Here is a 113736-nt window from a genome sequence, read left to right as displayed (position 1 = left end):
AAATTAATGATTGAACCTAATTTCTTGAAGAGCTACTGAGCAGATTATGAGGGGAGGCACATCACATGGCATTGCTAGGACTACATTTTGTTTTAAACGTGATGCGTTATGAACATTTTCAATGTAATAATTCAGTTCTCAAGATTTATTCACAATATGCCATTCATGGTTGTGTGCCCTAAACTTACCTTGATTATTTGAAAATAAATACCCTAAAATTATCGTGTGATGGATTCATTTGTATTTTTAACCTGTCTGCTGGTGTCTAGGTGGCATGGGCTGCTGAAGCGATGTGTTCTTCCTAGTTTTCAACAAAGGGAAATTGTAATCTAAAAATAGATAATTTTCCCCTAAAATTTCCTTCAGAAATATCTGCATTCCTTTCCCTATTTCTCACTGAATTATGTGTAATTATTATGGTTTCTTATCCAATCTTATTGTGTTATTACATGGGAAAATATGTTGGCAAATAGGTTAACATACAACATGGTTTTTACTATCTGACAAGACATAAAAATATGTTGTCACTCACAATTTACAGCATGAAGTGTCATGAAGAGATTGCAGGCAACGTTCATTTTTAAATTTCTAACTATGAATGGGCTCCCCCATCAGAACCTGCAACCCCTGGCTGGCAGAGCTCTGTGTGAATGAAGCAGCAGGCAGTCTGCCAGGGAACCTCCACCAAGTGTCTTTATGACTTTTTATGATGCATCACAACATAGCAGCAATTATGAGGAGCCCCCTTCCTACTCCCTCATTCAGACTTTTATGCTGCTGCTTTCTTCTCAGCGCTGAGCTAGTGACCTCATCAGGCTCCCTACAGGTGCCAGTGATCCCCTCTGCCCTTCCAAACCCAAACTACTCAGTCCCTCCTCCTCTAACTGCATCCCGTGCCCTGGGTGTTCTCAGTGACCAGGGTGCTGGCTTCCAAAGGGCTCCGTTTGTAGCTGCTAACAGCCCCCGTCACACAGCCATGATTGTGTAATTGACCATATAGTGAAAATAACACCAAATATAAACTGTTACCTCATTATTCAATTCAGAACCTAGATCTGCCAGTGTCTGCTCTGGACAGCCATGTTGATATATAATTTTACATGTCGTCTTCTCCACCTCATGTGCTGTCATAGTTCTAAGTGGAAATTCTTCTACCTCTTTTGAAAAATCATCTGTAGCTGTCAGTGCAAACTGGTATCGCTGCTGTGGGACTGGATAGAGCCTGATTCAATCTGCTTCCAGCAATTCCCAGGGTTTAACAACCTATGTGCAAGAACACCGGCTAGAGTTATCATTTGGATCACATCGACATGCAAGTCTGGGATGACGAGCAGTGGCTGCAGAACTTTCGGATGAGAAAAGACACTTTCATGGGACTGTGTGAGGAGCTCGCCCCCACCCTGCGGCGCAAGGACAAGAGATTGAGAGCTGCCCTGACGGTGGAGAAGCGGGTGGCTATTGCAATCTGGAAGAATGCATGACGATGTGATCCCACCACTCAGTGCTTGTTTCCTGAGCCCAAAAGCGGCATTCCACAGTGCTGAGCATGTCCGTGAATGCCACAAGCAATCTCGTGGAGTATGCGTTACTCGAATCGATATTGTCAGAGTCCTCACTGTCAGTATGGATCTTAAGGAGTAACTCGACTGCCAAACGTGATGTGCTGGCGAGACTCATCAGCATATTCCTCAGCAGTTCGGGCTCCATTCCCGCAGACCGAAAGGGAAAACAGAGCATGCACTACAAAAACCATTTAAAGATGGCACCAAATATAGATGGAAGCACAGGGATTGCTGGGATGCGAACCAATGGATCACAGAGCATTGGGACAGGACCCAAAATGCCCTGCACTGCCCGCCCACTTCCCACAAGCCACAGCACCAGAATGGGAAGAGGTGCTCTGGGGGATAGCTGCCCATAATGCACTGCTCCCAATGCTGCTGCAAGTGCTGCAAATGTGGCCACGCCAGTGCGCTTGCAGCTGTCAGTGTGGACAGACTGCAGCACTTTCCCTACTGTGGTCTCTGAAGGCTGGTTTAACTCAAAGCACTCTACATTTGCAAGTGTATCCATACCCTTAGGAACACCTATACATACCCCGTCTCCTTTTCACGGGGATTTGGCATCTCTACTTAGCAAGTGAGGTTTAGTTAAGGGTGACTCACCTCAGTGAGGGCAAGCTAAGCACAGTTCTGCTGCCCTTTGCTAATGAAATAAGGCTAATGACATTCCATTACCTGGCATTCAATACTGGAGTGTTGTGTAACCCCGCACCAGCCAAAAGTGATCATTTTGGCAGAGCAGTTCCCTCTGCTGTGCACCTAGGCATAGTGGGCATATATAAAACACGGTCTGTCCCTTAAGTCTTTCCCCAGCTCAAAACAAGATGTCAGGGAGAGCTCATCCCGACCCTGCATATGAATTTTCTAATGTAGATAAGACTTCAGCAGTGTGATCTTGGTGCATGCTCCCAGCATGTCTGTTCTTAGCTCCCAGGGATTCTCCAGATGCTGGCTCACCTGGGGGCAGAGAGAGGGGCTCTGATCTCTGTAGAGGGACAAGACTCCTCACATCTCAGCTCACATGAGGGGACTGGAGAGAGGCTCAAACACCCCAGGAAGGGTTGGCCCCACCAACCCTTGACTTGAGGTGTAGCAGGGAGAGGGGATTGGATTGATAACACCTAGAAGGACAGGGCCCCCCACACCTCGGTAAATATATGGGAGGCAGAGAGAAGGCCTCCTGGACAACAGAGAGTTTGGGCCCCCCAGATGCTAACACATGCATAAGAAGCACTGAGAGGGACTCAGACAACCCCAGAGGGACAGGGCCCCGTGTATCCTGGCATAAGTACAGGGGGCAGGGAAAGGGGGTTCAGATTCCTCCAGAAGTGCAACCCCTGCCCCCCACCTCCAACAAAATATTTATTAATAGAGAAGTAGAAAGTTCCACATTTAGGAACAAGCAACGTGGACCATACCAACAGAAAGGGGCAGGGGGGCGGAGGCTGTATCCTGGAAAGGATTTAGGGGTCACCGTGACTCTAATGGGTTATTCCTGATTTACACCAGGGTCCTGTGTGTTTTCCTGTCCCTGCCCCATGGTGTGTGACTCTAGCTCTCCATTAGCTGTGTGTGGTTTGGGGTTTGCTGTTCCTGCACTGGTCTCCCAGGCTCAGGGCAGGTCCCTGGCTCCTGCCTGACCTCCCTGAGCTACAGCCCCCCTGGTGGCCCTTGGGGCTGCCCCAGGCCTGAGACCTTTACTTACTTTCATTTGTGTCCAACTTTAAAATAGACATTTCACAGGTGTAGCAAATTGTGACAGGAGGGGCTGCCATCCATCCATTTCAGATTGCTACCCCTGGAACAGGTGCAGGTAGCAAGCTGTGACGGGGACCCCCTTCTGTCACAAATTACTTCCCTTGGACCAAAGATGGGCAACCCAGGAAATCAGTCAGCAGTGAAATCACAGGATCACAAGGAATAAACTTGTACTATTACAAAAAAGCAAAACTTCAATATTAAAGATATTAAATGACAGAGTCACAATAAAAACATAGGAAATGTTATAAGAGCAACAAAAAAAGTAAATGATTAATTTGAATGAAATTACGCTCACTGTGGATGACATGAACCAGATTTAGGCAACCAGAACAGCAGATAAGACAAACATGTGAACAGCTGTGAGACCATATGCAGACATGTCCTCTGTATGGAAACTGACAAGGAATTCTTGCAAATACCAAAAACAAACGTTTGATTTTTTTATGGTGGAGAGAGAGAGAGAGAGAGTGCGTGTGTGTGTGTGTGCGCGCGTGGAAGGGTGAGGGGAGGCTCCCATGGGAATCATCTCATTGGTCTGTGGTGGTGGGGTCTTGCTATGACGAATGGCTGCTGGGCAGAGGGGGCAGTAGCAGGGGGTGCTGGGGGAATAGGCAGGGGATGCAGTGCAGAGGGAGCAGGAGGCACTGTGCAGAGGGGTGAGGGGCAGGAGGCACTGGGCAGAGGGGCCAGGGGCACAGGGTGCTGGATGGCAGGGGCAGGATGCTGGGCAGAGGGGGATGTTGCGGGGGGGGGTCTCTGGTTGGGAGTGTCTGTGTCTGCACTGAGTATCAGGGACATGGCCCCATCTGGGCTATTTGCTCCCCTTCCTGCTCCTGTTCCCTGTTCTGGAGGCCACTGGGATTGGGGGAGGGGATCATGGGATAGATCAGAACCCGACCCATTGGCTCAGCCCCAGGGATTCCATGGACATGGCCCAGCCCTCCCCTCAATCCCTGCTCTGTGGGGCAGGGTCCCCCTCTCAAGGTTGCTGCTGCCCTGACCAGCACAGCAGTGATCGGACCCTGCCCCCTCCCCCCAGCAGTTGCCTTCAGCACCAGCCCTGAGCCACCCAGAGCTTTCACGAAAACTCAAGAGTTGGTCATTAAAACTCCCTCAGGGGGTGGGGGACTTTCTGCGGTGGCTGGAACCAGCTCCTGGGGCAGCCCTGGGTTCTGCCCATGCCAGCTCCTGCACAAACAGGTGGGGCTCTGTGCAGGCTCAGGGCCTGAATGAAAAGGGAGAGGAGAGGGATAGCTCAGTGGTTTGAGCATTGGCTTGTTAAACCCAGGGTGGTGAATTCAATCCTTGAGAGGGCCACTTAGGAATCTGCTAGTGAAGGCAGGCGGCTGGACTCAATGACCTTTCAAGGTCCATTCCAGCTCTATGAACTAGGTATATCTCCATATATTTTATTATTTAAGAGATGGTGGGGGTGGGGCTGATCAGTCCTCACTGTCCATCTCTGGGCTCTGTCTGTCCCTGGGAGCTGCCAGGCCTCCTGGGCTTCCTGAGCAGCTCTGTGTTATCTCTGCCCAAAGGCACCACCCATCTCTGGGCCTGTGAAGAACCGCCCCCAGCCACGGCAGCCCAGCCCTGTCAGGATGTACCCTCCCTCCCCACCATCCCACTGCTGCAGACTTATCAGATGACATAGGTTACTTGGCAGCTTCATCAAGTTCACTCGGCCCTATTCTCCTGCGCACCCCCGTGTGATCCAGGAATAACAGGTTTAATTTCACGTCCCTGTTTCCATAAAAGTGCTGCCCTAACAGCAACCGGCCATTTCCCTCCTGCCAGCTGCCTCCTGCTGTGGGCTGAGTGGGGAATAGCCCTTCGGGACGTCCCATGCTCATGTCAGCCAGTTCCTGCAGCTAGGACTCTCCTTGGCTCCAGCCAGTCGCTCCATCTGCTCTCGGCGAGGAGGCTGTACAGGGAACTATGGTGCATGTGAGCACTGTACATTGCTCTCCCTCAGTCAAACTGTGTCTACATTACAGTCTATGCCGGCACAACCCCTTTAAGTAGATGCAGCCTGCAGCAACAGGAATTTTTCCATTGGTGTAGAAACAGCACCTCTCTGAATGACATTAGCCTGCAGAAGCCCTCCTCCAGCCTTTACTCTCTAGTATTCAACATGGCCAGTTCTCCACAGAACTGGGGGCTGTGGCCCAGAGCCACAGAGGGACTTAGACGTTGCAATGCCTAATTTTTAGGCACTTGGAAAATCACTGGAACAGCACTGTGATCCACAAAGCCTGTGTTAGGTGCTGGGCTCCTTATACAGTTCATGGGGAGAGAGACAGACAGACACCTAAGAATGGGATCCACAAAAGCCAGCGCACTAGGCCAGGAGCCTCCTGTAACAAAGTGGGAATTTTCTGTAATATTTTTATGAATCCTATGTGTGCCTCAGTTTCCCCTATATGCTGTACTGTTACCCAGTGGGTGAAAAAGGACTGTTTGCTCTCAGGGCAGACTAAGAGACATAGGTGTGTTTGTCATCTAGCTGTCTTGAGACTGAGTGGGTCATTGGAAAAGGACTGACTGAGGCCAACCTCATATTAATTAATAGAATCCTAGAAGACAATGGCAAACCATTATCTGGTGTGACAGGGTCCCTGGGGTGCAACCTGGACTGAGGGACCCCTGAGCCCTCCGAACCCACCAACCTGGGTTGCCTCTCACACTGTGATGCTGATGTGACCCTCCAACTGCCTTCACATTCAAGCTGATGTGAACCTTTGACAGGCACTGCACATACACAGCCATCCACAGGCAGGGACACACCCAGCTGTGTTACATAAATGATCTCCCAGCCACTCATGAACCATCAATGGGGAGGCTCCAGCCAATTCCCCCCAGCTCCGCAGTCTTGTACACCAGAACTGTACCCTCTTGCACTGGTCAAAAGCCTGGTCAGTGTAAGGTCATTACTTAGTTCGCCACTTCGTCAAAGGAAAGTGGACATGCACCAGCCTTTGCAACCTGAGCAGTTTCCCAAGGACTTGAGACAAACTCACCAGTCAGGATAAAACATTAAAATAAGTTTGTTAACTAGAGAAAGAGAGAGTGTAAGTGATTGTAAGTGGTGGGCATAAAGGTCAGAGATAGTTACCTTAAGGGAAAAAAAAGTAAACACACATTCAAAATCCTAAACTTTTAGTCTAAGCAAGAGTTGAATCAAACAGCTTTTCTCACCCTGACAGATGGGAAAAGCAGGTTACAGGTCCTCAATACACAGGCTGGGACTGCTTTCCCATCTGGGACCATCACCACCCTTCCCCAGTTCAAAGCCTTTGTCTTTCAGCTGTGCTGCCAGGTGTTGAGATCAAAGGGGAGAGAGGCCAAGGGAGGATGTCACTGTCTCTCTTTTATGCTTTCTTCCAGCTTGCTAGAAATAGGGTTACCATACGTCCGGATTTTCCCGGACATGTCCGGCTTTTTGGCCGGGGGTTCGGGGGCTCGGCCGGGGGCTCGGCCGGGGGCTCCGGCGGGGCCGGGCCGGGGGCTCGGGGGCTCCGGGGCTCCGGCGGTGCCAGGCCGGGCCGGGGGCTCGGGGGACGGGCCGGCGGTGCCGGGGGCTGGGCTGGGGACCGGCGGTGCGGTGCCGGGAGCCTGGGGGCCGGGCCGGGGACCGCAGTGCTGGGCGGGCCGGGGGTGGTCGGCCGGGGACCGGGCCCGGGGCCGGCACCCCAGGGCCGGGGCCAGCCTGGGCCGCGCCTCCTCCCCCCACACTCCCCCTTACCTGTTCAGGCTTCCCGCGACTCAAATGTTCGCAGGAAGCAGGGGAGGGGGCGGAGACTTTGGGGAGGGGCGGAGTTGGGGCGGGGCTGGGGGCGGGGCCGGGGCCGGGGGCCCATGGAGTGGTGGCACAAAATATGGTAACCCTAGCTAGAAAGATCTTTGCTGTCCATGGGTTAGTCCTCCCCTATGGCGTAGGTGCCTTCTCTGAGAAGCCTCTGGGATAGTGGATTGTGTGTTGATGGGCCATAAAAGCTGTTTGGCTATCGATGGCTCCTCCTTTGTTGTACCTGAAAGGCTGGTTGTGGCTTTTCCCAACCTCACAACATATTTCAGAGACACATACAGCAACACTTCAGAACTTTCCATGCAATGATAGCACAGACAATCCAACAGGATATTATTTTTCAACAGATGAAGACTTTTAGAATGGTGCCTCGCAAGGCATACTTAATACAAAACCTATCATAGTCGTATCACAGTGGTGAATATGGTGGTTCCAGGGCACTGCTTTGAGGAACAGAGTGTCACACCTGGACACTGACACCTAGCAACCAACCACCCAGAGGCAGATGGAGTCCCCCACAGGTCAGCAGGGAAGCTGAGCAAATTTCCCCCATCTCGAGAACAAAGGACTGGAGTAGTATGAGGTGGGGAATAAGTGTTGTCTGTGGAAGGAGTTGGGGCTCTCCCCTGGGATCTGATCAAGGAAGTCAGAGGGAGAGACAGACAGAGCTTGAACAATGGGGTTCCCTAAGCTTGGCTAGGCTCTGGGCTGACCAGAAAGGTCTATGCTTTAACCTTCAGTTCTCTGTGCTAACCTAAGGACTTCCTATGCTGTTTCCAGATGTTTCAAGTTTCCTACTCTTTGGACAGTGTTGTTTAAGTGTCACTGCAAATGACCGATGAGGCGCATTAGTCCTTGAAGAGTGGACAAGTCTCCCCCAGGAGTCTATCTCAGCTGGACTCGCTGACCAGAGCTCCTGGTGTGAAGCTGGAGTGCTGGAGCTCAGAGGCTCAGTGTAAGGAGGTGGTGAGGCCGTGTGGCTTACCCTGGAGGAGGAGTGAGACCCCAAGGGGGTCTGGCACACTGAACTGATTCCTCTTAGAGACTGTTTCAAAGCTGGGGGCATAGCACTGATCCTGTGGATCTGTGACACCTCCTAAGGTAGCCAATGGGAGATGCTGATGAGAAGGGAGTGTCCTAAGCCCTGCCCCCTCACAGAAATAGGTGTCACAGTTCAGGGCAACTGCACCTGTATCTCCCCTCAGTGCTTCAGCACGGGCACCACTCTCAGGTTCTCAGCTCCCAGCCATTGCTTCTGTTGGGTGGAGACCCACGTCATTCTCCCGTCTGACCAGGGTACGTCCAGGCCGCACAGTGCCCTGCCTTCACTGTGTAATTCCCAGCACAGACAGGTTGCCCTGGACACCTGCTTCCTTTTCCTTCAGAGATGGATACAGTGTAATTGCTACAGGAATAAATTACCCCCCAGCTCTTTCTAAGCAAGTTTAGCTTTATTCTTAAGGTAAAAAGATGACATTAAAAACAATAGAAGGACCCACACACATGCTAATAAGCTCACAAGACATCCCCCCATCCTAGGGGTTTCCTTGTGGTTCAAGCTCATCAGAGCTTCAGCTCAGGACAAGCACCCAACCTTATGAGGCCTCAGCAGGCCAAGTCCTTCCAATCCTGCCCTAAGGATTAGGGCCCTTGGGGGACCAGGATTCTGTCCATTTGCTGGACCAGGAAGAAGGCCCTGAGTCATTTTAAACTCAGGCTTTTATCCAAAAAGCTTTTCTTTTTCTCTGGGTCTCTAGAGAATCCAGTTCCAACTAGCATACGCATATTTCAGGGTCTGGGGGGGGGGGGGGGGGGGGGCGGGAAGGGCGACTTCAAAGGCTGATAATGGGGGAAGTTCATTAGCATTCCCCCTCCCTACATACAATGCAACAACAACACTCACACAATTGCATTTTTAAGACAATGGACCCCAAAAGAATTAATCCTAATTCTATAAGGTCTAACTTAATTCAAGAAAGTTTATCTTAATTCCATAAGGTGTGTTCAGGATATTACAGGATATTGTCAGTTTGTCACATCTCCCCCCTACCGACGTGGAGGTAACGAGGGTGATGACCGGCACCCTAGAGAACCCATTGGCTTATTGCCTTGATGGGTGTATTCCCTGGATGGCAGTTCTGCTATTGCTTTGCACAGTTTCATATTTCACCTCTTCAGATAACAAACATTCGGCTAGTAAGCCAGCAGCATCCTTCCAAAATCCATAGAGTCGCTTGTCAACCATCCTGAATCAGTTCTCAGTTCAGATCTCATGGGGCTGAGCTTTCACATGCCAATTCTTACCCTTGCCAGAGCCCAAAACCTTTGCATGTAAACTTGAGAGCTGGTTCTCCCCCTCCCTCCTCCCATGCAGTGTCTAGGGAGTTTGTGGTGGTCCCTTTGTCCCCCACGGGGTTGGTTGCCCCAGTGCTGGATGAAGGTCCTCCCCCCCCCCTGAGTCAAGGTGAGCTGAATTCCCTCTCCCCTCTGGCTCAGGATCCTTCACCATCTCCCAAGCAGCTTCTGATCCACCGCTTGGGCATTTCCCCCCTGGCTGGGTGCCATAGATTGGCAGTGCACTGCAGCTGCCTCCGTGTCCCTACTAGCGGCCGGAGACACTGCCAACCTCATGGTCTGTACAGCTCCTGAGTCCCTCCGATGGGTTAGCAGAGAGCTTAATTCCCTGAGCTGAGCTTAGGGCCCAGTGGATTTCCCTTTCAGTCAGTAGGTCCTGTCCTTTCTCTGGAGCAGCAAGGATCTCACCCCCTTCCTCCTCAGGCCTTTGTCTGCAAACCTGGGGGTGTCACCTAACTCCTCTGGGACATGGGAGGTGGGTGAGCCCACCCCTTCCGCCTGAGGCTCCGGACCTCCCTCCCTCTTCCCCCCAAGCCCAGATCCCCCTGCAGCCGCAAGCCCCCCGCAGAGTGCCGGGAAGCTCCCCCAACCCCGGAGCACCAGGCCAGCGGGCAGTACATGGCCCCCAAGAGCACTGGGTGGGCAGCCCCCCAGAGCACCGCGTGGGCACGAGGCCCCCAGCCCTGGAGCACCAGGTGGGCACGTGCCCCCACCCCCCCAGCCTCAGAGCACCAGCCCACCAGAGCACCAGTCGGGCTCAGACCCAGGGCCGGCTCCAGCTTTTTTGCCACCCGAAGCGGCGAAGCGAAAAAAAAAAGAAAAAGATAAAGCCGATTGGCGGCAGTTCGGCAGCAGCTCAATCGCGCCGCTTCATTCTTCTGCGGCAATTCCGTGGTGGGTCCTTCGCTCCCTCTCTTCCTCTTCGGCGGCAATTCGGCGGCAGCTCGAAGAGGAAGAGAGGGACTGAGGGACCGCCGCCAAATTGCCGCCGAAGACCCAGATGTGCAGCCCCTTTCCATTGGCCGACCCAAGCACCTCCTTCCTTCGCTGGTGCCTGGAGCCGGCCCTGCCCAGACCCCTCCAGCCCTGGAGTGACAAGTGGCTCACAGTCCCCTTTTCCCCCCCAGCTCTGGAGTGCTGGGCGGCATGGCCCCAGTGCTAGGCCCCCCAGCACTGGGTAGCCCCAGCTACGCCAAGTCCCAGCCATCCTAGCCACAGCCCCAGCAGGCTTCCCTTCCTGGGAGGGGAGCAGCCTGCCTGGGCTGGGGCCAAGTAGCCGCAGAGGGAGGGGGCCTCTGGAGGGAGCATGGGCGGGGCCACGCGGGGCTGTTTGGACAGGCTCAGCCTTCCCCTGCCTATTAAACATGCTGCCCATGCTCTGGGAGTCTAACCAGGGTGATGTGACCCCCTTTCCCCGTCAGCTCTTCTATCTGCGGTTTGCTCACACATCCTTATGCCTGTCTGAAGCTACCTGAGGGGGCTGATTCAGCCCTTCTGTGTTCACAGCCAGAACATCATTCCCCACAAGCAAAGAATGTGGAATACCGGACACCATAGCTACAGCCCAAACCCCGACCCTGCCTGGGGCTGTGTAGAAACCTGTGACACAGGCAGCGTGAAGGCTTCTACACCCAGCACCTCAATCCATATTTCACACTCTGGGAGCATCTGACAGGTTGGGGTTTCACTAAATGGGGCTTATCTATGGTCTTAGAAATCCCCGTCTCTCTCCTTCCAGTGAATGTGTGTCTCCCCATTAACCTTCAGCCACTCTGGTCTCCAGAGGCTGTACTCCGTCTCTGAGGGCCAGGAGTTGCTTGCACCTGATGCCCACATATGCCACCTGCCCACAAGGCAGGTAATAATACCTGCTGCATTCAGTGCATTAAACTGGAGAGCTCCCATCCTGCTGCTGGACTTCTGCCTGCATTACTTTGAGTCTTGTAGGGGGGGTTGTATGTTTGCTCTGTGTATGTAATCAAAAATGATTAGAGGGCTGGAGCACATGACTTATGAGGAGAGGCTGAGAGGACTGGGATTATTTAGTCTGCAGAAGAGAAGAATGAGGGGGGATTTGATAGCTGCTTTCAACTACCTGAAAGGGGGTTCCAACGAGGATGGATCTAGATTGTTCTCAGTGGTACCTGATGACAGAACAAGGAGTAATGGTCTCAAGTTGCAGTGGGGGAGGTTTAGGTTGGATATTAGGAAAATCTTTTTCACTAGGAGGGTGGTGAAGCACTGGAATGGGTTACCTAGGGAGGTGGTGGAATCTCCTTGCTTAGAGGTTTTTAAGGTCAGGCTTGACAAAGCCCTGGCTGGGATGATTTAGTTGGGAATTGGTCCTGCTTTGAGCAGGGGGTTGGACTAGATGACCTCCTGAGGTCCCTTCCAACCCTGATATTCTATGATTCTATGTCAGCGGTTCTCAAACTTTTGTACTGGTGACCCCATTCACCTAGCACGCCTCTGAGTGTGACCCCCCTTATAAATTAAAAACACTTTTAATATATTTAACACCATTAGAAATGCTGGAGGCAAAGCGGGGTTTGGGGTAGAGGCTGACAGCTTGTGACCCCCCATGTAATAACCTTGTTTATTAGGTTTCTAAATTCCTTTACAGAACTCCCTTGTTTGCTGCTTCTCTTCACTAGCGCCTCTGGTTGTTTATGAGCTGGCTTTTTAACCCCCTGATCTCCCTGAATTAGCCCTGCCCCCTCATCAAGGGATCCTAAAGGGATCAGTGTAGATGTACACATGCTAGCTTTAGTCAAGGTAGAGCACCTAAAAGAGCAGTGTAGCCGTGGTGGTGCGGGTGGTGGGATAGGCCAGACACCCAAGTATGATCCCTTCCAAGACTCTAGGTAGATACTTGAGCATCCAGCCTTTTCAGCTGCCCCCACAGCAACACTGGTATCTTTAGCTCACAAACTCAGTCAAAGCTTACGGGGTACGTCTACCCCAGCTGGAAATTCCACCTTCAGTGTAGATGTATCCAGAGAGAGAGCTGGGGCTGTGTGTGGGATTCAGTGTGAGGGCAGAGGCAGAGCAGTTGAGCAAGGCAGCTGGTGGGGCAGTAGCAGGAGAGAGACAGTTTGTAGTGAAGGAAACTCACATGGTCACAGGGCTCCCTCCGGAAAGCTCCACTGCATGCGAGCTGGCAGGAGGAAGCAGATACTGACTGTCAGCCGGGGCCTTAAGCAACAGTGACATGATTCTCCCCTGCCCTGCACCTCCTGCTGTCATTTACGCCTGGGCAGAGTGGGGGAGTGAACCTGCCCGCCAGAGTTCTCCTCTCACTCACACCAACAGTGGCATTGAAACTAAGTCAGCCCTCACTGTGCACAGGTGTGAACGCCGACGCCAGGGGACAGGCAGGGGAGAATCAGGCCTGATGAGCACTAGAGGGAACACGGTAAAAGGGCTGCCACCGCTTCCTGCCCCAGCTTTCAACCACTGCCAGGGGCTGCTGCCCTTACGTCCACTTTGTTCTAGTCACTAATGTTTTGGCCACTTACTCGCTTAATTTCTGTCTTTCCTACTGGTTTCTGCTCTCAGCAGGACACCTTGTGGGCTGTTGTCATCAGTCTGGGATCACAGAATCATAGAAATACAGCGTTGGAAGGGACCACAAGACATTGTCAATCCAGGCTGTGGGCTGTGGCAGGACCAAATAAACCCTAGACCATCCCTGCCAGGAGTTTGTCCAACCTGTTCTTTAAAACCTCCGGTGATGGGGATTCCACAACCTCCCTTGGAAGCCTATTTACAGTCCTCTTTGGAGCAGCTTTTAACAGAGTGGAAGACTGTTCTCAGATCCCCTCTCAGCCTCCTTTTCTCAAGACTAAACATGCCTAGGTTTTTTTACCCTTTCCTCATAGGCCAGGTTTTCTAAACCTTTGATCATTTTTTGTTGCTCACCTCTGGACTCATCTTTCCTAAAGAGGGGCACCCAGAATTGCACACAGTACTCTAGCTGAGGCCTCAGTGCAGGACAATACATCCCATGTCTTACACAGAACACTCCTGTTAATACTTCCCAGACTGATATTAGCCTTTTTCCCAGTTGCATTACATTGTTGATGCATATTATATTTGTGATCTATTATGACCCCCAGATCCTTTTCAGCCGTACTACCTCCTAGCCAGTTATTCTCCATTTTGTAGTAATGCATTTGATTTGTCCTTCCTAAAGGAAAGACTCTGTACTTGTCTTAACTGAATTTATTTTAGTTGAATTCAGACCAATCCTCAGGTGTCTTACAAATGGAACCTGCAGAGGAAGCAAAGGCCGGCTGTAGTCAGAGCGTGAGCCGCAGAGCTATAAATTCTCTTTCAGCTGTGTCATATCCTGTGCAAGGGCTTTGGAAACAAACTAAACAATTCTACAGTTGAAAATAACCATCCACCCAAACTCCCCCTGGAACTGTGCACTTATGGTGCAGTCACTGTAACTGGCTGAGAGGGATCTGGAAGAGCTGGAGATCAGTGACACAGACAGTCCCTGCAGCCGAGTGCAATGAGACCTTCAGCCTTGATGCTTTCAGGGAGAACCCGGGCCCCACTTCAGCCAGCGGCAGAATTCCCATTTGCCCTCAGTACTGTGCTGCGATAGGCGGCTGGAGGAGAGGCGTTGGCTCATCCTAGTGGTGTCCCCAGTGCATCTCTGCAAGGACCTAGCCACAAGCATCCCACTCTCTGTTTGTTCTGGTTTTGTACAGCACCTAGCGCAATGAGGCCCTGGTCTATGAGTGGGGTCCCTAGGCATTACTGTAAAACTGTTACTCCTCCGCTTCCCCTCCTCACAGTCTGTGCACCTTAGCTTCACTCCACACCTCCCCTCCTCCCTTTTGCCTCTGCACCTTATCTCTGGGCAATCTCATTAAAAAACATGGCTTTAATTATCATCTTTATGCTGACAACTCCTAGATCAGCCTATCCACTCTGGGCCTGTTTCTGTCAGTCCAAACTAAAACCTCCAGTCTGTCTCGCTGTCTCTGTCCTCACTTGTATCCCACCATCACATTAAACACAACATGGTTGAAACAAGTCCTAATATCCCCACATCCACCCTCCCACTCACCCTCCTTTCTCAGTCACTGTGGACAGCGCCATGGGGGTGATCACTCAGGCCATGAACTGGGCTTTGTCTTCGATTCAGCCCTCTCTGTAGCCCCACACTTCTGAGTCATGTCTGAATCTTACCACTTCGTCCTTTACAAAATATCTTCAAGATCTGCCCTTTCCAATCTGGTAATCAAATTGACAGAGTTCAGCAGAAAAATAGAAATCTGAACTCGCCCCTTGCCAAACCATTGCCAGATGGTAATGGCCAGATGGCACCGTGGCACAGGTAGATTAACTATGCAAATACAGAGGAGTGTCAGACTTTAGGGTTTCTGCAGCCAGAGACCACGTCTACACTAGAAACACTACGGTAGCACAATAGAAAATCCACCTCCGGGGGTCAACAGAAAAAATCTACCATGGACCTAGCACTGTCTTTGCTGGGGGTTAGGTTGGCTTAGCTGCATCTCTCAAGGGTATGGATTTTTCACACCCCTGAGCAACGTAGCTGGGTCGACCTAAGTTTCAAGTGCAGACCTGGCCTGTGGCTGTGGGTCTGTTAGAGTTCCCGCCAACCTGGAAACTCCATGAACAAACACTCATTTAGAAAGGGTCCTCCCCCATAAAAGACCACTCCTTGCACAGGACATACAAATGGTACACTGGGGCGAGGGGTGGGGGTGAGAGGCTGGTCCTGGCACAGGACAGAACCTGAGTTGTTTGGTGATCTAACTGTGCATTTGCAGACTGTCCAATGTTGGGGTTTGTTTTGAAAGTGTCGCCTTAACTTAGAATCTCCAGGCTTTTGAACCTTGGTGGGGTTTGAGAAAACTACAGCATTCCCTTAGTACTGGGAGTTTTCCCCGGCAGTGACACTTCTCTCCCCTGCAACCTTTAGCTCCAGTTTAACAAAAGTGCTCCCCTCCCCCGAATCTAGAAATTTCCTCAGGTCTTTGAGAATGGTGCGGTGAGGCGGGGGGAGGGACTTTTCAAGTTTTGTTCTGTAGCAGGAATTTTTGCAGGGGTTTAATCTCCAGATCAGGCCCAGATGGGGCTTAAAATGTCTCCACTGGACTCTGCCCTGGTCCCTTCAGGCCCTGCTGAAATAACAGCTCAGCCTGGCCCAAGACTCTGGCCCTTTGTGCTCCATAGTGGGAGGTGGGTGAGTTAGTATCTGCAGCAGCTGAAGGGTTAAAGGAAACCATCTCTAGTGTGTGGGGAGCTGCAGCCCGGACACTTCCGCAGGGAGGGGGTTTGTGAGAAGAGGGGAAGTGCCCCAGCAGCAGAGAACAGCACAGCAAGAGCTAGGACTGGCAGAGTCTCTGTCAACCGCGCCGTCCCCGGCACCGACAGCCTGCTGCGCCCAGACATCGTCGTCACGGACGAGGTGGGGAAAAAGATCATCCTGGTCGACGTTACGATTCCGTTCGAGAACAGGACCCCGGCCTTCCGCAAAGCCCGAGCCCGCAAGCTCGAAAAATACGCCCCCCTGGCTGACACCCTGCGGACTCAGGGCTACGAGGTGCACGTCGACGCTCTGCTCGTTGGGGCCCTGGGTGCCTGGGACCCGTGTAACGAACGCGTGCTGAGGACCTGTGGGGTGGGCCGTCATTACGCGCGGCTCATTAGATGCCTAATGGTCTCGGACACTATCCGTTGGTCCCGGGACATCTACATCGAGCACATCACCGGCCACCGCCAATACCGAGAGTGAGCCGGGGAGACCTCGTGCACCCACACACCCCCCCTGCTGGACCCTATCCCCTGAGCCCTAAACCCACCAAACCTAGCTGAATCCCGCCACGTGAGGGTCACCCCATCCCCATTACCCAGCCCGCTTACTTATACTCATGACTGTCTCTACCTCCCGTATGGGTGTTAGACCCTCACCGCTTGTCGACTGTTTCCTGATCCCGCCCACCGGTTACCCACCCCTCATTGGGGACATTGCAGTGTGTATATACTGTGTGTGCTGCCTAGCCCCAAAACACCAACATACCCCAATACTCTGTATGTTACCCCCAATGACCAATAACTAACGCTTCAAATTTTCTGTATTGTTTATTTTTTCTAAATATTCTCTAATAAAATTTAACTTATGGGCTCAAAGTTTCAGAACTGGAGGCTGGAGCTTCGTGCCCTGAAAATGGAAGCTCAGTTCTGTACCTGCTTCTACCCTGGAGACTGCAGAATGTGCCTGTGAAGGACCTCTCGGCACTGGCTGGTTGAGCACATAGACCCCCCATGGGCTGCATTCTGCAGCCCTGGGTCATGTGAGAATGAGAGCTGCCCTGCCGTTGGAGAAGCATGTGGCAATTGCACTGTGGAAGCTGGCTATTCCAGACTGCTACTGATTGGTCACTAACCAGTATGGAGTGGGAAAGTCGACCGTTGGACTCTGGGCAACATGTGGGACATGGTGGATGACTTTGCACAAATGGGCTTCCCTAACTGCCACTTCACTCTGTCACTGCCTCTTCCTCCTCCTCCTCAGACCACTGAGGGGGCACAGACCAACCACAGACCAACCACAACAGCACCTTCTGCCTCAGCACCGCAGCCTTAATCCCAGCCAAGTGCCGAGGGGAGGCCAGAGGGCAGGGGGCTGGAGAATGAGCCCAGCCCACACTCACCCTGTAGTGGTGTGTCCTGTCCCATGGGGCTGTGCCTGGCTCCCCATTGCAGGCTGAGTGAGGGGCAGGCTCACTCTACAGCCCCTCCCTCCTTTACCCCAGGCTGGGTTTAGGGTCACAGTGCAGAGGTGGAAGGTGCTGCTGCAAGTGGTCAGAGCCCCCAGGTCACAACACCCCCAGCAGGGAGCCAGACCCTGCCCTGTGGGACAGAAGACACCACTGCAGGGTTTTGGGGGTGTCAGTGTGCCCATGAACCCCTGATAAAACCACCCTGCTATGAACTTCTCCTCATTTCTGTGCTCCTCCCATGTCTCATTCTTTATAACCCATTAGATGGGCTCTCTGGCCTGTGAGCCAGACATCAGCAACAACTTGCTTTTAACAGTCAGGATGCTCTTAGCAGGTATCTGAAAAGATGTGCAGCTTTCCAAGTCAGGGCAGACACCGTAAATTCCTCCAACCTAGCCGGAGAGCTCTGGGATCTGCGTGCCCCAGGAGCGGGTCATGGGGCTCCCAGAGGGGAACGTGCCCTAGACGTTGCCCCCCTGAGGTGTGCAGCTCTGAGCATGGCTACAGCTGCACAAACCAGAAAGGGTAGGGGTCAGAGATAAAACCTGACTCTACCTACAGCCTGACAACGTGTGTCCTCAGACTGTGCCATCAAAACAGAAACACTCAGGCTGTACCTTCAAAATGAGATGGACTGTAGCTTGTCAGAGTAAGCCAAAAGTCTGGACACCGATGGCTTCTGGGAAAACAATGTAGCAAAAACCAAGGTGCAGCACCTGGACCTTTGTAGCAATTTGCCCCAAGCCCTTAAATTTTATTGCCTATATAGGGCTTGATCCTGCTTCTACTGAAGTCAATGTCAACACTCCTACAGAGCCCACAGAGAAATAAAGCCACCGTTACTGCACTAAAAATCCTGAGTGTGTTGCTCTAACCTGAGCTGTCGACTCTTGATGCTGGTGATCTGGCTGTTCAGGCACCTGAATTCTGGCACTTCACAATGTTTACATGCTTGAGTTCACCACCTGAACTTTTTTTTTTAATGTCGTTCTCTGTATGGAATTGAATATCAGCTGTGCCATCATGCAATGCCAGTCGTAACTGTACTGCCTGCCTGCAGTGTGCCTTCACTGCATGCAAGGCAGAGTTCTGGGACTATGTCTTAGTCTACACTTGCAATTGAACAACAAAACTACAATACCCACCTGGGGAAGTGAGGAAACAGATTGACAGAGCAAGACGGGTACCCAGAAATCACCTACTACAGGACAGGCCCAACAAGGACAATAACAGAACACCACTGGCCATCACATACAGCCCCCAGCTAAAACCTCTCCAGCACATTATCCACGATCTACAACCTATCCTGGAAAATGATCTCTCACTCTCATAGACATTGGGAGACAGGCCAGTCCTCACTTACAGACAACCCCCCAACCTGAAGCAAATACTCACCAGCAACTACACACCACATCACAGAAACACTAACCCAGGAACCAATCCCTGTAGCAAACCTCGTTGCCTACTCTGTTCCCATATCTACTCTGGTGACACAATCAGAGGACCCAACCACATCAGCCACACCATCAAGAGCTCATTCAACTGCACATCTACTAATGTTATATATGCCATCATGTGCCAGCAATGCCCCTCTGCCATGTACATTGGCCAAACCAGACAGTCCCTCCTCAAAAGAATAAATGGACACAAATGGGACATCAGGAATGGTAACATACAAAAGTCAGTAAGTGAACACTTCAATCTCCCTGGTCATTCTATTACAGATTTAAAAGTCATTATCATTGAACAAAAAAACTTCAGAAACAGACTTCAAAGAGAAACAGCAGAACTAAAATTTATTTGCACATTTAACACCATTAATCTGGGCTTGAATAGGGACTGGGAGTGACTGGCTCATTACAGAAGCAGCTTTTCCTCTCCTGGAATTGACACCGCCTCATCTATTATTGGGAGTGGACTACATCCACCCTGATTGAATTGGCCCTGTCAACACTGGTTCTCCACTTGTGAAGTAACTCCCTGCTCTCCATGTGTCAGTATATAATGCCTGCATCTGTAACTTTCACTCTATGCATCTGAAGAAGTGAGGTTTTTACACACGAAAGCTTAGGCCCAAATAAATCGGTTAGTCTTTAAGGTGCCACCAGACTCCTTGTTGTTTTATTAACAAAACTTTTGTCGTTCACAGGTACTTAACCCTCCCCCCCAACAACAAAAGTTTTGCTGTGGCAAGTGCAAGTGGAAACAGTGCTTTATCTAAACAGCCTTGTTGCTAAAAGCTGCATAGTGTAGACACAGCCTAAATGTTCTCCGGTTTACACTGTCTAAGGGACAGGAGAATTTGGACAAAGCTTGACACACAAAGCAAAGTGAGGTTCAAAATGGGAGGGGCTTTGAATCCTTAGTGTTCTGTAGCATTTATATTTACAGAAATTTCCAAAGCATCAGTAACCCTGACTATGTGAGCTTTAAAAAGCAACAGAGGGTCCTGTGGCACCTTTAAGACTAACAGAAGTATTGGGAGCATAAGCTTTCGTGGGTAAGAACCTCACTTCTTCAGATTTATCCACGAAAGCTTATGCTCCCAATACTTCTGTTAGTCTTAAAGGTGCCACAGGACCCTCTGTTGCTTTTTACAGATTCAGACTAACACGGCTACCCCTCTGATATGTGAGCTTTGTGACACCCCCTCCTCTCCTGAGGGAGCCAAAAGATCCCCTCAGTGCACTTGTAACCCTCTGGTGAGTGTGTGTTACACACACACCCCTTGATAGCTGAGCCACAGGGTTTGTGGGTTTTTACAGCTCTGAACTTCACAGACTGACTCTTTAGCTCCAGCTGTAGAGACTTGTGCTAAGCGCTCTAGGTCCCCACGTCAATCCCCAGTGGGTGTTGGGGTGGGTTAGACAGTTACTGCCTGTGGAGCAGGGGATATTCTCTCCCTTCCAGCCTTACAGCAATACACATCAGATTGGTTCATATTCTTCCCCCTCTCTCCATTGCCCCCTGCTCCCCACCTCCAGCCATTCCTTCTCTCTTTCCCTTCTCCCTGTCCTTCCCCCTCTTTTACTCTCATTCAGTTTCAGGGATTTCCCCACATCTCCCCTGAATTTTCCCACACCCCCCTCAGTTTTGTGAACTAGTTACATGCAGTGTTGCCAATTTAGTGATTGTTCGGAAACTTGAATTGAAATTGAAACTTTAATACACACTTTAAAAGCATATAAAGTATATGATAAAATACATGTATCTGAAAAAATATAATAGATTTGAAAAGTATGAACACAGGCTAGCTTCCTTATACAGCTTTTGTTTTTTGTGTGACAATGTCAGTGCATTCATTTTGGTGATGTTGGCCAACCTAATCCTTTCAAATGATGATTTGTAAGCAAAGTCTCAATGAGCTCTCCCTGACAGCTAGTGATGGGCTGGGAGTTGGGGGGAAAAGGCTTCAGGACTAGATTGTATTTACATTCACAGCTAATCTACCTAGGAACCCAGCAAACAGAGCTGTGTTGCTCAAGTGATAGATTTTGGCTGGGGGTGGGTTACAAATCACTTGAATGCTGGGGGGGGGGGGGGAGGGGGATGAAATGTTGTTATGAGTAAAGGGCAGTAGAAGTGTCCACCGCCTGTGCTGATTGAGGGCATGGAGAGAGGGTGGGGACAGGTGTTTTGCTTGATGGCCTGCCTGAGTCACAAGTACTATTTGACTTGCCCCTCTCCACTGTTTAAAGACAGAGCTGATTAGGCTTCATAGAGAGTCTTTTCATTTGTTAAGTGACCACTAGAGCTGAAATCACTGATAACCAGGTCTAAGAGTTTAGACCTGCTGTGGGACAGTGTTTCTGTAGAAGAGAAGGCCCAGCCTGCACTAGCACCGAGGTCTCCCCCCCCCCGCCCCGCCCTGAGTCAGGTGGAACTGTGAGAGACCTCACAGAGGTGACAGTGGCAGGTGGCAGCAGAAGATGACAGTGCAGGGCCATTGGGGCAGAGCAATACAGTGAACAGTGGCATGACAAACAGCGGCCAGATCATTGGACTATGTTTTCATAGAATCATAGAATCATAAAATATCAGGGTTGGAAGGGACCTCAGGAGGTCATCTAATCCAACCCCCTGCTCAAAGCAGGACCAATTCCCAACTAAATCATCCCAGACAGGGCTTTGTCAAGCCTGACCTTAAAAACCTCTAAGGAAGGAGATTCCATCACCTCCCTAGGTAACCCATTCCAGTGCTTCACCACCCTCCTAGTGAAAAAGTTTTTCCTAATATTCAACCTAAACCTCCCCCGCTGCAACTTGAGAGCATTACTCCTTGTTCTGTCCTCTGGTACCGCTGAGAACAGTCTAGATCCATCCTCGTTGGAACCCCCTTTCAGGTAGTTGAAAGCAGCTATCAAATCCCCCCTCATTCTTCTCTTCTGCAGACTAAACAATCCCAGTTCCCTCAGCCTCTCCTCATAACTCATGTGCTCCAGCCCCCTAATCATTTTTGTTGCCCTCCGCTGGACTCTTTCCAATTTTTCCACATCCTTCTTGTAGTGTGGGGCCCAAAACTGGACACAGTACTCCAGATGAGGCCTCACCAATGTTGAATAGAGGGGAATGATCACGTCTCTCGATCTGCTGGCAATGCCCCTAATTATACTGTCCAGAATGCCATTAGCCCTCTTGGCAACAAGGGCACGCTGTTGACTCATATCCAGCTTCTCGTCCATTGTAACCCCTAGATCCTTTTCTGCAGAACTGCTTCTTAGCCATTCGGTCCCTAGTCTGTAACAGTGCATGGGATTCTTCCATCCTAAGTGCAGGACTCTGCACTTGTCCTTGTTGAACCTCATCAGGTTTCTTTTGGCCCAATCCTCTAATTTGTCTAGGTCCTTCTGTATCCTGTCCCTACCCTCCAGCGTATCTACCACTCCTCCCAGTTTAGTGTCATCTGCAAACTTGCTGAGAGTGCAGTCCACGCCATCCTCCAGATCATTAATGAAGATATTGAACAAAACCGGCCCCAGGACCGACCCCTGGGGCACACCACTTGAAACCGGCTGCCAACTAGACATGGAGCCGTTGATCACTGCCCGTTGAGCCCGACGATCTAGCCAGCTTTCTATCCACCTTATAGTCCATTCATCCAGCTCATACTTCTTTAACTTGCTGGCAAGAATACTGTGGGAGACCATATCAAAAGCTTTGCTAAAATCAAGGAATAACACATCCACTGCTTCCTCCTCATCCACAGACCCAGTTATCTCCTCATAGAAGGCAATTAGGTTAGTCAGGCATGACTTGCCCTTGGTGAATCCATGCTGACTGTTCCTGATCACTTTCCTCTCCTCTAAGTGCTTCAGAATTGATTCCTTGAGGACCTGCTACATGATTTTTCCAGGGACTGAGGTGAGACTGACTGGCCTGTAGTTCCCCGGATCCTCCTTCTTCCCTTTTAAAAAGATGGGCACTACATTAGCCTTTTTCCAGTCATCCGGGACCTCCCCCAATCGCCATGAGTTTTCAAAGATAACGGCCAATGGCTCTGCAATCTCATCCGCCAACTCCTTTAGTACCATCGGATGCAGCGCATCCGGCCCCATGGACTTGTGCTCGTTCCGTTTTTCTAAATAGTCCCGAAACACTTCTTTCTCCACAGAGGGCTGGTCACCTCCTCCCCATGCTGTGCTGCCCAGTGCAGCAGTCTGGGAGCTGACCTTGTTCATGAAGACAGAGGCAAAAAAATCATTGAGTACATTAGCTTTTTCCACATCCTCTGTTACTAGGTTGCCTCCCTCATTCAGTAAGAGGCCCACACTTTCCTTGACTTTCTTCTTGTTGCTAACATCCCTGAAGAAACCCTTCTTGTTACTCTTAACATCTCTTGCTAGCTGCAACTCCAAGTGTGATTTGGCCTTCCTGATTTCACTCCTGCATGCCTGAGCAATATTTTTATACTCCTCCCTGGTCATTTGTCCAATCTTCCACTTCTTGTAAGCTTCTTTTTTGCGTTTAAGGTCAGAAAGGATTTTACTGTTAAGCCAAGCTGGTCGCCTGCCATATTTACTGTTCTTTCTACACATTGGGATGTTTTTTTCCTGCAACCTCAATAAGGATTCTTTAAAACACAGCCAGCTCTCCTGGACTCCTTTCCCCCCTCATGTTATTCTCCCAGGGGATCCTGCCCATTAGTTCCCTGAGGGAGTCAAAGTCTGCTTTCTGAAGTCCAGGGTCCATATTCTGCTGCTCTCCTTTCTTCCTTGTGTCAGGATCCTGAACTCGACCAACTCATGGTCACTGCCTCCCAGGTTCCCATCCACTTTTGCTTCCCCTACTAATTCTTCCTGGTTTGTGAGCAGCAGGTCTAGAAGAGCTCTGCCCCTAGTTGTTTCCTCCAGCACTTACACCAGGAAATTGTCCCCTACACTTTCCAAAAACTTCCTGGATTGTCTGTGCACCGCTGTATTGCTCTCCCAGCACATATCAGGGTGATTAAAGTCTCCCATGAGAACCAGGGCCTGTGATCTAGTAACTTCTGCTAGTTGCCGGAAGAAAGCCTCGTCCACCTCATCCCCCTGGTCTGGTGGTCTATAGCAGACTTCGACCACGACATCACCCTTGTTGCTGTCACTTCTGAGGAGTTTTACAATTTTCTGGCCAGGTTGTGATCAGACCTCATTCCTTTTGGTGAGATGGTCACTTAAAATGTCAATTATTTCAGATTATCAAGTTGCACAGCTAATTCTGTCCAGGGCCGGCTCCAAGCACCAGCGCAGCAAGCAGGTGCTTGGGGTGGCCAATGGGAAGGGGCGGCATGTCCGGCTCTTCGGCAGCAATTCAGCGGCGGGTCCCTTAGTCCCTCTCGGAGGGAAGGACCTGCCGCCGAATTGTCGCCGAAGGTTGAAGCGGCGGCATTAGAGTTGCCGCCAAAGTGCCGCTGATCGTGACTGCGGCTTTTGTTGTTGTTGTTGTTGTTGCTTGGGGCGGCAAAAACTATGGAGCCAGCCCTGATTCTGTCTATGAATAGCCGCAGAGTTTTCTCACTGCTGTTCCTTGCACTTAAAAAAAAAATCATCTTTTTGTTTTCCCAACATATAAATGTGCTTCCTTCTTGCAACCTTTGCCAACATGGAAAGCAAAGTAACGCTGTAACTGGAAAAGCTGGAGTCGTTTTACCTGCTTAGAGTCTTCTCTTAAAGAAACAGCTCCAGTCCTGGTGAGCTGGAAGCAGTAGCATAGCATAGCTCGGGGGGAACAGACCCTTGCACAAATTAAGTGTGTGTGTGTGTGTGTGTGTGTGTGTGTGTGTGTGTGTGTGTAGCTTAAATTGGTTAAAAATCCTAACTTTCGGTACTCAGTTTTTCAAAAATGTTAGATTGCCAACCTGTGTCACAGAGATGTCTTTTGTTTTTTTTTTTAAAAAAAAACACCCAATGAATAAAGCTACTTTAAGGGAAATTACTGCTTTGTCCAACCCCGAAGAGCTATGAGATCTTTGCTCACCAATTATCATAAAACTTGTATTTGTCATGCCTTTTTGGTGACTTTAGTATTACGGTCTATTATAAATAAAGTGCATTTCATTGATTGATTTTTAAAATGAAATTAGTAACTGGAAAAAATGGCCAGTATTTTTTTTTTAAACCTGTGACAATTATAAACTACTGTAATCTGTCATTTACTTTCTAGAATCTAAAGTATATCTAACATAGGCATGCGCAGCGCATTTCATTAGGGTGTGCACCTAGGGAGCCCCGCCCTAGCTCTGCCCCTGCCCTGCCCCCATTCACTCCTTCCTACTTCCCACCCCCTGACTGCCTCTCTCAGAACCTCCAACCCCCCCTGCTCCTTGTCTCCTGACTACCCCCTCCTGGGTCCCCTGCACCTAACTGCCCCCCAGGACCCCACCCCCAATCTAAGCCTCCCTGCTTCTTGTCCCCTGACTGCCCCCCTAGGACCCTACCCCTACCTGTCCCCTGACTGTCCTGACCCTTATCCACACCCCCACCCCCTGACAGGACCCCCAGAACTCCTGACCCATACAACCCCCCCTGCTCCCTGCCTGCCCCAACCCCTCTCCACACCCCTGCCTCCTGACAGCCCCGCCCCCAGAACGCCCGACTCATCCAACCCTCCCAGCTCCTTGTCCCCTGACCTCCCCCTCCAAAGACCAACCCCCACCCTAACTGCCCCCTCAGGATCCTCCTTGCTCCCTGTCCCCTGACTGCCCTGACCCCTATCCACCCCCCGCCCCCTGACAGACCCCAGGACTCCCATGCCCCATCCAACCCCCCCTGCTCCCTGACTGCCCCCTCCAGAGACCCCCCCGCCCCTGACCACCCCCCCGGGATCCCACCCCCTATCCAACCCACCCTGCTTCCTGTCCCCTGACTGCCCCCACCCCTTATCCAACCCCACAGGACTCGGACCCCTTACCATGAGGCTCCTAGCAGCATGTTTAGCTCTGCACAGAGCCAGACATGCTGCCTCGCAGGAGCAGGCAGCCCTGCCCCTCCGAATGCTGCGCGCACAGCAGCATGGCTCCGGATGAGCATGGAGCATGTCTGCCTCCCCACGGAGTCAAACACTGCCCCACGGGAGCTCGCAGCCCCGGCCCCCAGAGCGCTGCATGCGCGACGGCATGACTCCAGGGAAGGCAGGGGAGGGGCCGGCGACTTGCTGCGCTCGGCCGGGCGTTCCGGCCCAGGAGTGCGGACCTTGTGGCTTGCTGCACTGGGAGAGTGGGGCCATTTTCCCACCCCTGCATTAGGGTGTGCCTGGGCACACCCCGTGCACACGCCTATGATATCTAAGTATAATCTAAAGTTCTCCTGCAAAATGCTGGCTGTGCAAACCCTTCCGTGGCTGGATCGTTCTTGTGTTTTTATTTTAAGTAAAAAATAAATATGTATAATGAATTTAAAAGTATGTAATTAGTAAATTGATATGTCGGGTGGCACTTTTTTTTTATGTGTTCGCTCCCCTTGATGTTAGAACCTGGCTACACCACTGGTTGGAAGTGTCTGTCCCAGCAGACTCAAGCAACCAGGTGTCCCAAGCAGGGCCAGCTCCAGGCACTGGCCGACCAAGTACGTGCTTGGGGCGGCACCTTGGGCCGGGGCGGCGCTCAGGTTTTTATTTATTTATTTATTGGGCGGGGGCTGGCGCGGCGCGGCGCTGGGGGGGGCGGGGGCTGGTGCTCGGAGGAGGGGTGGGGGTTGGCGCGGCGCTGAGGGGGCGGGGGCTGGCGCTCGGAGGAGGGGCGGGGGTTGGTGCGGTGCGGCGCTGGGGGGGCAGGGTTGGCGCTCGGAGGAGGGGCGAGGGTTGGCACGATGCGGCGCTGGGGGGGTGGGGGTTGGCGCGGTGCTCGGAGGGGGTGTGGCTTCAGGCGGCGTGGCGTTCTGGGGGGTGGGGATTCAGGCGGCACTGGGGGGGGGTACGGCGGTGCGGCATGGCGCTCGCCGGGGCCGGGGGGGGGGGGGGCGGCAAAAAAGTTAGAGCCGGCCCTGTTCCCAAGGGATCTGAATCCGGGAAGGATATTGAAGAGAGATATTGTTCTTCCTGCTTTTCTGGGGACTACAGTAAAGTGAATGGCCAAACAAACTAAGGAACAAAGGCAGAGACAGCACAGCTGCTTCTGGCACCGGGAACCCACCGGGCTCTGTCTGCTGCTGGCTTGTGCGCTGCAAGGGGGCTGCTGAGCTTAGCTCTCCTGAGGGGTGTGGGGAAGGGTCCTGCCTCGGTGGAGGAATAACGCAGCCCTCCCTAGACAGCTTCGGCAGAGCATTGCAGAGAACGGCCATGGCTCTGGGTGTCTTGGGCCGCCTGAATGCAGGAGTCTGCTGGCCTGGCCTGGACCCCTCCCGCGCCGCAGGGCTGCGGCTGTTTCTTTAAGAGAAAACGCTAATCTGGTCACGTGACCGCCTGTGTGACTTTACTTTCGCTTTCCATCTCGGGCAGTGCTGGGAGAGGAGAGCCCGGTTCTCTGTCTGGATACAAAGTTTCCTTTTCCAAAGGGCGAGGAAAAGCTGAGAAAACTGCAGCGATTTGATAGCCAGGGAATTAACCCTAGAATGTGATCAACTGAAATAGTCACAATGTAAATCATCGCAACAAAACGTCTGGGGTTTGATCACCCCCTAGAGATTGTAAAACTTCACAGAAGGACCAATCAGGTAGGTTAATTTTTGCTTCAGAATGATTCCTTATCCCCTTATGTATACTGCTTATTGCTTGGCCAGATTGTAAATAACACAAAGATTAAATAACCCTGTGAGATTTGTTTTACTCGTTATGGAAACACTACATTACAAGGACATTCACAATGATTTACATTCCAGCGCTTTTCAGATTATTGTCCTAGCCGTGTCACTCGATTTTGTGCGGCATGTTGAATTAATCATTTGTTTCTTTTGTTTTATTCAAGAACAGTAGGTCCGATCTTGTTCTCAGTGACGTCCCAGGGAGAGGTGTAACAAATGACTTCCTGTATTGAGAATACTATAAGAGATCTACTGTGCCACTCCCAGCGGTTCTGTCTTTCTGCCTGTTAACGTTACAGTTTTCTACCTCTGACTGTGGGGCAGAATCCTTTTGTTTCTGATACTTTCAAGGGGAAAAAAGGAAAATTATTTCCACAATCAATCAACACAGAAAATTGCATCCTGTTCTCCCTCTGAAATGAGGGAGAATTAAGCATGTGCCTAAAGCAGATCATGAGCTCAAGTGTATTGCTGAATAGGGATTTCATGACCTAATTTAAAAAGAGGCATATTTATACATTCATTGACAGGTCATCTCCTACCGTGTGAACAGTTTTTGGAGGAGAGATGTCCTGAGGAAAGTTATAGGACTGAAGGTAGTAATTTTTATTATTATTATTAAAATACTATTTTATAACAATAATTCACTTTTGTTGTGTTTGAAATATTTTATAGACTTTCATTTTAAATCAAATGTTATTGAAACAAAATTATTTTCTGTTTTCAATCGTTCTTTTAGCAAGACTAGGGGAGGGGTCAATGAAATGTGTTGATTCAATTTGATTAGAATTCCTATTTTGAATCAATTTGAACTATATGTTGCCAGTTAGCATCATTTCACTGAAAAATTAGAAACATTCCAATAATAGGAAAATTAATTTGTAATTTTTTTTCTAAGTCATTTTCTAATAAACAAAAATGTTCAAACAAAAAATTATTTTAACTGCAGCCACTAGGAGCTGCAGATGGCTATGCAAATGTGAACAAACTGTCTGGCCACTTGTCAGCGGATTCCCTGACTGGCTGAAGGTTGCCCCCCACTGGTCTAACCTGCTCTTAAAAATCTCCAATGATGGAGATTCCACAACCTCCCTAGGCAATTTATTCCAGTGCTTCACTACCTTGGCAGTCAGGAATTTTTTCCTAACATCCAACCTAAACAGCCCTTGCTGCAATTTAAGCCCATTGCTTCTTGTCCTATCCTCAGAGGTTAAGAAGAACAATTCTTCTTGCTCCTCCTTGTAACAACCTTTTATGTACTTGAAAACTGTTATCATATCCCCTCTCAGTCTTTTTTCCCTCCAGACCAAACAAACCCAATTTTTAGAATCTTCCCTCATAGGTCATGTTTTCTAGACCTTTAATCATTTTTGTTGCTCTTCTCTGGACTTTCTCCAATTTCTCCTCACCCTTCCTGAAATGTGGCACCCTGGGCACAATACTCCAGTTGAGGCCTAATCAGCACCAAGTAGAGCTGAAGAATTACTTCTCATGTCTTCTTACAACACTCCTGCTAATACATCCCAGAATGACTCCCCCCCCCCCCCCCAGCAATGTTACACAGTTGACTCCTATTTAGCTTGCGATCCACTATGACCCCTAGATCCCTTTCTGCTGTACTTCTTCCTAGGCAGTCACATTTCCCATTTTGTATGTGTGCAACTGATTGTTCCTTCCTAAGTGGAGTACTTTGCATTTGTCCTTATTTAATTGCATCCTATTTTCTTCAGACCATTTCTCCAGATCATTTTGAATTTTAATCTTATCCTCCAAAATACTTGCAACCCCTCCCAGCTTGGTATCATCCGCAAGCTTTATAAGTGTCCTCTCTCTGCCATTATCTAAATCATTGATGAAGATATTGAACAGAACAGGACCGAGAACTGATTCCTGCGGGACCCCATTCATTATGCCTTTTCAGCATGACTGTGAATCACTGATAACTACTCTCTGGGGATGGTTTTCTAATCAGTTTGCACCCACCTTATAGTAGCTCCATCTAGGTTGCATTTCCCTAGTTTGTTTAGGAGAAGGTCATGCGAGACGGTATCAGTAACTTTACTAAAGTCAAGAGATACCATGTCGACCACTTCCCCCCTCCCCCCATCCACAAGGCTTGTTAGCTTTCTTTGACAGGATATCAGGTTGGTATGACAATTTGTTTTTGACAAATCCATGCTGACTGTCCCTGATCACCTTGTTATCTTCTAGATGTTTGCAAAATGATTGCTTAATTATTTGCTCCATTTTCTTTCCTGGTTCAGAAGTTAGCTGACTGGTCTGTAATCCCCTGGGTTGTCCTTATTTCCCTTTTTAGAGATGGGCACTATATTTCCCCTTCTCCAGTCTTCTGGAATCTCTCCTGTCTTCCATGACTTTTCAAAGATAATCGCTAATGGCTCAGATATCTCCTCAAGTATCAGGGGGTAGCCGTGTTAGTCTGTATCTACAAAAACAACAAGGAGTCTGGTGGCACCTTAAAGACTAACAGATTTATTTGGGCATAAGCTTTCGTGAGTAAAAACCTCACTTCTTCGGATGCATAGAGTGAAAGTTACAGATGCAGGCATTATATACTGACACATGGAGAGCAGGGAGTTACTTCACAAGTGGAGAACCAGTGTTGACAGGGCCAATTCAATCAGGGTGGATGTAGTCCACTCCCAATAATAGATGAGGAGGTGTCAATTCCAGCAGAGGAAAAGCTGCTTCTGTAGTGAGCCAGCCACTCCCAGTCCCTATTCAAGCCCAGATTAATGGTGTTGAATTTGCAAATGAATTTTAGTTCTGCTGTTTCTCTTTGAAGTCTGTTTCTGAAGTTTTTTTGTTCAATGATAGTGACTTTTAAATCTGTAATAGAATGACCAGGGAGATTGAAGTGTTCACTTACTGGCTTATGTATGTTACCATTCCTGATGTCCCATTTGTGTCCATTTATTCTTTTGCGGAGGGACTGTCCGGTTTGGCCAATGTACATGGGAGAGGGGCATTGCTGGCACATGATGGCATATATGACATTAGTGGATGTGCAGGTGAATGAGCCCCTGATGGTGTGGCTGATGTGGTTGGGTCCTCTGATGCTGTTGCCAGAGTAGATATGGGGACAGCAGCAGCAGTGTCACCAGCAACTACACACCACACCACAGAAACACCAACCCAGGAACCTATCCCTGTAGCAAACCTCGTTGCCTACTCTGACCCACCTCATGGCAGCAGAGAGTCACAGTTCCCCGCAGAGACCCCCGTACCCTCTCCCTCACACAGAATGCACCTTGCTGACACATTCCGCTTTCTGAATACAGCCCCTGCCTAAGGAGACTGCAGTGCGCGCTGGGTGTGCGGGAGCCAATCCACTCTTACCTGCTGTCATGGGCCATGGGTGAAGCTGCCGCTTGGGGAGGTTAGCTCCCCAGCCCACCTGTGGCCCTGCCCATACTCCACCCCTGCTTTGCCCCAGGCTCCGCCCTCTCCCCCCTGTCTCCCTCTTCTCTTCCCTCCCCATCCCTGATCACCCCCTTCCAGCCAAATCCCTGAACCCAAATGACATTTAAAAAAACAAAAACAAAAACAAAACTCTTCTGGAGTTTCTTTCTAAAGAAAATGGAACATGTTTTCCACTGCATGCCTGAAGGTGGAGACTGGACATGCAGAAGGTACCTAATTAAAAGCACTAAACTTGGGAATAAAAAATGTCAGTCATAGGTTTTTTGATATACTGAATACAGCATGAAATATTATGGAATACATGATGCAGCTCTTCTCTGTTTAAGCTGATTTTATATTTTAAATGTATTCTTATTACTTCATAAAGTAATCATTCCAGATTACTACATATTTAACTCACTGAAACAAAGACATTATTTTAAATTAATCAGTCAGAGGTTTAGTATGTTCATAACAATGTTCATTGCTTTTCAAAAAGGGGAATACTAATTTACTTTGTGTGTTCTCCACAACAATAGACATGTTTATGAAATTTCACCAACTTTAAAAAAATGTTTCCAAATATTTTATGCATAAAACAAAGGATTTTATATCTGACTAAGGTACTGATTTTGCTAGAGGGATTTCTTAAAACTAATTCATCAAATAGTCAGAAGTAAAGAAACTCGTTTGTCCAGCTATCTGTCAGGAAAGGGGTATTGTCCCTTTAGGGGCGCTCTTCAACAGAGGGGTGAAGGGAGAAAGGGATGGACAGAAAGGACAGGAAGACTTTGGAAGCAAGTTTTTTGTACTATAATAATTAAAATGTGTATTTTAGATAAGGGTGGTCTTTTGAAGGATTTATTTAAAAAACTATGTTTGAAGATCCAAGCATTTAAGGCTAAAGATGAATACTCAGATTATTCATCTAAAAATCTATGCAAGGATTTTTTAGAGATGTGATATTATCATCTTCAGCAACACACTAATGAAATATTTTAAAGCAAATTTTAAATGAAGGTCCTGTAGACTGACATGTTCTCAGTAAATATTAGTTATGCACAACTGGTTTTTGTCAGTAAATTCAGAAACTGACAGTATATACCTGGGGTTTGGCAAATGCTTGGTAAATGATGTCATTACCACTTGAATGGCTCTTTAACAGTTTCAGTGTTGTGCTAATAGGTCTGGCAGGCTGGAGGCTTTCAGGAAGTCTCACCAGGCTGCAGCAGCCAGCTGTGGGAGCCTGCAGGAAACAGGGATAAGAAGAGGAGGGAGGGTGGACACTAAGACCCAGGGGTGCCCCAAATTTTCAGGTACCCTACACAGCTGCACATGCCTAAGGACGGCCCTGTTAGTTTGATCTGGTTTTGTGCCTTGGCCTTACTAATTTTGTTCCTACATTCTTGTGTTATTTGTTTATATTCATCCTTTGTAATTTGACCTAGTTTCCACTTTTTGTAGGACTTCTTCAATGATCTAAAAATCAAAAAGATCTTCTGCTTAAGCCAGGGTGGTCTCTTGCCATACTTCCAATCTTTCCTACTCAGTGGTATAGTTTGCTCTTGTGCCCTTAATAATGTCTCTTTGAAAAACTGCCAGCTGTCTTCAATTGTTTTTCCCCTTAGACTGGCTTCCCATGGCATTTTACCTACCAACTCCCTGAGTTTGCTAAAGTCTGCCATCTTGAAATCCTTTGTCTTTATTTTGCTGTTCTCCCTCCTACCATTCTTTGGAATCATGAACTCTCCTTTCATGATCACTTTCACCCAAGCTGCCTTCCACTTTTAAATTCTCAACCAGTTCCTCCCTAATTGTCACAATCAAATCTACAACAGCCTCTTTCCTAGTAGCGTTCTCCACCTTCTGAAATAAAAAAATGGTCTCCAATACATTCCAAGAACTTGTTGGATAATCTGTGCCCTGCTGTGTTATTGAAATCCCTCATCACCACCAAGTCCTGTGCTTTGGATGATTTTGTTAGTAGTTTAAAAAAAGCCTCATTCACTTCTTCTTCTTGGTTAGGTGGTCTGTAGTAGACCCCTACCATGTCATCACCCTTGTTTTTTACCCCTTTTATCCTTACCCAGATACTTTCAACAGGTCTGTCTCCTATTTCCATCTCAACCTCAGTTTAAGTATGTACATTTTTAATATATAAGACCACACCTCCTCCCTTTTTTCCCTGCCAGTCCTTCCTGAGCAACCTGTACCCTTCTATACCAATATTCCAGTCATGTATTATCCCACCAAGTCTCTGTGATGCCAACTGTGTCATAGTTGTGTTTATTTACTAGCACTTCAAGTTCTTCCTGCTTATTCCCCATACTTCTTGTATTAGTATACAGACATGTAAGATACTGATTTGATTCCCCTGCCCCTCCCCCCCAGTTCTGTCTTCTCTTCATTATCCCTCCTATCACAGCCCATGCTCTCCCCAGATTCCAACACTCCTCCCAGTTCTCCAAGTTTTTGACATACCTGTGGGCTTTGGTCACCTGCCCCCTTCGAACCTAGTTTAAAGCCCTTCTCACTAGGTTAGACATTCTGTATCCAAATATGCTTTTCCCCCTTCCTTGATAGGTGGACCCCATCTCTGCTTCTTCCAGGAACAGCATCCCGTGCTCAAGGAAACTGATGCCCTCCTGGTGACACCATCTTCTCAGCCAGGCATTCACCTCCAGGATGCCTCTGTCTCTGCCTGGGCCCTACCCTTGACTGGAAGGACTGAAGAGAACACCACCTGCGCTCCCAACTCCCTCACCCTTACTCCCAGAGCCCTGTAGTCCCTGCAAGGTATGGCCCTCAGCAGATCAGAAGTATCATTAGTGCCCACATGGACAACTAGCATGGGGTAGTAGTCAGAGGGCCGGATGATCCTCGACAATCCCTCTGTAACATCTTGGGTCCCTGGCAGGCAGCATACTTCCTGGGATGCCATGTCAAGGTGACAGATGGGTGCCTCCATCCCCCTCAGAAGAGGGTCACCAACCACCACTACCCTACGTTTCCTCCTAGTGGCTATGATCCTCCCAACCTTGGGGGTACATGGCTTCTCCTCTTCAGCCTTTGGGGGTGATTCCTCATATTTCCAGGGCAGTATAATGGTTCTCTATCACCATGGTGGGTGGGTTGGGAGTAGGGGTGGAGCACTGCCTGCTGCCAGAAGTAACCAGCCACCAGTGTCCTCCCTGTGACAGAGCCATATCCTCCTACCCTGGTGGTGTGACAGCAGTCGTCTGTAGCTGGATAGCTTCCTCAGCCCTGGAAGTCTCCATATGCATACTGTCAATGAATTCCTCGTGTTCATGGATACTCCTCAGCCTGGCCACCTCTAGCTCTCCCACCTGCTTCCTGAGAGATTCAACAAGCAGGCACCTATCACAGTGGATGGTCCCCCCCCCGCCTGGCTTTCTGTGAATGGGAAATGCAGGCCACAGTCTCTGCAAATCCACACCAGGATCTGGTTAGGTTTTCTGTCTGGATACAGGAGCAGTGTTGGCACCGGCAATGCAGCCCTTCCTAACCATAATGATTATATTATGACTCCCTCCTACAAACTCCCCTGTTTGCGGTCACTTAGCCTCTAGCTTTTGAGGCCTTCCCTCCTAGGTCAGCCCTATCCCCTCATTAATCACACAGCGGGAGGGTGATCACTAAACTGATCAAGGGAACAAAGGCTCAAACTGTCCCCCAACACACAATCCCAATTGACCCTATAACTGAAATAACTTAAAAGAAAATGAAAAACACAAACAGCCAAATAAACTCACTCAAACTCTCATGTCTACATAGACTCCCTACTGCATTGTACACCTTGATAAGTTGCAAAGGGCCTTGGCCTAGATCTACAAAGGGGCTTAGGTGTTGCAATGCCCAACTTTTAGACACCCTGAAAATCACTAGAGTCCACAAAGCTTGGGTTGGGTGCCTAGGGTCCCTCTACAATGAATGGGGGGAGAGATGCACCTAAATATGGGATCCACACAAACCAAACTAGGTAGCCAGTGGGAGATGCCAAGGAGAGGGTGTGTCCTAGGCACCTCCCTGCAGCACCAGGGAGGGGCTTATCTCTGCTAATGACCCACAGCTGGGAACCCCTATCCTGGAGTCTGGGGCCTAAGGCTTCTCTTGATACAAGCACTGGGGGGAGGAGGAGCTGCTGCCTCCCTTACAGTGCTTAGCCCATCGGTTAGAGCATTCCTCTGGGATGTAGGAGACTCAGGTTCAATTCCCCCTTCTGCTGGGGGGCGCAAAGGATTTGAAGGTCTCCCACCTCTCACAAGATTGCTGTAATCACAGGGCCATGGGACATTCCAGTGTGGGGATCCCTCAATCTCTCCTGCCGAGATTCAAAACTTAAACAGTCACTGGGCAGAGAGACCAAGTATGTGAGAATGACGCTGTAGTTTGGCAGTCAGGGCATCCTCGTAAGGGATGTGGGGTCCTGTCCACCTGCCCCAGTGATGTAGTTTCAGGCATGGGTGAGGGATTCAGTGACAGTCTGAGAGCTGCAATGTCCTCTCAGTGCTGGATTTACGGGGGGGGGGGGGGGGGGAAAGAAAGGACAAAAGTAGCTTTTTGCCAACTTTCCACTTGCCCCAATTCCTGGGGCTGCCAGGATCTGAATTGGCTCCTGACATTATGTAAAGCAGCCTCAGGACTTCTCAATCTTGTCCCAGCAGGCAGCAGCCCCCAAGGGCCATCACAAGTGCTGGGGATCAGTGGAGTTCAGCAGCACTCCAGCCACACCCTTTCCATCCCACCACACCCCAACAACCCTTCAACCCTGGGGAGACGGGGCTGCAAGGGGGTGACTAGAGCTGGTGGCTTTACACCACCTGAGGATTCCCCTACGCTGACAGAATTCCCAGCTGGATGCCTGCACTGGCTTTCCTGGCCCCTCTGCACTGCTGGAGAGGCAGGAAGGGACCAGGGTAACATCAAAGATCTGGCCAGCTTCATGCAACAATGTAAGAGGTTTAATGATACATTTAGTCTTGTTTTCATAGGGCATGGCATGTTTGTAAGCTTCTGCCCTGTGTACTGCAACACCCTCTGTGTCCTGTAGCTTATTCGCTGCACTTGTAGAGAAATCCCAGCAGTTTGCTAACCCAGGTTTGGTTTCGTTTGTTTCTCCCCTTGTTCAGAACAAGTTATAATGAAGAGGACGATTTTCTCATTCTTTCATGGCTTCCCTGTGAGCTCCTCTCTGCCTGGCTACATCATTTTCTTCATTGTTCTGCACATTCACAATTTGGCATCAGGTGGGAATTCCTACTTATCCATGAGATTTCTGCCTGCGCGTATACCTCCTCCTTCTAAACGTACCAGTTCTCTCACATTACAGCCTCATGTCATTCACCATGTATGATCACCCTGGAAGATCAGGCAAGTCAACAACTGGTCCCTTCCTTCCAGATTTTTGGCTGCATTCTGGTACCATCACTCCAGAAAGCTGCCTGGTCCTCCCAGCCAAGAATTTTCCCCTCTTGAGGTTGGCATTTCCCTGAGGGACATGTGGCTTGTTTAACAGCCCAGCACTGCTCCCTGCAGCCCCTGGCACAGGAGTCTCCTGGGAGTGCTTGGGGCCTAATTTGCAAAAGCACTCACCACTGCCAGCAAATTCCATGGGAGTGTGGTGGGGACGTGTAACATGCCATAAGAATGCAAATCAGGCCCTAGGTGTCTCAGTTTGGGCACCCAAAGTTAGTGGCTTTAATAGCTCTGTACCTCAGTTTCCTATCTGGAAAATGGAAATAACAAAACCTCCCTAACTCAAAAGAATGTTGTGAAGTTAAAAATCATTAGTATTCGTACACTCAGATAGGGATGAGCACCATAGAAAAGCCCCTGAGTAGACAATATAATTCTATATCTAGTGCAGGATTTGGAGGGTGGCAGTAATGGATCCCCTGGCCTGGAGCCCTCACTGACTGATTAGGATAAAAAGAAGCATTGAATAGCTGCTCATTCAGTGAGCACGATCCATCCTGTGCACTGAATGAGTCAGGGCTCCCAGGGAAAAAAGCCACATGTTCAAGTAATTAAAGACTGTAGCATAATGAACACACACAAGGGGGCACAATTAAGGTTTCATGGAAAACCTTAATTCTGGCATTTCCTAGTCTTGGAGTGCTTGGCTTGGCCACTGTAGCGGGATGGACACCTGCTCCTGCCTGGGAGGGCTGCAGCTCTAAAAGCTGGGCTGATTGGGGAAGTGGCCGCAGCTGGCCCCTATAAAAGGCAGCAGCCTAGGCAGTCTCCCCCTGTCTGCTGCAGGCTCAGCAGGAACCTAGATTTGGAGCAGGGCTGGGGAAGGACCAGAAGAGCTGGGAGCTCTGGTCTGGAAAAGGCCCCAGAAAGGCCTGCTGACAGGTCTATTAGGTTCTAGGTTGCAGGGGACAGCCCATGGGCAGGTAGAGGCAGCAGGTCCAGACCTAACCTTGCTAGTGATGAGTGGCTGATACTGCAATCTGCCCCAGGGAGTAGGGCTAGTGGTGACTGGTAGTAGCCTTACACTGAGGTGAGGTGAGGTGGGGTTAGTGGGTGGGGGTTCCCTGGGGAGGGGAGACCCAAAGAGAAAGGGGTTCTGCCAGGGGGCAGCCCCCAGATAAAGGGGCACTGGGTCCTGGGAGGGACACAGGGGCCAAGGGGCAGGCAGATCACTGGCCTGCAGAGGGCACTCTGGAGCTGGGACAAACTAATTCCCATGGATGACCAGCAGGAGGCGCTGCAGGGGTGAGTCCGCACCTCTACAGCCACCTTAACATAGTCTCTCTCTGGCATTCTATGGTGCAATCACATTGGTAACTGACTCAAAGGTTGCACTTATTACAGTGAAACAGTTTACAATACAATAACATACAAATTGTGAATAAATTGCTTTATTGATGATGATGATAAACTGGCATTTCCTCAGTGCATTTTGCCTCAGGTGCTGTCTCTTCGCCTTTGTGGGTACTAGTCTCATACCCTCTGTCTGTGTTGGAGAATTGAACCATTGGTCATTGAACAGCAGGGCTGCTCTAGTGTAAGCACCAGTGCTACATTGTAGCCACACACTTTCTGTTTGCACCCTGCCCACTTTGGTGCGCTGCCCCACTGTTGTAGCTAAATTAACATCCATTCAGTTTCTTTCTGACTTTATCACCTTTTTCTACTGGTACATTTCACAGCACAGTTCACAGTGACTGGACCTGATCATCCAATCATCGCCTCCCTAGGTGGGGAGGCCGTCCTGCCCTGCCACCTTTCCCCCAGGATGAGCGCTGAGAACATGGAGGTGCGATGGTTCCGATTTCAGTATCGTTCAGTTGTCCACCTGTATCAGGAGGGACACGACAAGTATGAAGAGCAGATGCTGGAATATCATGGGAGGACAGAGCTGCTGAAAGATGGCATCACTAATGGGCGTGTTTCCCTGAGAATATACCATGTCCAGCCCTCTGATCATGGGCAGTATACATGCTTTTTTCAATCTGGTATCTTTTATAAAGAAGCCATATTGGAACTGATGGTATCAGGTCAGTTATTGTGTTTTACTGTTTTGATTTGCCAGCAGTGTAATAAATGGAGTAATCGCTCATTGTGATATACCCCTCGATGGCTCTCATTCACATATGAATATCCAGAATTCTCTTTTAGCTTCCAATTATTGCATTGCAGGGTCAATCCTTGAGGAAAAATGGAATAATTTTGCTTGTGTGCTCTGTACTCAGGGGCAGTTTCTAAATTTGATTTTAAACAGAGTAGTATAGAGTTCAAATATCTCTCTGACAATAAACAAACCCACTGTGATGATTTGGGGACTCTGTATAGCTTATGAATTCTGTTTGATATTATGAAGTTGTTTTTATGAAAATTGCTGTATCATAGAACGTCTCTGTCTACGTGTATCCACCATTACTGACCAAGCTGTAGCAAGTACACACCAGACTTATTACAATGGGGAGTAGTTAGCTTTAATGACTCTTTAAGTCTGAGCTGTCAATAAGTATGCTAAGGATGTTAGCTGGAACTGGGAAGAAGCCACTTCCTCCTGCTGGTCTGTAGGAGGACTGGAGTTTGGTGAGTTGAAAATGACCAGAAGCAGAACAAAGAAACCAGGTGTTAGTGATGTGACATAGAAACTAGAGACCCTCAGTGGGACAGGAACAAGAAACTTTGAGAAAGAGAGGAAGGACGCAGACCAGTCAAGGCCAGAGAAGACTATCTGGGAGAGGGAGGCCCCCTGGTTGAGAAGACAAGCCATGTGCTGCAGCCAAAAGGGCTTTAGCGTCTTAGGCTACGTTTTCACTACCCGCCTGAATCGGCGGGTAGAAATAGATCTCTTGGGGATTGAATTATCGCGTCTTGTCGGGACGTGACAGTCGATCCCCAAATTGACGCTTGTACTCCACCAGCGCAGGTAGGAGTAAGCGCCGTCGACGGGGGAGCCGCGGAGATCGATTTGCTGCTGTCCTCACAGCGGGGTAAGTCGGCTCGGATACGTCTAATTCAGCTATGCTATTCGCGTAGCTGAATTTGCGTATCTTAAATTGACCCCCCCCCCCCCCCCCACACTCCCGTAGTGAGGACGTAGCCTCTGATACCTCCAGAGGACTCTGACCCAGCCCAGAGAATACTCTGGAGTGGTAAGGAAATTGTGAGAGGGAAATGAATGTAGGTCTATTATTTTTCTGTAGATCTGTGTTTGCAAGAAAAGAGCAATGGTGTTAGAATTCTGTGCAAAGTCCCTCTGTGTGTTACTCTACCACGTAACCTGTGGACCCAGAATGCCCACATAGCTGGAGTTCTGGGACAATAAGGGTGTGTTTAAACTGTGGGGGCTGCCTATGGGAACAGCACTCATCACAGCAGGGGCTGGGCAGTTGGACCATGAGGTCTCACTGCTTGAGGGGTGTAAGATGGAGGATCTGCACCTCAACAGTGGGCTGAGAGACATCGGGCCTTGTCTGTGCCTGGACTCTGCTCAGCTTCTAGAGGTTTAAAACACATGGCATTCAATGGTTGGATCCCCTCACAGCAGTCTGGTGAGTGGCCAAGAGGGGGTGCTTGATAAAGCTGTGACACCCCCTCACTCTCTTTCCTTGGGTTCTGCTTATATCAGGTGTCTGTCATTTGCCTATTTAAACATAGAACACTTCATATGAAACCTTTCCAGCAGGTTTTTTTTTCTTTCCCTTCCATATTATGGGCCAAACCTTGAGAAGAACTGATGACTCCCACTGAAACTGCAGTTACTCAGCGCCTCTCTGCATCTGGATCTATGTCTATTAACTGATTGTTTTTGGTTTGGTCATACAATAGGATCGACTTCTTTTGGAATTGCCTTGTTGTTTTCCTAGTCCCATACCCCTCTGGAATAGAGCTGGTCAGGAATTTTTTGACCAAGCTTTTTTTCATCAGAAATTGCTGATTTGTTGAAACTGAAACTTTCCACAGGAAAGGGTGGTTTCAACTGATTTTTTGACTCAAAAAAAATTGGAAAAAAAAGTTTCAAAATTGTCCATGTTTTTATTTTGATATTTATAACATGAGAAAATCCATTTTCCAGTTAAAACTGTTTGTTTTAAAATGTAAGTTAATTATAGTAAATAAGTAAAAATAGTCAAAAATGGAATGAAATGTTTCAACTAACTTGACTCAAAATTTGGGGGGAGATTTTTGGTTCATGAAAATTTTTGGAGATTTTGATTTTTGTCTCAATTTGCTAATGGAAACTTTTTATATATATCTTGACAATTATTACAGGGCAGGAAAACTGCTTCCTGCCCAGCTCTGCTCAGGAACTAAGATCAGGAAGAACATTGTCAGAGTATCTCAGGATGCTGTCGGAATATTTCAGTATCTTTCTCTACAGATCGCTCAAAACTCAATATAAATGACGCATTGAATTGTGAAATAATCATTTTTAGATAAAGCAATAAAGTGACATGGGGATCGATATGAAAATCCAGAGGTGGATAAGGAACTAGTTAAAGGGGAGACTGCAGCGGGTCGTACTAAAAGGTGAACTGTCAGGCTGGAGGGAGGTTACCAGTGGAGTTCCTCAGGGTTCGGTTTTGGGTCCGATTTTATTTAATCTATTCATTACTGACCTCGGAACCAAATGTAGGAGTGGGCTGATAAAGTTTGCGGATGACACAAAGTTGGGAGGTATTGCTAATTCGGAGAAGGATCGGGATATCCTGCAGGGAGACTTGGATGACCTTGTAAACTGGAGTAATAGTAATAAGATGAAATTTAATAGTGAGAAGTGTAAGGTTATGCATTTAGGGATAACTAACAAGAATTTTAGTTATAAGCTGGGGACGCATCGGTTGGAAGTAACGGAAGAGGAGAAGGACCTCGGAGTCCTGGTTGATCGCAGGATGACTATGAGTCGGCAATGTGACATGGCCGTGAAAAAAGCTAATGCGGTCTTGGGATGCATTAGGCGAGGTATTTCTAGTAGGGATAGGGAGGTGATGGTTCCGTTATACAAGGCACTGGTGAGACCTCATTTGGAGCACTGTGTGCAGTTCTGGTCTCCCATGTTTAAAAAGGATGAAATCAAACTGGAAAGGGTACAGAGAAGGGCCACTAGGATGATCCGAGGAATGGAAAATCTGTCGTATGAAAGGAGACTCGAGGAGCTCGGTTTGTTTACCTTAACCAAAAGAAGGCTGAGGGGGGATATGACTGTTCTCTTTAAATATATCAGAGGGATAAATATCAGGGAAGGAGAGGAATTATTTCAGCTCAGTATTAATGTGGATACTAGAACGAATGGATATAAACTGGCCATCGGGAAGTTTAGGCTTGAAATTAGTCGAAGGTTTCTAACCATCAGAGGGGTGACGTTTTGGAACAGCCTTCCGAGGGAAACAGTGGGGGCGAAAGACCTCTCTGGCTTTAAGATCAAGCTTGATAAGTTTATGGAGGGGATGGTTTGATGGGATACAGTGATTTTAGTCAATAGGTCGATAACAATGGTCAATGATGGGATATTAAAAGTTACTACAGAGAACTTCGCCAGAAGGTCTGGCTAGAGAATCTTGCCGCATGCTCGGGGTTCAGCTGATCGCCATATTTGGGGTTGGGAAAGAATTTTCCTCCAGGGTAAATTGGCAGAGGCCCTGGAGGTTTTTCGCCTTCCTCCGCAGCATGGGGCAGGGGTCGCTTGCTGGAGGATTCTGAGCGACTAGAAGTCTTTAAATAATGATTTGGGGATTTCAACAGCTAAGTCAAGGGAGAGAATTCTTCCAGGAGTGGGTGGGTCAGGTTTGGTGGCCCGCATCATGCGGGAGGTCAGACTAGATGATCGTAATGGTCCCTTCTGACCTTAGAGTCTATGAGTCTATGTCACCTAAAGAAATCTATGAAAATAGAATCTATTTACTCTCAGTTTTAGTCTTTATAATATTAATTCCCCCATGAAAGTGGAAACCCAGCCCAGATGAAACCAATAGAAGGAAACTGCAATGTAAGGCATAAGATATAAATTAGGAGGAGAAGAATAAAAAGCCAAAGCCAAAAACAAATATCAAGAAATTGTTTCAGTGTTTATCAGGGGTTGGTCATTTGTCAGAGAGTTGGTGGGTAAGGTGTACCAATACAGAGGAAAGGGAGCAATCAAAGAGGATAAGGACATTACAGAGAAGCTAAATGTTTTCTTTGCACCAGTAGTCAGCACAGAGGAGATATCTGCTCTTCTCAGCTAATAAAGATGAGGCATTGTCAGAGAGTGATCTATTAAAAGAGGAAAAACTGGAATAAACTGATGAATTAAATAGCAAGGCGTCACCAAGAGTTCCTTCAGAACAGTTATATGAATTTAAGAGTGCAGTGGCTGAGCTGCAAACAAAACCATGCAAACGTTAAAATCGCAGCTCTACTGGAGGAGTGGAAGGCAGTCGGTGTTTTAACTATCAGTAAATATGGTGCTAGAGGTGACCCTTGGATTTACTTCAGAAATGAGTAAATTGGTTGAAACAATAATGAAAGACAGTTAGAATAGTTTCAACTCCATGGAATTTCCACATAATTATATGGCAAACTTTTGTGGTTTTGAAACTTTTTGAACATGAAACAAGTGTAGTTGAAGCACTTTTGTCTTCCTGAATCCAGCAACATGCTGAAATAATTGTTGAAGAGATGTGAATGTCCCATTCATCTCATTGGGATATTGACTCTGAAATATAATGACATTCAAAATGTCATCGTTGTTGACTATTTCATTGCTGAGATATCAACAAAGTAAACTGGCCGGGACTTAATCTGTCTTGTAGTGAAGGGCTGAGTCCACTGTGATGGGATTGAACAGGCAATTTTAGGAGTCCAGGTAGCAGGGCCATAAGCAGGGCAGAGCAAGTGGGGCAGTCGCCCAGGGCGCAGAGCTGCGGGGGTGGAAACAGAGGTGACTAGTAAAGCCTAGTTACTGCTCTGCTAGGTGCTTCAGACCATAGATCACCCGAGGCCTTTTCCAGTGACTTCAGTGGGCTTTGGGCCAGGCCCTGTCCTCTAACATGCACTGTCCACACTAAGGTAAAGCTTTCAAGGGTGTGTGCACTAGTGAGATTCTGGTATCTAGCTGAGCAAAGTATCGCAGGCCACAGTGAAGGGAACAGGCCACCCAGCACTCAGTGACACACACCTGCAGTGTGTTTTCCACATAGCTTGCTCTGACGGTAGGTACTGGGGACACAGAAAGAGAGTTAATTTGCTACTTCTGAAGGTTTAGGCTCCTGTCTGCTTTGCTGAAAGTGTAGAATTAACACAGGTTCATTCCATTCTCCTCTAGCTATGGGCTCGGACCCCCACATCTCTGTTGATGGTCACCAGGATGGAGGGATCCGAGTTGTGTGTCGATCGGTCGGGTGGCACCCAGAACCTGAGGCTCAATGGAGAGATCACCATGGGCAGTTGCTACCATCTGCCTCTGAAAAAATATCCAAGGACACCAATGGCCTATTTCGAACCCAGATTTCTATTGTTATAACAGAAGATTCCAACCAGAATTTGTCCTGTTCTGTCAGGAACCCACTCGTCAACCAAGAGAAAATATCAACAGTTTTCATAGCAGGTCAGTGCCCACCCACACTGCACTGGGGTCTGATGAGATATTACAGATGTTAGTGGGGAGTGTATAGTATTGTGCACTTATTACTGACCCCCCGTTTATAGCTTTTCTCTGGGTAACACAAGACACCCTCTGTTACTCTTACCTGGGTTTCTTTCTTGCATTATATCCAGAAGACTACACTAATCTAACAGCAGCATCAAGAAGGCAGAATTCAGGACAGAGTCCCACTGGCTTAAATTAAATCTTTACCTGAGTATGGAGTGAAGGATCAGGCCTTAGTGCCATATTTTGGTGGAGTGGCAGCATTTTTAAAGTTGTGGCAGAGTTTTATTGTGACAGGACTGTTAAACCTTTATTTTTAAGAAATGTAGTAAAAGTGGTGTTAATAATAAAATAAAATAAAAAAAAAACCCACCAAACCCAGCCATATTGTTGTAGGTTGGACATACGATGGGCATTCACTTGATCCCAGAATACTGGACATTCCTGTACTTCTGAGAATGGTGTGACCTCGCTCCCATTGGTGTGACCCTGAGCCCACTGGTGAGATGGTGCATATGAGGTCATGCTGAATGGGGCGCTGCTATCTTTAAGCGTGCACCACCCTGCTTCCACCAGTGTGACTGTGTACACACCATGTGTGTGACGTCATGCTGCACCAGTGTGGGAGGTGCCATTTTTGAAAGCCAGAAGAGGCAGAGCAGCATGCCCCTTGCAGCCTTCACATCCTTGACATGGCTGTCAATAACACACTCTGACTCCAGCTCTCCATAAGGCTGTCACTTCCACCTCCCACTGAGACCAAACAGCTTTTGTAAAGGATTTTTTTTTTCATTGTGTGAATTAAATCAACTAGGTTTTTTGTTTGTTTGGTTTTTTAGAAGAAATTCTGTTATATGCAACTGTAAACTTCTTGCGGCCGGGGCAGAAAGGTTTGAACCCAGACTCTGTAGAGCATCAGCACCAACTACTACTGGGGCTACGGCTAGCTTCCCACTAAGCTAGTTACTAGAGACAGGCCTGACGCACACTTTCCGCTGAGTTACACAACTATTCACTAAACTGGCGTTAGGAATGCTGGAGTCTGTTTCTGGATCTGGGAGGACACTGTAGTGAACTGGTCATCAATAGAATAACCAAACCACACACATAGGGACAGATCTTCTGCCAAGCAGGAGGAATCAAATCATTGTTTTGCTCACAGCTCCAAGCCCCTTTCAGCCAGCACTCTGTCCAAAACTCTCTCACTAGGCTTTTCTCAGCCCCACGTTCCAAGTGCTTGTTTTGCTCCTTTCCTGTATCCGCCTCTAAGCTGTTTTCTCACTGCTTCTCTCACACACACCCCTGTACCAAAATGATACCCAGCAAAACCCCTCCACCCACGTGTCTGAGACATGCCTTTGTTTTGGGCAGTGGCATCTGTGACAAAGTGGGGTTTTATTCATCTTATGTTGCATGTGAGTCTTACTGTCCTATTCTAATACTGTGTGTACCTCAGTTTTGCAGTGTACTGCACCAATACTTCAGTGGTGGGAATTGGGTGTGTAATTTTTGCTGAGGTCCTTGGGGCAGGTGTCGAGGATGTGAAGGCCACAAGGAATGAAGGAATGTGGTGTTGTGTTTTTTTTTTTTTTTTCCCCTTCACTTCTTATTTCTAGGCTTTTAGGGTTGTGGTGGATGGGTTGTGCCTTGGCCCCACCTTAGCGGTCACAAAACAAAGTTTTTGTTAATGAAATTAATACTTAATCATTATTGTGATATAATAACACTTTGCATATGGCAGTGTTCATCTGAGAATCTGATTGCTGCATTCTGGTGTTTGCTGAATAGGCTCCAGTGTTGCCCATTGTTTATTAATCACAAAATGAAGAACCCCCTCCTGGTGCCCAGGCTCACAACACCGAAATAAGGACCCTAGGGGATTGTTACTTTGATTTTCCTCACTCAAATTGTGTTGCAGTTAAAATCTTACAAGATATTGTACATATACATTTCTCTTGGGGGGGCGGGGAGGAGGGAGGGTAGAGTTGAGTTAGATTTTGAATTGACAAAGGGAAAATGGATCTAAACAGATGAATGTGTAAGAGAGCATGGAAGGTGGGAGAAGGAGAGATAAAAGCAAAGCTTGGGAAGCAAGTTTTCCTGGAGATCAATTGAATAGAGCCTACAGTTTGGGACTCCCAATGCAGTCTGTTACAGAGATTCCCATTTCATGGAGGTCTCTGATCCAGTGCAGAATTGCTTAGCTGCTGAGATTTATCAAGGTCTCATGGCGCTAAGGCTACAGGGCAGATATTTATTTGCTGTTAAATTTAGTGATACTTCAGGGAGTGAGATAAGGGGAACAGGAATCCAAGTGAGGTCTCATTTAGCATTGAGGAGCACTGAGAAGAGGTTACCAGGAAAGATATCAAAGGCCAAATGTTCAGTTAAAACTCAGGGCTTCTCTACACTTGAAATGCTACAGCGGCACAAGTGCCGCTGCCCTGCTGTAGCATGTCAGTGTAGAGCAGGGGTAGGCAACCTATGGCACGCGTCCGGGGGGCTCTGCATTTTAATTTAATTTTAAATGGAGCTTCTTAAACATTTTAAAAACCTTATTTACTTTTCGTACAACAGTAGTTTAGTTATGTATTATAGACTTAGAGAAAGAGACCTTCTAAAAACATTAAAATGTATTACTAGCACGCGAAACCTTAAATTAGAGTGAATAAAGGAAGACTCAGCACACCACTTCTGAAAGGTTGCCGACCCCTGGTGTAGACACTCATTACAGCAATGGGAAGGGTTCTCCTGTTGCAATTAACACACCTCCTGAAGAGGCAGTAGCTGGGCTGAGAGAAGAATTCCTCCATCGACCTAGCGCTGCCAGCACTGGGGATTTTTCACAGCCCAGAGCAGCGTAGCTGGGTCAACCTAACGTTCTAGTGTAGAGCAGGTCTCTGCTTCGCATTTGTGCCTCTGGCTTTTCAGGTGACAATATTTGTATTCACAGAGTTACAGGCTCGTGGTGTCTGAGCACCTGATTAGACCGGAAAAACATTAACTGTGATGTTCCTGGATACAAAGGCATTTTCACCTGAGTATTAGGTGGGAACCTAACTTACAGTTAACAGAGGCTGGGATTTTCAAAAGAGGATTAAGTTCCCAAATCCCTCTGACAATCTAGCCACTGAGGCAACTGGACTATGAGATAAATGGTACTTACACACACACAAAAAAAATCACAAAATATTCAAGTTACACCCAATCCCAGGAGACCAGTCTCTCACCCAGTCAATTTGAAGCCCAGATCTCACTCTAAAGACTGTGCTGGCAGCCAGTTCTATAGTAAACCTACTAACAGTTTATCAGCTAGGAAAAAGGAATGAGAGTTATTGAGAAGTTAAAGCAGGTAAAAATATAAGTACAGGTGAATCACAGTCTATAATTTCAAAAGATAGCAGAGATGTAGTAACCTGCCAATTTCCAAAAACTCTTTCAGGGCTACCCAGAATAACTCAAGGGATCACCACCTCTTTGTTCAGTTATTCTGTCCTCTTAGAATCCAAACTGTCCAGAGATGAAGAATATTTCCTTGTGTCCATACTTATAACTTCTTCTCACAGGAGCCAAGCTCACAGCAACACTTCCCATGCAGGTCCCTTCTTCATGGGACAGGGGAGGAATGCACTTTGATCCCTGATCTCACACAGTGGCTCATTTGCATTTAATAAACAGGATCTAACATCTTGTTAGAGACCATTATTTGCATTACACAACAAGGCTTTTTCCCTTTTTGATGAGTTATATAGTCACAGAGGTTTGCAATGCAAATGCTTGCTACCACTTTCTACCATGGGGTATAGTTGAGTGAGAACAATGCATGCAGCATCCTACAAGCATTTTGTAAAACACTAAACATATCCCTATCAACGTAATCTCTTATGTGTTAGCATCATCAAAATAAATAATAGATAAGTAAGACTGTTTTTCAGTCTGGGGCCTTGGCGTGAGCTGGCATCTGGTCTGCCAGCGTCACAGAGGGATTAATATTTAATAAGCTGGGCTCTCTCTTCGTTCCCCAGGTATGTCACTGGTCTGTTGTAGGAAGGCGGATCTGCCTCTCTCCCCCTCAGACCAAGCCCAAGGATTCAGAGACCATGCTGGTTTCACTAGCTCCTATGTTTTCCTCCATGTTACCCTTTCAAATATGTGACCATGTATTTTCTGCCCATGTAAGGCCCAATTACACTGCAACTACAGCCAGGTAAGGGTGTCTCACAGGTCAGATCTGCAGTGTGGATGGGACCTTCACCATATTCCATAAGCAGGTTAAGGCCTGGACTTCCACTGGTTTAGAAGCAAAGCATGGAGGGCCATAGCTCACCATGAAATCCATAGGTAGAACCCAATGACTATTCCAGTCAGACATGCAGAGTCATCTTTGCTCACAATACGACTGCATTTAGTCTGTCAGGGTTTGCAGACTGACTGTCACAGATTTACAGGATCTGTATTAAGTAACCCATTGCAAAATACTGCAGGTGCATTCAGTATCCCACCAGCCATCACCAACTGTTATGGATTTACAGGATTTGTGCTGTGCCCCGGCTTTTAAGCATGGTGGGGCCCTTGACAGTGCCAGACCCCGAAGGGGTCAGATTTTGCCACAAGAATAAGCCACACAGCCTCCACTGAGCCTCTGGGCTCCAGCACTCCTGCTTCTTACTGTGAGCTCTGTCCAGCAAGCCCCTGTGAGGTAGACGCCCTTTCAGAGACTTTTACTCCCTTCAAGGTCCAAGGTACTTCAGCAAGTGAGACTCTGCAGTGACACCCCCAGGCAGCCTTTTCCAAACAGAGCGTGTTTTAATAGTCAGCTGGAATACAGCCTCAGGAAGCCCTCAGGTTAGCATAGAGAGGCCAAGGTTAAAACGCAGCCCATTCCGGCCCCAGGGCTCCCTGGTCAGGGGCCAGTCTCCAGCACAGCCAGTCTCCTGGCAATCTAATGAGCGCAGATGGCCCTCATACAAGCTGTCAGATTGACCGTGCTTCCTGATTGGTTGCAGGAGTCAACCAAGTGGTTGCTGATGCTTAAGCTTTGCAGCAGCAGTCAGCAGCCCACTGGCTACGCAATGTATTTTGTGCCATCTGTAACCACTCCTGCTCCAGCCCCCAGCTACTTCCTGGCTCTGACCCTCCACTGCGCCTTCTGACTGTGACTCTGATTAACCCTGGGGCTTTGGCTTCTGACTCCTGGCTCTGACTCTTGGCTTTGATCCCAGACCCCCTCTGGATCCATCTCTAACTGGTATGCTGAACTCTTGTTCCAACCATTAGGCCAGACCACCCACGCCCTGGTTGCTGACATCCTATGAGAAACGCAGCTGTAGGGACCATCTTGGTGTCCTTTCTTTGTCTCTGATCCTTTGTCTTACTCCCAGGTGAGATCCTGTGTCTCTGTGAGCCCAGTTCTTATCACTGCCTCCTGTCACCTCTGCCCATCCTTGGCCTGCTGCAGAGCCATGCTGAGTTCACATTCATCCTGCTGGGACCCTCCCATTGATAAGTGTCAGTTGTTTAGTCCCTCAGGCGTCTCCTGTCTCTGTCAGGGCTTCCACTGATATGGGCTGGTCCCAGCCAGTCCTGAGCGACCCATTCAGATCACCCCAGACAAACGTCTCCTGCTTTGCTTCAGTGGCAGCATTTTAACCCTTCTGCACCCACTGGGTAGCAATACCCAGGTGATAAGTAGAGAATCATACAAATATTACAGACAGTTTCCACATTGTCACAATGGCGCTTTCTCTTGCAGAGCTGTTCTTCCCAAGGGTGAGTCCCTGGCTGGTGGCTCTGGGGGTGATCCTGGCTCTCCTGGCTGTTCTCATTGCCCTGGCCAGTTACTGCTTCTGGAGGCAGCACAGAGCAAAAGGTAAAGTTAGAAATGGACAGAATGTGAAGAGAATGACGGAGATTTTCTGTTTTCTTTTTCCTTCTTTTTTGTTTTAAAGAGAGGGGTTGACTCAGGGACTGGGAGTCAATGTTCTGAAGAGAGATTTGGACACTGAGAGATGGAGAGAGGCTGAGGGAGAACAAATCATTCAAATGGAAGAAAGTATCAAGTGCATTCACCCCTATAGCTCTCACTAGACAATCCAGTCCTGGCATTATTGTTCACTAGTCAGCGGGGATCCATATTGTCTCAGTTGGAAACACAAATGTGACGTTAAATGAACGGCACATGGAACTTTTGCACATGGAATGGCAGCGGGTTTGGAGGCCTTGCAGCAGGTCATTTCCCTGTTGGTAGAGAATTCAGTGACATGGACTGAGGGTGTCTCCTAGTGTAATTTATTGTCAGAATGTACACAGGTCCTCTTTACCTGGAACAGATGTGGCCAAAACTGCCCGCAGGCAGTTACACAGAAACCTCAGCTCAGGCAGAACTGCTTGTTCCACTATGTACAACTATAATCACTGGGACACTCGAAGCCTGGTGAGGGCCCCCACCTGGGAGGTTGAAGACCCAGGAGCCAGTCCCCAGCTCCAAGGACATTTTAATTGTTTATACACAATGGAACATCTTCTTCAGGAGAGATTGAGGGGGCCCCACATCAGAATATCCCAGGGCTCAGTGGTTAGAGAAGACTCCTGAGAGGGGGAGACCCCCTGTCAAATCCTTTGTCTCCTGCAGGCAGAGGGGAAATTGAACCTGGGTCTCCCATATCCCAAGTGAGGGCCCTAACCACTGAGCTAGAAGTCATAAGGGAGGTGGCAGCTCCTCCTCTGGCTGTTCTGCATGGAGTTAGGCGGGCACCGAAACTGGTTCTCACAAGAAGCAGTTTTCTGTCCCAGAGATGCTGTGATCTGACCTGGAGAGACAGAAAGGTCAGTGTCTGGCCAATGGGGCGTGTTAAAGATTTTATGTAGCTATTTGTGAACAATGAGGAAGATGAATATGTACCAAGATTCGCTGTAAATGAGTAATTTGGTATTACACCAAAGCTGGGGTGGAGGGTGTTGACTGACATCTCAAGATCCTCACAGAAATGTGAGTCCTACAGGCACCCCTGCTGTACTAATTAACCCAGAGTTAATCAACCGGTGGATCACTACCCTCTGAACTGGGGTCACGAAATGCTGTTGGGTGGGTGGAGCGCGTGGGTGGGGAGGTTTGTGAGGTGACCAGGGGAAGAGAAGGACCTGGGCTGGGTCTCTCCACAGCAGCCTGGCAGGAGGCTTGGTAACATAGCCAGACAGGGGCTCGGCCAGAAAAGGGCCTAGGAGGGCGGGAAAGCAGCAGCCTGGGAGTGGCTGCAGAGAAGCCCAGAAAGGGACAGGCCCTGTAGGAAGCAGCCCAGGGAAAAGCGACTCAAGGTTATTGAGCAGAGTGAACAGTCCCTGCATATTTAGGGTCACTGGGCTGGAACCCAGAGTAGAAGGGGAACCCAGGGCCTCCCATAGCACCACCTGGAGGATATGGACATAAATCCCAACGGTGAGGGGAGGAGGACTGACTGGGTTTTAGGTAAGGGACTGCAGAGTTGGAGAATGGGAGAGGGCCAGGGATGAGCTGTCTGAAGTCTAGAAGGATTATTGAGCCCAGAGAAGGGCTGTGACCCTGTGAGAGTTGGGTGGGGAAACAGATTATTTAGCGATTTTACTCATTGGACTTTTTGTTGATCCAGGAAAGGGGAAGGGCCCTGACAGAGCTTTGTGCAGAGAACTGAACTCAAAATTACCTGACCACAAGTTACCCCTCCAGCAACTGCAGACTTTAGACCCCTGGGGAACTACTGTCTGAGAGGGGAAACTGAGGCCCGGCAGCATCTCCATGCTGGGGAGAGATATCGTGCTATTGTACACACTTCTAAATTAAACCAGTGAAACTGTGTGTGTACACCTGGCCTAAGACAAAGAGACTTTCTCTCAGCTCCCCCCTCACAACAGCTAGATCTGAGAGGAGTGTGACTGGGATGCTGGCAGTGGGGTTGCTTCTGGGGGGAGTCTTTTAAGTAGGCACTGGAGGGTATATGTCACCCTGTCCCCACTATTGTCTGCTACCATGACTTGGTCCCAGGCAGCAGGGATGCTTAGTGCAAAGGCCCCTGGACAGATCCGTCTGACTGTCCATTTGTTTTCTGTCTGCCTCTCGCACCCTAGTGTGACTGTGCTAAGTTAACAGTAGTGATGTGCCCCTAAACATGATGGTGAAATCTCACCTCTCACCCTTTTCTCCCCCTAGAGATGCTGCGATCTGACCTGGAGAGACAGAAAGGTCAGTGTCTGGGCCAATGGGGCGTGTTAAAGATTTTATGTAGCTATTTGCAAACAATGAGGAAGATGAGCATGTATCAAAATTCTCTGTAGATGGGTCATTTGGTCATTTGGGGGGGCTGACTGACATTTCAAGATCCTCACAGAAATGTGAGTCCTAGAGGCACCCTTGCTGTACTAATTAAGCCAGTGTTAATCAATTGGTGGATCACTACCCTCTGAATTGGGGTCACGAAAGGTTGTTGGGTGGGTGGAGCACGTGAGTGAGTTGGGGGGACATTGTGAGGTGACCAGGGGTAGAGAAGGACCTGGGCTGGGTCTCTCCACAGCAGCCTGGCAGGAGGCTTGGTAAGATAGCCAGAGAGGGGCTCGGTCAGAAAAGGGCCTAGGAGGGTGGGAAAGCAGCAGCCTGGGAGAGGCTGCAGAGAAGCCCAGAAAGGGACAGGCCCTGTAGGAAGCAGCCCAGGGAAAAGCAACTCAAGGTCCTGAGCAGAGGGCAGCGGTGGCTCTATGTATTTCGCTGCCCCAAGCACAGCAGTCAGGCTGCCTTTGGCGCTGCGCCTGCGGCAAGTCTGCTGGTAACGTGGATTCGGTGGCGTGCCAGCAGGAGGTCCGCTGGTCCCGCGACATCGGTGTCCCCACCGCTGAATCTGCAGGACTGGCGGACCTCCCGCAGGCATGCCGCCAAAGACAGCCCACCTGCTGCCTGCACGGTGACCAGCAGGCCACCCCCGCGCGGCTTGCCGCCCCAGGCACGCGCTTGGTGCGCTGGTGCCTGGAGCTGCCCCTGGCAGAGTGAACCGTCTCTGCGTATTTAGGGTCACTGGGCTGGAACCCAGAGTAGAAGGGGAACCCAGGGCCTCCCATAGCACCACCTGGACGAGATGAACATAAATCCCAACGGTGAGGGGAGGAGGACTGACTGGGTTTTAGGTAAGGGACTGCAGAGTTGGAGAATGGGAGAGGGCCAGGGATGAGCTGTCTGAAGTCTAGAAGGATTATTGAGCCCAGAGAAGGGCTGTGACCCTGTGAGAGTTGGGTGGGGAAACAGATTGTTTAGCGATTTTACTCATTGGACTTTTTGTTGATCCAGGAAAGGGGAAGGGCCCTGACAGAGCTTTGTGCAGAGAACTGAACTCAAAATTACCTGACCACAAGTTACCCCTCCAGCAACTGCAGACTTTAGACCCCTGGGGAACTACTGTCTGAGAGGGGAAACTGAGGCCCGGCAGCATCTCCATGCTGGGGAGAGGTATCCTGCTATTGTACACACTTCTAAATTAAACCAGTGAAACTGTGTGAAACACCTGGCCTAAGACAAAGAGACCTTCTCTCAGCCCCCCCTCACAACAGCTAGATCTGAGAGGAGTGTGTCTGGGATGCAGGCAGTGGGGTGGCTTTTGTGGGGAGTCTTTTAAGTAGGCACTGGAGGGTATATGTCACCCTGTCCCCACTATTGTCTGCTACCATGACTTGGTCCCAGGCAGCAGGGATGCTGAGTGCAAAGGCCCCTGGACAGATCCGTCTGACTGTCCATTTGTTTTCTGTCTGCCTCTCGCACCCTAGTGTGACTGTGCTAAGTTAACAGTAGTGATGTGCCCCTAAACACCATGGTGAAATCTCATCTCTCACCCTTTTCTCCCCCTAGAGATGCTGCGATCTGACCTGGAGAGACAGAAAGGTCAGTGTCTGGGCCAATGGGGCATGTTAAAGATTTTATGTAGCTATTTGCGAACAATGAGGAAGATGAGCATGTATCAAAATTCTCTGTAGATGGGTCATTTGATCATTTGGGGGGGGTTGACTGACATCTCAAGATCCTCACAGAAATGTGAGTCCTATAGGCACCCTTGCTGTACTAATTCATAGATTCATAGATTCTAGGACTGGAAGGGACCTCGAGAGGTCATCGAGTCCAGTCCCCTGCCCACATGGCAGGACCAAATACTGTCTAGACCATCCCTGATAGACATTTATCTAACCTACTCTTAAATATCTCCAGAGATGGAGATTCCACAACCTCCCTAGGCAATTTATTCCAGTGTTTAACCACCCTGACAGTTAGGAACTTTTTCCTAATGTCCAACCTAAACCTCCCTTGCTGCAGTTTAAGCCCATTGCTTCTTGTTCTATCCTTAGAGGCTAAGGTGAACAAGTTTTCTCCCTCCTCCTTATGACACCCTTTTAGATATCATGTCCCTTCTCAGTCTTCTCTTTTCCAAACTAAACAAACCCAATTCTTTCAACCTTCCTACATAGGTCTTGTTCTCAAGACCTTTAATCATTCTTGTTGCTCTTCTCTGGACCCTCTCCAATTTCTCCACATCTTTCTTGAAATGCAGTGCCCGGAACTGGACACAATACTCCAGCTGAGGCCTAACCAGAGCAGAGTAGAGCGGAAGAATGACTTCTCGTGTCTTGCTCACAACACACCTGTTAATACATCCCAGAATCATGTTTGCTTTTTTTGCAACAGCATCACACTGACGACTCATATTTAGCTTGTGGTCCACTATAACCCCCTAGATCCCTTTCTGCCATATTCCTTCCTAGACAGTCTCTTCCCATTCTGTATGTGTGAAACTGATTTTTTTCTTTCCAAGTGGAGCACTTTGCATTTGTCTTTGTTAAACTTCATCCTGTTTAACTCAGACCATTTCTCCAATTTGTCCGGATCATTTTGAATTATGACCCTGTCCTCCAAAGCAGTTGCAATCCCTCCCAGTTTGGTATCATCCGCAAACTTAATAAGCGTACTTTCTATGCCAATATCTAAATCGTTAATGAAGATATTGAACAGAGCCGGTCCCAAAACAGACCCCTGCGGAACCCCACTTGTTATGCCTTTCCAGCAGGATTGGGAACCATTAATAACAACTCTCTGAGTATGGTTATCCAGCCAGTTATACACCCACCTTATAGTAGCCCCATCTAAATTGTATTTGCCTAGTTTATCGATAAGAATATCATGCAAGACCGTATCAAATGCCTTACTAAAGTCTAGGTATACCACAGCCACAGCTTCTCCCTTATCCACAAGACTCGTTATCCTATCAAAGAAAGCTATCAGATTGGTTTGACACGATTTGTTCTTTACAAATCCATGCTGGCTATTCCCTATCACCTTACCACCTTCCAAGTGTTTGCAGATGATTTCCTTAATTACTTGCTCCATTATCTTCCCTGGCACAGAAGTTAAACTAACTGGTCTGTAGTTTCCTGGGTTGTTTTTATTTCCCTTTTTATAGATGGGCACTATATTTGCCCTTTTCCAGTCTTCTGGAATCTCTCCCGTCTCCCACGATTTTCCAAAGATAATAGCTAGAGGCTCAGATACCTCCTCTATTAGCTCCTTGAGTATTCTAGGATGCATTTCATCAGGCCCTGGTGACTTGCAGGCATCTAACTTTTCTAAGTGATTTTTAACTTGTTCTTTTTTTATTTAATCTGCTAAACCTACCCTCTTCCCATTAGCATTCACTACGTTAGGCATTCCTTCAGACTTCTCGGTGAAGGCCGAAACAAAGAAGTCATTAAGCATCTCTGCCATTTCCAAGTTTCCTGTTACTGTTTCTCCCTCTTCGCTGAGCAGTGGGCCTACCCTGTCTTTGGTCTTCCTCTTGCTTCTAATGTATTGATAAAAAGTCTTCTTGTTTCCCTTTATTCCTGTAGCTAGTTTGAGCTCATTTTGTGCCTTTGCCTTTCTAATCTTGCCCCTGCATTCCTGTGTTGTTTGCCTATATTCATCCTTTGTAATCTGTCCTAGTTTCAATTTTTTATATGACTCCTTTTTATTTTTTAGATCATGCAAGATCTCATGGTTAAGCCAAGGTGGTCTTTTGCCACATTTTCTATCTTTCCTAACCAGCGGAATAGCTTGCTTTTGGGCCCTTAATAGTGTCCCTTTGAAAAACTGCCAACTCTCCTCAGTTGTTTTTCCCCTCAGTCTTGATTCCCATGGGACCTTACCTATCAGCTCTCTGAGCTTACCAAAATCCGCCTTCCTGAAATCCATTGTCTCTATTTTGCTGTTCTCCCTTCTACCCTTCCTTAGAATTGCAAACTCTATGATTTCATGATCACTTTCACCCAAGCTGCCTTCCACTTTCAAATTCTCAGCGAGTTCCTCCCTATTTGTTAAAATCAAGTCTAGAACAGCTTCCCCCCAGTAGCTTTTTCAACCTTCTGAAATAAAAAGTTGTCTCCAATGCAGTCCAAGAATTTGTTGGATAGTCTGTGCCCCGCTGTGTTATTAACCCAGTGTTAATCAATTGGTGGATCACTACCCTCCGAATTGCGGTCACGAAAGGTTGTTGGGTGGGTGGAGCGCGTGGGTGAGTGTGGGGGACGTTGTGAGGTGACCAGGGGTAGAGAAGGACCTGGGCTGGGTCTCTCCACAGCAGCCTGGCAGGAGGCTTGGTAAGATAGCCAGACAGGGGCTCGGCCAGAAAAGGGCCTAGGAGAGCGGGGAAGCAGCAGCCTGGGAGAGGCTGCAGAGAAGCCCAGAAAGGGACAGGCCCTGTAGGAAGCAGCCCAGGGAAAAGCAACTCAAGGTCCTGAGCAGAGGGCAGCGGTGGCTCTATGTATTTCGCTGCCCCAAGCACAGCAGTCAGGCTGCCTTTGGCGCCGCGCCTGCGGCAAGTCTACTAGTAACGCGGATTCGGTGGCGTGCCAGCAGGAGGTCCGCTGGTCCCGCGACATCGGTGTCCCCACCGCTGAATCTGCAGGACTGGCGGACCTCCCGCAGGCATGTCGCCAAAGACAGCCCGACTGCCGCCCGCAGGGTGACCGGCAGGCCACCCCCGCGCGGCTTGCCGCCCCAGGCACGCGCTTGGTGCGCTGGTGCCTGGAGCTGCCCCTGGCAGAGTGAACAGTCTCTGCGTATTTAGGGTCACTGGGCTGGAACCCAGAGTAGAAGGGGAACCCAGGGCCTCCCATAGCACCACCTGGACAAGATGGACATAAATTCCAACGGTGAGGGGAGGAGGACTGACTGGGTTTTGGGTAAGGGACTGCAGAGTTGGAGAATGGGAGAGGGCCAGGGACGAGCTGTCTGAAGTCTGGAAGAATTATTGAGCCAAGAGAACGGCTGTGACCCAGTGGGTGTGGGGTGGGGAAACAGATTGTTTAGCGATTTTACTCATTGGACTTTTTGTTGATCCAGGAAAGGGGAAGAGCCCTGACAAGCTTTGTGCAGAGAACTGAACCCAAAATTACTTGACCACAAGTTTCCCCTCCGGCAACTGCAGACTTTAGACCCCTGGGGAACTACTGTCTGAGAGGGGAAACTGAGGCCTGGCAGCCCCTCCATGCTGGGGAGAGGTATCCTGCTATTGTACACACTTCTAAATTAAACCAGTGAAGTTTTGCGTGTTCACTGGCCTAAGACAAAGAGACCTTCTCTCAGCCCCCCCCCCCCCCCCCCCCACAACAGCCAGATCTAAGAGGAGTGTGACTGGGATGCAGGCAGTGGGGTGGCTTCTTTGGGGAGACTTTTAAGTGGGCACTGGAGGGTATATATCACCCTGTCCCCACTATTGTCTGCTACCATGACTTGGTCCCAGGCAGCGGGGACGTTGAGTGCAAAGGCCCCTGGACAGATCTGTCTGAGTGTATATTTGTTTTCTGTCTGACTCTCACACCCTAATGTGACTGTGCTTCGTTAACAGTAGTGATGTGCCCATAAACATGATGGTGAACTCTCACCTCTCACCCTTTTCTCCCTCTAGAGACCCTTCAATCTGACCTGGAGAGACAGAAAGGTCAGTGTCTGGGCCAATGGGACGTGTTAAAGATTTTATGTAGCTATTTGCGAACAATGAGGAAGATGAGCATGTACCAAAATTTTCTGTAGATGGGTCATTTGGTATTACACCAAAGCCGGGGGTTGACTGACATCTCAAGATCCTCACAGACACATGAGTCCTAGAAAATCAGGGTTGGACGGGACCTCAGGAGATCATCTAGTCCAACCCCCTGGTCAGAGCAGTACCAATCCCCAGACAGATTTTTGTCCCAGATCCCTAAATGGCCCCCTTAAGGATTGAATTCACAGACTCTGGGTTTAGCAAGCCAAAGCTCAAACCACTGAGCTATTCCTCCCCCACAACTGAGCTATTCCTCCCTCTCAAGATCCTCACAGAAACGTGAGTCCTATAGGCACCCCTGCTGTACTAATTAACCCAGTGTTAATCAACTGGTGGATCACTACCCTGTGAACTGGGGTCACGCAAAACAGTTGGGTGGCTGGGGTGCTGGGTGGGGGAGTGGTTTGTGAGATGTTGAAAATTTGATTTCAGTTGTAAAGCAAAGAAAATAAAATGTCCAGAATAAAGTTGGGGCTGCCAAAACCTTCACAGTTTGACACCAGCACCATGGTACCAAGATACCCCTCGATTGCTCTCTCTTGGCCACTAAGACCCGGATCCACAAAGTTACTTCAGTGTCAAACCTCCAGACATAGACACCTAAATCCCTGTGAGTGAGGAGGGATTTTTGACTAGGATCACATGACCTCAGGAAGAGGGTGGGCCAAGGCCCTTCCAAAGCTACAGTCTCAGCCCCTCCATTGAGCAGACAGACCACAGGACCTCACTGCAGACTGGACAAGTATCAGGAGACTCTGAACTGTGACAGCCATATTGCCCATGGCCATGGCTCCATGGAGGAGCCTCCAGGTAATATCCCTGGCAGGCTGTGGGACCAGGCTGAAATATAGGCTAGTGACCAGGGGTAGGGAAGGACTTGGGCTGGGTCTCTCCACAGCAGCCTGGGAGGAGGTGTGGCAACATAGCCAGAGAGGGGCTTAGCCAGAAAAGGGCCTAGGAGGGCGGGGAAGCAGCAGCCTGGGAGAGGCTGCAGAGAAGCCCAGAAAGGGACAGGCCCTGTAGGAAGCAGCCCAGGGAAAAGCGACTCAAGGTCCTGAGCAGAGTGAACAGTCCCTGCATATTTAGGGTCGCTGGGCTGGAACCCAGAGTAGAAGGGGAACCCAGGGCCTCCCATAGCACCACCTGGAGGAGATGGACATAAACCCCAACAGTGAGGGGAGGAGGACTGACTGAGCCCTGGGTAAGGGACTGCAGAGTTGGAGAATGGGAGAGGGCCAGGGATGAGCTGTCTGAAGTCTGGAAGGATTATTGAGCCAAGAGAAGGATTGCGACCCTGTGGGGATGGGGAGGGGGGAGGATAAGAGCAGATTGTTTAGCTATTTTACTCATTGGACTTGTTGTTGATCCAGAAAAGGGGAAGGGCCCTGACAGAGCTTTGTGCAGAGAACTGAACCCAAAATTACTTGACCACAAGTTACCCCTCCAGCAACTGCAGATTTTAGACCCCTGGGGAACTACTGTCTGAGAGGGGAAACTGAGGCCCGGCAGCCCCTCCATGCTGGGGAGAGGTATCATGCTATTGTACACACTTCTAAATTAAACCAGTGAAACTTTGTGTGTACACCTGGCCTAAGACAAAGAAACTTACTCTCAGCCCCCCCTCACAACAGCTAGATCTGAGAGGAGTGTGACTGGGATGCAGGCAGTGGGGTGGCTTCTGTGGGGAGACTTTCAAGTGGGCACTGGAGGGTATATGTCACCCTGTCCCCACTATTGTCTGCTACCATGACTCGGTCCCAGGCAGCGGGGACACTGAGTACAAAGGCCCCTGGACAGATGTATCTGAGTGTCCGTTTGTCATCTGCCTGCCTCTCTCACCCTAATGTGACTGTGCTAAATTAAGAGTAGTGATGTGCCCATAAACATGATGGTGAAATTTCATCTCTCGCCATTTTCTCCCCCTAGAGATGCTGCAATCTGACCTGGCGAGACAGAAAGGTCAGTGTCTGGGCCAATGGGGCGTGTTAAAGATTTTATGTAGCTATTTGCAAACAATGAAGAAGATGAGCGAGTACCAAGGTTCTCTGTAGATGCGTCATTTGCAATTACAGCAAAGGGAGGTTCTGACTGACATCTCAAGATTTTCACAGAAATGTGATTCCCTCAGGCATCCTGCTGTACTAATTAGCCCAGAATTTATCAACTGGCAGGTCACGACCCTCTGGAATGGGGTCACAAATGGCTATTGTGTGTGGGGGTGGGGGCAGTGGGTTGTGAGTTGTTGAAAAAATTATAACAGTTGTAAAGCAAAGAAAATAAAATGTCCAGAATAACTTTGGGGCTGCTAAAACCTTCCACATTTGGGATGTCACAGTCATTATAGTAGTTTTGATGGATTATCCAGGCTTCTCTTAGTTATTGATATATGTTTTATTCTGACTTTTATAGTAAATAAAAGGGGGTTGTGAAAAATTTTTACTTTGATTGAGGAAGGAACAAAGTGAAATGATTGAGACCGGTTAGTAATTGGCTCCCTCTCTCAGCAGGGGGGACTACGAAATATAATTGGGGATTCCCCATTCAGCTCCCTTGGGCTGTGTCTACACACAAACTTTCATGGAGTTTAACTGAATCAGTTGAAAAGCACCTTGGATAAAATTGGTGTAAGCAAGGCAGGGTCCTGAGGCAGTGTGTTCAGGGCACAGAACATCGTGTTGCACTGATTGCCCAGTACACTGTGCCATTGATCACTGTGTTGTGATCATGCCCAATGGCCTTTGCTGGTGGCCAGGCTCATCGGGCAGAGTTGGGGCTGCGCTGAGAGCTCACGTTCTGGTTCCTTGTGTCGCTTTCATTCAAATCCCAGCCTAACACAGTACTGGATGTAAGGTTGGGTCCAGTCAATCTGCCCAGCTCACAGACCCACTGACCAGGCCTCCGACTCTGCTCTGCCCCTGAGCCCCTCTCTGTGATCTCACAGAACGGGTGGCTATGGGATCTGGCTGGGCTGTGCAGTGCTTAATAGCTGCTGAAGCCCCTATATGGCCTGTGCATTGGGATCACTGTGGATCCCCGTGTCTTTTGACAGGTCAGTGGCCATGTCAGGAAGGGGACCCTCAGTGCCCATGGGCTGCATTCTTTCACTGCTGCTGTCCATGAAAAATAGAGGGTTTTGCATTATAACTATATCACTGCATCCCCGGTGTTTGGGGCAGGAGAGCTGGAGGTTTGGGCAGATGTGGGAGGTGATTTTGTGTCTTTATTGCAGTTAGCCAGGGTCTGTCTTAAGTGATACCTCCAACTGCCCCACTCCCATCCACACACAACCCTCTGAGTTTAGTGGGGCTTTCAGTCCAGGGGAGCTGGCCCATCTGGGGCTGAGGGTTAGAGCCTGGGTAACACTTTCACTTGGGCTGGTAACCTCCCCATTCTGCAGTGAGGACACAGGCTAAATCATTCAGTGCTGACAGTCCTCCAGTGCCATCCCATGATTCCCCCGGATGTGCCAGAAGCACAGACAAGTTCTCCCATAATTTACTAGGAAAGAATCAGCTTAGCTCAGCCGACTCAGCACCAAGAACCATGGGATATGTTTCCAGCAGTCCTAGGGACTCACATGGTGTGTGCAGCACCAATGCAGACACAGTAACTGCGGTAGGGCTTTGTAGTGGGGCTGCTCACATCCAGGTTCGGTTAACCCAGGGGCTCAGACCCAGGTGATGATCATCTGGGCTAACTGCAGTGAAGACCTATTCTGGGTGGCATTTCAGACTGAGGAGGGGATACATCTGCCCCCTTTGGCCACAGGCAGAGGTGACATTAAATTTGGGAGGGAAAGGCTTTGATTTCATTATTCTAAACCCAGCAGCCTTCATGGCAAGTAACTGCCTCAGTGCACTCTACCCCAATTTCTGTCACTACAGCAAACAGTGAGGGAGAAGCGCACTCCAGAGTGGTTCTGATCAAATTATCAGCCATGAAATAGCTATGAATGCTGTCACTATAAGGCTTTAGAGTCTACAACCTGAGATGAAGGGGGCAGTTCGTATCTCTTAGATCAATGGTTTCAGGCTTTCTGCAGACTCAGGCAGACATTGCTGTATTGTTACAGCTGGTTCTCTTTGGAAGTATTTCTTTTTATTAGGGATTTTCTTTTTATTAGTGTTTATCGGTTAAACCCAAAAACCAGAAGTCCCAATTATGGAGCACAACTATGTGGCAATTTTAAAAAAATGGAAATAATATAGCTGAGCAAGTGACTGCATAATCACATTACACAAGGGCCTGATAATAACGCGGTCAATGGGAACATCTGTAAGCCTGTGTATGTATAGATAATAGTAGAAAATACTCCTGTAAATGTGCAATATGTTAAATCAAATCCTCTTCTTTGTGATTTATTTGCAGAAGAACATCGTGAAGAAAAAGGTAATGTTTCTTCGCTAATGTTAGGGAGGAGGGAATATAAGTTCTTCTTCGAGTGCTTGCTCATATCCATTCCATTAGGTGTGTGCGCGCCGCGTGCACGATCGTCGGAAGATTTTTACCCTAGCAACACCGGCGGGTCGGCTGTGGAGCCCCCTAGAGTGGCGCCTTCATGGCGCTGAATATATACCCCAGCCGACCCGGCGCCCCCTCCAGTTCCTTCTTACCGCCCCTGACGGTCGTTGGAACTGTGGAGCGCTGCTTAGCTGTTCTCCACTCTCCCTAGCTTATATTGTTGTATCATAGTTATAGTTATAGTTATAGTTATAGTATTTGTAGTAAATTAGTTAAGTAGTTTTAAAGTTGTTCTAAGTAGTCCAGGGGATTAAGGGGGTCGTCTCCCCCCTTTCTCCCCCGGCCGCGGGGCCGGGCTCATGCCCAACGCTCCCGGCTTCAAGCTGTGCGCCTCCTGCGCTAAGCCTATGCCCACGAGCGACCCGCACGACTCCTGTCTGAAGTGCCTGGGAGAGTCCCACCAAACAGATAAGTGCAAGATCTGTAAGGCCTTCCGACCAAGGACCAAGAAGGAGCGGGACTTTCGGCTCAGGCAACTCCTGATGGAGGCGGCACTTAGCCCGGACACTCCTTCCACGGGCAAGGCCCCGGCGCCTAGCACCTCGGTGCGCAGTGCCCCGGCGGCACCGGCTATGACGACCACGCGAGTGGCGTCAGACAAGCCTCCCCGGCACCGGACCTCGTCGGCACCGCAAGCACAGCAAGTGCCTCGGCGCCAGTCATTATCCCCGGGGCATAAAAAAGCCCATAAGACGGGGACATCCGTGCCGAAGACGCCGGCTCCCCCAGTGCCGGGGGTAGAGCCGCGTCCACCGGTGGAGCAACGTAAACAGTTGCCTCCAGCACCGTCGACTCCGGCGCCGAGGCCGTTGAGTCCGGTGCAAATAGCGTCTCCTCCCAGGCCGGCGGTGATACAGTGTCTCCCGTCGACTCCAGAGACCTTCGCGGCGGCGAGAGACTTAATAGCTCTCACGGAGCCGGCACCGCCTCAACCACCGGCACCGACTGCACCGTTGACTCGCACGGTCCAGTCGAGGGGGAAACCTGCCTTGATGCGCCCGCCATCACAAGAGCTGGAACCTCGGCACCGATCCAGGTCCCGAAGAAGGTCCCCACGCCGCTCGCAGTCCCGGCACCGAATATCGTCTCGGCACCGGTCGTACTCGCGGCCAAGATCTTCTTCGCGGCACCGCTCTTCGTCTCGGCACCGATATGATCGTCGGCACCGATCAACGTCGAGACGTAGCTCTCGGCACCGCTACGGTCGACGCTCGACGTCGAGGGGTCGCTCCCGGCACCGGGCATACTCCAGGTCCTCGTCGAGGTCCAGATCCGACTCCCGGCACCGACGAGGTCATCGGCACCGGTCGCGGTCCCGGCACCGATCGCCGGCACCGCGCAGAGATAGATCATCTCCGGACCGGCACCGTGCGGCACCGCAGCCCACGGGGATTGTTTCATCTCTCTCGGCACCGCCATGGCCGTCAAGATCGGTGTCTCGCTCCTCGGAGGACCTGTCGAGATCGGCATACCCCCCTCAAGGGCAAGCCGAGGAACGAAACTTGGGCCATTGGCAGGAGATGGCAGAGGACCACTCTCATGGACCATCTCACTGGTCGTTTTGGACCCCGTGGGCATACCACCAGGAGCAAGGGGCTCCAATACCATCGACCTCTCGCTCGGGTCACTCGGTCAGAAGGGCCCCAGAATCCACCATCTCTCGGCCTCCACCAGGAGGCATGGAGGCTTCCGTGTCCACGCCACCCGACACCATGGACCCCAGTGCAGGTGATGCTCCGGCCCAAGAGCAGGGGGATCAGGACCCCCCCTTGGATCCGGTACCACCGGAGGCATCCTCTTCCTCCTCTCCGGATGAGGCAGTGGCGGGCACTTCATGTACGGGTCCCCCTCCGATAGATCTTCGGGCTCACCAGGATCTCCTGCGTAGGATGGCCCGTAATATGGACCTGCAGGCGGAGGAGATAGTGGAGGTGCACGACCCGATCGTGAATATCCTTGGAGCGGATGCCCCATCGAGGGTGGCGTTACCCCTGATCCGCACGATCCAAACGAATGCGGATACGATATGGCAAACTCCTGCCTCTATTCCACCCACAGCGAGAGGGGTGGAAAGGAAATACTTTGTCCCGTCTAAGGACTATGGGTACTTGTATACCCACCCCCAGCCGTGTTCACTGGTGGTAGAATCAGTGAATGCACGAGAGCGCCACGGCCAGCAGGCTGCAGCGCCTAAATCAAAAGAGGCTAAGCGGCTCGATCTGTTTGGCCGTAAGGTTTACTCAGCCGGAGGGCTACAACTTAGAGCGGCGAACCAACAGGCGCTACTGAGCCGCTACAATTTCAACTCCTGGAACTCTATGGGGAAGTTTAAGGAGTTGATTCCCCAAGAGTCCAGGGAAGAGTTTGGAGCCATGGTAGAGGAGGGCAAGAAGGTGGCTCGGACCTCCCTGCAGGCCTCCTTGGACATTGCAGACTCAGCTGCGAGGACCCTGGCTTCGGGTATCGCTATGCGCAGGATCTCCTGGCTTCAGGTTTCGGGTTTGCCTCCGGAACTGCAGCAAACCCTACAAGATCTGCCCTTTGAGGGTCATGGATTGTTCTCAGATAAGACGGACTCTCGCCTGCAGAGCCTCAAGGACTCGAGAACAATCATGCGCTCCCTGGGGATGCATGTTGTGGGCCCTCAGCGCAGGCCATTTAGGCCGCAGCCTCAGCGCTTCTACCCCCCCCCGCCTCGTCAGAGACAGGACTCGGCCCGGAGGCGAGGGCGAGGTGGTAGAAGAAGATGGACCGGCCCTCAACCTGGTCAGAACCAGGGGCCACCTAGACCACCTTCAGGCCCCAGGCAGAACTTTTGAAGGTGCGGTCGAGGACGGCGCCCCAGTCATCCCCCAGGATCCAGCCCCCTCCTTTTGGGATCGCCTCTCCCACTTCCACCGTGCTTGGTCCCTTATAACTTCGGACCGTTGGGTCCTCCGCACGGTGGACAGGGGATACGCTATCCAGTTCTCTTCTATTCCCCCCTCTTCCCCCCCTTCCCCGTCCCTCTCCAGGGACCCTTCTCACGAGCAACTTCTTATACAGGAAGTTTCTACGCTCCTCGCTATGGGGGCCATAGAGGAGGTTCCAGTGGAATTAAGGGGCAGGGGATTTTATTCCCGCTACTTCCTCATTCCCAAGTCCAAAGGAGGTCTGCGACCCATCTTGGACTTGCGCGGACTCAACAAATTCGTAGTAAAGTTGAAGTTCCGCATGGTCTCTTTGGGAGCCATTATCCCTTCCCTCGATCCTGGAGACTGGTTCGCCGCCCTCGACATGAAAGACGCATACTTTCACATCGCTATTTACCCGCCTCACAGACGTTTCCTGCGATTCGTGGTAAACAGGGTGCATTACCAATTTGCAGTCCTTCCCTTCGGCCTATCCTCAGCCCCACGGGTGTTCACAAAATGTATGGCTGTCGTGGCAGCGTACCTTCGTCGGCAAGGGATACAGGTATTCCCGTACCTAGACGACTGGCTGGTACGCGGTCGCACCAAAGAACAAGTTCGCGATCACGTCCACATAATAGTGCGCACATTCAACAAGTTGGGTATCCTACTCAACAAGGACAAATCCACTCTAGAACCTACCCAGAGAATAGAATTCATCGGTGCGGTTCTAGACTCCAGACGCGCACAAGCCATCCTGCCAGACAATCGCTTTTGCACCATCATGAGCCTCGTTCAAGGACTCAAGGCCTTCCCAACTACCACGGTGAGGTCGTGCCTTACCCTGCTGGGTCACATGGCTTCCTGCACGTACGTAACCAGGCATGCCAGACTTCGGCTTCGCCCACTCCAGACCTGGGTGTCCTCGATATACCGCCCACATCGGGACAGCCTGAACATGGTGGTCACGGTCCCGAACTCGGTCCTGACCTCCCTCTCATGGTGGCTAGATCACAATGTGGTTTGCGAGGGGATGCCGTTTCACGCCCCACAACCCTCTCTACACCTGGTCACAGACGCTTCATCTCTGGGTTGGGGCGCCCATCTCAACGAACACCATACCCAGGGCCTATGGACTGCACCCCAGCTAGCCCTGCACATCAATGTTCGGGAACTGATGGCGGTGCGCCTGGCGTGCCAGGCATTTCTCAATCTCCTACGTGGCCGCTGTGTGTTAGTTCTCATCGACAACACCACGGCCATGTTTTACATCAACAAGCAAGGAGGAGCACGTTCGTCAATTCTATGCCAAGAGGCCATTCGCCTGTGGGACTTCTGCATCGCCCACTCAATACATCTCACGGCATCGTTCCTCCCTGGAGTCCAGAACACTTTTGCGGACCGACTCAGCAGGTCCTTTCAAACGCACGAGTGGTCTATCCGCCCGGACATCATACATTCAGTCTTCCAGAAGTGGGGGTTTCCCCAGATAGACCTGTTTGCTTCTCGAGACAACAGGAAGTGCCACGTGTTCTGCTCCCTACAAGGTCGAGCCCCGGGCTCCCTCTCGGATGCGTTTCTCCTTCCCTGGAAAGACCACCTGTTTTATGCCTTCCCTCCGTTTCCTCTGGTCCACAAGGTACTGCTCAAATTGCGCAGAGACCAGGCACAGGTCATTCTAATCGCTCCAGCGTGGCCGAGACAACATTGGTACACCACGCTGTTGGAACTCTCGGTTCGGACACCGATCCCGCTTCCGTTGTATCCGGATCTCATCACGCAGGACCACGGCCGGCTGCGTCACCCCGACCTGCAATCACTCCACCTCACGGCGTGGCTGCTCCATGGTTCACCCAGGCAGAGCAGCAATGCTCGCACTCTGTCCAACAGATTCTGCTGAGCAGTAGGAAGCCCTCAACACGCACCACGTACCTGGCCAAGTGGAAGCGGTTCTCCTGTTGGTGCGAACAACGAGCCACGTCCCCGTTGCGGGCACCCATTCCTCTCATTTTGGAGTATCTCCTCTCCCTAAAACAGCAAGGGTTGGCGATATCTTCAATTAGAGTTCACCTGGCCGCTATATCGGCCTTTCATCCAGGGGAACTCGCGTCCTCGGTATTCTCTAACCCGATGGTCGTTAGATTCCTCAAGGGCTTAGACAGGATGTACCCACAACAACGTCAACCCGTTCCGACATGGGACCTCAACCTGGTTCTTTCCAAGCTCACAGGTCATCCATTCGAGCCACTGGCCACCTGTTCACTTTTGTACCTATCCTGGAAGACAGCCTTCCTCGTAGCCATCACCTCAGCAAGGCGCGTTTCTGAACTCAGGGCGCTTACATCCGAGCCCCCTTACACGGTTTTCCATAAGGATAAAGTGCAGCTCCGCCCACATCCTGCCTTTCTCCCTAAGGTGGTTTCTCCATTTCATATCAACCAGGATATATTTCTCCCGGTCTTTCACCCTAAACCACATGCTACTCGCCAGGATCAACGTTTGCATTCTCTGGACGTACGCAGGGCCCTGGCCTTCTACATTGACCGCACAAGGCCCTTTAGAAAGACGACGCAACTCTTCGTTGCAGTGGCCGACCGAATGAAAGGCTCACCGGTCTCCTCACAACGCCTATCCTCCTGGATTACGTCTTGCATCCGGACTTGCTATGACCTGGCAGGTGTCTCAGCACCGCACCTCACCGCTCACTCCACGAGGGCCCAAGCTTCCTCGACGGCTTTCCTGGCGCAAGTTCCGATCCAGGACATTTGTAGAGCTGCGGTTTGGTCATCAGTCCACACGTTTACAGCTCACTATGCACTAGTGCAGCAGTCCAGGGACGATGCTGCCTTCGGATCAGCGGTTTTGCACACAGCAATGTCTCACTCCGACCCCACCACCTAAGTTGGGCTTGGGAGTCACCTAATGGAATGGATATGAGCAAGCACTCGAAGAAGAAAAGACGGTTACTCACCGTTGTAACTGTTGTTCTTCGAGATGTGTTGCTCATATCCATTCCAAACCCGCCCCCCGTCCCCACTGTCGGAGTAGCCGGCAAGAAGGAACTGAGGGGGCGCCGGGTCGGCTGGGGTATATATTCAGCGCCATGAAGGCGCCACTCTAGGGGGCTCCACAGCCGACCCGCCGGTGTTGCTAGGGTAAAAATCTTCCGACGATCGTGCACGCGGCGCGCACACACCTAATGGAATGGATATGAGCAACACATCTCGAAGAACAACAGTTACAACGGTGAGTAACCGTCTTTTATACTTCCTAAGCAGCTATTGAGAGCTCTTATCAAACAGAACACACTCTGCTTTATACTGAATGCAAAGTAGAGCTCCACCGTAACCCCTTCCATTCTACACACACTACTATGTCTACCAGTGCCCCAGCCACTGAAATGACCTGGGGATTTGCTTCCTAGTCGTTGACAGAAGGGAGCAGGTGAATGTGTTATTTTGTCTTCACTATATATTTAGTGATGGGGAAATGTTAAGTTGTAATAATATTTCTAGCTTCCCCATCAGGGACATTCCCCATCAGGAAGGTGATGGCCAGGGAAAAATTGGTTGCACAAAGGTTGGGACTGGGGTTAGACATATAATTGTGAATTTCTAAACTTTCAGACATTTAAGTTGTGATTTATTTTTATAACATTTCATTGCAGATTTGCTCAAATGCATTAACTTAAAGTTGACATTTGGGATAATTACCTAGGTACTGTGATGTGATTTTGTGTAATAACTCTTGACGTGTACATTCAGTAAACAGAATCTTTGCCAGATTTGCCGTAGCAGATCAGACCAGGGAAGAAGCTACTGTGGGATCCTGTCTCCCACAGCACCGGTTGTTTCAGAGAAAGGATCCAGAAACCCCACTAAGACAATCATGGAATACGCTGCCCAGAGAGCACGTTTCTTCCTAGCTCTAGGCAGTTCAGGATCAGCTTATGCCCTGAATCGGGAGGTTTTATCATACAATCATAGAATATCAGAGTTGGAAGGGACCTCAAGAGGTCATCTAGTCCAACCCCCTGCTCAAAGCAGGACCAATTCCCAGCTAAATCATCCCAGCCAGGGCTTTGTCAAGCCGGGCCTTAAAAACCTCCAAGGAAGGAGACTCCACCACTTCCCTAGGTAACGCATTCCAGTGTTTCACCACCCTCCTAGTGAAATAGTTTTTCCTGATATCCAACCTGGACCTCCCCCACTGCAACTTGAGACCATTGCTCCTTGTTCTGTCATCTGCCACCACTGAGAACAGCCGAGCTCCATCTTCTTTGGAACCCCCCTTCAGGTAGTTGAAGGCTGCTATCAAATCCCCCCTCATTCTTCTCTTCTGGAGACTAAACAATCCCAGTTCCCTCAGCCTCTCCTCATAAGTCATGTGCTCCAGACCCCTAATCATTTTTGTTGCCCTCCGCTGGACTCTTTCCAATTTTTCCACATCCTTCTTGTAGTGTGGGGCCCAAAACTGGACACAGTATTCCAGATGAGGCCTCACCAATGTCGAATAAAGGGGAACGATCACGTTCCTCGATCTGCTGGCAATGCCCCTACTTATACAGCCCAAAATGCCGTTAGCCTTCTTGGCAACAAGAGCACACTGTTGATTCATATCCAGCTTCTCGTCCACTGTGACCCCTAGGTCCTTTTCTGCAGAACTGCTACCTAGCCATTCGGTCCCTAGTCTGTAGCAGTGCATGGGATTCTTCCGTCCTAAGTGCAGGACTCTGCACTTGTCCTAGTTGAACCTCATCAGGTTTTTTTCGGCCCAATCCTCTAATTTGTCTAGGTCCCTCTGTATCTGATCCCTACCCTCTAGTGTATCTACCACGCCTCCTAGTTTAGTGTCATCTGCAAACTTGCTGAGAGTGCAGTCCACACCATCCTCCAGATCATTAATAAAGATATTAAACAAAACTGGCCCCAGGACCGACCCTTGGGGCACTCCGCTTGAAACCAGCTGCCAACTAGACATGGAGCCATTGATCACTACCCGTTGAGCCCGACGATCTAGCCAGCTTTCTGTCCACCTTACAGTCCATTCATCCAGCCCATACTTCTTTAACTTGGCGGCAAGAATACTGTGGGAGACCGTCTCAAAAGCTTTGCTAAAGTCAAGGAATAACACATCCACTGCTTTCCCCTCATCCACAGAGCCAGTTATCTCATCATAGAAGGCAATTAGGTTAGTCAGGCACGACTTCCCCTTGGTGAATCCATGCTGACTGTTCCTGATCACTTTCCTCTCCTCTAAATGTTTCATAATTGATTCCTTGAGGACCTGCTCCATGATTTTTCCAGGGACTGAGGTGAGGCTGACTGGCCTGTAGTTCCCCGGATCCTCCTTCTTCCCTTTTTTAAAGATGGACACTACATTAGCCTTTTTCCAGTCATCTGGGACCTCCCCCGATTGCCATGAGTTTTCAAAAATAATGGCTAATGGCTCTGCAATCTCACCCGCCAACTTCTTTAGCACCCTCGGATGCAGCGCATCCGGCCCCATGGACTTGTGTACGTCCAGTTTTTCTAAATAGTCCCGAACCACTTCTTTCTCCACAGAGGGTTGGTCACCTTCTCCCCATGCTGTACTGCCCAGTGCAGCAATCTGGAAGCTGACCTTGTGCGTGAAGACAGAGGCAAAAAAATAATTGAGTACATTAGCTTTTTCCACATCCTTGGTCACTAAGTTGCCTCCCTCATTCAGTAAGGGGCCCACACTTTCCTTGACTTTCTTCGTGTTGCTAAGACTTTCTTCTTGTTGTTACATCCCAAATGATATGGCAGTTCTATCTAACATACTGTGACTGTCCTCACTCTCCCTAAATATGTATACTGATACTCAGCTCTTGGTCTGAGTGATACCTGATGGTGAAGACTCACTGTGTATTTCTTGGAAAAGTATTTCAGTGAAGTTGAAAGGCAGCAACTTAAAAAAATAGGAAAAAAATGTTGAGAGAGGGTGAATAGGACCATCCGATAATCGATTTACCATCTCCGTGCTATTCATCAGTATGTGCACCTCTGCCATGTTCTCTGCTGTCTCCTCTCTAAACAGCCCTAATAACATCTCTCCCCACACTGAAGTCTTTCCATGCTATAATTACCACCTTCTCCCTTTTCTGAATCCTCCACCCTCAATTTCTGCTCTATCCTGTTGGAGATAGTGACCAGTAGAGGCACCAACTTTCTAATGTGCGGGGGGGGAGGGGTGCTCGATCCCCTGGTTCTGCCCCAAGCCCCACCCCCCACTCCACCCCTTCCCCCAAGGCCCTGCCCCGCCCCTCCCTGTCCATGCCCTGCTTCTTCCCATCCCATTCCACCCCCTCCCCTGAGTGCGCCCGGCCCTCACTTCTCCCCCTCCCACCTCAGTGCCTCCTGCACACCACAGAACAGCTGATCTGCGGCAGGTGGGAGGGAGGGGGAGGTGCTGATCAGTGGGGCTGACGGCGTGTGGGAGGCACTGGAGGGGAGGGGGTTGGCTGCCGATGGCTGCTCAGCACCCACCATTTTTTTCCCATGGGAGTCGGCTCCTATGTGTTCATCTTCATGCTTTTGGATTCTATTTTTAATTATAATTTCAACCAATTTACTGGGATCTGAATTAAAGTTAACTGGACTGTAATTCTCCTTATGACTCTTGAGCTTTTTTAAAAATATAAGTGCAATATTTCCTACCCTCTTTTCCTCTGGGTCAGTAGCTGATTTTAATTAGATGCATATTTTTGCTAGCAGCTCGGCTGTTTCATTCTTAACACTCCTTCAGACTGCTTGTTATGGGCTGTGCAAGTGTCTGGAATGTTGTGAATGCCTCGGTGCACCTTTTGTCTAAAGAATTGAACTCCTATTAGGTTTTTGACTCTCATCCTTTTTTATAAGCATGGTTTCAGATCTATTCATTTATTGTTTTCTAGGGAAACTCTTCACTGAATTGGGGCTTGGTAAGTTCCCTTTCCTGACCCTACATACACACCCTTAATATAATCCATGTTATACACCGTGTCCTGCTCAGCGTGTCTGTGCTCAGGGGAGTTCTCATCTCTCTCTGTGTTTTGCTTTCAGAACTGAGAAGAGCCCAGCTATATGCAGGTACTGTACCTGACACTGACACTTTACTCATGTCAACATCCCACTTGCCCCGGGAGCTCTCTCCTCACTTCCCCAGTGCACCAGCACTTTCATATCAAAAGCAATAGGCTGGAAACAGCAGTGTCACTGGGGTGGGTGGAAAGGATCAGGCGACACCCCAGGTTTATTGCAGAGCAGGGACATGGCCCCGTTGGGAAAGGGCTGATTAGTGGTGAAATGCTGCCCCCTGGTGTCACCTTTCCAGGGCGGTGCCTGGGCTCTGCAAGATGGACATTCTCAGCTGTATATAATTAAACGGAACTGCTCAGCTCTCTCCTCCCAGCAGCATCACCATGCTCAGACCGAGCTTTAGCCACAATTTTCTTCTAGCACAACAGGACCAGACAGGAGCTGTTCGGTGTCCCCTGGATTTGGGGGGAGGGAGGTCCTGACCCCACTGCAAGGGCAGACAGGTTTTTATAACCAGCTTGTGACACTCTCCTGACCCAGTTACAACAAACTGTGCCCACGCGGCAGCTTTTCTGTGGCTGAGCTGTGTGTGTGTGTTTGTACCCAGCATGCAGCCTGACCATGTATGCCCTGGTGCATGCTGGGAGAGTCTGGGCAGCTCCAGCAGGGATCAGAGAGCCCAGGGGCCATGCACACACATTGCAGCACCACTGGCCCAGGGGTCCATGCACTCTGGGGTATCCTACCACACAGAGCTGGGAGGGAGGGGGGCACACAGGGCAGCTCCACACCCCTCTCTCTGCCCCCCTTCTGCTGACCTGCTCCTTCAACCCCCATTCTGCCACTTTGGCACCAGTGCCTGCCCATTTGCTCCCCCCCATGGTTCCACCTGCCCCACTCCTCATCATCTCACCCCCTGGCAACTCACCCTCCCCTTGATTCCCCCTGTCCCATTGGAGCTCCCCATTCCCTCACACCCCTCTGCCCCCTGGTGCCTGCCCCTTCCCTTGCTTCCCTGTGCCCCCTGGGGTCCATCCTCTTCTTCTGCCCTGATGCCCACCTGTCCCCTCAGTCCCTGCAGCCCCCTGGAACCTGCCCCTCCATTCACCCCCCTCTGCCCTCCTGGTGCCTGCTTCTCTGGCCCCACATTGCCCTTGTACCTGCCCTTCACCTCTGCCCCTCCCTCCATCGTCTCTGCTCCTGTTACCTCCCCCTCCTCTCCCAGCATCTTCTTGTCCTCTCCCCTCCCCTGCCTCCAGTGACAGCTTCTCACCCTCTCTCCCCCCCCCTCCTGCCCTTCCCCTCATTGTCTCCTCACAGGCAGAGGGCCCTGACTCCCCTCAGGCAACAACACCTCCCCGCCCCTCCGCCCAGCGATTAACGGGGATGCAGGTTAATTTCCCTTTGATCCCAGTGACCAGCCCCTGCCCCCGGCCCTGACTCTGTGACTCTCTCCCCAGTGGACGTGACTCTGGATCCAGACACGGCTCATCCCAAACTCGTCCTGTCTGAGGATCGGAAACGTGTGAGACTCGGGGAGACACACCAGGATCTGCCCGACAACCCTGAGAGATTTGATTCTCATGTCTGTGTCCTGGGCGCTGAGGGGTTCGCGGGCGGGAGGCATTACTGGGAGGTGGAGGTGGGAGACAAGACTGAGTGGGACCTGGGGGTTTGTAGGGAATCTGTGACGAAGAAGGGGCAGGTCACATACACACCTGGGAATGGATACTGGTTGGTCTGGCTGTGGGATGGGGAATATGAGGCCCTCACCTCCCCCCCAACTCCCCTCCCCGTGAGCGTCAGGCCCAGCCGGGTGGGGATTTTCCTGGACTATGAGGCGGGCGAGGTCTCATTTTACAATGTGACTGACAGGTCCCATCTCTTCACTTTCACTGACACCTTCTCCGGGACGCTCCGCCCTTATTTCTATCCTGGTGTCAATGATGAGGGTGAAAATGCAGCTCCCCTGATAATCTGCCCGGTCCCAGCTGAGGCCGGAGGGAATCTCTGTCCCTGACAGTGACCCCGCGACACAGACTGACCCCTCCCAGCCCTGCTGCTCTTCCCGTCCCCAGTGGTGGGAGCCAGTTACTGCAGCAACTGGACTTTTTGTGCTGACTGGACGCTGCCAGTTTCCCTGTTCAACTAGAGCAGGTCTGCACAACATACGGCCCGCGGGCCACATGCGGCCCGCGGGGGGGTGAATAGCTGGGCTCACTGTGCGGCCCGCATGAGGTGAGTAGGGAAGCCAACGGTCGGTTGGCTGGCTGGCCGGTAGGTGGGCGGGGTGGTGAAGGGGCCAGTGTGAGGCTGGACTCCGGAGAGTGAGGGTGAGCCAGTGGCAGGAGGTAAGAGACCAGGCAAGTGAGCTGGCAGTGGGGGAGGGGTGGCTAAGGTGGCGAGCGGGGGGGCAGGTGAGCCAGCGGGGGGGGGGCTGAGGAGGCGAGCGGGGGGGCAGGTGAGCCGGAGGGGGGGCTGAGGAGGCGAACGGGGGGGCAGGTGAGCCGGAGGGGGGGCTGAGGAGGCGAGCGGGGGGCAGGTGAGCCGGAGGGGGGGCTGGGGAGGCGAGCGGGGGGCAGCTGAGCTGGCGGTGGGGGAGGGGGGTCTGAGGAGGCGAACGGGGGGGCAGGTGAGCCGGAGGGGGGGCTGAGGAGGCGAGCGGGGGGCAGGTGAGCCGGAGGGGGGGCTGGGGAGGCGAGCGGGGGGCAGCTGAGCTGGCGGTGGGGGAGGGGGGTCTGGGGAGGCGAACGGGGGGGCAGGTGAGCCGGAGGGGGGGCTGAGGAGGTGAGCGGGGGGCAGCTGAGCTGGCGGTGGGGGAGCGGGGGCTGAGGAGGTGAGCGGGGAAGCAAGTGAGCCAGAGGGGGATGAGGAGCCGGCGGTGGGGGAGGGGTGGCTGAGGAGGCAAGCAGGCGGGGGGCGGGGGGCAATTGGGAGAGAGGTTTTTGTGTTACATGTGCAGCTGAAGAGGTAAGCGGGCGAGCCAGAGTGTGGGGGTATTGCCAGGGGCAGCACGCCAGATCAAAGGGCACCAGGGTCTGGGAGGAACACGGGGCCAGCGGCAGCGGGACACTGGCCTGCAGAGGGCGCTCCAACGGCTGGATGAGCTAATTCCCAAGAAGACCAGCAGGAGGTGCTGCCTTACGCGAGTGCGGGGGTGTGTGTGTTTTGACAGGGCTGGGTGGGGTTTCAGCGGGGCTGGGGGGTTTCGGCCCTCGGCTATTTTCTTTGGAGTAATATGACCCTCGCCGCTTTACGAGTTGCGCAGGCCTGAACTAGAGGTTCCAGTCGAAAAACAGACACCTGGCAACCCCCAGCCCTCACCTTCCCCGTCCCCTGCCCCAAGGGTAGCAGATGGGAGTGGATGGGGTCATTTACCCCTGTCAGAATTTTCTACCCCTGTGAAACCTCAACGTAAAATATGAAAGAAAAAAGATTATTCTAATTTAGAAAATATTATTGTAACAAGGTGTAAATACAAGAACATTTTAATTTTACATTTCAACAGTATTTCAAAAACAAGCATCTAAACGTATTTTTAGAATTGGAATTATTTACATTTATTTTTTTTATTCTTCCCTCAAGTCTATATTGAAGTTTTACTTCTCTAAATAAAGTCATTTATATTTCAACTGTGGAATTTCAAGAAATCCAAAATATTTATCCTAACAAAATAAACCATTAAATTGTCAGAGGAGGTTATTCGGTTATAATGTACACGTGTCATAAACATCACAACTACACACATGTGCAGCTGCTCTCTCTCCCCCTCTCTTTATTGTCTTGACTGGTTCTCTCTGGATGGCAGGGCACATACACCCACCTCCTGCACTACATCTTTGAAAATTAATAGGTGAAAAAATGCTAGAATTAATTAAGCAATATATTTAAGTGAACTCCCCCAAGATTATATAATAGTCTTTGAAGTTCTGTCAGCATTAAGTCATTTGATTTTTAATTTTCTATCTACATATAATTGGTAATCAAGATATGACCCTTCCTTTCTTTTTCTCAAATCAATTAACAAAACAGAGTCCCCACAGTGTTCTCTGTACAGTGTGACTTTGCACGCGTGATGCCTGGGAAGTCATGATGGCAGGGGCAGGGTCAAGCCAACGAGGGCGGGCCCATCCTGTTCCAGAAGTTCTGTAATGTCCAGTAGTTGGGGATGTGTCAGTGGCCACCTTACTTGTCTATACATTGGGTTTAAACTGGATTAAGTTGAGTTAATTTGATTTAAAATCGTATGTGCACACATACCACAGTCCTGCCCAGCACACTAATTCTGCTTTCATGGTGAACTCTGGAATCCTCTTGCAAAGTGGATCCCCATGCTGCGAATAAAGTTCCATCCGTCTATTGTTTGAGTGCACACAATCCTGCTGCACACCACTTTGGCAGTCCTCCAATAGCTATCCCACACTGCTTTGCAGGGAACTGTTATTGACCTGTTTACCTGCGTGTCCTCTGGTGTCTACTTCCCAGGATGACCCATCCCCCATTTAAAAGTTGGGATGGGGCCAAATTTTGCCCATTTCCTCCTGGGTTTGAGTGTCTCACTGTTGCTGCAATATTAAGCCAGGAACCCTACAACACTCCTTGAGCAGCCTCTGGGAGCCGCGCTGAGACCTGGATCTCAGCGACACTGGGGAAGAAGCATTGGTTCAGGAAGCTCTTGTAGCCAGTCACTGCAATAGAGATCTGTCTGTGGTGTCACTGAGGGGCCATGACTGGGATGCTGAGCAGGGCCTGATAAAGGAATGTACATCCCTGTTACACACAGTGTCCAGCACAAGAGAGACCTTTATCTGCGCTGATAGGGCCCTACTCAGCGTTACCTGGCAGGGCTGTGTCTGCGCAATAGGGGGAGTGGGTTTGGGGGATTCCCAGGTCCTCTCAGGGGCATTAATGGGGTTATCTGACTCCGAGATGGGAACCTCCCGGCATTTCCTGCCCTGGGGGAGTCTCTGCCCATGGAGGGGAGTGAAACAGCCCCAGGGGCCAGCGCGGAGGCAGGAGTGAGAGTACCAGGGCCCTGCTGTACGGGATGCTCTGCGCTACAGACTCAGCCGTGTGGGGGAGCTGGTCCCAGTGCGATGCAGGGGTGGAGTGAGCTGGGGAAAAGGATTTGGTGGCTGGGCCAGGGGAAGGGGAGTGAGAGCCCAGCCCCAGGGCTGTGTGAGTGATGGGCCCAGGCTGGGTAAATGGGACCCGCTCACAGGAAGGAGCCCAGGCAGCTTGTTCCCCATTCTCGACACATGTTCACCTGATCACACGGCTCCTCCCCAACTCCACGTCCTTCACCTGGGCACCTTCCTGTACAACCGCACCCCTAACCCCTCCTTGCTCTGCTCTGTACCCAGCAGCTCCCGCCCTCAGTGCCGTCTGTGGCAAGGGAGCTGGTGAGCCTGAGCTGGGCGAGTGTTGTGCTGAGGTCAGACAGGGGAGGCTGGAAGTAGGTTGACTTTGCAGTATTAAAAGGGCTTCATCGCACACACCTAGTGACACGGGTGATTTAGCAGCCCACACACACTATGGGAGTCATGAGAGCCTCACAGACATTCACTTTCCTGTGTGTATCTCTGTATCCCCCTTGTGTGCTGAGATGCTGCTGCTGGGTGTGACATTAACCCCGTCATTTCACAGACCCAATAGAGATGTCATTGGGATCCATGTTACATTATTCTTGTTTTCCTGGCTTTCATTCCTGGCCTGGCTGCCTGACAATGAGCAGAATTGGGACCACGCAGGGACAGAGCAGGTTGTGCTGGCCCCTCCCTTGTCATTTCCCATGGCCCCAGTGGGAGGCCAGCAGCAGAAAGGTCAGTGCAGATCAGGGACAAGTGCTGGGAAGGTGCTGTGGAGGGGAAGCCCTGGATGGAGTCATAGAATATCAGGGTTCAAAGGGACCTCAGGAGATCATCTAGTCCAACCCCCTGCTCAAAGCAGGACCAATCCCCAGACGGATCCCTAAATGCCCCCCTCAAGGATTGAATTCACAACCCTGGGTTTACCAGGCCAATGCTCAAACCACTGAGCTATCCCTCTCCCACCACTGAGCCATCCCTCTAAACATATCTGTGCCATGTCTGTAGATACCTCATATGTAATTGGGCATGAGATGTCAAAAATATGCATGACACCATGTGCCTGAGAAAATGAAGGCAATTTCTTGCTGTCATTTGTGGGCTGGCCTGAACAGTCTCTAGGAGACTGGTCAGAGAGTTGAATCTGTGCAATAGGAGGAATGCTCTTGCTTAAACTGCATCAAGTTCAACCCCTATAAACTCCAAATGCTTTAGTGGAGTCAAGGCCAATTTCTGGGTATTGAGTTGTAGACCCAGTTGCGCAAAAATGTCCTTTGTGTGGCTCATAGGGCATCTTTGAAGGACTGAGAAGGCAGTCATCTAGATATGGATAGATTACGATATCCAATGTTCGTAGATGTGCTGCTATGACAGAGAGGACCTTGGAGAATACTTTGGGTGCCAGTGAGAGACTGAATAGAAGTACTCTGTACTGGTAGTGGTCCTGCCCATAGGTAAATCAAAGGAATTTTCTGTGGGACAGTAGGATTGAGATGTAGAAATAGGCATAGTGTACGTCAAGGGCAGAGAACCAATCTCCCCGCTCCAGAGATGGAATAATTGCTGCTAGTGTGATCATCTTGAATCTTTGCGCCTTAGCGGGAGTGGGATCCCTACACTCACAGAGCTGCTGATTGGGATCTGCCAGGCTGCTGAGGAGCCGCTCCCAGGCTATCAGACAAACTCCCGCAGGATCTGAGAACCCCCCAAACATCCCCACGCTGGGTTCTCAGTGCCAGGGGACGTGTCAGACCTGCCCCCAGTCCCCAGCGCACAGAGCACGGCAGGCACCACATCCACCAATGGGTACACAGAGTGAAAATCCCTGGCACTGGGGAGAGAAGGGAGCAGGAGAGAATCCCAGGGGATGAATGCGAGTCGAGTGGCTGGTGCCCAGTTAGACGCACTGGGACCCTGCGGGGATGAAGGGCTGTAAGGACTGAATAGAACAGAATGTGGGGGACGGTGCTGCCTCGCTGCTAACGGACCAGTGGGCTGGACCCCTTAAACTCCCAACTACGCATTAAATATTGATGTAATATCCTCTGCAGACTGTTCCCCCTTCCCCCAAATTATTTATAATTAACCAAACCCAGACCCCAACCCCCAACAGTCAATCACCTGCCCCTCCTCTGCTGCTGCCCCCCACCCCCAAGTGCCATGGGATCTTCTGGCTCCATCCCCCACCCTGCCCCTGTTAATGTGCGTCACTCAGGGCTCCCTGCTGCCTGTGTCAGTGGCAGGGCTGGGTGGTGGTAGGGTGACCAGATATCCTGATTTTATAGGGACAGTACCGATTTTGGGGTCTTTTTCTTATATGGGCTCTTATTACCCCTACCCCGTCCCGATTTTTCACATTTGCTGTCTGGTCACCCTAGGTGGTGGTGATGGTGGGAAATTAAATTTAGATTTGTGACCGCTCTGGGTGCTGCCTGAGGTGAGGAGGGTCCCAGTCACACACAGAGCAGCCCCCATTGGGTGGAGAGTGACCCCTCATGCTGCTCCGTCTGGGGCTAAAACCAGATCAGGTCTTGCCAAGTGACCTTTCCATGACTCCTTGTGTTTTTCCCACACTTCTGCAGTGAAATATACTAAAAATCCCATGGCCCAATCACAGCCTTATTGAGAATTACAGGGACGGGCAGGAAATGGGAGGGAATTCTAGTATCAGTATTGGATTATGGAAAAAAGCATCATAATTCAGCTCGGCCTGGGCTCCTGGTTCACAATGGCGGCTGCAGCAGCATCTGTCCAGGGACAGGAGCGAGCAGCCTCCCCTCCCTGAGCAATAGCCAGAGCCCTCTGGTGGGGGCAGCTGGGGAAACAAACAAACCAGAGACAGAGACCCAGAGAAACGTGGCCCCTGCTGCCATTCAGGGCCCTACAACACCCTCCCTGGGGCCAAGTTCCCATCAGCCCTGGTGAGCCTTTATTTTGGGCACCCCCAGAACAATCCCAGGTCCCTCAAGACATCCCCCTCCTGGGGTGTCCTCATTTCTGTCCCCACCAACTGCGTCTAAGGAGGCGGGAGGCCAATGTTAATGTGGCTGCATCCTCCAGAATTTCCACAGTCCCCCATCCCAGCTGGTGGGAGGGAGGGGGCTGCATGAGGGGATTTGCACATCCCAGCTGTGGAGGGACCCATCCAGACATGCAGGACTGTGGTCAGAGATTGGACTGAGACCAGGGGGTCTCATGGGGAGTGTGAGATGTGGATGGAGAACTGGTCCTAGGGTCAGTATTTTATGTGGCCACCATCTGGGGGATTGTGTTGTTTCTGGTTCTGTTTTTGAACATAAAAAAATGAGGGGCAAAAGCAGCAGGGGGGATGGGGAGAAATTAACAAAGGGGAAAGTGAGGCTGAGTCTCAGGGGAAACATCCTGGCAGTGAGATCTGTGGGGTTGGGGGGAACCATCCCCCCAGGGCCAGCACTGGGCACCCCATTATTCCATGTTGCCTCTGGAACTCTGCATCACCAAGCCCCCCCGAGACCTCTCAGTGCCTATGAGCTGAAACAGCCCCACAGTCACCTCTGTGCCCTGCTCTGGGCCTCTCCCTGTGCTGCCTGCAGGCTAAGTGAGGCACAGGCATCGGTAGCAGCCTGGTGTATTGCAGCCTTCAGGATTCCAAAATGGCAGGAGGTGTTGCTGCCCCCTACAGTGTGTCAGCTGCACTGCACAGCAGTTACATTCCTGCTGGGACTTCACTCCACCCTCCCCCAAGGAGGAGCTGCCCCTGCTGGTGACAGGTCTCTGCAGGGCCAGGCCCCCTAAGCAAAAGCCCCTGGTGAGTCGCACTGGACACCTCCCTGTTCCTCTCCCAGGGCCCAGGCTGCTGCAGCCCCCCACCTCACCCCCGCTCCATCTTTAGGAGTCTCTCACCCGCCCAGTCTGCCTCGATTTTGAACTGTGGGCAGAATTTCTGCTGAGTCTGCATCACTCGCAGCTGGGAGGAGTTAGAGGGAGACTTTCACCAACCGGTGTAAACAGCGCGTGTGGAGGCCTCCTGCAAAATCCCTGACCTGTTCACCAGCACAAAACTGGCTGGGGCAGGGGCTTCCCCACCAGGAATGATTGTCGCTCCCATTGCTGTAGGTGGCTTCTCAATAGACCACAGAGGGGATTAAAGGTTCAGTTACCCCCAACTCTTTCATCAAGGTCCCACATTTGCCCACCCCACCCAGTGCCAGGGGCCCCAAGGGTCTCCCATTTCCTGCTTCCAGATTTCTGACACAATCAGGGCAGTTCTGCCCGCTGATGCCCAGAACATTTGCTGAAGTGTTGGAATTGATCGGATGCAGCATTGAACCATTATTGTGTTAGAGACAGAGGTGAGATGGATTGAGTTGAAGGTAAGGCCTCAGTACATCAAAGCAGCACCCTGGAACCCCCATATTCACCACTGTCAGATCATTATGAAAACATAGAGGTGAAATGAATTGAGTTGAATGTAAGAAAAAAAATACACGTCTGCCGGCTGGCTGGGATGAAGAGGGGTGTTGGGGGCAGAGGAGTAGGCGGCATGGGGAAGAGGGGTTTAGTTCTGCATCGAGGGATGGGGGATTATACAGATGGGAATACGTGGGAATGGGTGACAGGGGAGGGAAGAGAGGTTGAGGGCTCACCTGAGAGGAGGAGGTGGGTGTGACGGGTCCCCACAGCACAACCTGGACTATGGGACCACTGAGCCCTCCAAACCCACCAACCGGGGCTGCCTTTCACCCTGTTTTGCTGGTGTCAAGCTACTAGCCTTGACAGACACTGCACATACACAGCCATTCACAGGCAGAGACACACCCAGCAGTGTTACATGAATGATCTCCCAGCCACTCATGGACCGTCAATAGGGAGGCTCCAGCCAATTCCCCCCAGCCCTCCTGCCTTACACCCCAGAATTATGCTGCCTTGCACTGGTCAGGAGCCTGGCCTGTGTAAATTCATTACTTACTTCACCACTTCTTCATAGGAACGTGGACATGCACCCAGGGCCAGTGCAAGGATATTTTGTGCCCTGGGCGAAACTTCCACCTTGTGCCCCCCCATCCTCCGCCCGTCCCCCCGGAGCATCGCTTATTATAAACTTTCAAAAATGAATACTGCATAATGTGGCATTGTTCATTAGAATTAATACACGTTCGCCTTGAAATTTTATTTATTTCATTATTTCGTCTACATATTTAATGAAAATAAATGACCTTGGGTCTCCTGCATGTGACTAGAGTCCCTCCTGCCCTCCGCCCCATGGATGTAGAAAGGGCTGTTTTGGGGATCAGAGCACAGAGCTGGGAGTCGGGATCTGGCTTCTATTCTCCACCCTGCCACCAGCTCACTGGATGACTTCAGGCAAGTTACTTCCCCGTTCTGGGTTTCAGCTCCCCCCAGCGCTAAGGTGTGAAATGGTTCCTTGCTCCTGGGCTGGAAAGTGCAATGCAGGTGGGAGGAGGTGTCTGAAGGCCTGTCTTCCCCACAGGTTTGAGGTGAGGACAGAGTTCCAGCCTCCGTCATGACCGTCCTGGTTGCTTTACTCTGCCCCACACCAATCACTGATGAAGCCCCTTACTCAGAGAACTCTGGCCCAGGGCAGAGGTATCAGTGTCATTCTGGGCCTGATTTTCAGAGATGCTGAACACCTGCGGTTCCCCCGATGTCTGTGGGAACTCCAGGGTTCTCAGTACTTCTGAAACTCAAGGCAATTTATTTCGAATGCTGGGCCAGGACTGAGCCTGCAAAGGCAGGTCCATATACACCCCTCAATCCACAGCAGATCTCCCATCAATCACAATACAAGCAATCAGGAGAATGATGAGGGCCAGTTGGCCCAATGCTGGGAGTGGGGAGGATATGGCCCTAATGTCGTCACTAAACTTCTACCTAGTAAAGTTACTGGTGCATCTGCTGTCATTCAGTGGGAGAACAAAAATCTCTTGGGTGCTGCAGCCTGCCCAGCTGCACTTAACCTGAGTTGCTCACACACTTAACGCCACTGCACTTAACCTGAGTGGCTCGCACACGTGCAGTGGTTGTGCACCACACAACTGGTCACCCATGTTACATGAAAATCTGGCTCTGATGGTGTTGTAATTAGACTTAACAGTTACTGCTGCATTTCCTAGAACTGTTGTCCCAGGCTGGCTGCAGACTCAGGCCGACAGAACTGTGTCGGCTAGATGCCCATCACCTTTGGAAGATTTTCCTTGTAGCCATAAGGGCTCGAGACAGCCGTGTTTCTTCACTGAAAACTTGCAGTGTGCTGCCCCTGCATCCCAGATTAATACCTTGTGTGGGCAGGTGCAGAGCTCAGGGTTTGAAGGCCTCTGGTCTAATGGTCTGAGCCAGTGCAGAACTAGGAGCCTCGATCTCCTGTGTTCAAAGCAGGACTCTGACAATGACTCCCCGGGTGATCTTGGGCAACTCATGTCCCTGTTCTCTGCCTTAGTTTCCCCAAATATAGGGCTCTATTTCCTTGCTCCACAGGGCTGCAGGGATGGAGGGGGATGAAGCCTTGGAAGGTGGCACGTGCTGAGGACGGTTACACTTTTGCAGCTCTTTAACCCTGTATCCTCTGGCAGGGCCATGATCCACCCCCGCAGGTGGTCCGGTGGCCATGGTCTCCTCTTCATTTCCCCCATCCCTGCCGCTGCATTGCTGTCAATAGGGCCAGCTGCAGGCGGGCTGATGTCACCTGCTCCGATCAGCCAGCAGCCCTTGGGCAGCAGCCACTGCTGCGGCAGGGCGTCCAGGACTGCCAGAGCCAGAGGGAGCAGGCTAGGGAGCGATGCGGCTTGGGGAGGAGGCGGCTCTGGGCTGGCAACGGGGGTGTGGGTGGGCAGTGATGTGGGGCGTGGTGGAGGGAGGTGGTGGGGCCCGCGGTTGCAAAGGACGCCCGCAGAGGTAGGTGCTAATGCTGCTGCGAGTGGCCCATCTCCCCGCTGGGAGCAATAGTGTAAAAAAAATTGGGGGGCACTGCTTTTTGGCACCCCCAAATCTTGGCGTCCTGGGCAGCCACCTAGTTCACCTAGTGGTTACACCGGCCCTGGGCTTAACTCCTCCATCTTGTTGGTAGTTCCCTTTGGTATTTTAGGTGGTTTACCACCAAGTGTGCTGGCTTTTATGCATTTTATTTTTAGGGGCCTCTCTCTCCCCATTCAGTTTATAGGGCGCCTAGGAACCTTACTTGTCTTTCTGGATCATAGTATCGTTCCTGTGATTGTCTAGGTGCCTAAAAGTCAGGTGATGTGACACTCAGCCTTGCAATAGCTAGATCCTTTTGTGGATCCTCCCCCCTAGTACTTTCTATTCCCTACTTGGAACAGGCTTTAAAGAGGAAGGAAATAATGACGCCTCCTCTCTCCCTCTGGCTGAGTATCTGCCCCACAGCTCCTAGTCAGGTGAACAATTATTTCTCTTCTATGATTCAGGATATCAATATGTTAAAATGTATTGGAAGGATGAGCAGAAATATTGTTATTCTGCAAGGTGATAATAAGTGCCATTAATAGATGACAGCATCTACATGTGTCCCCCATTTTCCCTCTTTCAGTATTTCATTCCCTCCAAAGTTAATTGGATTCTGTCCATTGGTGACTTCAACATCCCCTGAAATTCTGGAATGAATTGGATATGACGACATTCTGACGTTGTCATGGGAAAGGTCCCATGACGGATGGGAAAACAAAATAGCGAAAGGCAATTGAGCTGAACGTAAGTCCTCACAAGCTTGGCCAAATACTACTTGAATTTTAAATTCAATTATCCAGTCACAACACTGGGAATGGACTCTGTGTAGTACTATTCATGCTAGTATAGTCATAGTATCGTTATTATTCCACACTTTATAAATCACACTGTTACTTTTTATAACACATTCTTCTCTCTTCCTGATGACATCAAAATAAGGAAATAAAAAGACTTTGCAGCCGAGCTAAATATGATCAGCTAGCACATGCCTCAATTAGGCCCAGCCAGAATAGCTGCCTGCAGCTACAGAAACATATCAGAAGGGAAAAGTAGAGAAGCAGAGAAAAAAAAAATCAACCTGAAGAAGTTGCAAAGGAGGTGACCTTAAATTTGCAGTGGAAACTGGAGATGCTGTCAGAGAGCCAGTTGATATTGGTAAAACGTGATAGGTCGAGCACACAAAACTGAATTTCAAGAGGTTGCAGGAGGAGGTGGAGAAGCTCAGGCTGCACCAATGGATGGATTATCCTGCGTTGATTGGTAATTAGTACTAGCACGGTGTCTGCTCTAGCTACAGACAGAAGCAGCTATATTAATACACCAGGGGTATCTGACTGAACTTTGACAATGTTTAACATTCAGTTCCCATTTATTGTGTTAATACAGAGGTAATATTTTAGACATGTTTACAGGTGGGCTTGTTACTTGAAATCCCTTTGACTTCACAAACAAGGTCAGCTCCCAGACTGCTGCACTGGGCAGCACAGCATGGGCAGGAGGTGGCCAGCCCTCTGTGGAGAAAAGTGATTCAGGACTATTTAGAAAAACTGGACGAGCACAAGTCCATGGGGCCGGATGCGCTGCATCCGAGGGTGCTAAAGGAGTTGGCGGATGTGATTGCAGAGCCCTTGGCCATTATCTTTGAAAACTCATGGCAATCGGGGGAGGGCCTGGATGACTGGAAAAAGGCTAATGTAGTGCCCATCTTTAAAAAAGGGAAGGAGGAGGATCCGGGGAACTACAGGCCAGTCAGCCGCACCTCAGTCCCTGGAAAAATCATGGAGCAGGACCTCAAGGAATCAATTCTGAAGCACTTAGAGGAGAGGAAAGTGATCAGGAACAGTCAGCATGGATTCACCAAGGGCGAGTCATGCCTGACTAACCTAATTGCCTTCTATGAGGAGATAGCTGGCTCTGTGGATGAGGGGAAAAGCAGTGGATGTCTTATTCCTTGACTTTAGCAAAGCTTCTGATACAGTCTCCCACAGTATTCTTGCCGCCAAGTTAAAGAAGTATGGGCTGGATGAATGGACTATAAGGTGGATAGAAAGCTGGCTAGATCGTCAGGTTCAACGGGTAGCGATCAATGGCTCCATGTCTAGTTGGCAGCCGGTTTCAAGCGGAGTGCCCCAAGGGTCGGTTCTGGGACCGGTTTTGTTCAATATCTTCATTAATGATCTGGAGGATGGCGTGGACTACACTCTCAGCAAGTTTGCAGATGACACTAAACTGGGAGGACTGGTAGATACGCTGGAGGGTAGGGATAGGATACAGAGGGACCTAGACAAAATAGAGGATTGGGCCAAAAGAAATCTGATGAGGTTCAACAAGGACAAGTGCAGAGTCCTGCACTTAGGATGGAAGAATCCCATTCACTGTTACAGACTAGGGACTGAATGGCTAGGAAGCAGTGCTGCAGAAAAAGACCTAGGGGTTACAGTGGATGAAAATCTGGATATGAGTCAACAGTGTGCTCTTGTTGCCAAGAAGGCTAACGGCATTTTGGGCTGTATAAGTAGGGGCATTGCCAGCAGATTGAGGGACATGATCATTCCCCTCTATTCGACATTGGTGAGGCCTCATCTGGAGTACTGTGTCCAGTTTTGGGCTCCACACTACAAGGAGGATGTGGAAAAATTGGAAAGAGTCCAGCGGAGGGCAACAAAAATGATTAGGGGTCTGGAGCACATGACTTATGAGGAGAGGCTGAGGGAACTGGGATTGTTTAGTCTGCAGAAGAGAAGAATGAGGGGTGATTTGATAGCTGCTTTCAACTACCTGAAAGGGGTTCCAAAGACGATGGATCTATACTGTTCGCAGTAGTACCTGATGACAGAACAAGGAGTAATGGTCTCAAGTTGCAGTGTGAGAGGTTTAGGTTGGATATTAGGAAAAAACTTTTTCACTAGGACAGTGGTGAAGCACTGGAATGGATTGCCTACGAAGGTGGTGTAATCTCCTTCCTTAGAGGTTTTTAAGGTCAGGCTTAACAAAGCCCTGACTGGAATGATTTAGTTGGGAATTGGTCCTGCTTTGAGCAGGGGGTTGGACTAGATGACCTCCTGAGGTCCCTTCCAATCCTGATATTCTAGGATTCTATGGTACTGAATGGAGAAAGCTGAGTGTCTACTGGCAAGTTCTACAGCTTTCCCTGTGCTGGAAAAAATAATCTGCTCTTCAAGCTATAAATAATCCTGAAGTGAAACTGACAGCAATGATCAACATTTATAATTATTTTATTTGTTATGTTGTTTGTGTGTAATTAGTAGTAAATATTGAAATGTGATATCATTTAAAAATTCTTCATCTTGACAAACAATATCCATCAAAAGGCAGAAGAGGATAAGAAATGGGAAAGGGTGATGGATTTCTTCACAATTTCTGAAAACCCCTTCTGATCATTTTTACTCATAATTTCTAAAGATCTGCAGACTTAAAGTAAAATTCCATTGTATTGAATGTGTGTGTGATGTGAGTGTATACAGCATCAATTTCTACGTATTGTTCCCAATGTTTATATAAACAATTCAGAAGTTCAGCATAATACAGTTATTTCTGGCTATCAGTTAGAGGAATGAGTTCCTTATTTTGGAATAGGAAAGGAGTCTAGTTTTCTGAGTGATAATTTCTGCACTTATTCAAATCAACACTCACACTATTGCATGTACTGCAAAAGGAATATTAGTTGTGACAAAGTTCATCCTCTACCTTAGTGGGTCCTGCGCTTATTGGCGGATTTGCTCGCTTCACAGATTCACCCTGTGGGTCAGGAAACAGTCCAGAGACCTTCCCCTCTGGTAGAAGTTATAGTCCAGGTCAATTCCTCCTGTGTTTGATCAGGAGTTTGGAGGTATGGGGGGAACCCAGTCCCACCCTCTACTCCAGGTTCCAGCCCAGGGCCCTGTGGACTGCAGCTGTTTAGAGTGCCTCCTGGTACAGTTGCACAACACCTACAACTCCCTGGGCTACTTCCCCATGGCCTCCTCCCAACACCTTCTCTGTCCTCACCACAGGACCTTCCTCCTGATGTCTGATAACGCTTCTACTTCTCAGTCCTCCAGCAGTACGCCTACTCACTCTCAGCCTCTTGCTCCCAGTTCCTCTCACGCACTTCCACTCCCCTTGGCTTGACTGGAGTGAGCCCTTTTATAGCATCAGAGGGACCTTAATTAGAGTCAGGTGCTTAACTACCTCACCTGATTCTTAGCAGGTTAACTGGAGTCAGGTCGTCTATTAGCCTGGAGCAGCCCTGCTCTGGTCACTCAGGGAACAGAAAACTACTTATCCAGTGGCCAGTATATCTCCCTTCTGCTACTCTGCTGTTCCCAACTGGTCTGGGTCTATCACATATTTTATATCACGAAATAAATTTAATACTTTATTAAACAAATATACATAAGATACGTAGCGACCAGCACTCTAAGATGACCCCGGTTCTATCTTTGAATGAAATAAATGTGTCTTTCATGTGTCCAATGTGGAAAATGACAGCAAAGTTAGGGACAAAGCAGGAAAAAGATGATAGATCAGGAAATCTGACTGGTCAGATTTTGCTGCATACTGCAAATCCTACACAATCAGAAGAACATTTTGAAACAAACAAGTAAACGAACAAACAGTCACAGATGGAAAACACTTTTATTGGAAGACCCTCCAGAAATGAAAATACCACAACGGAATATGGAAAATAAAATAAAATTCACTTTGAAAGGGGCTCTTATTTTCAGCAACTCACAGAAGCAACTGGTATTGTCCAAAAATGTGGAATTTAATTGTCTTTATAGTTAGGCAGGACTTAATAATATGACTCAGTATAAAAAATGAGGAATTATTATAGAAATGATTTATTAAAATCAAGTCTTGGGGATTCTAAATAGAGTGGATGGGAGAGTGGGCAAAATGAGAAGATCCAATATCCCACTTCTTTTCCTCTAAATCAAGCATCAGCATCATACAGACGGCAGCCAGTAGTGGAGGCAAAGGGAGGATGAAAATGACTAACTTGCCCTTTTCCAGTCTCCATTCAGGCCATCTCCCAGGCACTACACACAGACTTCCCCCACTCACATCTCTTTGTACACACTGTACTATGGAGCTAGTAAGTAATTGTCCTGGAGCAGGTTCAGGGCCCTGAGCCTGCTACGGGAGGGGCAGTGGCGGCTCACACACCTGGGAGCCACAGAACATGAGCATGGCAAGGAGGGAGCTGGGGGGCGCATGGGGGCCGCTGCCTGCATGCATCTGCTACAGCCTGCAGAAGCCCCCGGGGGGGCGCCGGGCGCAGCCTGGGCAGGAGGGGCGGGGGGTGCGGCTGCTCCCCGATAGCGACGCTGCTGCCTTTGCAGGGATGCTGCCCCCCTGCACCACACCGGCTCCTCCATGGCTTGAGCTCGCCGCACCCGTAAGCTGATGCTTTGGCTCTCTGGTCCTCCGGAAGGTGGCTCCTCGCTGCCGAGCCAGGGCACTGCTTTTTACCTCCAACCACTTGGCGCCCTAGGCGACAGCCAAGTTCAAGGGGGGCCTCTCGTGTTCTACTGTGTAGTCGATGTCATCCCCACAATGAAGAGTCATTGAGTGGGGTGATCCAGGGGAAGCAGCTCAAACATCCAATGTGGCTGGACAGGGCAGGACATCAGCACTGCATGGGAGGGGTGGGTGTGGCAGTGACATCACAAGGGCCTTTGGCAGGACCTCAGCCTATTGGACAAAGATGGTGGGGAGGCGATGATCTCACAGAGAGATCTTGACATCAGCCAAGCAGGACAGGAGTGCAGGACAGGGGCAACCTTGGAGATCACTGTGGCTTTGCTTCAGCATTTCTCCTTCTTGAGGTCTCTCCTTGAGGCCTGAGAGAGAATTCACTTTCACGTACGTGAGCGCAAGGAGGACCCTCTTCGGAGTTTTCTCCTTTTCTTTTACTGATTTTGCTAGAAAACAGATGTCCCTGTATAGAAGGTAAGAGCCTCCGAGAGGTTTGGAACCTGTTCAGTCTGATCCATCAGGTGCCGGCTGATTTTTAGGAAAGGAAAACACTAGATTGTGGGATCAGCAATTTATTTCCGATCTAGGATTTTGTCCCTTAGAATTACTGGGGACATTTGGGGTTTCTCCTTTTTGTTTTCCCTTTTCCTGTCTCTCCCTCCTTTCTCTTCTTCTCTTGCATCTTTGTCCTTTTCCCCTGCTCTCCATTCACCACCAGGACCTGTCTGTGCATGTGGAATGTGTGTGTGTGGGTGGGGGGGGTTGTTGCACTCCAACTCTCATTGTCAGAGGCCCTCCCAAAGACATGTGGCTGGAATAGTGCTCTAAGAGTGACTCCCTCCGGTGGTGACCTGGGACATCTGGTGAGAACTCTCAGCTTTCGGATTCTCAGAGTCTTAATGCTGATTGGAAGAACAGGAGTACTTGTGGCACCTTAGAGACTAACAAATTTAGTAGAGCATAAGCTTTCGTGGGTTACAACCCACTTCTTCGGATGCATATAGAATGGAACATATATTGAGGAGATATATATACACACACATACAGAGAGCAAAAACAGGTGGGAGTTGTCTTACCAACTCGGAGAGGCCAATTAATTAAGAGAAAAAAAAACTTTGAAGTGATAATCAAGATAGCCCAGTACAGACAGTTTGATAAGAAGTGTGAGCATACTTTTTTTTTTTCTCTTAATTAATTGGCCTCTCCGAGTTGGTAAGACAACTCCCACCTGTTTTTGCTCTCTGTATGTGTGTGTATATATATCTCCTCAATATATGTTCCATTCTATATGCATCCGAAGAAGTGGGTTGTAACCCACGAAAGCTTATGCTCTACTAAATTTGTTAGTCTCTAAGGTGCCACAAGTACTCCTGTTCTTCTTTTTGCGGATACAGACTAACACGGCTGCTACTCTGAAATGCTGATTGGGTGAGCATGGGGCTATTGTGAGGGAGGAGACTCAGGTCTTTGTTACTCTTTTTTAAGACCAAGGAAATAAGCCAGAACCAAACATGTATTTGATTGCTCTTGCTGCTTTTCTCCATTCATTGTCTTTGAGTAATTCATGATTCTCTCTCTAATGGGCTAGTTCTTCTAAAATACTTACTGAATAATTAGGTTTTAATAAAGCCATATGCAAACCCATACTTCCAGTAACAAAGGAGTCAGGCGGCACCTTACAGAATGGGGGACAGTCCGCTGGAAAGCTGTGACCCTGAAAAGGATTTTGGGGCCCCGAAAGGGAGTACATTGAATTCATACACCCCTGCCTGGGTGACGAAGGCTGACCTTTCCTTAGCAGGTTCATCTAGTGGTACTTGCCAGTACCCCTTGGTTAAGTCTAAAGTAGAGATGAATTGGGCATGTCCCAATTTCTCCAATAGCTCATCTGTGCGTGGCATTGGATAGTTGTCAGGACGAGTTACAGCATTTAGCTTACGGTAGTCCACGCAAAAGCGTATTTCCCCATCTGGTTTGGGAACTAGAACCACTGGAGATGCCCATGCACTCTTAGAGGGGCGGATTATACCCATCTGTAGCATGTCCTGGATCTCCCTTTGTATAGCAGTTTTGGCATGAGGTGACTCCCGGTAGGGTGGGGTTCTAATAGGGTGAGCATTACCTGTGTCAATGGAGTGGTATGCCCGTTCGGTCCATCCTGGAGTGGCTGAGAAAATTGGTGCAAAGCTTGTGCACAGCTCCTTGATCTGCTGTCGCTGCAGACGTCCAAGGGTCATGGAGAGGTTCACCTCTTCCACGCCACCATCCTTTTTTCCTTCGTAGTAGACACCTTCAGGCCACTCCGCGTCATCTGTTTCCTGGGCTGTAAACTGGCAAACGTTTAATTCTCTGGAATAAAAGGGCTTAAGAGAATTAACATGGTATACCTTAGGCTTTATGTTGGAGGTGGGGGAGGCTATGAGATAGTTAACAGCTCCTAGGCGCTCCTGGACCGTGAATGGTCCTTCCCACGACGCTTCCATTTTATGGGCCTGGATTGCCTTTAAGACCATGACTTGGTCTCCTACTTTGAAGGACCGTTCTCTGGAATGTTTATCATACCAGGCCTTTTGCTCTTCCTGAGCATCCTTTAGGTTTTCTTTAGCAAGGGCCAAAGAATGTCGGAGGGTGTTTTGTAGGTTGCTTACAAAGTCTAGAATGTTTGTTCCTGGAGAAGGCGTAAACCCCTCCCATTGCTGCTTCACCAACTGTAATGGCCCCTTAACCTCACGGCCATACACAAGTTCAAATGGTGAAAACCCTAAACTGGGATGTGGTACAGCCCTGTAGGCAAAAAGCAACTGCTGCAACACGAGGTCCCAATCATTGGAGTGTTCATTTACAAATTTACGTATCATGGCCCCCAAAGTTCCATTAAACCTCTCCACCAGGCCATTGGTTTCATGGTGGTAAGGGGTGGCAACCAAGTGATTCACCCCATGAGCTTCCCACAGGCTTTCCATGGTTCCTGCCAGGAAGTTAGTTCCCGAATCTGTAAGGATGTCGGAGGGCCAACCTACCCTGGCAAAAATGTCTGTTAATGCCTGGCACACACTTTTAGCCCTGGTGTTGCTTAAGGGTACTGCTTCCGGCCATCGGGTAGCAAAATCCATGAAAGTCAGTACGTACTGCTTTCCTCTGGGTGTCTTCTTTGGGAAAGGACCCAGAATATCCACAGCTACGCGCTGAAATGGGACCTCAATTATGGGTAGTGGCTGGAGAGGGGCTTTAACCTGGTCTTGGGGTTTTCCCACTCGTTGGCACACCTCACAAGACCGGACATAATTAGCAACGTCCTTGCCCATTCCCTCCCAGTGGAAGGACTTCCCCAACCGGTCTTTGGTTCTGTTCACCCCAGAATGGCCACTGGGATGATCATGGGCTAAGCTCAAGAGCTTTACCCGATACTTAGTGGGAACTACCAACTGCCTTTGAGGATGCCAGTCTTCCTGGTGCCCACCAGAAAGAGTCTCCTTGTATAAAAGTCCTTGTTCTACAACAAACCGGGATCGGTTAGAAGAGCTGAGAGGCGGTGGGGTGCTCCGCGCCGCCGCCCAAGCTTTTTGAAGGCTGTCATCTGCTTCCTGCTCGGCCTGGAACTGTTCCCTTGATGCTGGAGACATCAGTTCCTCCTTGGACTGTGGACTGGGGCTTAGTCCCTCTGGAAGTGATGCAGGTGCTGGGGCTGTTTCCATTGACTGTGAACCGCTGTCCGCTGGTGCACTATGTGGTAACTCAGGCTCTGGCTGAGCCTCTTGGGTAGGGTTATCTGCTGCTTCTGCCAGTTCAGGCTCGCTGGTGCCCTCTGGCATTGGAGTTGTAGACGGGTTTGCAAGCGCTGGACTCAGGGCTGGCAATGGTTCTGGTGCTGGTTGCGTTGCCAGTTCCGGTTCTGGGACTGGCTTTGGCTGGGTCTCTGGGATTGGATCCACTACGGCTGTTGCAGTCGTTGGCAGAGGATCCAGTTCCACCACCTTTGTCTGGGTCTCCGGTAACACAGACGGGGCCCTGGTGGACGGCTCAGGAACAGAGATGGGGGTGAAAGCTTGCTTAGCCTGGCTGCGGGTGACTATTCCCACCCTCTTGGCTACCTTCACATGGTTGGCCAAATCTTCCCCCAGCAGCATGGGAATGGGATAATTGTCATAGACTGCAAAAGTCCACATTCCTGACCAGCCCTTGTACTGGACATGCAACGTGGCTGTAGGCAAGGTTACAGATTGTGACACGAAGGGTTGAATTGTCACTGTAGCCTCTGGGTTGATGAGTTTGGGGTCCACTAGGGATTGGTGGATAGTTGACACTTGAGCCCCAGTGTCCCTCCAAGCGGTAACCTTCCTTCCGCCCACTCTCAAGGTTTCCCTTCGCTCTGAGGGTATGAGAGAGGCATCTGGGTTTGGGGATCTTTGGTGTGATTGGGGTGTAATGAACTGTAATCGGTTGGGGTTCTTGGGGCAGTGAGCCTTTATATGTCCCAGTCCATTACATTTAAAACATCGCCCTGCTAAGGTATCACCGGGACGAGGTTGGTTGGTGGAGACTGGTGTGGTGGGGTGAGAAGGCGTCTGGGGTTTCCCTTGGGATGTGGGTGGGGCCTTGGGTTGTCCCCGGTGGTAAGGTTTTGTTTCGGCTTGCCCCTTCTGATATTCGCTCCAACTGCTACTAGTTTTTTTCTTTTCTGCCACCTCCACCCATTGGGCTCCAATCTCCCCCGCCTCAGTTACAGTTTTGGGCTTCCTATCTAGGATGTACCTTTCTATTTCCTCAGGAACACCCTCTAAAAACTGCTCCATTTTTACTAGGGAAAGCAGATCTTCCAGAGATTTAACATTTGCTCCTGATACCCAGGCATCACAATTTTTGTCAATGTGGTAGGCATGACGGGTAAATGACACATCCGGTTTCCACTTTAGGGCTCTGAACCGCCGACGGGCATGCTCGGGTGTTAGCCCCATTCTGAGTCTGGCCTTGTTTTTAAAAAGTTCATAACTGTTCATGTGTTCCTTAGGCATTTCAGCCGCCACCTCTGCTAAGGGTCCACTGAGCTGCGGCCTCAGCTCTACCATGTACTGGTCTGCAGTGATGCTGTATCCAAGGCAGGCCCTTTCAAAATTTTCTAAGAAGGCCTCAGTATCATCGCCTGCCTTGTAGATGGGGAATTTTCTGGGATGGGAAGTGGTACCTGGAGGGGGGTTGTTAGCATTGGCTGGTGCATCCTGCTTAGCCTTTGCTACTTCCAGTTCATGCTTCCTTTCTTTTTCTGTCTCCTCCATCTCTTTTTCTTTCAGCTCCATCTCTTTTTCTTTCATCTTCATCTCTTTTTCTTTCAGCTCCATCTCTCTCTTGTGGGCCTCCTCTTTGGCTTTTTCTTCTCTTTCTCTCTGCTCTGTCTCGAGTTTTGTTAATTGAAGCAGTCTCTGATGTTTTCTTTCATTTTCTTCTGCTTCTAGTTTGGCCAGTTCTATTTTGTTAGCTACTTCTTTGGTAGTCATTTTCCTGTTTTCTTGTGCTGGGTAACCCCCTTTGCAGTTGACAAACTGGGAAGCTCTCAGCTCTGGCTGCTGCAGAGTTAACAGTAACTTTCTAACTAGCTACTCCCGAGGATGTAAAAAGAAAAAAAAAAACAATTCAGCTTGTAAATACCTTTTACCAGTCATTTGCTAATTGAACCCTTCTCTTAACAAAGGACCTGTAAAAAAAACCTTAACACCTCTGCCTTCAGGCAAGGAGAGATAAGATATGCATCTATCTACTTCCAGCTCGGCTTTCCAAGCAGCTAGAAGGAGAAAAAAAAAATCTCACTGGCTTTTGGGTTTAAAATGATCCCACCGCTATCCACCATGTCAGGACTGAGATCCCCACTTTGAACTTTAGGGTACAAATGTAGGGGCCTGCGTGAAAAACTTCTAAGCTTAACTACCAGCTTAGCTCTGGTTCGGCTGCCACCATCAATGGATTCCCTCCCTGGGAAGCCTTGAAAAACCCTCACCAAATCCCTGGTGAAAACAAATCCAAAACCCCTTGGATCTTAAAACAAGGAGAAATTAACCATTCCCCTCCTTCCTCCCACCAACTCCTGGTGAATCAGTTCCAACCCCCCCCCCTGGGATCTACAACAGGGAGAAATTAACCATCCCCCCTCCTTCCTCCCACCAACTCCTGGTGAATCAAGATCCAAAACCCCTTTGGATCTAAAACAAGGAAAAATCAATCAGGTTCTTAAAAAGAAGGTTTTTAATTAAAGAAAAAGGTAAAAATCATCTCTGTAAAATCAGTATGGAAATTAACCTTACAGGGTAATCAAACTTAAAGAGCTCAGAGGACTCCCCTCTAGTCTCAGGTTCAAAGTACAGCAAACAAAGATAAACACTCTAGTAAAAGGTACATTTACAAGTTGAGAAAAACAAAGGAAAACTAACACGCCTTGCCTGGCTATTTACTTACAAGTTTGAAATAGGAGAGGCTTGTTTAGAAAGATGTGGAGAACCTGGATTGATGTCTGGTCCCTCTCATTCCCGGAGAACGAACACCGTCCCAAAACAAAGAACACAAACAAAAGCCTTCCCCCCCCCCAAGATTTGAAAGTATCTTGTCCCCTTATTGGTCCTTTAGGTCAGATGCCAGCCAGGTTACCTGAGCTTCTTAACCCTTTACAGGGAAAAGGATTTTGGAGTCTCTGGCCAGGAGGGATTTATAGTACTGTACACAGGACAGCTATTACCCTTCCCTTTATAGTTATGACAGGGCCATAGTGGATGAGCTGCTCAACATAATCTGTCAATGTGAAACTGTGGTAAAAAAGGTTAAAGTCATTCTTGGATGGATAGAGCAGTGAGTATGGAAAGGGAAGTGATACAGCATTGGTGAGACTGATATTGGAATGTTGAATCCAGTTCTTGTGTCCACATTTTGAATATTATGTTAAAAAAATTGGAGAGGGGACAGAAAAGATTCATAATTGCGTAATGGGGATGATGCCTTGTAATGAGACATTGAAAAAGCTCAATCTGTTTAGTATATACAAAAGAAGAATGAGAGCTGAGTTGCTTGACTTCATGGAGAGAAAATGTTGAGTATAAAAGGGCTCTTTTACCTAGCAGAGACAGGCATGACAAGACCCCATGGATGGAAGCAGAAATTAGAAAAAGTATAATGACAATAAGACCCAGATTTGTAAGAGGGTGATTCATCATTGGAACAAACTACCAAGAGAAATGATGGCTTCTCCATCTCTTGATCTCTTCTAATAAAGACTAGATGTCTTTCTGGAAAATGTTTGAGTAAAAGAAAAACCCAGCTCTTCTGACATACAGGAGGCCTTAGGATACGCAGGGGATCAGATTAAATGCTCTAATGGTTCCTTCTGGCCATAAAGTCTACTAACTTATGAAAACCTGATTGCGGCCTGGGGAAGAGCCTCTCGTGTTGTATTGTGTAGTCGGTGTCACCCCCACAATGAAGAGTCATTGAGTGGGGTGATCCAGGGGAAGCAGCTCAAACATCCAATATGGCTGGACAGGGGCAGGACATCAGCACTTCAGGGGAGGGGTGGATGTGGCAGTGACATCACAAGGGCCTTTGGCAGGACCTCAGCCTATTGGACAAAGGTGGTGGGGAGGCGATGATCTCACAGAGAGATCTTGATATCAGCCAGGCAGAACAGGGGGTGCAGGACAGGGGCAACCTTGGAGATCCCTGGGGCTTTGCTTCAGCATGTCTCCTTCTCGAGGTCTCTCCTTGAGGACTGAGAGAGAATTCACTTTCACGTACGTGAGCGCAAGGAGGACCCTCTTCGGAGTTTTCTCCTTTTCTTTTATTTATTTTGCTGGAAAACAGACGTCCCTGTGTAGAAGGTAAGAGGCTCCGAGAGGTTTGGAACCTGTTCAGTCTGATCCATCAGGTACCGGCTGAATTCTAGGAATGGAAAACACTAGATTGAGGTGGCAGCATTGTATTCCCAACTTAGGACTTTGTCTCTTAGAATCACTGGGGACATTGGGGTTTCTCCTTTTTGTTTTCCCTTTTCCTCTGTCCCTCCTACCTTTCTCTTCTTGCTTCCTTTGTCCTTTTACTCTGCTCTCCTCCCACCACCAAGAGCTCTGTGTGTGGAGCGGGGGCCGGGGGCATTGTGGGAGGCACTCACAGAGAGGTGAGACTGGAATAGTGCTTAGAGAGTGATTCCCTCGGTGCTGACCTGGGCCAATCTTTGGGCTATTTGATGAGAACACTTCGCCTCCCACCCCTCAAAGTCTCAACCTTGATTGGCTGAGGAGGGGGCTATTGACAGGGAGGAAACTCTGGTCTTTGTTGTTCTCTTTTATGACCAAACAAATAAGTCACAACCAGTTATATGTTTGACCAGTGTTGATGCTGCTCTACATTAATTGTCTCAGAGCAGTTCATGATCCTCTCTAACATTCCAATTCTTCTAAAATACTTGCTGAATAATTACTATGAACAATTGTTGGTCTGTAGCTCATTTGAGAGCAACTCTGCTACTGACTGGCTGCATCAGCTAAGACAAGTCACTGCTCCTTTCTCAGCCTTAGTTTCTCCTTCTGTCAAGTACGAATAACAATCCTCTCCCATCTACCTCGCGATGGATGGATGATGGGGAATCCATTGATGAGAGTCTCTAGTAGCAGTGCAGAATAGGAGGTGTCCTATCACATTGAGCCATATCAGATTATGACATAATATTCTATTTTATTTGTATTTTATTCTTTTGAAATTGTTAAGAGCAGCAACTATTTAGCTCAGACTGAAGCATCTCGTCTAATTGTCTAGATCATAGTGTCTCCCCTTTATGTACGACGAGACAGTTTAATGCACTGTGACAAACAGGAGATGCTCTTGATTTGCAAACAAATATTTTTGCAAAGAATTTTCATCCTACTTGTTATGATTTCAAGAAACAAAGTGGTTTAGTCTGAATGGATTTTCTGACAGAAAACGGTTTCCGTGAAAATTTTCACCCCTTATTTCCTGGGCTCTATCCCTGCCTCCGGTTGTTGTCTGTTAGTTAGAACAGGAGTCAGGACTGTTGGCTTCTCTTTCTGGCTCTGGCACCGCTTTGCTGTGTGACACCTTGGGTAGGTCCAAAGGGAATAGGGTCAGTTCTCTAACTCCAGGCAGCAGTGAGCCTGGGTGAGATAAGGGATGTTCAAGCCATCTGCAAAGGGATGTTTCCAGGTGTTGAACATCAAGAATTCTAAACTTTGCTAAAATGGCTAGTCTAGAGAAACAAGAAATAGTTGGGGCCAAACTTGAACCATTGTCTTTTTTAAAGCCCATTCAGGGATGTGAGTCTCAGAGAGCCATAGAGACGGGGAGTAACTTGCCCAAAGTCCCACAGATCAATAGGCAGCAATGGAACCAGGAGTGACACTCCCTCTCAAAGCAGGGGGACTGGACATGAGGGCCTGGTTGCAATTGCCAGCTGTGGGAGGGAGTGTGCAGCAGTGATTAGTGAAGGGGTCCATCCATGGCTCTGACACTTGGTGTGACCCTGAGCTGGTAGCTCAGGCCCATTTGCCATCAGTAGGGTTGGGGTCCCATTGCTACAGCCCAGGGGGGTTGGGAGGCTCTAGGAAGGTGTATAAATGCTGGGAGGTCAGGATCCTGGAGGCGCTGTCACCTCCGCACTAGGGCAGTGTTCTGCACCCCGCTGCTGCTGGCTGAGTTTCTCCATCCCTTGACAATAAGACAAACTCCTCTTTTCACAGACAGTCGATCGCCCACTGTCATCACCCTGCCTGCTGGCTGGGCAGGGTAACTCCTCAGATCACCACCCTCTCCAGCCTGCCTTCGGCTTGGAGAGTGAGGAGGAGGGTGAGGGACATCTGCTGACCCTGAACATCCACCATCCATCGCTCCATCACATAGAGCAAGTGAGTGGCATTAGGGTTCTTCGGTGGCTTCCTCTGTCTGTCTGGGAAGAGGCAGAAACAGGGGGAGAGAACATCTCCAAAGGGGGATTTCATTTGACAGCCCCCAAGAGCCCCTCACTCTCCGACCGGGAAGGGGCTTCTTCAGAGCCGTCTCCAGTGTGTTTGGAAAGGTTCCAGCAATGGGGCTCCCAGCCCTTCCCTTGTGGGACACTGTTCTCCAGGACGAGAGTCTCTGAGCTGGGCCAGACCCTGTGAGCATGGAAATCAATGGGGAATGAGGAGGGCCCTGGTTTTCGTGACTTTGACGTGGGGAATGGTTTCCCAGGAGAAGTCCGGACTCCTGGGTTCTGTTCCTTCTCTAGCCTGGGTGGGGGAGTGTGGCCTGGAAGGACGGGGGGGGGGGGGGGGGCTGCTTGTCCAGAGTGACCAATGGTCTTTGGGACTGACCCCATTGCTCTAAAGGGTTGAGACTTCCTGGATATTGCAGCAGCAGCAGGGATGACGAGGGGGAACGTTGGGAGCAGATAATAAATGGAGATATCCTATCTCCTAGAACTGGAAGGGACCTTGAAAGGTCATCAAGTCCAGCCCCCTGCCTTCACTAGCAGGACCAAGTACTGATTTTTGCCCCAGATCTCTAAGTGGCCCCCTCAAGGATTGAACTCATAACCCTGGGTTTAGCAGGCCAATGCTCAAACCACTGAGCTATCCCATGCAATGAACTCCTGCCAGTGTGTGTAGCTTGCACTCCCTGCACTCCTGTGTGGGGAGAAGGGGCTGCTCTGGTTGGAGCAGGGATGAGGAGGGACCGAAAAGGCCCATGAGTGAAAGGCTGCCTTGACCCCAGACTCACACTGGTTCCCCGCTCGGTTCCAGGATGGCCAGGCTCCTGAGGATGTTCAGGAAGAAGGCTCTGCACATGGCCCCAGAGCCTGAGGGAAGCAGCTGCCATCTTCCAAGGGGCAGAGCAACCCCTCCATCCCCCGTGGCAGGGAAACAGCTCCCGTCCAGGCCAGAAAGTGGAAGTGCTCAGCCTTCTGGCAAACGAAACCCACTCCCGGCGCAGGCGCCGAGCTCTGAGAGGCCCCGACCAGGCCCAAATGGAGCTGGCTGAGGAAGCGGTTTCGCAGACAGGACCCAGCCCAGGAGGGGCTCCGGGCAGGGTGGCTCTGGGGCTTGTTCTGTGGGCAGCAGCGGCCCCAGGAGCCCAGCCCTCATTCCCAGCAGGAGGCATCGCCCTGGCCGGTCACTGAGGACTTTCCAGCCCGCTCAGGACAGGAGGTGGAAGATCCCTGTCCCAGCACCAGCAGCTCAGCATGGGACAGCAGCAGTGCCTGGGACTCTGGCAGCAGCGAGGCCGATGGACGCTGCTGCTTTGTTCCAGGTGAGGAGCCAGGCTGGGCTCAGGGAGGGGTGAGGACGGGGATGTGAACACCCTGGGCCCAGACGCTCTCCCAGTGATATGGCGGGGGGGGGTGTCCCCAGCCCAGGTGCCTGGCCTGAGCCACGTGAACCCCACTGACACCAGCAGCAGTCACACAGCTGCCCCTTCAGCAAGGGGAACTGGGGTGGGGGCATCAAGAGCTGCTGCCACTTTAGTCCTTGATGCTCCGGGGCTGGGGGAGTCGGCACCTCCCATGGAGTCCTGGACAGTGGAGGGTGTGGGGGGGCTCTCTGCTATGGGCTTCTGAAGCTGTTGGGGGCCGGAGGCATCCCTGAGAGGGAGGTGTGGGGCCCGATCTGCCCTGGGTGCCTGAGCTGGGAAGGGGGGTCTTTAATCCTGCTCTCCCCACCACACCCCTGTCCTTCCCCCAAGTGGCAGCAGGCATCACCCTGTTCCCTTCTCTCCCTGGTGCAGGGACCCCCAGGGATTCAGAGGAGGAGGAATGGGTGGACATGGCCACAGATGAAGCTGCTCTCAAGGTCATCCAAGAACATTTCCAGGGCAGAGAAAAGGTACAAATGTTCCCCACCCGCGCTGGAACCAAGATTGTCCTGTCCCTTCCCAGCAACCCCACCCCCTGCCGAGGGTCTTGTCCCTGATGATCCACCACCCCTAATGGGGCCCTTTTACATCCATGATGTGGGACCCCCAAGATGGGGGTGTTTGTTCCACAGCAGCCGAGGTCTCCTCCCCTCACAGGCACTGTCCCAGTTCCTGATCCTGCTTGTGTAGGAGTCGTGGGGGATTTGGACAATAGGCAGTCCCCACAATCCCCCATTGAGGCCTGAGCCCTCGATCTGGGGGTGGGGGGGTAGGAAGGTCCCTAGCTAACAGATTCTCTCTCGCTATACCCCACTCCTGGTGGGTACAGGATGAGGGGAGCAGCTCATGTTCCTGCAGGCCATCCACCCCGCGTGTCTCGCTGCACAGGAGAGAGGGCAGGACATGCTGGAGCCGCGCTGCTGCAAGGCAACTCTGGTGAAGAGGATTGTGGTGAGTGAGACACATCATACGGCAGCTGGAAGGAGGAGAGAGACATGGGATTGGCAGGGGTATCGCCATACTAATGGTTGGGGGCTGGGTGGAGTTGGAGGGGGCAGCAGAGGGCAGGGATTTCTGGGGCTGAAGACTGGGGAGAAGAGAAGGGAGAAATTCTGAGATTGGGCAGTGGGGGAATTGTGGGGTTGGAAGGCAGCTGAGACTGGGGGACAAGGAATCATACAGTCCCAGCCCGGTAGTTGGGATGGTGCTGAATGGGGGCAGTTTTGACAGGGAGGAGGAAAGAAGGGGATTGGGACTGAGCTGGGCAGGAATCCTGGAAGGGTGACAAGTTTGATGGACAGGAAGAAATCGGAGGAGCAGGAGGTAGTGGGGGATCCTGCTGGGCATGTGGGGCACTGGCTGTGTAATCTCCTCACTGGGAGGTGTCAGTAGGGCCCGAATCTCACACGCTCCTTTGTCTCCTTCGCGTCTCACAGGAGCTTATTGAGGAGCTTCCCAATGACTCTCCACCCAGCACTATCCTCGCCGACTCCCTGGTTGCAGTGGGCAACCTCAGGTACCGAGACAGCCCCCCACCCCGCCCCTTGCTGGCTCCCCTACCCCCAGTGCTGCTCAGGCCCAAGGCTGGGAGTCACTGTCCCTCCCACTCCCAGGTCACCTCCCAAGAGTGGCTCCTCTGGCAGAGCTGGTGGGGTGGGAAGGTTCACTCTCTCCTGGCCGGGCTGTTCTTTTCACTCCAATAACATTACAGGGGCCTTGGGGAGGGGCTCACTCCCGGGTTCAGATACAGGAGGGGCAGCAGGCTCCAGGGAACAGGCGCTATTCCTCTCCTGCCACTGTCTGTCTGTGACACCTTGGCCTTGTCATTCCCTAGCTCAGTGCCTCAGTTTCCATTCTCGCCAGCCTGCGCCTATATCGCTGTGGTTTCGTGTCCGTGTTGGCGACAGTCCCACCCCCGTACTGCACAGTCTAATACCAGCTCCTCTCTCTTGCCAGCACCATGAAACCTGCCCTTGAGCCAGACCTAGAGACCCACCTCTTGCGAGCTGCCCTTCACTCCGTCTTTGGCCTGGGCACGGAGAAGGGCACCACCCACCTCCAGGTACATCCTCCTCCTCCATCCTCCTCCTCTTCTAGAGTGGTCCTTGGTCCCTGCTCCCTTGATTCGCTGGAGCTCCAGATTTAGGGGCGGGGTAGGAAGAGATGGAACAAGCTGCAGGGTTGGATCCTTCCCTCCAGAGGATTACCCCTCCCTGGGGGATTCCTTTCTTTCTTTCTTTCTTTCTTTCTTTCTTTCTTTCTTTCTTTCTTTCTTTCTTTCTTTCTTTCTTTCTTTCATATGCCGTGTTTTGCCCAGCAGACCAGTTTCCATCCATAGCAACTTGACTGTTTCATACTCTTCTGCCTATAAGGCCCTCTGCAGAGACCTGCTAAGCTCATGGATCAAAGATCCAGGTGTCATCAATTCTTGCTAATTCCCTGCAGTGGGATGTGAATGAGAGAGGCCAGGATATGTGTTTGGGAGTCTCACCAGTGCTTCCCAGAGACCCCTCTTCCCATCCTGTGGCAGGTGTAGGCCCAGTTTCCCTAACTCTGACCCATGCTTTGCAGGCTCTGCACAAAGTCATGCCAGAGCTCCTGGATGCCATGCTGGGGAACCTGCTGGCAGAGTCCTCAGACGCAGACAGGCTCCACTACATCTCGGAGGTGAGCCGTATAAGGAGGGATGAGGACCAATTTTACCTTAACTCTTTGGGGGACTGGTAAGGAGAGACTGGAATATCCATTTTCTACTCGGTCCTCCTAGCTGGGTCCCCAGTGGGGCGTCCTTGGTTGGGGAGGTCAGTGCAATGCAGTGTCAGGTCCTTCTTTCTTGAGGGACAGAGAAAGGAGCTGGGACTTCAAGCCAGAGCTCTGCCTGGTTCTGTTGAGCACTAACCACAGGGCCCCTGGCTGTCTTGGGGAGTGAGAGTCTGAAAACCCACCCTTCCTCCCCCCCGCCGCCCCACTACACACACACACACCATGAGCTTCTGGAGATGGTTCTCAGAGAAGAGGCACACGCTCCTTCCTAGAGAAACAGGAGGACCCCAGCAAATCAGCCCTTCTCTCTGATAAGCTCTGAAATTCCTGGGGGGATTGTGCTCTCAGTCACTCCCTACATCCCACCAAGGATTTTAGTACCAGGGAAGGGCAAGGGTTCAGTCTCCTTTCTGGTGAACTGTTCAGGAATCAGGAGTCCAGACTGACCCCAGCTGGAGGACAAGTCTCTCTCTGTCTCTGTTCTTCTCCACTCCACTGTGCAGCCACCAATTGGATTGGAAGAACACAGAAACTGCAACCAGAATGATAAAAGTGTGTCTCTCTCTCTTCCAGGGCTGACCATACATGAGGCAGAAGATCTGTGGTGCTACGACTGGCACCAGGACAGCAGGCTCCTGGGCTACAAGAACACAGCCAGGATGGGGGAGGTAAGGACACTGTGCCAGGACATGACACAGCTCAGGGAGTGGGGCTGGCTGGGTTCCCTGCAGTGGATGCCTCCTGGAGACAGGAAAAGAGCCCACTCCTTATTTCCAGCTCCGAGTTCCTCATCCAGCACCCAGTGGGACTGACTGGTGCTAAAGGTCCCACATTGGAACCTCGCTAGTTGCCGTGATTCGAGTGTCTTACATGGACCCATTGCTACGTGGCATAAGGAGACTCCCCAGGTGGGTGAGTTAATATAGGATTATGGCTCTGGGTGTCTCTCTGCTCCTTGTCCCCCTGGCTGATCCCCAAGTGTCTGAGAGGAGAACACTGGGTCAGTCAGTCACTATTGCTTGAGTAGACCCTTGTTTCATTCCCTGCCCCCTGTAGAAGCAGAGAAAGGAGGTGGGGTTTGCCCAATTCCATTGCCAGTCAGGAAGCAGAATGCCCCAACCTGGGAACTGGGTAGGGGACACCGTAAGCTCCAGAGCCAATATGGAACACATGTGCCCCCTCATGTCTCCAGACCCAGCCAGGGACTGGCAGAGTATCTGGACCTCAGCCACTGTTCAAAAGAAGCACATTGTCACTGACCCAAGTTGCGGCTACTTGCTGCACAAGTAGAAAATCAAAGACCCCCCACCCCCGTCTCACAACTGTGGTGAGAACATCCAAACCTTGGAACACACCATAACACAGGGCCCCCAGATTGGAGTCAAAGGTGAACTGGGTGATTTCCACAACATCACAGAGGAAGCCTTGGAATGGCTCCTGGATCTACAAGTGCATCTACAGAATGCTGCTCTACAGATGCCATGTGATAGAGACTGTGTGAGCTCGTCCCGCCTCCCAGAAGCAGAATTGCTGCAGCAGAAGAAAAGTTTCATAGGAGTGTCTGTGATGGGGACTGGGACATGAGTCTCCTTATCCTTGTCAGGTTGCAGATTGGATTCCCCTTGGAAGAAACCAAGGAGCTGCAGAGGCCATACCCAGCTACTAGAGAAATCACTAAGTTGGGGGGAATAGACCTTTGGTCTGTCAGCTCCAACCTCCTCTCCCCACACACACACTCCTCTAGCCACTAAGGTGGGAGATCTCGCTGCTGGAAGCAATACAGGGTCCCCTATCATCTCTGTGCGCTGCACAGCAGAGTGGGCCCTGCTCACACACATTAGAGATCCATTTCCAGCCCATCATGGCCCCTGTGATTAATTGTCCTCCAGAAAGAGCCACTGGAGGCTTTGGTCCCTAAGCATCTGCGACCTTTTAATAAAGGGGCTTCCCTGAGCCATGGGACCCTGAAAGCCTCCTGGAGAATGAACTGCCTTGGCTACAGCAGCTCTCTTACCCTCCCTTTGGGGCACTAGACGTTGAGGCTATTCTATCTCCAGGACTTGGAGGCAGGCTCTGGGCAATCTGCTAAAGCCTCGTGTCCTGTTGGTTATAGGTCTTTGGAAAATTCTTCTCGGAGGGGCAGAGAAGATCCTCGAGACAGCAATGCAGGCCATCCATGACTCCCTGCTGTGTGTCAGCCAGGCTGGGCTGGTGCTAGTCTACTCCCTCCTGGGGGAAGCCCAGCAACTGATGAGGGACAAGGTAAGCATCTGCATTAGACTCAGGAGATTGGGGCGGGGCCCAGGGCCTCATTCCCATCCTATCGCCATTCACTGGCCTGGCAGCAAGGAGCCTAATGGGGACTTCTGGACTTCATGGACTTCTGTTTTTAGTATGTGTTGCTCTGCTATCACTCCTGGGAAGGGTAGGAAAGTCCCTAAGTGCCCTCTGTGAACCTTTCCTGCCAACAGAGCTGCACCCATTTCCCATGCCTAGTGCCCATGTCACCCGAGCCACCACCCAGAGTTGCTCCCATCACTGGCAGCCTGGGAGGCCAAGGACTGATGGGTGATGGTGACTGGCCAGGCAGTTCTGAGGCACTTGGGTGGGGGAAGCTGGTCCTGCTGCTGGCAGGGCTGGACCCACTCTAGAGAGAACGGGAGGATTCAGTCAGCAGGGGTTGGTGACCTGCCCCATTCACCAGGGCTGCCATCCTGTGGCTTCAGCATTTGTCACTGGGGTGACATGGAGAAAGGTCTCAACCTCCCCCCATCCCACTTCACTGCTGCCAGAATCCCTCCTCCCCCCTCCCTGCTAGAGCCCCCTCCCTGCCCTACCTGGGTGGGGATGGAGGTAGGGGTGGAGGAGAGAGTTCTACGAACTTGAGTGGTGTTCCCAGGTGGGTTGGAGGTGGAACAGCTGTCAGGGGCACGGATGGGGAGGAAGCAGGAGCTCACCCTGCAAGGAGGGGGGTTGGCATTGGAGGTCACTAGAGGACAACCAGCCTCCATCCTGGGGATCAGGAGGGTGAATCCACCACTCAGACATGAGCAGCTGCTGGGTGGAAATGGTGCTGGTTCCAGGTGCCCTTAATCCTCCCTGATTCCTGGGGGGTGTCTCAGTCTCTGACATGTTGTCGTTTCCCTACAGCAGCAGGATGTCACAGCCAAGGTGATGTGCCAGTTCCGCATCATCCGGCACTTGCGCCAGGTGCCCGAGGCGCTGCAAGGGCTGTGCCTCATCTGATGCCCTTAAAAGTTCCTCTCCCATGTTCAGCAACTCCCGCTCCCTGCTGCAGGTACTGCTCTGTCTCACTGTACATGGGGGGCTAGTGGAAGGGGAAAATGGAGGCCCCTGTCACTGACAGAAACTCTCTCCTCTCTCTGTGGACCAGGGTCCTTCCCTCTGACCCCAAACTTCCATCATCTGGGGCATGAGCTCTTCCCCTCACTCCCGTAACCCCTCCCCCTTCCCTTGATCTGACCCCCATCCCATTCCCCATGCTCCCAGGCAGAGATCTCCCTGCCCCATATGGCGCAGAAGGACCTTTGTGGCAGGGCTACAGACTGTCTGCCCAACTGAAGCTCGGGAAGCTCCACATTTGAGGAGGCGAGAATGGGACAGAGGCTCAGGGCCTGCTTCACCTCCTGCCCTTTATTCTTCCTTTGGCCCTTCTATGGGCTCTCTGAGTGTGACATGAATAGGAGCCTCCTCCCCACCTGTCTTCTAGGCCCTGGGGTGTGTGACAGCCTCCCAGATGGGTGCAGTCAGAAGCTGAGCCACCGCAGGGAGCAGTGGGGACAGGTCACCTTGTCCTATGAAACCAAGCAGTGCTAGTTCTCAAAGAGGCTGAGAGGAAAGACCCCGCTCCCTCATGGAGGTAAGAGCCATTTACTTCTTTGGGCATATGGGTCTCTTGGGGGAGAAATGGGATCCCTGCTGCATAGCCTGGCTGGGAGCTTCCCCCATCCCTGGGACAGAGACAACTCCATCAATGTGCCACTCTTGTTTTTTTCCTAGCAAGAGACTCCCCAGAGATGTTCTCAAACCTGTTCTCCTGGGAGCATTTCTGGGAGGAGGCTCCCGTCCCTCAGTCTCCAACTCTCCATCCCTGAGGCCTAATGGCAGAGTCCCAGAGCAGCTAACCGGCCCCCGGGACCTCCTTAAACCAGCAGCAGGAACAAGAAGCTGGCTGAACACCCGAGCTCCCCCGTCTTCTGGACCATGTGTTAGCTGTTCCTGCTCTCACTCTCCAGGCTTGATTTCCTGGCATCCTGACTCGCTGGGACTCATCTGATTGGAGGTTCTGAACACAATTTGGTCTTTTGCTTCTGCTCTTCCAGTATCCTGACCCAGCTGACTCTCGACTCCTGTCTTCTGAGTGTGGACTCTGCCTCTGACCACTAGGTCTGGCTGCCCATGACCCGGCCATGACACTGACTTTTCTACGACTCCTCCAATGCCCTTTTCTGCTCTCCAGCTCTGCTCTCCCAGCAAGACACACCAATCCCTTGGCTCCCAGAGTCCTGGTTGCTGCTATTCAAGGGCTGAGGGGTAGTGCTTGTATTGCCCCTCCCCCACCACAGCTGCTTTTCCTATGGGAATCTCCCTAGCGCAGAGGAGAAATCTGCTCTTCTCTTAGAATCAGTCCTGGCAGCAATTCAGGCAGTCCTAGCAGGGACGGTCTGCTCAGCTCCCTCTGCAACGCCACTGTCAGAGACCATTGCTAGTGGGTGCCAAGGGACTGCGCAGGCAGCTCCTTGAGACACTCCTGGGGCAGGGGAGTCGTGTTCCACGGTGACCTCTGCAAGCCAGGCAAAGAGTGCGGCATTGACGAGACTCTCCTGCTGTAACAGAGGGGTTCTGTTCTCCTACATAGTCCGCCAGTGAGGCCAGTTTGCAGAATGGGGAAGAGCTGTTTGGTGACGAGTTGGAGGATGAGGTGGCAGCAGCTGCAGATCCTGGGGTCCCTGTGGTAGGGTGACCATGCGTCCGGATTTTCCCGGACATGTCCGGCTTTTTGGTTTTGAAATAGCCGTCCAGGAGGAATTTGTAAAACTCTCAAAAGGTCTGGGATTTCCCTCCCAGTGCAGAGCACGACGCAGCCAACACGGCGGCCAGGCCCGATTGAGCCGCTCGCATCCGGGCCTCCAGCAGGCAGAGCCCCTCCCCTGCTCCCCCCTCCCCTGCAGCCTCAGCACACCACACTAGCCGTGCTCTGGGGGGACGGGGCTGCGCGCTCCGCAGGGGAGCATGGCACTGTGTCTGGCTCCACACACCAGACACACTGCCCTGAGCAGCATGGTAAGGAGGCCAGGGGGCTGGAGAAGGGGCATGGGGTCCCAAGGGACAGTCAGGGGACAGGGAGCAGGGGGTTGGATGGGTGAGGGGTTCTGGGGGGAGCCTGTCACGGGGCGGGGGTGTGGAGAGGTGTTGAGCAGTCAAGGGACAGGGAGCAGGGGGGGTTGGATGGGGTGGAGATTTGGGAGGGCAGTCAGAGTCAGGGAGCAGGTGGGGTTAGATGGGCAGTCAGGGGACAGGGAGCAGTTGGATAGGTGTGGAAGACCCGGGGGGTCTGGCGGGGGTGTGGATAGGGGTCGGGGCAGTCAGGGGACAGGTAGGGGGTGGAGTTCTAGGAGGGCAGTTAGGGGGTGGGGGGCCTAAGGAAGGGGACAAGGAGAAGGGAGGCTTAGATGGGGGTGGAGTCCCAGAGGACGATTAGGGGCAGGGTTCCCGGGAGGGGGCGATCAGGGGACAAGGAGCAGGGGGTTGGATGGGTTGGGGGTTCTGTGGGGGGCAGTCAGGGGGCGGGAAATGGGAAGGTATGGATAGGGGGCAGGGCTACCACTCCCCCCCCCCCCGGAGTGTCCTCTTCTTTGAGAGTTCGAATATGGTAACCCTACCCTATGGGCCAAGCCTCCACTCCTGACAGTTCAGGCTAACCTGCCCCGTTCTCAGTGAGTCTTTGGCTTTAGCTGCTGGACCTGCCTGCGGAGACAGAGGACTCAGGTATTTCCATCAGGCTGCTCAGTTGCAAATGCAGCACCCAAAGAAGTGAAGAATGGAAGTGAAAGAGCAAAGCTGGACCATGCGCTGAGCTGCTGCAATCAAGTGAGCACAGCCTGGGCGAGAAGAGGGAAAGCTCGAAGGTGGCTGGTGGCTGTACAGAGCCAGGGGAGGAGAAATGAATAGTTAATGATGAATCCTTTGGGCTTTGTCTTTTGTGATTAAGGGTTTCAAATGGGTCTATTTACTATCACATTAAACTTTAAAATAGCTGTGTCTGACTGGAGGGCAGGTCGATAAAGGTAAGAGGTCACTCTGGGAGCTTCAAGTCTCAGATTCTGTCACTAGTGCCTGCTTCGACCAGCTGATCTCAACCCAACACATCCCTCAGGTGGGAGCAGTGGTGAGCTCTTCTCCTCTTTTTCTGGATTCGCCGCCAGAATAGGGACAGGATCCATGTGGCCAAGGAAATAGAGAGGCCTGGGGGTCCCTTGCAGAGTTGCCTGTTAATGCAGCTCTTATCGGGGAGCACGGTAGGTACTGTGCACTCAGGGGCACATTTCAAATTTTGGTGGTGGTGGGGAGGGTAATTTAACCATGATTCCAGGGGCTACTTCAAACAGTACCAATACTGTTCCTCTCTGTTTCCTGGCCTGGGAGTGAAGGCTGCATTAGGGGATGGAGCTTCCCTCTGGGGTTTAAAGCTGGTACCTGCCTCTTCTGATCCCTCCTCAGCAGAAGCTTCTGACACCTTCATTGCTGTGTCTCTGCGGCTGGGGATGGAGCAGCCCCAGCAGGAGGAACTGAAGCTTCTGCAAACAAATGAGAAACCAGTGAAGTGATTCCTATTAAACAGTGAGGAACTGCAGTGACATCTCTGCTCAGTCTCAAGTGCCCAGGACAGAGGCAGCTCCCTGGGATCCAGGACTGTCCCAGCCAGAACAGGGCTGCTGGGAAGGGAGAGAAATGGTTCCAGCCTCCCCCAGGGCTGACCTCTGCCTTCAAAGCTCTGATTCTCCCTCTCCCCAGTGAATGTGACTCTGGATCCGGACACAGCTCATCCCCACCTCGTCCTATCGGAGGATCGGAAAAGTGTGAGATGGGGAGACACACGGCAGGATCTGCCCAACAATCCTGAGAGATTTGACACTGAGCTCTGTGTGCTGGGCTGTGAGGGATTCACCTCAGAGAGACACTGCTGGGAGGTGGAGGTGGGGGGTGGGAGAGGCTGGGCTGTGGGGGTGGCCAGAGTCTGTGAGGAGGAAGGGACAGATCAGCCCTGAGGAGGGGATCTGGGCTGTGAGGTATGTGTTGGATCAGTTCTTGGCTCTCACTGCCCCTGAGACCCCCCTGCCCCTGAGCCGGGTCCCCAGCAGGATCCGGGTTTGTCTGGACTGTGACCGGGGGCAGGTGACATTTATCGATGCTGGTGACGAGGCCCCGATCTTCACTTTCCCGCCGGGCTCCGTCCCTGGGGAGAGAATCCGACCCTGGCTCTGGGTGCTGGGGGTAGGATCCCGGCTCCGCCTGTGTCCCTGAGACCATGGGGGTGGGGGGAGAGAGAGGGAGAGGAATATCCCACTGGGGAGCCTGAAATCAGCCTCTCTAGCCTCAGACAGTGTTGTCTCTATGATCTGCTCCTGTGGACTGTCTATCATGAAGTCTCTGCGACCCAGGAAGTTGCAGCCAGACTCAACTCTGTGCAGTCTCTGGTGTCACACCATAGAGAGCATTAGGTCGGTGAGGCAGAGAAGCCGATCTCGTCACTGCCCCAGGGATTGTGCAGCCTGTTTGCTGCTGTCCTCTAGGATACAGGAGGACTCTGGGGACCGCAGGACACCTGAAAGAGCCCAGAAAAGGGTCAATGACACACACTTCACTGACATTCCCCGAATGGGTCCAAGCCTGAGGCCCAGCTCAGTGACTATCAAGACAGATTAACACTGTCTCCTCTCATTACCTGTGTATCCCCTCTCCTGGCCTGACAGCGCGCTGCTTCTCTCTGATTAGCGAGAAGGGGTAGGAAATCCGCTCAGGTTGTCTCCCTCTTCCTCTCCCCTCCTCCAATATGATCTAACCCCCCTCAGAGTCTGCCCTTTCCCCCTCTCAGGGCTGCTGTATGCACAGATTTTGCACCAATTTAATGCTATGGATTTCTAAACTGTAAACTTAAATTGGTGTCTCCCCTAGTGTGGACACAGTTATATTAACACAGCTGAGTTGGTAAATTTGCCAAACAAGCTAACCCCTTTCACACTGACATCCCTGGGTCCACATTAAGGGATGGTGCATTGAGTTAACCAGATCAGGTTTAAAAAACCAGCTAGTTAAACTGTTACAAAAACTGGGTTTAGACCAGCTCTAATTCTCAAATACAGGTCCAGTGCTGCCAGCTCTGGCTATTTCATTGCAAATCTCACAGTATTTGGCATTTTCCCAAGAGCCCCAGCTCCTGGAGTCATGGGATGATATGAGAATTTCAGGCTTAAAAAATGTAAATTTCTGGCCCACACAACTGAGGGGAAAAGCTTGGAAATGTGACAGCCAGAGGTTCCAAACCCAGAAGGCAAATAAACTCCCCACTTCTGTTATTCAAAGTCTCATGATTTTTGACCAATGCTCTGAATTTTGGAGGGTGTAAGGGGCACCTGCCATCCACACACACACCTGGCCGCCAGGTGCAGCTCTGCAAGTGGCCCCTGCCCCAGCTGGGTCAGCAGTACAGTGACTGAGGCTTTTATGCATTGAACAGTCCCCCCACCGCCGGGGTTTGAATAGTTAATGGAAAGTGCAACAGACCCGAGGCCACCCTTCCCCCGGGCCCTTGGCATGGAGCAGACTCCATGTGAGAGTCTTAGCCCCACGGCCAGGTCCTTGACCCCCCAGGGCATGGACACCCTCCATTGCCTCCCTGGAACCAGGCCCTCACCGGCCCACTGCAGCACCTCTCCCAGCTGCACACAGCTCCTGGCAGGATGGGAGATACCCTCATCTCCTTTCCCTGGAATGCTCCTGCTCTGTTCCCTAGGCCTGTTCTCTCCTACTCACCTCTAGGAGCCTGATCTCAGGGCCAGCGGCTCATTAGCTAATTAGCTGCCAGAGTCAGGCCCAGCTCCACAAGGGGATTTTGGATCCTCACTTCCATTGAAATCCTTTGTGGAGCTGAGCCTTGATCCCTGACAGTTGGCTAAGTGGGGCTGGTTCTCCCTAGAGAAGCCATCACAGATAAACCAGGCCCTGACTCCTCTTAATGGGAATGATTTGGAGCTGGCCGTGCTCTGAGCTAAAATCCCCTCTGGTGTTGCCCTTTTCCCTCCAATGCACCGCTATGGACAGACAACCCCGCAGCTTTTAACCCCAGCCCCTTTCCCCGGGTTTGGAAGGAGAATTGTTGCCCCGAGACTTTGCCTGAGCTGGGGGGACCTCAGGGGCGGTTCAAACCCCACACTCGTCAATCGCCCCCTCAGATACCGGAGTCAGATCCCTTCCCCATCGCTATCAGTAACACGCCGCCTGTCCAGGGTGAGCAG

General features: G+C 50.5%; 2 protein-coding genes across 12 annotated transcripts; both read left to right on the top strand.

Moving 5' to 3' along the window:
* The first annotated feature begins 26782 nt into the window (after positions 1-26782).
* Positions 26783-74941, top strand: LOC135975005 (butyrophilin subfamily 1 member A1-like). 11 transcript variants are annotated; one of them, XM_065564956.1, is made up of 16 exons: positions 26783-27382; positions 28000-28065; positions 33476-33688; positions 35578-35865; positions 36043-36159; positions 38071-38418; positions 43680-43961; positions 49756-49872; positions 52186-52218; positions 53866-53898; positions 57947-57979; positions 60011-60043; positions 62453-62473; positions 72413-72439; positions 72561-72587; positions 73997-74939. In XM_065564956.1, exons 5-16 carry the CDS (start codon positions 36054-36056, stop codon positions 74554-74556), a joined length of 1620 nt encoding a protein of 539 aa, XP_065421028.1. In that variant the 5' UTR covers positions 26783-27382; positions 28000-28065; positions 33476-33688; positions 35578-35865; positions 36043-36053; the 3' UTR covers positions 74557-74939. The 11 variants fall into 11 exon arrangements, with proteins under 11 accessions (XP_065421028.1, XP_065421029.1, XP_065421032.1 ...); XM_065564957.1 differs by having other exon boundaries at positions 35575-35865; XM_065564958.1 differs by lacking the exon at positions 35578-35865 and having other exon boundaries at positions 26786-27382; positions 33502-33688; positions 73997-74938.
* LOC135974998 (serine/arginine repetitive matrix protein 1-like) lies at positions 62809-65424 on the top strand. Its single transcript, XM_065564831.1, has one exon. It carries the CDS (start codon positions 62905-62907, stop codon positions 65422-65424), a length of 2520 nt encoding a protein of 839 aa, XP_065420903.1. The 5' UTR covers positions 62809-62904.
* Positions 74942-113736: the final 38795 nt, after the last annotated feature.

The sequence above is a fragment of the Chrysemys picta genome, chromosome 12 (assembly GCF_011386835.1).
Source record: "Chrysemys picta bellii isolate R12L10 chromosome 12, ASM1138683v2, whole genome shotgun sequence".
Lineage (NCBI taxonomy): Eukaryota > Metazoa > Chordata > Testudines > Emydidae > Chrysemys > Chrysemys picta.
This window is presented reverse-complemented; position numbering and strand designations above follow the sequence as displayed.

Coding starts and splice junctions, on each gene's coding strand:
- LOC135974998 (XM_065564831.1), top strand. CDS start 62,905: ATGCCCAACGCTCCCGGCTTCAAGCTGTGCGCCTCCTGCGCTAAGCCT.
- LOC135975005 (XM_065564956.1), top strand. CDS start 36,054: ATGAAGAGGACGATTTTCTCATTCTTTCATGGCTTCCCTGTGAGCTCC. Junction 38,419..43,679: donor ATTGGAACTGATGGTATCAG/GTCAGTTATTGT, acceptor ATTCTCCTCTAG/CTATGGGCTCGGACCCCCAC. Junction 62,474..72,412: donor AGAACATCGTGAAGAAAAAG/GTAATGTTTCTT, acceptor ATTGTTTTCTAG/GGAAACTCTTCACTGAATTG.